At 34.3% G+C, this 107,106-nt stretch overlaps 1 protein-coding gene across 1 annotated transcript; it reads right to left on the minus strand.

Annotated features, from left to right (window-relative positions):
• Positions 1-37,620: 37,620 nt before the first annotated feature.
• Positions 37,621-98,994, minus strand: LOC129233755 (protein henna-like). Its single transcript, XM_054867734.1, has 14 exons — positions 98,953-98,994; positions 93,063-93,161; positions 85,053-85,187; positions 83,421-83,601; positions 71,601-71,695; positions 70,456-70,523; positions 66,688-66,738; positions 65,609-65,754; positions 63,334-63,469; positions 57,779-57,905; positions 50,740-50,835; positions 42,404-42,537; positions 40,236-40,351; positions 37,621-37,920 (listed from the first exon to the last, which is right to left on the minus strand). The coding sequence occupies exons 1-14, from the start codon at positions 98,992-98,994 to the stop codon at positions 37,880-37,882; spliced, it is 1,467 nt and encodes a 488-aa protein (XP_054723709.1). The 3' UTR covers positions 37,621-37,879.
• Positions 98,995-107,106: the final 8,112 nt, after the last annotated feature.

A 107,106-nucleotide genomic window follows, 5' to 3' on the forward strand; every position in this document is an offset into this window, starting at 1 on the left:
AGTTCTTTCATTGCTTTATGCTCAAAAATAATTGAAGGGCTCGGGGCAAAAATGTGATATGCCATATGATGTGAATTTTCAGTAGGCCAATGGGGTCCTTCAGTCAAAAGTACTACTTTTAGGCCTTGAAATGGATAGAATGAGCAAAAAAAAAAAAAAAAAACATAGACCCAGAATGTACTTTTATTTTCCCAAGTTTTTTTTTTAATTAATTTTTTAAAATGTCTGATTTTTCGAACAAGGCGTGGTCTTGATGACGTCACAAATGATGCACTTTGCATACCTGCCAGCATCTACTGGGAAAAAAATCCAGTAAATCAATAAAAAAATACAGTAGATGTTTACGACGGATTTTTCGTTCTTAGTTAAAAAATAAAAGATTTTTTTATTTTCCTTCTTAGTACAACCAAATGTTCCCTACATCTTATACACAATCAGGAGAAATGATAAAAATCCAGGAATCTCCCGGAAAAACCAGTAGAGTTGGCAGGTATGACTTTGTCGCATCTTTCTACTACGTTTCCACGTTATGATATCCAAGCAGCGAATTAAAATTGCGCTCTACGCTTGCTACTAACCATATCGTTGCCAATACACGTGAGTAAAAGATGCGAATTAAATATTTTGCATTGTGAATGGGAACACTGAATGGCATTTCATCATTTGTGATGTCATCGGCAGAAACCGTAAACAGTGAAAGCGCTCCGATTTAAGTATTTTTTTAAAAATATTAAACGTATAGAAATTTATCAAAAAAAAAAAAAAAAAAAAAAATCAGATCTTATGTTTTTAAGCATGTTCTTTCAAGAAAAAAAAAATACTTTTAAAATTTTGGAAACGACCCCTTCTCGCAACTTTTCTATATTCTGCAACATTAAAGCCGGATATGTTTTTTTCCAAATGACGTAACCCATAGTCATGTTTATTTCAATTTTAGTTATGAGAAACAAACATTTTGATCGAAAAGTCTCTCCTCGTGGCTTGTTACATATCTACCCCGAGCCCTTCAATTTAATTTGGTTTTCGATTTTGCTTTATTAATATGTTACTCAGTCTGTTGATGCTCTGTCTGGAACAGGGGTGCCCAACTTTCGGTCCGTGGGCTATATGCGGCCGGCGAAGCCGACTCGTGTGACCTGTTATATTCAATGCTATTAATTTAAAACTGCTTTCTAATTCCTTCCGTCAAAAAAAAAATCCGTTGTTTGAATTGCGGAACTGATCCAGACCAGGGTTTCTCAATGGAGATCCCCTGGGCACCAGAGACCAAATTAAGTGGGCCATAGGAAAAAATATGAAAATAAGGGAGTCACGAGCATTTTTTGAAGGGGGCCACGGTTGAATTATTCCCATACTAGTAAAAATGTTTTACATAAAGATAAAATAGCACTCCTTTTAATCTTTAAGAAACGTAGTTCGTGTAAAAAGAGGGAGAAAAAATGTAAGATTCATCGATGAAAAAATCAACACAAAGCACAAATTTCGCATTAGTGTTTTTCCTCAAAGAACAATTTTGAAATAACTATCCCGAACTGCCCATACATGGGGTTTGCAATTTTAGAAAACGCATTACACGCAAAAAAAGGTACTCATAATGGATTCATGGTGGATGAATTAGCCACTATTATTGCTGAAAGGCTTCTTATATATATATATATATATATATATATATATATATATATATATATATATATATAATCAATCATGTGCTCGGTTAGGACTCTTTCTTTCGAAAAAAAAAATCTTCTCCATTTCTCCATGTTATTTCAATACTGTATTGTTTTTTTAAAATATTTAATTTTGAATTTTTAGTACAAATTTTTAATTTAAAAATTATACGGTTGTGTATTACCCATCTTTCTTTGAAAGCCAACTTTCTACATTTTGTGTGTGTTACTTTAGTTGCTAAAAGATTTTTGAACAAGCTATTTGAAGCTATTTGAACAAGATAAATGAGTGAGAGAGAGAGAGTTAATATTTAATTTAAAAAAAAATCAAAGCATAAGCAAGTAGTTTCATTTACTTGTCGAATTTAGTGCTAAAAATGTTTTTGTGAACAGTAGCAGTTTTTTCAACTTCCTTATTGAATGTTTTAGAAATCGCATATGAAGCACTGAAATTCTTTAAACTTGTGCGCTTAAGTGATTATTTATTATTTTCATATGCAATACACAGTATTATTCGTGTTATTCTCAATCAGTTTCTTAATTTTAATTCAGTCTCCAGGTTGCTGAAATTCTCTCACAGGAATATCAGCGCATTTGAAGGTTAAAAGAACAAGTGAAATAGAAAACACGTGTGGCATTGTAAAAAAAAAAAAAAAAAAAAAAAAATCGAAAAAAATCTGACATATTTTTGATTGGTAGAGCGCTTTTTACAAACTTGACGTTCCCTGTCAGCTAACATCATTAAATGCATATTGTAGTTAAAGTTTAAAAAAAGGTCTTTTTTTTTTCAATTTGAAACCTATTCGCAACTCCAGAGCTCGAATACGCTACCTTGCGGTGATTAACAATACTAAAGAAAAAGGTTAAACATTCCATTCCACGTGTTTTCTTTGGGATAAATTACAGGCTTCAGACAGTTTGTGGTGTAATAGTTTCAGAAGATTAGAAAAGAAAGCTTCCCACAAACACGATGAAAAATTATTGTCATTCACTAAGCGTCAAAGTAATAAGTTATAAGTTACAGCATTTGTTTGTTTTACCTTTTTCATCCGCCATTAGACAGTGGCTGCAGTACCCCCTACAGTTTATTGGAGTTGCGAACAAGTATATACCTAAAACCTCGAAATAATTTAAAGGTAATTATCATAACGTGGAAAATGCCAAATTAGCGAAAACTAAGATCGTATAGCGGCTACTGCACATATCTTTCTAGCAGCTCTAGCGAAAACATTTACTATTGCTGAAAAAGCTGTTGCCATTTTTGTTTCTCATACTTTAATTTTACATTTTAATCCAGCTTATAGTTCTTTTAAATGGCTTAAGTTTTGTTTAAAAAATAAACATTAAGCTTTAGGAATAGTGATTTTTGCAACGTTTGAACTTCAGATATTTATTTATTTATTTATTATTATTATTATTATTATTTTTTAGTTTGGCGAAACGTCTTGAAACGTGTCAAGTGACATTATGATAAATCCCCCGTAATTTAAAGTTATGAATGCCGCTATAATGCTCCGAGAAGCCCATATTATGTAAACGAATATGTTTCACAACTACTTTGCCCTTTTTCATATTAGAGACAAAATCAAATGAATTGAATTCTCAATCATCAACTACAAAACATGTTTTGCATATTGACATTACTATTGTTGCTAACTATTTGTCAAATTTCAACAGGGGAAAAAAGTAATTTAACTACCTTAAACATGGATGAGTATCCTTCTTGTAAGATTATATTTTTACTTTGTAAAAACTTAAATTGTAACTTTCTAATGATTAGTTTGTGGAAGATTCAAAAATATTTGCGGTCCTGCTGAATTCAGCTGCAGTTTGTAAATGATTGTCTTGAGCTAGAATCTAAAACTCTGTTAAATTGTATCATTTTTAACCCCCGACACACAAAGGAAGGCGGTTATAAGTTTGACGTATCTGTGTATCTGCAGGGGAGGATGGCTCAAAGCGGGTAGGTTTTCGAAGAACGATCGAAAATTGTAGTTTTTGGATTTTAATCGCAACAATTTCGGTTTTATTTCCTAGCAGGGTTCTTCAACTTCAAAATAAGAAGTTATTTTTGTATTATTTCAAACCCAATATTTATTTATTGTCAAACTTAACAAACATGTGAAAAACCCGCTTTTCCCTACCATTGAGCCCAAAGCAGGTAAGTTTAACTAATTGTGGTTTGGTACATTTTCCATAGTCCAGTCATATTAAACATTAAGATCGCGAAGTGCGATGTAGTTCTGATTGTTTAACATGTTGTTTGGGTCAGTTAGGGTAGTGTAAATCTAATTTTGCAGTTTTCAAAAACCTGTGCTTGCTGCGTATAATTCGCGAAAAACTGCGAAATTTTCGGACTTTTTTTAGTTTTTCCTTTATAACTCCTAAACAATCCAACTTTTGATGCTAAATGTGCGTACCCGTTTTAAAGCACATTAAATTTTGAATAGTTCAAGCTCAAGTGGCGTACTGTACGACCAATAATTAAGGAGATATCGTACTTCAAAAATTGACCATTTTAAGCGAAAAATAAAAAATTATGCTTTGATCACTTTTTACGCCAAATATCGATATGAATTCCTACTCTACTAGAAAAAAAAAAAAAAACTGGGTATACTGTTACATTTAACTGTTTTTCATTTAAGCCAAAAATGAAGTCTGAGCTTCAATAATTCTTTCACAATCGCAAAACAGACAAATAATCGGAAAATTCGATATTGAAAAAATGAGACAAAACACTTTTCAAGACAATATGGACGATCCTAGTCTAAAAAAAGGGGGCAAAGAATGATATAACAAGACTCTAATGTGTGTTTATATAAGTTATGAGTGCTGGAAAAACATGCCGGTTATGAAAAAGAAAAAATAGGCCAATAGTTGACAACTTTATGCAGGTAACGCAAACATTCCTTCCCCTACTTATCTATGCCTTTCACATCGATGAACTTTCAGCCGTATTTCGTTTTTCAACTGGAAAGTTATCTACCGAATTTGGTTTAAGGAGCCCCTTTAAGGTAAGCAACTTATTTTGGCGACTTGTTGACTTTCTACCTTGTCAACAACAAAAAAAATTGCTTAAAGCAATTGGCGATATCTAGAAGTATTTGCCTACCCTAGAATGTAGAGATTGAATTTATTGACTGTCGTCAAACATGAAATTTTTAGTTTCCAATAACGATAAAGGCATTAAAATTGCCAAAAGTAAAATAAAAAAAAATACTGTAAAGGACGTATCTTTAACTAAAAGTACCTCGTTTTTTCCTTACGAAGGAGACTCCAGTAGAGTTCCCACCAGATCTTTCCGCCGTAGTCTTTTGCTTTATCCGCAAATTTGGTAGGACCATGATCATCGTAAAATAACCGAAACAATTTCATTTTGTTTTTTATGGGGGACGATTGCTACTGATATTCGATTTTAAATCTTGTTCGAACTTAGACAGATATTGCTAATCGACACTGCTGCTAGTGAAAATGCTTTTCAACAATGTTCGTGCAGTAAACTCCCGATTATCTGTGGAATTTGGTGGCATGGGTACCGCGGATACTGAAAACTGCGGATATCCCGCAAAAAAGGTTAAAACGCAGTACTTTCAAGCAAAGAATTTATATATTAGGAACGTGTTATATTAAGTCGTCGCTAATAAGACGAATGGGCGTATCTCATTTTTAAGCATTTTGCAGAAAACCGATTTAAAGATTTCCAGTGTACTGTATTGCTTGAGAACCGCCACCAGTGTGAGGGACTGTAGCTTTTTTACTATTTATTGTAGAGACGCGCCCATTGGTCATGTTATAAAATCGACTTTGGACATTTCTGTAGTGGTCAAAGTTCATTTTTCGATTTTTTTGAGATTGGCCCATTTGTCTTTTTAGCGACGAAGTGTCCCGGAGAAAAATGCTAGATTAATTTAAAAAGCTGTTGTCTGTAAGCCGGATGTCGAAGTAAAATGAAAACTTTGCTCAAGTTTTAAAAATTTTAGAAATTAAAAAAAATCAGCTCTTATCAGCGGTATTGTATACTATAAAAATGTGATTAACTGTACTGCTGAAAATTTTCAGTTGAAAATTTGACTATAAACTTGAAGTGACGAAATGAAACTAATTAATAGAAAAAATTCCATTTTAGATCGAACGAAAATTCTTGGAAGAGTGTGTGTTGACTGTTTAAAAAACTCTTCTGCTGGAAAAGACGCACGGAATCCAATGGATAAAAATTTTGTGGAATCAAAGATGGATATTGACAATGAAAACAAATCTATAAATGAAAAACATTTTACCATTATGAACGCCTCAGACAAGAAAGTAAGTTTACGGGAGTTATTTCCGGTTTATGTCTTAACAACCGAAAACAGACTAATAGTTACAGCTGCAAAATTAGTCAGATTAAGTGATTCCACTTCAAAAGACAACTTAGTGCAGAATAAGACAGATTTGAAATTATTTATGAGGAATAAATATGGAAAAGAAGACCTCTCTGATACTGGCAGCAAAAAACAAAATTCTGAAACAGAATTAAATGTTCTATCAAAAAAAGCAACTTTTAATACCAAGACTACAAAGGTTGCCAGATATTCATTTCCACATAGTACTGACGGTTTAATACGAGCAAAAAGTAGTATCCACTCAGAAATTCATTTAAAAAATGGCAAGAATCATGTAAAAGGAAAAGTACAGAAAAGACGAATTCAATCTTTGAAAACCAATATAAATTTTTCAGAAGAAAAAGGCAGTACTATTATGGAGTTGAATGAGACAGATGCGTATGACAATCTAGCGAATCACGATGAAAAAAAGCTTGCATTGGACAAACTTGGTAAAGGACCGTACAACTCTGAAAATGCAAATACTCATAAACAAGTCGTGTCAAATTCACCTGCGCTGGAGTTTGGTAAAAATAATGAAATACATGTACCAGTAGATGCCGATATTCCTAAAGAAAACACTTCACGAATTGGTTCTTCACACTATAAAACAAACTATCCAAGAATGAAAATTGAAACCTTAAAAAAGGAAAAAGAACAAGAGACTAAACTTGGAAGTGAAAGAAACCAAAGAGACGTTCATGAAAACCTACATTTTAAATGGAAAACTATGCTTTCTAAACAAGATTTGGACAAAACTCTAAGTCAGAACATTTTAAATATTGGTGTACTTCAGGACGTAACTTCGGAGAATGTTCAAGGCAAAAAAGCTGGAAAACTTGAACGAAGTTTTTCCAATGCCGAAAACTTGGAGCTGTCATCAAGTAATACGACTCAATACCCATTCGAGAACTACACAGAACACGTTCTGGAGGAAACTTCAGCATCCAATTTAAATCTCAGTGAAATTATTCACATCATGAAGCATGACCAAAAAGCTCGAAAAAAAGTACTATATCAGTTTTTCTATTATCTACCTGTACTTTACTGCGATATTTTGATTTGGGTGATATGCCTAAAGCTTTTGAGCTATATCTACCAGAAAATTAATGCTAATGTTTATTCAACTGAGACTCTGAAAACGATTGGTGCAGCGGATGGTAAGAACGATGAACGATTATGGTACAACAGAAAATTTGGAGACACTACTCATACTAAGCTTGGAATTTCGGAAAATAATTTCGCTGACAATGCAGCAATAAAAAATGCATATAAAGATGAAAAAGCTTTTCACCTCACACATATATCAGAAAAACGGGGAAATAAAATTTGGTATCCTCCTCTAAAAGTTACACTTGGATAGATCAATGTTTTTTTTTTTTTTTTTTGAACTTTTATAGGTTAATAGCAACTTTGATGATCTGATTCTGTCTTTCTCATTGGGGTAGCCATTATCAGAACTTCTATCTTTGAAGTAAAGTTTGCATTTCCTGTTGTGTGAGTTTGATTTTGTTATAGTTTCCTCCAAGTAAATATATTTTAAAAAATAAAAACATCGAAACAAAGCTAAGTTTTCTTAATGATACTCTCCACCACATATTCATTTCTCCCCACATGCAATAGAGAAATAGTATTTAAGTTTGGTATTCTTTCTATATTCTAAAAATCTAATGATGAATCTAATCTAAAATCTAAATCTCTAGAGATGGTGCACATCGATGTGCAATCGTTTGGATGTGAGTCCTCAGGTTCATTAGGCAACGTTTTGTCACGCGGAGTCTGGGATAGGCCCATTAAAACGTCCTCGTTTGTCGTGAATCATTTAATAGTGTCCCTGGTCGACGTCTCTTTAGAACCACCGATCTTCATGACTGTTAATGCAAGCTGTAGCAGACCCGTTCCTTTGCCAAACTTAGCTACTAAAGTTAATCGATAATAATCAACGCCTCCTTAATACAATACTACGTATTAAGGACCTTAATACTTAGTATTAGGGAGGTGTTGTATTAACTTGCCAGTGCAAATACGGTTTAATGTAAATTTTTTTGAGCAATCACGAATGCTTATTGTTCTCACTTGACTGTCCTCGATGTTCCGGTTCCTTTTCCAGCTTGGACCAGGACCTCTACAGCAACAACGCCCGCCGTCCTCCAGGCGCGGCTGTCCCCCGGTCCTGAGCTATCGGCTTTTCCTGGTCGGAGGCGTCCATGTCCTACACACACGCACGCTCACACACATACAAACACACGACTTCACACACTCCTACACACACTCCTACACACACACACACACACACACGAACGCCTACACGCACACTCGCGTACACAACACTCACTCTCACACATGCATACATACACTCACACACACACACCCACACACATGAGCCTACACAAACACACACATGCGCCTACACAAACACACACGCGCATACACACGCTCGTGATTGTGAAAAACATAATTTGAATTCAAGATGCCAAAAATTCAAATTATTATTATTATTTTTTTTTTTTTTTGAGCAATCACGATTGATAATTGTTTTTACTTGACCGTCCTTGACATTCCGGTTCCTTTTTCAACCCCACCGTCCTCTGCAGGCGCGGCTCTTCCGGTCCTGAGCAATGTCCCTCGGAATCTGCTTCTCCTGGTCGGTGGCGTCCATGTCCTATACACATACACACTCACACACACACGCGCCTTTACACACATATACGCCAACGTGCATTCACACAGGTCTACGCACACACACAAGCGCATACACAACTGCACATGCGCACTATATAGATAATACACAACTATACACACGTAACCACCTAAGAGGAGGGGCAGGCTTAGGGAGACAGGAGCCGTTACTAGAAACAATAACCTCAATAAGTAGGGTCCTGTCACCGCTCGTGATTGCGAAAAACATAATTTGAATACAAAATTTCAGAATTCAAAAAAATTTTTTTTATTTTTGCTAATTAGAAATGCATAATTGAAAGAGTTATGAATGTACAATTTTTTCCCGTTGCTTAATCTTACTAATATTATATATGCGAAAGTTTGTCTGTATGGATGGATGTATGGATGTATGGATGGATGTATGGATGTTTGTTACTCTTTCACGCAAAAACTACTGAACGGATTTTGATGAAACTTTACAATAATATAGCTTATGCATCAGAATAACACATAGGGTAGTTTTCGTCCCGTTATGGGGGGGCAAAACCCCCTTAGGGGGGCAATAAAACACAATTTTTGTATAAATTCTCTAATATTGGGATGAAAAAATACTTGCACATATTTACATTATATCTCCATCGAAAGCTCTGATTTTTCTGCTGAAGATGGCACCTGTTCGAAATTTCTAAGTAGAATAAAAAACGAGTTATGAGCTTTTTAGATCCATGTTCGAAGGCTTTCCTCAACTCAATACAGTATTTAGTGTATCATCTCAACTCCCTGTCGATAGCGACAATTGTTGTAATGTTGACTTTCTTTGCTTTTCGTGATTGTTCAAGGCTTTTCTCAAGTCAAATCTTGAAGTAAGTTTTTTGCACAAGATTGGCAAATAATACATGATTTGGCTGATGATTTTCCATTTAAACGGAACTTTAATGTAATTAATGGTTTTTATTATTGTTTATGCTGATTGAACACTTACTCATTATCCAAACAACCAGCAGATCGCCAAAATTTTTGCAGAAAGATTTCCGTAGCTGATGCATTTGGCAGTTTTTTCAACGTTGCTGTTTTTGAAGCCGAAGACTACGTCATAATGTTTCTCAGCTTTCACCATGTAAACAAAATATCGCCAATCAAAGAATTTTCAAAAGACTTTTTTTACTGTGTTAAATAATCCAGCAACTAAATTAGGCAAATCCATAAACAGCACAAAAACTTCCATTAATTTTCCTTTTTGCACAATTTCAAACAATCACCAAATTTTATTACTTATTTTGGTAACATTTCGGATGAAACTGTTTAGCGCCATTTTATGGTGACCAAAAATATCTCAGCATCTGGCGACGATATCTCTGTAACGAAAATTAATATCATATCGTTTTACAAAGTAAGGAAAGAATGGGGGTGCATCATCGAAGGTACCCCGAAACGACTTTCGCAAATTCGGTAAAATCGCACCAAGAGCCACAATGATTGAAATCTCCCGAAATAACTAAAGCAAGTATAAGGGGATTACGAGCGCAGCTACTTTTTTTTTAATCACTTCGTACTTCATTAGCCATACAGAGAAGGTTTTAGACTCCGTGTTAAAAAAAAAAAGTATCAACAGATTAATCTTTTTAAACATGAGAAGATTAATTTCATGTTTTTTTAAATTTGCATATGCTTAAATATAGTGCTTTCGGTTCTAAATCAATACTACTTTGTTCTTTATACTTATTGCTATTTTAGTTTTATGGGTAAGGAAGAAACTCGATTTTTAATCACGTCAAAAAGATGTGTTTTAAATTCTTTCACTTAAAACAGAAAACAAAAGCAAGTAACGATTTTTTCTAATAATTATTACTGACCCAGGCAACGCCGGGTATTTTTGCTAGTTATTTATATTTTATCCATTGAGAAGGAATAGTATTCCTTCTCAATGGTTTTATCTTCTCTTTTGCAATTTCTACTATATTACTAGAAACTACATTCTGTAGGACTTCTGAAAAACAAATTTATGTATTAACGAGATCTCTGTCTCTCGTGTATTAAATTTATCTAGAGCAAGTATACGTGCATTAAATTTATTGAACGCTCGACAGTGTGATTTCGCAATTCAGCAATATTCTTATGATTTCTTCGCATTATTAAGCAACTTCAAAATGTTTCTTCAGCTTTTGCTGCTAACAGCTGGTGTCACCAAATTCTTCAGACATACTAATGTTACTAATGAAACTACGATCGAAGGATTTGGAGATATGGGTGATTCTGCTGTCATGTTTTTTAATCAAACTACAATGGAACCTCTTTATGATCTAAACAATTCTACTGCCTTGGTATCTAATGAAAGTAAGTAATTTTTCTTCATTTGTGATATTATGTACTATTTTTGTTTTCGTAATTCAGTTGATTCCAAGTTACATTTTGCAACTGAGAGTCGTTTTACTGTAATATGGCCGTTTCGAATTTTTAAAAACCTGGGTTCCACAGCCCTTCTAAAAGCTCCAGTAGGGGATATTTCGATAATTGGGAATTTGGCGAGGTCGTCTCCTTTTTGGCGTAAATAATTTTGTTTTTGTAACCCTGTGTGAATAGATGTTTCCAATCTCTTTGTTTTGATTTGCAAAGAAAAATACCTCTCGCGCAGGCGCTGGAGCCAAAAATTGACGCCAATGAAGAAAGATCGCCAGATTCCCAATGATCGAAATATCCCCTTTTTTCCAACTGTCGCCGAATTTTTTGATGCCAAAGACTATAGGACCTAATGCATTTCGACCATGCTGATATTGCCAGAATGAAGTTATTATTACCCAAAATTTGGCAACCGTGCCAAACTTCCAGTTGTCGAAATATCGCCCTCCTAAGTTCTTTAATGCTATTAGGATAATTTGAAGGAATTATCATAGCTGGAAACACTAGGCGTATTTTCAAGATATTTTGCCAAACTAGTTGAAACAAAGCGTGTATCTGCTTGGCAAACGTTGCCTAAATTTAAAATAATCATTGAAACATAAAAAGTAAAATGAGGTGCAAAAATTGGGTAGAATTACGGTAACCGGGTCGCGTTGGCGTACTTTTTCAAAAGCTGCCAAATTTGGCACCTACGACTCAATGTAAACAAAGTACTACAATCTAAACAAATGAAATAATCAAATGAGAGTTTACCCAAAGACAAGGGGCGGAGCTTCGGATTGCTCAAACTATCACCTAGGTAACTACAACTGTTTATTAACCATTTTCTTTCTCTGATTGCATCCGTGAAGGAAAAAAAAACATTAAAATTCTTTTTTCCTTTTTAAAATATTGCAAAATATGGAAAGAAACAAATGATTAAGCCCTTTTTTTTTAGAAATAGTACTGTATATAGAACTGTATTATTTTTCTTACTTTGAAATAAAGTTTGCAGAAAAGACAAATGAGAGGTATCTTTTTTCAAGATGTTAACTTAAACGTGGGAAGATAAAGCGCAGTATCCACAGAGATGAATATTTGAGACATAAAAAGAAACGTGTTTTGGATTCGATACTAACAATAGCGAAATGATGGAATTTGACCTTTTTGTTTTTTCAGTGGAAAGCAAGTAAGCAAGCTTGTTATAGGCGGATTTAGGACTGAGTTCCTGGGGGGGGCAGGATTTTTTTTTTTTTTTTTTGGTGCAACATTTTTAATTGCCCTCCCCCCTTCTCCCACGTTTCTGTCTGTTTTCTGTGATGCATAAGGCCATTCTTTACTTTTTTATGTGTTGTTTTCATTACTGTGTGTAATCATGCTGTCCTTTTTGAATTGACCTTAAAAGAGAGGGGGCTGGTATTAAGAGAGTGACGCAGGGCTCCCTTTTAAGTGGGATATAGACTATCTCTAATTTTAGGGGGCCCGGGGGTTATTCCCCCGGGGGAAAGTATATAAAATGGATATAAAATTCTGCATTTTGATGGCTTATAAGGATTAATTGGAAATAATAGGCAAATATTTTTTTAAAAAGTTTTATGCTTTAAAAGTGCTTTCTGATGCAAGTTAATACTTTAAAAGAAATGGTGCACAGATTTAGAGAATAGGTATCAAGAGAGTAACATACTACCCATTTGAACAATTCTTAATTTATGCACTTGATAAGAAATAAAATTGAAGCACACTTTGCTTAGGAGTTTCAAAGACTTGTCTAATTATTTTCAAGGTTTGGTTGGTTAGATTGGGTTTTTGGCTCAAGAATCCTGGTAGGCTATACTGCACCAATTCTTTTCAGGGATTTTAGAACCTATCAATAATTTGCACTTTCCAGTCTCTGAAATTTAGTAGTAGATTATACAGTTGTACAGTATTGTTCAAACTTTGTAAGAAACGGCTATTTTAAGTTTAAAAGGAAAAATAAACTTAAATTTCTCATTATAACTTTTTTTAAATTATAAGTAGTGCAGAAAACGAAAAGGAATAGGGGTAATGTATCACTTTTTACCCGGGCTAAACAGATTAACAATATGCAGTAGAAGTAATTGGAGCCCACTTTGCTTAGGATTTTCAAAGACTTATCTAATTATTTTCAAGGACTCTAGAATAAATAAAATCATTTAACGCACTTCATTTGTACTTTCCAGTCTCTGATATTTTAGTACTTGATTGTAAATTTTCACAATCCTGTTCTAACTTTGTGAGAAATAGCTATTTTAAATTTAAAAGAAAAAAGAAACCGTAGATTTCTCATGACAATAACTTTTCTTCATTTGCAAGTGGGGCAGAAAACGAGGTGGGGGCGGGGTGAGTTTTCCCCCCTTTGCTTTAGGTTCTAATTTGTTAAAATAATCGTCAATTATTATAAGTGTTGCAGCTTAATGTAAAGCTCGTTTAGCCTATATTTTCATTCATATACTTGCCCAAATGGTTTTCAGTCCAAAATAGTGAATTTAGACACATTTTTAGCACCCCAGTGACAACTGTACTATTTGTATTTTATGTTCCTTTTTTTTTCCTTTTCTTTTCTCCCATCAGAAAAGAACATTCGCTTTTCTCTCCATTTTCATTGAACTATTCAAAAAAGAAAGTCATGATTTTTTTGTTTTAAGATTTTGAAAGATATGTTGTTACTATATAAAGTCTTCCCAAAACTGGGGGGCATTGCCCCCTATGCCCCCCCCCCTTATAAATCCACCCATACACTTCTGAACTATTTAAAAAAGAAAAAAAAAGCAATCAATACAAAAGAATTTCCAAAATTCTGCATTTGGGATTAAATAAATAGCAAGATATGAAGCATGTGAGTCACAAAAATTTATTTCAAGTAATATGTTACAAACGCGAAAATCATGATTTTTGCATTTTTGATGCAGGATGTAGCAAGGAGCTAAATTTGACACATTTTGGCATTCCTTTCCCGACAATTTGTTAGAAAATTTTAAATTTAAGGTTTGTAGCCACACGTTTTCAAATATTCAAGGTTTTCAAGTACTTGAAAATGAAATTAGTTTTTCAAGCACTTTCCATTTTTTTAAGGAACGAATCACAATTTTTTGGGAGTTAGGGGCCCACTTCAAAGCAGGGGCCCTAAGTTATAGCTTGTTTATCTTATAAGGCAAATCCGGCCCTGCATGTAATTCACTCTTACCTGCAGATTTTTGTTTGATTTTTTGTAATTGTAACGAAAATTTATCAGTTTTTACAGTTAGAGGATTTTTACGATTTTACCAATCTGTGTAAGGTTTTTATCGGTTTTTATCAAATTTCAGCAAATTTTTCCAAAACTTCTGATGACTGAATTACTCAGATTTCAATACTGACAATAACTGTCTCACTTAGACTTAGATGATTATGACTTACCTAAATTTTTGAACAGTATTTAGAAAGTAAGGAAAATGGTACTTTCCCTCTAAGTAAAAAAATACAATTAATCAGAACGTTCAGATAATTGAAGTTTATTCAGTTTGCGACAGTATTTACTTTTCTTTCTCAAAAAAAAAAAAAAAAAGACAAACCGAAAATTTTCCAAACGCATGAAGTACAGTTCTAACTATTAGTTTCATATATACAAATTTTTTCCTTTGAAAAATAAAGAAAACACAGTTATAAAAACATTTCATCAGGTAATAATGCGATCTTACAAGAGTTGTGTAAAACTTTCGTGCCGGAAATATATCTCCCTCACTTTTTCTTTTATTCAGACGCTTTCCTTATAATGTATGATTCTCTAAACTCAGAAATTTAGTTTTGAACTGCTAGGGATTGAGATTCCTATTTTTTTCACCTAAAAAATTAACGCATTGTTTACAGTGATTTTACGTTCTGTTTGTTCAATGGTTGGACAATTTTTCCAGTTTTTTGTTTCATTGTTACATACATTCGTTGAGTATGGTGTTAACTGTTACATTTGATAGTATTTTGCTGTACAAAAACATTCTAGCTATGTACTTCTTTTGCAATAGCATACGTTTCAAATCAGCCAATTTCATTTGAACGTGTGAATCCAGAAGGTTCTTCAAAATCTTTCGTCTGTAACAGTGGCGCACACAGGCATTTTGCAAGGTGAGGGTCTAAGGTCGAAACCTCATTCTCATATCATACTCCAATACGCCGTCAAACATATAGACTTGATTTTATCGATTCCCGGGAATGAGAAATAGTAAAAAATAAACTATTGAATAAAAAAATTAGCCTCATTTATGAAATATACTTAAAAAATGACCAGAAAGCAAAACAATTTAGGCTTTTACTTTTCTCATAATTAACTAGTATGTTGTGGCCATCACGAAACTTTCTTCTATATTTTTCCTTTTTCTGATCCCTCCCCATGCTTGACGAGGAAGCAATATTCCTAACAAAAACAAAATGACACATGCAAAAACTTGACGACCATCCCAATGTCTGAATTATTGTAAAAGCAAAGCAAAGAGCGAAAATTGAAAGTTACTTTAAAAGCCTTACTTGAATTAATTACAAATATTTTATTTATTAAAAAACATAAGATGGCAACAGTTAAAAATTTTAAATCATTGAGATAATATTTCCGATCATTTCCATACAATTAAAATCACGAGAAATACGCAGACGACAATCTATTACGATTTATCTTTCTTATTGTTGCATTAATAAAACTATTTTTATTCGCAAAAAAAAAAAAAAAAAAAAATCGACACCTCTTGGAGCGATTGGAGTCAAAATTGAACCAATGCCTGTTTACGTATGGATTCACATATATTCCAAATTTCAACCAGAACGCAGCATTACTTCTTGAGATAGGGCACTCACAATGGAAAAAAAGAACGGGCGATTGCGCTACCCCCCCTTTTTAGCTGTTGACACCAAAATAAAATCAGCTCTTATACCCACTAAGGACTACTTGCCGATAAATTTTTCTTTCATTCTGTTCATTATTTCTTGAGATACAGCAGTCACAATCGACGACAAAAAACGTTCTATAGCTCAACCCCCGTTTGAGTTATTGACACCAAAATTGAATCAGCACCTGTTCCTGTTAATGACAACATATGGACCAAATTTTGTCTGATTTCGCCAGTTACTTCCTGAGGAATAGCAAGCACGCGTAACTCAAAAAACGTCCCATTGCTCCACCCCCCTTGGAGGAATTTGCGCCAAAAACTAATGGGCACAAGTTCACATAGGGTCACATATGTGTACCAAATTTCGTTCAATTTCATGCGATAGTTTTTGCTGTAGAGCGGCCACAAAAAACTGGTCACACACAGACGTGACACACACACATACACACATACATACACACACACATACATACACACACACAGACAGACAGACATTTTCCAAAAATAGTCGAAATGGACTCAGCACACCTCAAAACGTTCGAATCCTTCGAAATTCGAAAATTTGCACGAATCCAATACTTTCTTCTATATATTAGATATAGAAGAAAGTAAAAAAGGGATTCAAGTTCATAGAATCTCATTTTAATCTGTAATTACAAAACTAGAAACATGGTTATTACAGTGTATTCATTTATAATCACCATTCTGTTTCTTATAGACAATTCGTTGTAGGAAAAGTGCACAGTATTTTAAAAAATCTTTAAACATGAGGATTTTATTTTTTCACTTATTAGAACTGCCTTTGTTTGAAATTATTCTACGTACAAGAAACATAGAATCGTAATTCAGGGAGGAGAGCCCTATGGGAGGGGTCCGGACCCCTTGGACCCCTCCCTTGTGTGCGCCACTGGTCTGTAAGAACCCAAAACATCTAGTTTTTGAAATCGCGCAAATTGAAAATAAACATTCTGAAAAGAGAGAAAACAAGTCGTAACGAGTGGATCTTTCTGTTAGCGCAAATTGGGGAGGGGGGAGAGAGGGTCCCAAACGTCAATTATTATAAGTGTTGCAGCTGAATGCATAGCTCGTTTAGCCTATATTTTCATTCATATACTTGCCCAAATGGTTTTCAGTCCAAAATAGTGAATTTAGACTAATTTTCAGTACCCCAGTGTCAGCTGTACTATTTGTATTTAATGTTCAGCTTTTTTCTTTTTCTTTTCTCCCTTCAGAAAAGGACATTCGCTATTCTCTTCATTTTAATTGAACTATTCAATAAAGAAAAAAATCATGATTTTTACTTTCTTCTATATCTAATATATAGAAGAAAGTATTGGATTCGTGCAAATTTTCGAATTTCGAATTTTGACGGATTCGAACGTTTTGAGGTGTGCTGAGTCCATTTCGACCATTTTTGGAAAATGTCTGTCTGTCTGTGTGTGTGTGTGTATGTGTGTATGTGTGTGTGTGTGTATGTATGTGTGTCACGTCTGTGTGTGACCAGTTTTTTGTGGCCGCTCTACAACAAAAACTACCCCATGAAATCGAACGAAATTTAGTACACATATGTGCCCCTATGTGAACTTGTGCCCATTAGTTTTTGGCGCGAATTCCTCCAAGGGGGGTGGAGCAATAAGACGTTTTTCGAGTTACGCGTGCTTGCTATTCCTCAGGAAGTAACTGGCGGAATCAAACAAAATTTGGTCCATATGTTGGTATTAACAGGAACAGGTGCTGATTTAATTTTGGTGTCAATAACTCAAACGGGGGTTGAGCTATAGAACGTTTTTTGTCGTCAATTGTGACTGCTGTATCTCAAGAAATAATGAACGGAATGAAAGAAAAATTTATCGGCAAGTAGCCCTTAGTGGGTATAAGAACTGATTTTATTTTAGTGTCAACAGCTAAAAAGGGGGTAGCGCAATCACCCGTTCTTTTTTTCCATTTTGAGTGCCCTATCTCAAGAAGTAATGCTACGTTCTGGTTGAAATTTGGAATATATGTGAATCCATATGTAAACAGGCTTTGGTTCAATTTTGACGCCGATCGCTCCAAGAGGTGTTGATTTTTTTTTTTTTTTTTTTTGCGAATAAAAATATTTTTATTAATGCAAGAATAAGAAAGATAAATCGTAATAGATTGTCGTCTGCGTATTTCTCGTGATTTTAATTGTATGGAAATGATAGGAAATATTATCTCAATGATTTAAAATTTTTAACTGTTGCCATCTTATGTTTGTTAACAAATAAAATATTTGTAATTAATTCAAGCAATTCCTTTAAAATAACTTTCAATTTTCGCTCTTTGCTTTGCTTTTGCAATAATTCAGACATTGGGATAGTCGTCAAGTTTTTGCATGTGTAATTTTTGTTTTTGTTGGGAATATTGCTTCTTCGTCAAGCATGGGGAGGGATCAGAAAAAAAAAAAAAGAAAAATATAGAAGAAAGTTTCGTGATTGGCCACAACATACTAGTTTTTTGTTATAAGATTTTGAAAGATAAGTTTTTATTATATAAACTTCTCCCAAAACGGAGGTGCATTTCCCCCTTTGCCCCCCCCCCCCATAAATCCACCCATGCTCTTCTGATTTATTCAAAAACGAAAAAATAATGATTTTTTTTTTAAATTTTTGGAAGATGTGTTGTTACTACATAAAGTCCTCTCAAAACTGGGGGGGGGGCATTGCCCCCCTCTGCCCCCCCATAAATCCGCCAATGAAGCTTGTACAAGAAAGCTAAAGTACAACCCATGACGAAAACGAGAAAAAAAAATTTAAATAAAAATTTTTCGATACTGCTCTTTACGTTCCCATTGCAGTAATATTAAACTCATTTTCTTCTGTAGGAAAATAAATAAAATATCATGATGTATGCGAACGAAAAGTTTCATGACGTATATGGTGTTACACTTTCTATCAACATATTTAATTTCCTACGGAACATTAAAATGAAACATAAATTTTTACCGAAATTTAACAACAGTAAAAGTTGGATAGAACACGACATTAGTCTGAAATAATCTGAGAAAAAGCTATTAAAAATGCTTACTGTGTAATTAAGACTTAAAACGATCTAATCACATCAAAATATCCATTCAGAGAAAGTTATCATAGCTAAAATTATAATTCTAACTTACTGAATAAGTGATTACGATAATTAATACATTTTAAATTTAAGGTAGAACAATTAAACATGAAGGAAATAATTTACTGCGAACACATTCCAAAAACGTATCCAAAAGGCATAAATAACTAATTTTTACTTTCTTCTATATCTAATATATAGAAGAAAGTATTGGATTCGTGCAAATTTTCGAATTTCGAATTTTGACGGATCCGAACGTTTTGAGATGTGCTGAGTCCATTTCGACTATTTTTGGAAAATTCTGTCTGTGTGTGTGTGTTTATGTGTGTGTGTGTGTCACGTCTGTGTGTGACCAGTTTTTTGTGGCCGCTCTACAGCAAAAACTACCGCATGAAATTCAACGAAATTTGGTACACATATGTGCCCCTATGTGAACTTGTGCCCATTGATTTTTGGTGCGAATTCCTCCAAGGGGGGTGGAGCAATGGGACGTTTTTTGAGTTACGCGTGCTTGCTTTTCCTCAGGAAGTAACTGGCGGAAACAAACAAAATTTGGTCCATATGTTGCCCCTAACAGGAGCAGGTGCTGATTCAATTTTGGTGTCAATAGCTCAAACGGGGGTTGAGTTATAGAACGTTTTTTGTCGTCAATTGTGACTGCTGTATCTCAAGAAATAACGAACGGAATCAAACAAAAATTTTTTGACAAGTAGCCCTTAGTGGGTATAAGAGCTGATTTTATTTTGGTGTCAACAGCTAAAAAGGGGGTAGCGCAACCGCCCGTTCTTTTTTTCCATTGTGAGTGCCCTATCTCAAGAAGTAATGCTACGTTCTGGTTGAAATTTGGAATATATGTGAATCCATACGTAAACAGGCTTTGGTTCAATTTTGACTCCAATCGCTCCAAGAGGTGTTGATTTTTTTTTGAGCAATCACGATTGCTTATTGTTCTCATTTGACTGTTTTTGGCGTCCGTGCCTTTTTACTTTCTTCTATATCTAATATATAGAAGAAAGTATTGGATTCGTGCAAATTTTCGAATTTCGAATTTTGACGGATTCGAATGTTTCGAGGTGTGCTGAGTCCATTTCGACTATTTTTGGAAAATGTCTGTCTGTCTGTGTGTATGTGTGTGTGTGTGTGTGTGTGTGTGTATGTGTGTCACGTCTGTGTGTGACCAGTTTTTGTGGCCGCTCTACAGCAAAAACTACCGCATGAAATCAAACGAAACTTGGTACACATATGTGCCCCTATGTGAACTTGTGCCCATTGGTTTTTGGCGCGAATTCCTCCAAGGGGGTGGAGCAATGGGACGTTTTTTGAGTTACGTGTGATTGCTATTCCTCAGGAAGTAACTGGCGGAATCAAACAAAATTTGGTCCATATGTTGCCATTAACAAGGAAAAGTGCTGATTCAATTTTGGTGTCAATAACTCAAACGGGGGTTGAGCTATAGAACGTTTTTTGTCGTCAATTGTGACTGCTATATCTCAAGAAATAATGAACGGAATGAAAGAAAACTTTATCGTCAAGTAGCCCTTAGTGGGTATAAGAGCAGATTTTATTTTGGTGTCAACAGCTAAAAAGGGGGTAGCGCAATCGCCCGTTCTTTTGTTCCATTGTGAGTGCCCTATCTCAAGAAGTAATGCTACGTTCTAGTTGAAATTTGGAATATATGTGAATCCATATGTAAACAGGCTTTGGTTCAATTTTGGCGCCAATCGCGCCAAGAGGTGCTGATTTATTTTTATTATCATTATTTTTTAGCGAATAAAAATAGTTTTATTAATGCAACAATAAGAAAGATAAATCGTAATAGATTGTCGTCTGCGTATTTCTCGTGATTTTAATTGTATGGAAATGATCGGAAATATTATCTGAATGATTTAAAATTTTTAACTGTTGCCATCTTATGTTTGTTAACAAATAAAATATTTGTAATTAATTCAAGCAAGGCTTTTAAAATAACTTTCAATTTTCGCTCTTTGCTTTGCTTTTGCAATAATTCATACATTGGGATGGTCGTCAAGTTTTTGCATGTGTAATTTCGTTTTTGTTGGGAATATTGCTTCCTCGTCAAGCATGGGGAGGGATCAGAAAAAAAAAAAGAAAAATATAGAAGAAAGTTTCGTGATAGCCACAACATACTAGTTCAACTTAGACCAGCGAGTAACACCGCCCACCGTCCTCTGCAGGCGGCGCGGCTGCTCCGCTCCTGAGCTATCCGCTTCTCCTGGTCGGAGGCGTCCATGTCCTCACACACTCACACACATACACACACACACCTACGTGCACACACACACAGTTTTACGCACACACACACAAGCCTTCACACTTACACACACAACTATGCACACGTAACCGCCCAGGAGGAGAGGCAGGCTTGGAGGGGGGAACAGGAGCTGTTCCTAGAAACAATAACTCCAATGAGTAGGGTCCTGTCTCAGTTCGTGATTGCGAAAAACATAATTTGAATTCAAAATTTCAGAATTCAAATTAATTCTTTTTTTTTTTTTTTTGCGAATAAAAATAGTTTTATTAATTCGGAACTCCAGCGCTCGAATACGCTACCGTGCGGTGATTTACAAAACTGCAAATGAAACTAAAACTTTGCCACGTTGCGTTCCATGTGTGTCTGTTGACGTAAACACAGGCAGTTTGTTCTGGGTATTTATTAACGCAATCGATGTGTCTTAGTTTGCTTTCAGCTACAGAAATTAATTCGTCCCTTAGTAGTATTCTAGAGCTCCTCAAAATAATGTTAGTTTTCATTATTTCCTTAATAATAGGTGAAAGCGAAAATTCTGGATTAACAAACTTGGATAACGTTATACAAGGTAAAAAATTTTATTGTTTTGTATGAATTTGTAAGAATATGGGAGTTTTTTTAATCTTAAATTAATTAAACTTACCATATTTTACAGCAGCATTTAGTTGGAATGGACAGTATGCAAAATATTTTCTTCAATATATTATCGTAGAACAAAATGAATAACCGAGAAAGAATTTACTTTATTCCTTTTATTCTCAGCTGAAAGGTTTCGCCAAATTTGTTTAGGGTTATAGTTTTGGTATTGTGCGAGCAAAGTAGCCTTGGCGAGATTTCGCGTTTTTAGTTAAACCATTTTTAATTTTTATCATGAGTGGAATAAAATGGTAGTAAGATTACAGAATTCGATAAGTGAAAGGAAATAATGGTCAATCAACTGAAAAGAAAACTACCACCATATATCCGTGAGAATTTTGTTGATGATTTGCATAACATGACACAATTAAATCGTAGTTCAGAAATTAGAAAAATCGAAACAGAAAATTTTTAAATGAACCGATTCGGGAATTCGAGAGAAATAACTCGGCTACAAATGGAAAACAATAAGCGCTAGCCAAGCAAGGCAAAAAAGTATCATCTTCTTTCGATAACAATTTGTAATGTCATATTGAATTTTCTAGCATTAATTGTTATTCTTGTCAGGCCACAATTATTATTTAGTTTTATCAAGAATTAATAAATATCGAATTCAACATCGTGGAAATAGCTGCTTAGAACTACGAACTATGTAGTTTGCATTAATCTTTGACGTTTAGTAATGCTTCTTGAATTCTCATTTCTTTCTACGTGGGCCAGAATATCCACAAGACTTTGAAAATTAATTTAGAAAGAATAAAGCGAAAAAATGATACGTACGAACAAAAATCACAACACTTTTAGCATTTTCTTCGTTACCATGTGCGTTTGTTTTAGTTTTCAAGTCCGCCATTAGACTGACTTCAGTGCCCCCTATAGTTCGTTGGAGTTGCGAATACAACAATACGAAAGATAAATCGTAATAGATTGTCGTCTGCGTATTTCTCGTGATTTTAATTGTATGGAAATGATCGGAAATATTATCTCAATGATTTAAAATTTTTAACTGTTGCCATCTTATGTTTGTTACTGAATAAAATATTTGTATTTAATTCAAGTAAGGCTTTTAAAGTAATTTTCAATTTTCGCTCTTTGTTTTGTTTTTACAATAATTCAGACATTCGCAACTCCTACGAACTATAGGGGGCACTGCAGTCACTGTCTAATGGCCGACTTAAAAACTAAAACAAACGCATGTGGTAACGAAGAAAATGCTAAAAGTGTTGTGATTTTTGTTCGTATGTATGATATTTTTCGCTTTATTCTTTTAAAATTAATTTTCAAAGTCTTGTGGATATTCTGGCCCACGTAGAAAGAAATGAGAATTCAAGAAGCATTACTAAACGTCAAAGATTAATGCAAACTACGTAGTTCGTAGTTCTAAGCAGCTATTTCCACGATGTTGAATTCGATATTTATCAATTCTTGATAAAACTAAATAATAATTGTGGCCTGACAAGAACAACAATTAATGCTAGAAAATTCAGTATGACATTACAAATTATTATCGAAAGAAGATTATACTTCTTTGCCTTGCTTGGCTAGCGCTTATTGTTTTGCATTTGTTGCTGAGTTATTTCTCTCGAATTCCCGAATCGGTTAATTTAAAATTTTTCTGTTTCGATTTCTCTAATTTCTGAGTTACGATTTAATTATGTCAAGTTATGAAAATCATGTACAGAATTCTTACGGATATATGGTGGTAGTTTTCTTTTCAGTTGGTTGACCATTATTTCTTTTTACTTATCGAATTCTGTAATCTTACTACCATTTTATTCCACTCATGATAAAAATAAAAAATGGTTTAACTAAAAACGCGAAATCTCGCCAAGGCTACTTTGCTCGCACAATACTAAAACTATAACCCTAAACAAATTTGGCGAAACCTTTCAGCTGATAATAAAAGGAATAAAGTAAATTCTTTCTCGGTGAAACATTTTTCATTTTGTTCTACGATAATATATTCAAGAAAATATTTTGCATACCGTCCATTCCAACTAAATGCTGCTGTAAAAGATGGTTAGTTAAATTAATTTAAGATTTAAAAAAAACTCATATTCTTACAAATTCATACAAAACAATAAAATTTTTTACCTTGTATAACGTTATCCAAGTTTGTTAATCCAGTTTTCGCTTTCACCATTTTCAATCAACTCATATTTTATAAGGAAATGAGGAAAACTAACATTATTTTGAGAAGCTCGAGAATACTACTAAGGGACGAATTAATTTCAGTAGCTGAAAGCAAACTAAGACTCATCGATTGCGTTAATAAATACTCAGAACAAACTGCCTGTGTTTACGTCAACAGACACACGTGGAACGCAACGTGGTAATGTTTTAGTTTCATCGGCAGTTTTGTAAATCACCGGAAGGTAGCGTATTCGAGCGCTGGAGTTCCGAATTGGGATGGTCGTCAAGTTTTTGCATGCGTAATTTTGTTTTTGTTGGGAATATTGCTTCCTCGTCAAGCATGGGGAGGGATCAGAAAAAAAAAGAAAAATATAGAAGAAAGTTTCGTGATGGCCACAACATACTAGTTAAATCTATAACTGAAAAGAGTTAAAAGAGACAAACATTTTGCGATGTAAAATTTCATAAAATGTTTCAAAGACCAAAAAATTAAAAAAAACACAATATGTTGACAATTTTCAAAAAAAAAAAAAAAATCACCTTTGAGAAAATTTAAAATATTATTCTATGGAATTAAAAAAAAGAAAGATTTATTGGACAAATAAATCACACTTTTGTAAAGGTGAATTTTGAAATCGCTGATTGACCAAACGAACAGCAAATCAGCTTTGGTGCAAGGTTACCAAAATTGCTCCGTCGTCAAGGTAAGGTAGCGGGTTGCCAAAACAAAATACTTATCGCCGCGAGCCGGTTACCGTAATTCTACTAAAATATGGTAACGTCTGTTTCAGTAATGGAATTTTTTTCGCAGTTTCCCCATGTTTTGATAATCACCCCGATATTTTTTCTTTTCCTGCAGATCCACAAACTCCTAACTGTTTTTACAAAGGATGTAGGAAAATTGAATCTCTAGGGATGCTGAATTCAATCCTGATGAATTTAACCTAGATTAGGAAATTTATTTGCTGAAATAAATCAAAATTCAGCGTCATATAGGTTTCAAATGTACGGTAGACAGATTCGATAAAAAACCGTTAGCATTCACGCATTTTATTGGGAGAATTATCATAACGTGGAACTTAACAAATAGACGAAATAATTTCCCATCGCTGAAATAGCTGTTGTCATTTTTTTCTTCCTGATAATTTAATTTTACATTTTAATGAAACTTTTTATGTTAGGTAAAGGCTTGTTTTTCTGATTTTGCGGCTTATTTTATGCTTTAATAGTTTAATTTAATTATTTCACTGTTTTTTTTTTTTTCAATTTTAATGTAACTTTGGTCTTTTTTAATGGTTTATTTTGTTTTAAAATAAAATTTTTAATCTCAGGAATATTGATTTTGGACAAGCAGATAAGTGCTTTTTTTTGAGCAATCACGATTGCTTATTGCTTTTATTTGACCGTCCTTGATGTTGTGGTTCCTTTTTCAGCTTGGACCAGGGACACCAGCACCACCGCCCACCGGCCTCTTCAGACGCGGCTCGAGCACTGTCTCCTGGAATCCGTTTCTGCTGGTCGATGGCGTCTATGTCCTACACACGCGTACGGTCATACACATACGCACACACGCTCATACACACAAGCCTTTACACACATACACACACGCCTACGTGCATACACATAGGTCTACGCACACACACAAGCCTACACATGCACGCACGCGCGCCTACACATTCACACACGCCTGCACACACACACACACAACTATATACACGTAACCGCCCAGGAGGAGGGGTAGGCTTGGGGAGACAGGAGCTGTCTCTAGAAACAATAGCCCCCAATGAGTAGGGCCCTGTCGCAACTCGTGATTGCGAAAAACATAATTTGAATTCAAAATTTCAGAATTCAAGTTTTTTTTTTTTGAGTGGCGAAGCATTTTTGAAAACGCGCCAAGTGTTCCACGTTATGATAATGACCTCGTTTCATCTACTGTTTTTGCCAAAAATGAGTGAAATGTAGTCAAACTATGAGACTGAAACTATTGATTTACGATTGCTTGCAATTGTTCTCGTTCATGATCGACCAGAATTTAACCCATTTTACAAAGCAAATACAAAAACTGAGTGAAGTTTTAAGCATACGAGACCTGTAAGAAAGATTTTGAGTTGTCTGCAGAATATGGTGAATAAACTTATAATCGCCTTAAAATTGCCCATTTGTTGTGTTCAAGGAAAAAGTAATATGAGTAAACTAGGCTGAGTTAGTAAGCAGCGTGGAGTCTTGACGAGTATTTTGATAACTAATGATGTAGGCTGATTCGACGAAAATGTAAAAAATACGTCAGAAAACAAATTAAACCATTTAGTTATAAACTTATCCATGTACGAAATTATGCGATATTAAAAGCTCCATTAAGCTACTAAAATAATCAGCCAAACGCGCACGTCGTCATTAAAAAATCAAAATTAATATTAAAACAATTGATACCCGCCACGGCTTTGCCTGTGGTGAAATTAAAAGGAAGATACATGTGAGCCCGTTTTCGCTTCTGTCGCTGTTTACATGATATTTACGAATTTAAAACATGAAGTTCAACAACAGCGAGTATTTTGTTCAATTGCAATGTAATGTGAAATTTTACCGAACAACTATACAAACGCTATTGGGGAAAAAAAATAAGAAACTTAGAAAAAATGTTAATTAGCTCGAATTTGTTTCAGACGAATTCAAATCACATACTTCGCATTTTCGCAAAAAAGAATGAGACAGAAACCTTTCGAAAACAAACAGAATTCACTCAGTTGAGTTGGTTAACAGTAACTGGTTCACTTGGTGAGATTGGCAATAACTAACAGAGTAATTGTTAATGTTTTTTTTAAATTGAAAACACGCCACTGTTCCAGTGTTGATAATAACCCCGAACCGTTTTAATGGTTTATATTAATGGTTTTTGATTGCCTACTTTATTTATTTAATCGATTTTTTTACATTTTTATAGGGTTTTTGGAATTACTGTTGCGCTAACACAGTATAATTTATAGTAAAATGGAAAATTAAAGCATTAGGAGGAGTAAACATGGCGGCGAAATAATAAAATAAATGTTTAAATACATTTGTTTTTTCAAAAAACAAAAGGGCCAAAAAGCCACTGAATTTACTTTTTTACAGGTTTGAAGCATAAGAGAATTGTTGAAGATTCCAATGATTTTGATCTGGGAGCTTTTACGAAAAGGCCGTTAGCATCAACAACTGATAACGCTCGTCTTAAGGAATTGGAGAAAACTAATGTGGCCGGAAAGATGGCAGATGATTTATCTAGAGGACTCATGCTTGGGGGTGGCTTTTTCCTTAACAGGCTTGTTCCAGAATTCCACCTTCTCCAGAAGAGACAAATGAATTACACTTCTGGCCAAATTCAACAGTTGTAATTACTTTTCAACCATCGAAGATCTCTTTCGTTTTCAAGATAAAATTCTTTTTAATTAGAAAATAAGAATCTGCTGTAAAATTGGTGAAAACTAAAGTGAAAATGAAATTTAAACTAATCAAAATGTTTAATCAGTGAGAAGGCTGATGCGTTAAAACAATTGGATGTTTTATGATATTGCAATAAAACTTAATTCACACATTATATGCTCATGAATCTTCTTGGTGACCTTAGGATTTCGTCAACAATCAAAATTTTTATCTGGTGTTGCTCGGGAAACGCAATAGTATTCCCAGGTTTCCTGTTTTGCCTAGATTTCACTCCCATCTCGGTGTTATATCTCAGCTATTACAGCGACTAAATCTCCACGTCTACTATGAAGCCGTGAAACTGTTCTTGCTAAATGTTTATTTTATGCTTAAAAACATTTAAAACAAAAGATGCTGGTTTCACGACAAATACAAACTAGTATGTTGTGGCCATCACGAAACTTTCTTCTATATTTTTCTTTTTTTTTCTGATCCCTCCCCATGCTTGACGAGGAAGCAATATTCCCAACAAAAACAAAATTACACATGCAAAAACTTGACTACCATCCCAATGTCTGAATTATTTTAAAAGCAAAGCAAAGAGCGAAAATTGAAAGTTATTTTAAAAGCCTTGCTTGAATTAATTACAAATATTTTATTTGTTAACAAACATAAGATGGCAACAGTTAAAAATTTTAAATCATTGAGATAATATTTCCTTTCATTTCCATACAATTAAAATCACGAGAAATACGCAGACGACAATCTATTACAATTTATCTTTCTTATTGTTGCATTAATAAAAATATTTTTATTCGCAAAAAAAAAATCAACACCTTTTGGAGCTTTCGGCGTCAAAATTGAACCAGAGCCTGTTTACGTATGGATTCACATATATTCCAAATTTCAACCAGAACGCAGCATTACTTCTTGAGATAGGGCACTCACAATGGAAAAAAAGAACGGGCGATTGCGCTACCCCCTTTTTAGCTGTTGACACCAAAATAAAATCAGCTCTTATACCCACTAAGGACTACTTGCCGATAAATTTTTCTTTCATTCTGTTCATTATTTCTTGAGATACAGCAGTCACAATCGACGACAAAAAACGTTCTATAGCTCAACCCCCGTTTGAGTTATTGACACCAAAATTGAATCAGCACCTGTTCCTGTTAATGACAACATATGGACCAAATTTTGTCTGATTCCGCCAGTTACTTCCTGAGGAATAGCAAGCACGCGTAACTCAAAAAACGTCCCATTGCTCCACCCCCCTTGGAGGAATTCGCGCCAAAAACCAATGGGCACAAGTTCACATAGGGGCACATATGTGTACCAAATTTCGTTCGATTTCATGCGGTAGTTTTTGCTGTAGAGCGGCCACAAAAAACTGGTCACACACAGACGTGACACACACACATACACACACACATACATACACACACACATACACACACACATACACACACACAGACAGACAGACATTTTCCAAAAATAGTCGAAATGGACTCAGCACACCTCAAAACGTTCGAATCCGTCAAAATTCGAAATTCGAAAATTTGCACGAATCCAATACTTTCTTCTATGTATTAGATATAGAAGAAAGTAAAAACGTTGTTTCTTTACTAACTGTAGGCTGTTTCTGAGGGCATCACATCATTCAAACCTACCGATTACCCCAAAACGATGTAAGCATCGTATAGGTCAAACTTCAACATATCAGAGCCACTCCGAAACTCCAGGCATCATGACCCCCCTGAGCTCTGATCTCTTTTTACTTTCTTCTATATCTAATATATAGAAGAAAGTATTGGATTCGTGCAAATTTTCGAATTTCGAATTTTGACGGATTCGAACGTTTTGAGGTGTGCTGAGTCCATTTCGACCATTTTTGGAAAATGTCTGTCTGTCTGTATGTGTGTGTGTATGTGTGTGTGTATGTGTGTCACGTCTGTGTGTGACCAGTTTTTTGTGGCCGCTCTACAACAAAAACTACCGCATGAAATCGAACGAAATTTGGTACACATATGTGCCCCTATGTGAACTTGTGCCTATTAGTTTTTGGCGCGAATTCCTCCAAGGGGGGTGGAGCAATGGGACGTTTTTCGAGTTACGCGTGCTTGCTATTACTCAGGAAGTAACTGGCGGAATCAAACAAAATTTGGTCCATATGTTGGTATTAACAGGAACAGTTGCTGATTCAATTTTGGTGTCAATAACGCAAACGGGGGTTGAGCTATGGAACGTTTTTTGTCGTCAATTGTGACTGCTGTATCTCAAGAAATAATGAACGGAATGAAAGAAAAATTTATCGGCAAGTAGCCCTTAGTGGGTATAAGAACTGATTTTATTTTTGTGTCAACAGCTAAAAAGGGGGTAGCGCAATCACCCGTTCTTTTTTTCCATTTTGAGTGTCCTATCTCAAGAAGTAATGCTACGTTCTGGTTGAAATTTGGAATATATGTGAATCCATGTGTAAACAGGCTTTGGTTCAATTTTGACGCCGATCGCTCCAAGAGGTGTTGATTTTTTTTTTTTTTTTTTTTTTTTTTTGCGAATAAAAATATTTTTATTAATGCAACAATAAGAAAGATAAATCGTAATAGATTGTCGTCTGCGTATTTCTCGTGATTTTAATTGTATGGAAATGATAGGAAATATTATCTCAATGATTTAAAATTTTTAACTGTTGCCATCTTATGTTTGTTAACAAATAAAATATTTGTAATTAATTCAAGCAAGGCTTTTAAAAAAACTTTCAATTTTCGCTCTTTGCTTTGCTTTTGCAATAATTCAGACATTGGGATTCGGAACTCCAGCGCTCGAATACGCTACCTTGCGGTGATTTATAAAACTGCGTCTGCACCTAAAACATTGCCACGTTGCGCATCACGTGTGTCTGTTGACGTAAACACAGGCAGTTTGTTCTGAGTATTTATTAACGCAATCGATGTGTCTTAGTTTGCTTTCAGCTACAGAAATTAATTCGTCCCTTAGTAGTATTCTCGAGCTTCTCAAAATAATGTTAGTTTTTCTTATTTCTTTCAAAAAAGTATTAAATGGTGGAAGCGTAAACAAGAAAACTCTGGATTAACAAAATTGGATAACGTTATACCAGGTAAAATTTTTTATTGTTTTGTATGAATTTGTAAGAATATGAGTTTTTTTTAATCTTAAATTAATTTAACTAATCATATTTTACAGCAGCATTTAGTTGGAATGGACAGTATGCAAAATATTTTCTTGAATATATTATCGTAGAACAAAATGAATAACCGAGAAAGAATTTACTTTATTCCTTTTATTCTCAGCTGAAAGGTTTCGCCAAATTTGTTTAGGGTTATAGTAGTTTTAGTATTGTGCAAGCAAAGTAGCCTTGGCGAGTTTTCGCGTTTTTAGTTAAACCATTTTTAATTTTTATCATGAGTGGAATAAAATGATAGTAAGATTACAGAATTCGATAAGTAAAAAGAAATAATGGTCAATCAACTGAAAAGAAAACTACCACCATATATAAACTGTGAGTACACATTTTATTTATTTTGTTCTGAGTGAATTTGAATAAATATCAGTTTTTCAATTCGATGAAAAAAAAAACGAACTTAACAACATTGACTGGACACTTTTCTTTAACCTAATTCCACATAAATGATTTAAATAAAATTTGTTACTACAGTATCCTACTGAAATAGACAGTATGCAAATAAATTTTCTTGAAAATATTTATCGCAGAACAGATTGAAAAATCCAGAAAGAACGTTAAGAATTTGAACAATAAAAAATAAAAGTTCGCCAAAAATCTGTTTATAGTGTTATGGTTTTAAAATTATGTGAAAGAATAATGTATCTTGACAAGATTTCGCATATCAGGTAAATTATTTCCATGACGAATGAATTAAATGCATGACTTCTTTGGATATCCAATCATATAGTCATAGAAATAAATTATCTAGTGTTAAACGTTACTCTTGACAGTCTGCCACGTATGTGCACTATGTGACAAAAATGTCAACAAATGCTGGAAATGTCACGAAACTGAACTTAATATGTACTAATGTATAGAAAAAACGGTACAAAATGAAAATGCCGTTCGAAGCGAACCAAAAATTTATGAATTCCGAATTCAACATCGTGAAAATGGCTGCTTCAGAACAACTTACTGTGTGTTCTACATTAATTGTTTACTTTCGTAATACTTTTTGGTTTCTAATCTCTTTCTATATGGGTCAGAATATCCACAAGACTTTGAAAAATCTTTTCAAACGAATAAAGCGAAAAAATCATACATACGAACAAAAATCACAACACTTTTAGCATTTTCTTCGCTACCACATGCGTTTGTTTTAGTTTTCAATTCCGCCATTAAACAGTGACTGCAGTGCCCCCTATAGTTCGTTGGAGTTGCGAATAGTCGTCAAGTTTTTGCATGTGTAATTTTGTTTTTGTTGGGAATATTGCTTCCTCGTCAAGCATGGGGAGGGATCAGAAAAAAAAAAAGAAAAATATAGAAGAAAGTTTCGTGATGGCCACAACATACTAGTTTACTTTCTTCTATATCTAATATATAGAAGAAAGTATTGGATTCGTGCAAATTTTCGAATTTCGAATTTTGACGGATTCGAACGTTTTGAGGTGTGCTGAGTCCATTTCGACTATTTTTGGAAAATGTCTGTCTGTCTGTGTGTGTATGTATGTGTGTGTGTATGTATGTGTGTATGTGTGTGTGTCACGTCTGTGTGTGACCAGTTTTTTGTGGCCGCTCTACAACAAAAACTACCGCACGAAATCGAACGAAATTTGGTACACATATGTGCCCCTATGTGAACTTGTGCCCATTAGTTTTTGGCGCGAATTCCTCCAAGGGGGGTGGAGCAATGGGACGTTTTTTGAGTTACGCGTGCTTGCTATTCCTCAGGAAGTAAGTGGCGGAATCAAACAAAATTTGGACCATAGGTTGCCATTAACAGGAACAGGTGCTGATTCAATTTTGGTGGCAATAACTCAAACGGGGGTTGAGCTATAGAACGTTTTTTGTCGTCAATTGTGACTGCTGTATCTCAAGAAATAATGAACGGAATGAAAGAAAAATTTATCGGCAAGTAGCCCTTAGTGGGTATAAGAGCTGATTTTATTTTGGTGTCAACAGCTAAAAAGGGGGTAGCGCAATCACCCGTTCTTTTTTTCCATTTTGAGTGCCATTTCTCAAGAAGTAATGCTACGTTCTGGATGAAATTTGGAATATATGTGAATCCATATGTAAACAGGCTATGGTTCAATTTTGACGCCGATCGCTCCAAGAGGTGTTGATTTTTTTTTTTTTTTTTTTGCGAATAAAAATATTTTTATTAATGCAACAATAAGAAAGATAAATCGTAATCGATTGTCGTCTGCGTATTTCTCGTGATTTTAATTGTATGGAAATGATAGGAAATATTATCTCAATGATTTAAAATTTTTAACTGTTGCCATTTTATGTTTGTTAACAAATAAAATATTTGTAATTCATTCAAGCAAGGCTTTTAAAATAACTTTCAATTTTCGCTCTTTGCTTTGCTTTTGCAATAATTCAGACATTGGGATAGTCGTCAAGTTTTTGCATGTGTCATTTTGTTTTTGTTGGGAATATTGCTTCCTCGTCAAGCATGGGGAGGGATGAGAAAAAAAAAAAAAGAAAAATATAGAAGAAAGTTTCGTGATGGCCACAACATACTAGTTAAAGCATCGATGTTTTCGGACCATCGATGTTTTCGGACCATCGATGTTTTGGTTTCGATGTTGATGTTTTTGCATTTTAATTGAAAATTATCATAAAATTTGCTCCAACTTTTTCTCTAGGTAATTAAGTTTACTTATGAAGTTTCCAAAAAAAAAAAAAAAAATCATTTTTTGCACCCATTTTTAAGATCAATTTTTCTGTGTAGAAGATGATTTTTGAGAAGATCACTACAAGATAGTAAAAGATCAACTAGAGAGTAAGGAAAAGGCCAAAGCTATTAGAAGAACCTAACACTGGTAGTCAGGTGCCAGAACTTGCAGTCTATTTCAAGGCCCCTGTTTTTAAACTAAAGGGATATCCTATACGTTACGAGGGTGAAAATTATAACTGGTAAGAGAGAGCTGGTAAAAATTGCTTTACTGTTACATCGGAAAGAGATGTTCCTCTGACTGGTGGGATCGTCTGCGAAAAGAGAAATGAGCTCCTGGGCAACAAAATAAACTAACTTCGTTTTCTCCAAACTGTCAATACCAATATTCGGGGTTACTTATCGACTTCTCCCAACAAATCGTCCCTCTATTACTTACAATTTGTGTTTAATTATTAACTAACAGTACAACACATATTTCTTGCTTTTAAAAATAATTGTTAGAATTTTGTATTTTTAAAATATTTAGCATAACTTTTTCTTATCGTTAAACTGACGATAAGTGCTATGATACATTTTTCTTAGATATTTTTTTGATGTAAATTTACTTTTAGTTTCATTCAGTTTGAAAATATTTCCTTATTACTATAACTAGTTGTATTAATTGGTGCTTGTCTTATTATCAATTTTTGCCCTACTATAATACCAAGATGTTGCGAAATTATTCTTATTAAATTATATTCATGATCTGAGGTTCAGTATTTTCAATATATTCGTCTGATACGTATTATTTTCTATTGCTTAAATTAGTGTAGTATATTCAAAAATGTATGTTATTCATTGATAAAAAGATCGATGTTTTGCCATCGATGTCGCACCTCTAACAGCATATGCTACGAAGCCGAAACGGTTCTTGCTAAATATTCATTTTATGCTTAAAAATATTCGAAATAAAAGATGCTCTGGTCACGCCAACTCAAAAAAAAAAAAAAAAATAACTTGAATTCTGAAATTTTGAATTGTGTTTTTCGCAATCACAAAATGCGACAGGACCCTACTCATTGGAGTCATTGTTTCTAGAAACGGCTCCTGTCGCCCAAAGCCTGCCCCTCCTTCTAGGCGGTTACGTTTTCATAGTGGTGTGTGTGTGTGCGTAGATCTGAATGTATGCACGTAGGCATGTGTGAGTGTATGTGTGTGTATGTGTGTGAAGTCGTGTGTGTGAGTGTGGGAGCGTGCGTGTGTGTAGGACATGCGCCTCCGACCAGGAGAAGCGGATAACTCAGAACCGGAGGAGCTGCGCCTTCAGAAGACGGGGGGCGGTGGTGCTGCAGAGGCTCCTGGTCCTAGCTGAAAAAGGAACCGGACATCAAAGACGATCAAGTGAGGACAATAAGCAATCGTGATTGCTCATAAAAAAACCGTTGTTTCTTAACTAACTGTAGGCTGTTTTTCTGAAGTCATCACATCACCCAAACATACTGATTAACCCAAAACGAAGTAAGCATTGTTTCCGTCAAAATTCAACATATCAGAGCCTATTTTATAGCTCCAGGCTTCATAACTGATCTCTAATCTTTTTTTTTTTTCTTCTGACGAATGGTTGGTAGCAAAATCAAAACTTGAAACTACCGAGTTCCGTTTTTTTTTCTTTTTTTTCCAACTTTCCTTTGTTTGAAATCTTATTCACGTTCGTTAGTTGGAACATAATGAATATACTAGTAGGTAAGAAATGAAACATTACAAAAACGTATTTTAAATAAACTCTTTAATGACAAATTAAAGAAAAATTGCTTGAAGCATAACATTTGAAATCACAAGATTTCCATTTCACACATAAACAAAAACAATAAATATACATTTGTGCTAAATAAAACTTTTGAGCCGAAAATAAATTTTAAAACTTGAATAAGCATTAACATTTATTACCTTTTATGTAAATATATGACATCAGGTTTTTAATTTTCCAGAAATGCCAGAATAAATTTCGGAGAAAAAACAGGTGTGAGTGGGTTAAATACTCAGAATAGGTCAAGAGTTCAAACTTTTTACTAAAAAATCTTGTATTCTGAATGAATAAAAGGAAAAGTTTAACTATAAAATTTCGTGATTAAATCCACACAAGAGTCGTTTATTTTTTTTTTCTTTTGGATCGTTATGAGCTCTATTGTTATCTATTTATTTATTTATTTATTTAATAAAAAAAACTTGTATTTTCAATAGTTGCTAAGAAAAACTTTAGCTATAAATTTCGTGCCAAAACTCAGAGGAGGATTGCGTAAACCTTTTTTTAGGAAAATTGGGAGTTCTAATTTTATGTTTAAAAAGACTTGCATTCTTAAAAAGTTTTATAATAAAGTTTAGCCCCGTTGAAGGCTTTATGGGCTGGAACAAACCTGTTTCATTTCAAAAATTCTATGAATGTTTTGTTTCAAAATAAGGGCATAAATATAGAGTTCGATTGTATTTGCCTAAAATTATCTTTTAAATTTTAGCATTGTTCTCTAAGTCTCAATCGACGTTAGATACTGATATACATGTATTTAAAATGTTTTGATAATTAAAATAGCTGTTGGGGGGGAGGTATTAAAAAGCATTGCACATTTGAACTTCTTAATATTCATCAACTGTCCTTAATAAATCTAAATTTCAGAAAAATAATTGTTTAATGTCAATAAAAGGATTTATTATTTCAATGCTTCACTTTCTCACGTTTGCTTGCAGGTACACTCAAACTCATCAAGGATAAAAACATTTAAATAGCAAGTAAAAATTACGAGAAACATTTCAAGATTTTTCTACTTTTTGGACTACTGTATATACTCGCGTATAAGTGGAGAAATTTATAACAAAAAATGATGTTTAAAGTTAGGGGGTCAACTTATACGCGGGGCAGAATTTCCGAAAAATTTCCCCGATTTTTTTTTTCTCGAAAACGTTAACATTTTCCACATTTTAGACCATTCCTTTTTCGCAGATGCTAAAGAAGTAAATACTTAAGCATTCTGCTATGATTTTTACATGATCTGACTGTGAAAGAAAGACTAAATAATTAGAGTAAATGGCCGACTACGCGGAAAGTGCGGGGATCGCCGTAATCTCGAATTTTCCCGATAGTCGCGAATTATTGCTCATTTAAAAAATATATATATATATAATATGGCTACAGCATAAAATTTTATTGTTATAAAATCGAAATAAGAGAAACCAGTAAAATAAAATCGTAAAAGCGAAATTAAACTCTTTACAAAAATTGCGATCGCAAAAGTGAACCCTTTTGGTGCAAAAGATTAAAAATCAGATGTTTTTTAACATAAAAGTGTTCATTATATTTCATTTCCTCCTTTTATAACGTTAAATTCAAAATTAGTGGCAAAACCCTCCCGTTTTTCCCATAGGTAGGGACTCGACTTACGAGTTTTTCCTGATTTCTCAGCTAAAAATAGGGAGGGGGTGGGCGACTTATCCGCGAGTATATACTGTAATGTGGTAATTACATGCGGCTGAATCGATTATTTCAGAAAGGGCGTAAGTCTTACGGGAATCCATTTTACTTACGCCCTTTCTGAAATAATCGATTCAGTTGAATCTCGTTACAGCGAACTTCAAGGGGCGACACATTTTGGTCGTTGTAACGGAAATTTCGTTATAATAGAATTTGAGAAATGCAGTGGCCACTGAAACGGGATCGAAAATTAATTTCGCTTGAACAGTAGTTATTTCGTTGTTATTGGTATTCTTACTTATGGGATTTTGCTGTAGCATGACTCAAATTGATAACCTGTTTATTTCGCCTTGCAAGTAGCTGAGAATGTATGAAATCATTGGAATAAATATACAGGTAATAAATAATCCTCGTTTTCCATGAGCAAAAATGAAGAAATTTATAAAGGATGTAAAGTTAATGATACGATGAAAACGATAAGAAAATATTTTGCTAAGAATTCGTTCTATTGAAGTGTACTTCATAAGAATGATTGCCTTTATTATATTTAATCGGTAATTATATCTTAGTATGAACGAATCAAGTTTTTTATTTCGATTTATTAATTAAATAATTCAAGTTATTTAATTTATTAATTAAATAACTTGATCAAGTTAATATCTTTAGTTTTTCGTTTACAATTTATTACTGCTATTCTAATCGGCTGTTATGATTTACATAGGTATTAGACTTTGCAGCAAGTCATGACTTGTTAATGGAAGGCATTCAAGTTCTAATAACAGGCTTTAAAATTTATAAGAGTTATGATCAAATTGAACGTCACTTATAAACTAGTTTTCTACGTATGAACATCACAGAGCTTATTGTTCACAATGTAATTCTTTAACAATAGAAATTTTTAACAATAAAAAGATTTGGTTTTCGAAAGACCAACAAAAACTTTATCTGTGATGATTTATAAATTACACTCCACCAGCTGTAATATTTTTAATTTTTTTTATCAACTAATAATTTCTATAACTTGTACATGGTATTTGTTCATCTCACAAGCATTTATTCAGTTCAAAAATAATGTTGTTTCCTCAAATCTTTGATCAGACGCAGAATTCTTCAAATTTTCCTCAGTGCATCAAGCAGCAATTCCATTTCGGCTAAAATATGAAGAAGTTCAAGTTAGTTCAGTTGAGAAAGAAATCATCCATAGTATTATTGGCCAAAAACATACTTTTAATTTTAGTCTGACGAAATTGTTGAAATTCGAAAGAAATGTCTCTAATTTACGAGAACAATAGGAAATAATGATCAGACGAGAGGCGCAACCAGATTTTAATAGCACTACTAAGCAAAAAAAAAAAAAAAAAAATCAAAATGCTTTGACACCATTTTTACTGATTCTCAAGTGAAACTAGCTGCGTTGCCCGGCTTTTTCCGGTTTAACTTGAAAATAAAAATTGCGTCAAGTGACGTATATTCAACAATCAGGATTAAATAATAATAATAATAATAAAACAATGAAAAAATTTCCCTTCCAAACAATGACGACAAATATTAAAATACTCTTAAGAAATTTTAATGAAAATGATGGATTTAAAAAGCGTAACCATGGAAACACAAAATAAAATAAGTGTAATAAATTAAAATGAGACAAATCTTGAATGATGGAAAGAAACAATGGATTCAAAAAGCGTAACCGTGGAAACGCGAAAATAAAATGGTTAACAACTTGAATGGAAATGTGACTTTTTGAACTTGATTTAAAAAAGCTTGTAACTTTTTTCCCTTTGGAGATAGAAGCTTAGTTTTTCGACCTTAGGTCGAGATAGATCTGGATTAAAAAATTTCGCTTTTTCCAATGGTGTCAAATAGAAAACTGTGGGAAGATTCCTTCACCTTTTTATTGATAGATTTAATGAAGAAAGTAGTGCCCAAATTTCAGCTAAGCCAAATCAAAATTGAGTTAAAAAAACAAATAACTCTCGCCGTAATTAAGTTAGAGCATTGAAACGAATTGCGTAAAACGCGGAAAATTCTACCCTTTCCAACGATACATAACATTAATTTGTGCAAGTAATTTTTCACCCCTATATTCGGGAATTTATGTAAAAATTGGGCCTAAATTGGAATAAAAAAAGAACTATTCATCGAATTTTTTTCGAACTGGTCTGAAAACCTTTCCAGTGCTGAAGGAACGATACTCCGAAAATTTCAGCGAAATCGACTGGGTAGTTCTCAAGTTTTGCGTGTTCACCCAAACAGACGCTTATTGGAGACTTCATTTTATACTATGTAGAGATTAATTCAAATTTGATCACCATTTTCCCCCCACCGCCCACTAATTTTTGGAGATAGCTACTGTCTGACCACCGATTAGATGGTAAGGCAAACATCCAGTTTAAAGGCGGAAATGAACGTATCTATTAATTTTCAGGGATGCCAGCTTTTACAGATGAATGTTAGCCTCTAAATTATGCAGAATCACATTCAAATGAACGGAAGACGCGCATCAAATGTTTTACTTTCCCCCCTCATTCTGATATAGACTCGTCTTAACTTATAAAGTAAAGAAATTACATAGAGAGGTCCCGCTATACTAAGAAATTGAAACCGGAAGTTGCACCGCTGTACCCCAAGATCCTTAGCTTCTTGCAAAATAACTTGAGACACATTTTGATTTAAAACATTCCATTGCTGAATCTCAATTGGTTGTTAATTTAAACGTAGATATTCTTGCAAATTTATGAAGCACGTTTTTGAAATTGCATTAAAACATGAATTAAAATTCAAACCAATCTGCGAGCTACTTTATTCAGTCTCTTTGCGAGACTTGTGAAAGCTATTCTCGAGAAGCGATCATGTTGTCATAACCCCGCTCATCATTGCACCGCTGTATCCCATAATTCCGACTTCAATTTCATCTCCTTTTTACCATATACGGGCCTCTCTATGTAAATTTCTTTACTCTATGTCTTAACTGTACATTTGCCAATTCCATATAATCCGTGGGCAGACTGTACCCCTCATTTATTTCAGTTTTAGAGTTTCACTGCCATTATTTTGGTTTGGAATTGAGCCGTGTAACAGAACATTCACACACTGAACATTTGTAACTGAAAAACGAATTTTATTTCTATTTAAATTCATGCACCGCCTATTGAGATGTGTACAGTAGTTTCGAGAATATTATTCTTTGATATCAGATCTATCAACGGTTCTCACCCTCCTACTATTAATATCATTAAAATAGAAAAAAAAAAAAAAGACTTGAACCGACTTCAGAGTACTCAACTGTCTTAGCAATCGGCAGAGATCGCAAACATGTTGTCACGATAGTGACGACTTCTCCTTATTTACCATGAATCTTAACTGGAAAATTTTGATTTTGATCTTAATGTCTAATTGTATCGTTGGACCATGATTTATACTATTTTGCCAAACCAAATTGTAACAGTATTAAAGTTGTACTTACCTTGTAAATCTCTTGCGAGCGAAGCAACTTGAGGCTTAGCGTCAAGAATTTCGATGCTCTGAGTGTATGCGTTGTAACGTACTGTGAATGGGCGTGGTATGGAGAGAGCAAATTCCCTGTAAAAAAATAAGAATACAAACTTGATAATTTCATATGCACTGAAAAATGTCAAGACGTTTAAAAGTCAAAAGGAAAATTATCTCTTTATATTAAACTAAATAAATAAATAAAAAGTTTTCTCATTGAAATTTTGAAAGTGTCTGTCCAGGAGACCCCGCAGAGCCCACAGCTTTTAGATTGGTACAAAATTCAATTGTGCCTCGGTAGTTTGTTCCTCAGACCTTTTTTCCTTTTTGTAAATTTCGAATTGTTTTCTTCTTTTGCGTTTTTTGTAAAATTTTAAGCTAAAACTTCACATAAATTGCGTTAAAAAAATGAAGCATCTCCTCTCTTAATATTCTTTGTCATTCGAAAGAGGATTTTTTTTCTGCATAAGATGAAGTTTGTTACAATTTTCTTAATTAATTAAAACAGGAGATATAAGGTTTGAGCAAAATGTTACTGGAAACCACGAATCTGAAAACGACATTTCAAAAGTACAAAACGACGTTTTGCTAAGCTCAGGTGACTAGCATTTGTAGCTGTAACTTAGTACAAGTTAGCTTGGACACCAGGTCAGGAGTGCTCTTCGAAGCGTTTTTTCTTTTCTTGGATTTAATGCGAAACTTTGTTCTAACTATAATGAGCTCTTTAAAAGCATTCGATTTTCAACGGAACGAGTAGAAGGCTGTTTAAAGGGTTAAATCTCGCGCGAACCAAATAAGACGGCGAAGCAATCTTTGGGCATTGGTGAGCAGTTAACGGAGTCCTCTTGTATAGAAAAAAAAGTACGATATGAGGACAGTAAAAAAAAAAGCGTTTCCAAGAAAGGAACTACAAATTGATTAAATGTCTCATGTGTGCTGAGTAATACTTAAAAAAATATAGGACTGTTTTTCAAGAAAAAGTTTAAAAACCCTGTTTTTTTTTTTTTTTTGTGTGTGTTAATATTTCCAGTTTTATTGCGTATCTCTCGTACATTACGCTTATGAGTCTATGAGTCTCCCATAATTGCCACTACAAGTGGTTTAACAGATTGGACGGGATCCTGAGGACAGTTCTATTCTTGATATATTTCTTCTATTTACTGTTCGGTTTAAACATTAAAAAAAGGGGGAAGGGACAAATTTGGGGAAAAAAATTCTGTTAATGATGTTAGAAAACTTCGAAGAATTGCTACATGCTCTTTAATGCCTGATTAACGCACGGTTCTGCAGTCCGTGGACCTGCGCACTACAGTTTTAGGGGCACCAAAATGTGATTCAGTCCTTTCTTTCTTCCAACTTTAGGTTACTACTGCTTCGAAAATGGGTAGATTTTCTTGTGAAAGTGGTACCAAACTGCACTAGGACACTAGGACCTGGGAGGCACCTGATTATAGTTTGATCGGGCCTTAAATGGACTTAAATATTAAAAATAGCTCGCTCTTAATTATCTTTTCCCTGAATTCTATTAGTTATAACGAGGACTTAATTTGTATCAGAGCTCACAGGAGCTTAACTCTAGCACTTCTTTTCAACTTTGCATCAAGTTTAACATTATTTTTGACGAAATTAAGCCCATTTGCGTGCAAAAAGAAACTCAAAGGATTTTTGGGCTCCTGCACTTCTTTTGCTGGAAATGTAACTGCTCATAACACAAAAAGGAAAATATTGTACCTTCGTATTGAGAATTATTCCGTATATAACATTACTACAGTTTATACGGTTTATGAACGACGGATGGTACTTTTGCTCTGGGATTAATTTCTATCAAAAAAAGTGCAGGAGCCCTATAGTCCCCTCAATTTCTTTTTACTTTTAAATAACCTGGATTTTGCTTAAATTTGCATGAAAAGAAGTGCTGGAGCTTAGCTCCTGTGAGCTCCTATGCAATTTTAAGCCCTGCTTTTGCTTGAACCTTTCAGCCAATATTAATCTCTGTTCAAACTATGCATTCCAACATGATTAACAGGATTAGCTGCATTCCTTGGCGAAAAATCCGTTATTTCAAAATGCATTGACGATAGGTTGTCTGATCATTAAATGTCTGACATTAGTTATGATGGAAATTTTAATAGAAACAATTACCTGACTTTTCGTTGGGCGTCATCAAAACTTTCAGCTAAGTAGTAAATTGGCTGGTACTCTGTGATGGGGTACTTTTGTACACCCGTCTTGGGAGGATCAAAATCCCTAATTTCTGGTTTTCCACTTAAACTGTACTGCAAAGGTAAAGGTTTTATGATTACATTCCAGACTTTTTCTGAGCTAACAAACATTATGTATGGAGAAAAAAAAAAGACAAGGAAACATGAAATCGAAACAGTTCTCTCAATAAATTTTCAACAGCATAGTTTTGTAAAAGTATCGAAAAACTTTAATTAAAATATCTTTACTAATAATAAAGCTGCAAGTCTCTCTGTCTGGATGTCTGGATCTCTGTCTGTCTGGATGTCAGGATATCTGTGACGCGCATAGCGCCTAGACCGTTCGGCCGATTTTCCCGAAATTTGGTGCACCTCGAAGCGATTTTTCGAAAACTCGATTTTGTTCTTTTTATATTCCAATTTTAAGAAAATTTTACCGAGCAAATTATCACAACGTGGACGAATAAACTACGAAATTATCATATCGTGGAACCGAAACATGGGCAAGCAAATGAATATAGCAAATTGGCGAGAAATTCATCATCCATTAGTTGTAAATATACAGGCGTACCAAATGACCTTTTAATTTTCTACTACGGGCAAAGCCGTGCGGGTACCACTAGTAAGAAATAAAATGACACAAGGTAATTAACATAATGACAAACATATACATATATACAATACATATGAGACAGTGAGAAGCTAAGGGATGTAAGTGACAAAACAAAACAAAAAAAAAATCGAGATAGTAGTGTAAATGTTAGGAGAATCACTCCTCTGTTATTGGGCAATACCTCTGGTAGGCTGGTAGGTGCTGCTATGCAGCAGGATTTAGGTGGGAAATTCAATGAAAGCCTTCCTAGGATATAAGCTTTGAACGCTATTCGAAGCTTTAAAAAGTCCACTTACCACCTTTTGCTTCTCACTATCTCAAATGAAAAAGACACCAAGATAAATAAAATTTTCAAAAAGTCATTCCATTACTAAAGAACCATCGGCAGAGAAGTTCACTACGACCACGAAAACGTGTTAGTGAATCCAAATCGACAGTGCCCGATTAAGATATCAAGAGGTCATAGACCAAATATTTTTTTTTTTTTTTTGGAGCCCTTCTTAATTCAAACTGTATAATTTTAGCCATTGGCTGAAACAACCTTAGCCATAGAATAAACACTGAAGTAATTTCAGCCATTTGGGGCTGGGCAAGGCCCCTATATATACGAGCCGACACCACAGTTGGGCAAGTGTACGGAGAGCTTGGACATTTCAGTAAAACCAATTTCTACTTGAAAATGTGATAATATTTTGTTATTTAAAATGTAAAGATAATCAAATACTAAGTCATTAGTGCAAAATAAAATATTTAATTAACATTTAAAAACAATTTTTAAAGAAATATGTAACAGTATTTTAGCCAATTTCCATTCCATCATCTTCAAGCAAATTCTTCACTTGTTGTGACATTTCGTGGTGCAAACTGCAAATCTTTGGACGCAAATTTGAGATAAGAGGATCAGAATTGATTAATAAATTATTAAAAACGTCTCTATTGTTATCTATTCTGGGCGTTTTCCTTGAATGCAATTCCCTATACGATCGAAAATACTTATGGTTTGCCTCTTGAGCGTCTTCGGAGAGTTGACCGATTGGTACTATAGCATACTTAGCTATTTCGGGTCCGTGTATAAGTAATTTATGCACTGTAATGGGCATAAAATACCAACCATATAAATTCACATACATCTGAGCTGTCTCTTTTGCATATATTTCAAATTTTTTAAATTTAATCATGAATCCAGATGAAATAACTTGCAAAATCGTTGAAAATCGTTTTATCATGTCAAGATTTATTCCGGTTATGGAAGCTGATAATTCTGCATTCGCAAAGAACTTTCGTGACGTATTTCCGTCGTTGGATGTTCCATGACCTTGTTTTACATAATCTACCATCAACCCCAGCTTAGATTTAAAGTCGTTTTGTATTCTTGCCTTTCTTTGTTGTAACAATTCTTTGTGGACAGGTGACTTCGCACTCCACTCCTTGAAGTCAAGCCTATAAGCAATGTGTATGAGGCATTCAAAACAACGTATCCAACAATGCAGAGGTGATAAACCAAAACGAAAATGGTCTTCTTTAATTTCTTTTTTGTTCATCACACTTAAATTATTCATTTCTTTAGGTAACGCGTCGCAAATATAACAACGCATCGAGGAAGTAGTTTCCGTTAAGTAGTTGCAAATTTGCCATCCACCATAGTTAAATGCAATTCATAATTTATGGTAATAACATGATCTTGATCTACGAGTATGTATGGCTGAAGGGTATCTATTTGCGATTGCACTTTTTCTACGAAATTTGTCGCTATTTCTTTCGTTTCCTTTGCAAATTCGAAACTTATTGGTCGACAAAATCTAGTAGAAGAAGGCTTTTCATTATCCAAACCACCATATCTTCATCTTTCTTGATAATTTTAAGGGGGACTACACTAATAATAAATATCGTTGAGTCATCTATTTCAGTGCTAGAAGATTGTTTGTACTGCGACTGGATGGAAGCACCGTCACATCTCCATTTTAATATCGCAGTGAGGTTCTGAGGGGAGCTTTTTTCAATTTTATGAGATAACAATTTTATGAATCGGGAAGAAGTATGATCTAATAAATTTTGAAAACCTACGTTAACTCCGGGATCTGTAACTTTTACATTATCAGGATAGCACTCTTTTTTAGTAATTTGAATTTTTTTATAACTCGGATAAATGTTCCTGCCCAAATCTTTTGCATTTTTTCTGAGAGCATCATATTGAAACCTCGTAAGTTTAGCAGTTGCATACATGGCTAACATTTTATCATTGTAAATATGAATATTATTAGGTTTAGAGAGATTTTCACAAAATTCTTTTATTGTTTTAATATGCTCGGGATGGTTTTGGATAAAATTAAAAATATATACTGCCTCGTCGTCAGACCTGAGCTTTTTGTTTAAGACAAAATTAAACATTTCGTCAGAACAGTTTCTTAAATGTTCAGTTTTTCTGAGTTTTTGTCGATCGGACAAATGTTCAAACGATTTCGAGCATAATGGAGGAGAAATACCTGTTGATGAACAAGGCACAAGTTCATAAATGAATTCTTCCAAAAAAGACAAATCCATATTCAGCCACTGTTATTTTTTCCTGAGAAACGGTTTCCAAAGTTCTATTTGACGAAGACCACTTCGTTGATAAATAATTGCACCATTTTCTCAATTTATCTCTTAATTTCGTCTTTGTCGTATTTGTAATCTCAGAACCAAGAGTGTCAATAAATTTTTCCAGAGCCAGGTCGTAATCGGTAAAAGGAATAGAATTTGTCTTTAAAAAAATAAAAAGGCCACGGTTGGTTTTGAAACTCATCTTTCACCAGCAAGTCTATGGGGTCAAGCACCGATATCATTCAAGTTTGCTTACCAAAGCGAGCGTACACTAGAATTCGTATACACTAGAGCCATCGTAGAATTACATTGTTAAGTACAAAACTTTAGACTGCACAAAAAACGTATTCATAGATCGCCGAATAGCAATAATTGATAAGCGAAATCTTTAGAACATAAACAACAACTCTAAGTAATGCTAAGACCTATTTAGAAAATATCATTAAATGAAGCATGAGCAGACGATAGATTACAAATTAAAGTTAAATTCATTTTTTATCACAATGTTCTATTTTTTTCGTTTATGGCTGTTTAATAACAGACGATATTTTAAATTATTTTTTTAATGACTTTTTACAACTTGGCATACACGAAAAAAAATCCGAAGCGTCACTGATTACTTTCGGATATTGGATAACTGAACTCGGGGATTTTGACGATGATACTTCAGAATAAAAGATGAAATTTTTAGGCATGATAATTCCTTCAGAATTTATTTTGGATAAATCTGGTGAAGTATTAAATGGATATTTAAATTAAAAAGTGTTTACTTTTGTTTGTTAGATAACTTGCTGAACTAAAATCAAAAGTAAATAGCTTTTAATGCTCTAAAAAGTAAATAGCTTGCTGTAAGTTCTCCTAATATAGAATGTAATAAAATAAATTAGATGTTTATTAAGGACAAACGTTTGCTTTTTGAAGAAAACACTTTTCTTGATGTACATGTATAATATTTTGATCTTTTCAAAATATGCCTGCTCCTTGTTTTCATTTTTACTCATTTTGTGATGTGTTTGTTATTGTGTACATACAATTTATGAGAAGTATTTTTGGAAGATTATTGTGTCTTTTTCGTCTGCTGTCACTTATAACTCAAAACAGTACCAATTTTCGTAGTCCCCGAAATAAGCAAACGAAACCATGCTTCTAAGCATCTCATATGATTTTGTCCCACAGTCGACAAATGACACAATGAAACTGATTCCTCAAAGTATTTAATTGAAATAATTTGCAATAAAAAGTAAACAAACTGAAAACTGTAAACATGTTTACTTGATTAAAGTGAAAAAACCAACGTAAATAATACGTTTCGTGCAACGTTCATTTTGTATTCGTTTCGTCGTCCTCATAGTAAAATATTTACTTATCTTTAATTTTCAATATCTTTTGAATAGGCAGGTTTAGGCAAAAACTGAAACCGGATTATGAAAGCTGAAACTCTCTACAATGCTTGGGATTTATTTGTTTTGTTAGCATTTGTTAGCGATTTTCGTAATTCAAAAATACATTCAAAATACTTTGAAAATTATCTCCAAAATTTTCGTATTTTCTAAGAAACGTTTTTGGGTGTTTTTCTTATTTATTAGGAGTGCATAAAGCCCAGATCATCACACTATTAAATTTGAACAGTTCTTAAACAAATTATTTACTGTTTACTAAATTGTCTTCTAACGAAGTAGCTAGTTAATTCTTCGAATTCAAGGTATTATCTTCGAGTAATAATGTTAAAAACTAGTAATATTAGTGGGAATCCTTATATATTATTTCTGTAGCCTGTTTTTGGTTTCTACGCCAGATTTTCCTCAATTCTTGATCAATTTCTTTGATTTACACCTTATTTTAAAGCTTATGGTGCTGGCTACTGACGAAAAACAGACCCACGGCCTAAAAATTGTTTTTTTTTCTGCCGAAAAACGTGTTTTAAAGAACCAGAATGAGGTTTTCGGTTAAACTTATAACTTTAACTTGCACTATGACCGACAGAGCTGAATAGCTTGATTGGCAGAGCGTTCTCCTCGTAACCAGGAGAATGCGTGTTCGGGCCCACGTCCGGACAATCTGCATCAAAATATTAAAGAAATATCGTGCATTACATTAACAATTAAGTGAATAACAAATATGAGGAAATAGTATAAATGAGAAGGAAACGCTCCTTGCTCTTATGAAAACTTGATGTGACTTTGTGCTAAATTACTTCAGAAATGTACGTTTTTTTTTTAAAGCTTTGGCTCTGGTTAGAAAATTAAAGCATAATGTAAGCGAAAATATAAGTAACAGGTTTAAGATTTTAGACTATAATAGAATTGTTTTTTGTTTGGAAAAAAATAATAAATCGTATATTGAAATATATATTCTACTAATGAGTTTTTCAATCTTTGTACAAATAAAAAAATTACTACCTCAATTTGAAGAGTAAAATATATATTTTTTCTTCTTTTAGCAAAAAAAAAAAAAAAAATAGCTTATCACATTTTTACTACATTCGAAAAGCTACGCTTAAGAAAGAGCATAATTCAATTTATTTTGTATTTTAACCGTGCTGTTAAATGATGAACACGTGCTGCCATCTAAGTTATAACGGTTCAAGCAGCCTGCGGTTACAAATTGTAAAAATTTTCAAAACTAAAAATATTTTTCTTCAATATCTTATTTAATATATTATTCCCCTCACATTTTAAAACTTATCAGGCTGGCTAATGACGAAAAATAGACTTACGGTCGAAAAATCAAGTTTGCGAAAACGCCCCTTGCTGTTTCAAAACCTTGATGCAGCCTGTAGTTCTTATGCATTTTTTTTAAAGCAAAGTTTTAATGCAGTTTTCCATTTTTTTACGTCGCTTTCGGCAAAAAAAAAAAAAGCCTGTGTGTGTTTATATTTTAATAAAGTTTAAAAGCACTGGACTTAGTTGTTCGGTTAAATTGATAAGTTTTTTTCGGTAGAGCGTTTGGCTATAAACTATATGAACTTCGGGCAAGTTTGGGCTGTCCGACATAATATCAAATTTATATTAGTATTACGCATTGCATGTACTCATAACATACAAACGTAATAAAATAAATGCAGTGGGAATGTTACTTGGTGTTTCGACTACTTTATGCAAGCTACAGTTATCATTCGGATAAGTTGACTGTTAATCGAAGGGTGTTCTTCCTTTTTTTAAAGCTTTGACTCACCCAGTAAACCTTTAATTTTTTATTTGTGCGACTGCGATATAAAACATTAAAATTATTATCAACGTCATTCGTAAGAAATCATTTTCTACTCCTCTGCTTTCTGCTGGAAAAAAAAAAAACATTTTGTCTACGTTCGAAAAATTACTTTTAAAAAACGGATTCAGGTTAACTGGTTTTGGTTTTGAATTTTAAGTGTTCGATTAAAAGAGAAACATGTGCGGGAATTTAAGCCGTAATGATTAAAGCAGCCTGCTATGGGAAATAGTTCAATATTCAAAAATAAAAACACTTATTTTCAATCTAATTTATTACTTCTCTAGAATGTTTGTTTCAATTGCTACGTCAGATATTCGTCATTCTTTAATCAAATCCCATGTTATACAAATAATTTTAAATCGTATCATGCTGGCTAATGACAAAAAATAGACGCATAATCTGATTACTTTTTTTCGGCAAAAAGCTTTTTTGCTGTTTTTTTCTACGCATTCCTTCAATGAATAGCATTCGAAAAGGAATACGCAATTGCTAAGTTTGTTGGGGTGCCGTGCTGTTAATCAGAATGGCGCCAATTCGAATCCGTGCCAATAAATATCTCTTTAATATTTCTTTTTTTTCGTCAGATGCTCACATGGGCAGAACTGTTTTTGCCACAACCTTTTTTTTCACATGCATAATTACTGCTTTTTCAAGTGCCACATAGCCACACTTTTAATGATATTTATGTTTGCATTGAAAATATGTACAATCAAAAGGTGAGCGATTATCTAATTATCACAACGTTGTATTTAACGAGGTTTTGTTACTGATGTCTTCAAATTAAATGCCTTTTCTTGTGCGCTTACTTTTTCCGTGTACTTTTTTTCGGTTCTTCTTCATAATGTTCTTCCTTTGAAATTTTTAAAGAACGAAATGCCTTATGAAACGATTTGAAGCACAGTGCGGAGTTCCGCACGGGTCAACTAGTATGTTCTTAGTTTATCAATACAACAGTAAAAATGCAAAACTAAATGGTTTAATTTTCCGCACAATGTCCAAAATTAACATTAGGCTGGCCCACTGTGCGACGCATCAGCTTAAGATTAGCCTTTTTGGATCGGAGCGCGTGTTTGAGTGGTTGTCTTTCTGGCGAGTTATCGCGTTTGGTGATTGTTCACTGTGAGCAATTATTAGCGGCACGTGAATTGTTTATTAAATAAAATATTATTTTCGGCAAATTTGGTGAAATCCGAAATTTTGCTGTGGTAACTCTAGCAGTGCAACAATGAAAAATCCGATCCAAAATGGCTAAACTTAAGCCGATGCGTCGGCCTATCTATATAGCGGCTCTAGGGCTTGGGGTCCCTAAATATCGAGGGCGCTGGGGGCCTAGTTCGCCTATTCAATAATCAGTCCCTGCAGATCGAACCATTTGCCGTTTTCTTGATTTCTATGAACCTTTGTGTTTTGCACTGATGAAGAGGATCAATTTGCTAGCTTCTGAAAAATTCTTTGCAACTTTTATTCCTCTTTTGATTTTGTTCAACCGTATAGGTTTCACATCATACGTAATTAATAGCAGCTAAATGTCCGGGGATTGAGTTAGTCAATGACCAGCCAAAGTATGCATTTAAAGTAAAATTGTATGAAATGCTCTTTCCTATATACCAAGCTCTTATTCTTTTGTTTCTACTAAAAACGATACAAAAGATAATGAAAATCTTTTTGATTTAGCGTACTGAATCTTTGAAGAAAAAAAATGATTGGATGTTCTGATAAATTGGATAGTTCGATCAATTGGATTTCGGGAATGGCAATGACATACTACGTTCTAAATGTTCACAATAGTAAAATACAGAGTGTGCTTTGGCTTTAGAACAATATTTAATTTTGAGTAAACGATAAAATACAATATACCTATATACATAACTTACTTCCAGTTCACCATAAGATGAAAGTAGTCCTGCTCCATAAGCCTTTACTTTGCCATTCTGCTTACAAAGTCCAAATTCAACGGTAAACCAATAACACTGTAAGACAAAATTGTTTCTCAGCTTTCAAGCTAGGTAAAAATAAAGTCGGTAATAATAATTATTAAATTCTTATTTCATGATAATTTTTACCTTATAAAAAGGACTAGCGTGCTAAAGAAAACTCACATACATAATATCTTTTTTGGACAATTTTATGACTCGTTACGACCAACAAATTATGATGTAAATCAGAATGATTAAATCAACCGCAAATAAATCAAACATTTCATATAAGTTTTGTTCATTTGATTTTTGGCTGTTGATTCTGCGATAGATAATTAGTTTTGTAGTCCAAATCTTCACGTCCAAAAATGATTCACAGAGTCCTTGAATGTAATGCTGTTATTTCGCTCCGGTTGATAGGAATCAACATTTTTCGTCATTAGGATGTTCGGTTTTGCATTTAAAATGTTCACTTGTTGTTTAATGGTTTGCCGTAAGTTATCGCTTTTTTTTTTCATTTATTGATAACATTTCTGTGTTATTTTGTGTCCCCTTACGTCGTCATATATGTTGCTTAAAAATCGTGCAAATATCTTTTTTTTTTAAACTTAATTTTACGCAGTAAAGGAAGTGTAAATTATGTGTTGCTATCGCGAAAATGTTTTTCCATTTTCCCTCAATTTCCTGTCCAAATTTCAAATTTCCATTTACTCACTCTCGAATGAATGTTGGGTCGTTTTTTGGCTCGTCCGCACGTGCATATGCAGGTGAGGGTGGGCCACAATGAGACATGTGCCCGAATGAGACATTATACATTGAAAAATAAATACAATTCTGACAGCTAAATCTTGACCACGAAAAGAAGGCGGATGACCTTGAAGCGAAACATAATTTGTATCATTTGTATTGAAAGCACCGAATAGTAAGAGGCATGGTCTTACTCATCCTATCTATTCCAAAATAATAACAAACAACCTATTACAAACGATGCAAATTATGTTTTTGCTTCAAGGTTATCCGCCTTCTTTTCGTGGTCAAGCTATACCGCCACTTAGGAGGAGGAGTAAACATAACTAAAATGCTTCCCAGAGTTCCTAGTTCCATGCTGTTCTATGCTTCTGTTTTGTAGAAAAAAAATAGTTACTGTTTGGAACACACTGAAAGTTATTTGGATAATTTCTTGCATCTATCATAATCTTGAAAAACTTCAACAATTAAACTAAGTGTTGTAGTTTATGTTGTTACTGTCACTTTAATCTTCTATTATTTAGCTGTATCATTTTTAACTCATGGTTTATTTTAATGATACGAAGCAAAAATCTTTATTTTGCTGTTTGGACCAAAATGAGACAATTTTTTTGGATACAATGAAACGTCTCATTGTGGCCTAAGCAGCAGTAATTAAGTGTAGAATGTTTATCTACTTCTTGTTTTAGTTTACAAAAAAGAAATTTAACAATAAAAAATAGGCTTGATTTAAAAATATTTGTATTTTAACTAATTATTACAAGTGAACTGTTTATTTTACTACAGAGCTTTGTACAAAACAAAACTAGAAATCAGTTAGGTGTTGATAAGGTTGCCAAATGTGGTACATATTTCAAAGCACTTTAAATTATAATTAATATTTTTATAAAATTATTATATAATTTAATTATCAATTAATATTTGGCATTTATTATTTTATTCTTTTCCTGTTTTTTAAATCCTAATGATTTTTTTTGCTTACTGTAATTAAAATTGTTTCGTATGTAAGAAAAAAAAACAGTTTTAAACTTTTAAAATATGCGTTAAACAAAAAATAATGTGTTTATTTACAACCCTGGGCTGGAGTCAGGGGATAGGCTTTTATTACTCTGGTTGTAAATAAAAAATTTTTTTAATTCTTTTTTAGAATGTCCAAAGGAAGGAAGATGAGGTTTCTTTAACAAACTAGCTAAAGGTACTTATTTTGCAAACTTTAAGTAAAGATACAGTGATTATTCAGCTATCCCATTGTGGCCCTACTTAATGTCTCATAGTGGCCCATGACTGGGCCACAATGAGACACTTTTCATCGAATTTATAAAGCCTCATACCTTTTTTTTCTAACATTAAATGAGCTAAATTTGATGCAATATACTATAATTTAATACCTTTAATATAATCAAGTATGTTTCTGTGCTTTAGAACTCATTAATATACGAAAAATGAAAAATATGTGTTTTTTGTCTCATTGTGGTCCACCCTCCCCTACCTAAGAACGTATGGGTTGTCGAAATATTCATTTTGACGACCCCTGGTTTAATTATTAATGTATTCTCATAACGTTTATACGTAGGTACGTATGCATGTATAAATGTTTGCATGTATCACGCATAATTCAAAAACCGTATGCCATAAAGATAGAAATTTTGTATGTAGACTCTGGGATCTAGTTGAGAACCTCTTCTTTTGAGTGCATTCGGATGTTCCAAAAGAGGTCTTTTACACTTTTACACCTTTTTGAGACAAATCGGTGTTAATTTCAATGCATACGCCCGTGATGTTACAATTTGGTGACTACTTGGCAGTTTATCGCCAAGCTTTTGGTCGGCAAGTTTTTGTCGCCAATTTGGCGATATATTACCAAGTTTGCGACAAATTTGGCGAAGAATTTTTTTAAAAAAATATTCTGGTTTCAATTTGGCGCCATTGGCGATACTTAACATGATGTCCATTCAATCATGTTCGGTCGATATTTGAAAAATAAGCATCTGTAAAAGCGGTTTTTTTTTCATAGATCTGCGACAAGCTATGGGTAGGGGTATCTTATATCTTTAAATGAGCAATTCTTGTGGGTATGTATATATTTCGTATCTCGAAAACGTCTCTAACGATTTGGATGAAATTTTGTATTTAATTGTAGCTTTGCATTATAAGTTCATCTACATCAGTGTTTTTTCAGTAAAAACGCGATTTCTTTACAAAAAACAGTTTTTTAATATGAAGTCTAATTAAGTTAAGCCTTGAAGTAAACTGAATTGACGCATCAGGCAGACGATTTGCAGCCATAACAATGAAAGTTTGTCTCTTCTCGCTTTAAAACATAGACTAATAATAAGAATAGACAGAGCTTTCCCGGACTTGCTGATGAAAAAATTGGTTCATGGATACATCATGTGACTGGTGGAAGGCTTGGCGAAAACTTCGGCAGCATGGTTGCTAGATGGCAGGATTATCTATAGTTTGGCACTCGACTTGTATTTTAAGACGTAATGTGTTTTTATTATAATTTTTTTTCCCCAGGTGCATAGATGATTGAACTGTTTTTCTTTTAGTTATGCATTATTTTGACATTAGTAATTAGTTTTTGATCAGTTTTCAGTAACTTTTATTTCATTCGGAACTGCTACGTCAGCGTTGGCGTAAACGTAATGGCGTAAACGTTTTGCGTTAACGCAAAAATGTACTAATCGGTATTCGCAACTCCAGCGCTCGAATACGCTACCTTGCGGAGATTTACAAAACTGCCGACAAAACTAAAACATTGCGTTCCATGTGTTCATATTGGGCAAAACAAATAGTTTGTTATGTGTATTTTTTTTATTTGCGTAATTCATCATTTGGAATCGTCATCCGCAACAGCGTAACATCAAAAATATCTGATATTAACTGTGAGTACACATTTTATTTATCGTGTTCTGAGTAAATTTGAATAAATATCAGTTTTTCAATTCGATGAAAAAAAAAAACGAACTTAACAACATTGACTGGACACTTTTCCTTAACCTAATTCCACATAAATGATTTAAATAACCTTTGTTACTACAGTATCCTACTGAAATAGACAGTATGCAAATAATTTTTCTTGAAAATATTTATCGCAGAACAGATTGAAAAATCCAGAAAGAACGTTAAGAATTTGAACAATAAAAAATAAAAGTTCGCCAAAAATCTGTTTATAGGGTTATGGTTTTAAAATTGTATGAAAGAATAATGTATCTTGACAAGATTTCGCATATCAGTTAAATCATTTCCATGACGAATGAATTAAATGCATGATGATTTCTTTTGATATCCAATCATATAGTCATAGAAATAAATTATCTAGTGTTAAACGTTACTCTTGACAGTCTGTCACGTATGTGCACTATGTGACAAAAATGTCAACAAATGCCGGAAATCTCACGAAACTGAACTTAATATGTACTAATGTATAGAAAAAACGGTACAAAATGAAAATGCCGTTCGAAGCGAACCAAAAATTTATGAATTCCGAATTCAACATCGTGAAAATGGCTGCTTCAGAACAACTTACTGTGTATTCTGCATAATTTTTTACTTTCGTAATACTTTTTGATTTCTAATCTCTTTCTACATGGGTCAGAATAACCAAAAGACTTTGAAAAATCTTTTCAAATGAATAAAGAACAAAAAATCATACATGCGAACAAAAATATCTATCATTTCCTAAGTTTAGAAGCAATTTATATGTTACAGCGTGCGTTTGTTTTAGTTTTTTCATCGGCCATTAGACAGTGGCTGCAGCGCCCCCTATAGTTTGTTGGAGTTGCGAATTTTAAATTGAAATTGTATGTAAAAATCTTACCATTTGTCGATTCTTTTTGGGCGCTTGCATCTTTAATTGCTTAGAGAGTTATTGAAATTGAATAAGAAAATGCACAATACTATCTAAACGAAAAACTCGCTATATTAACAAAATATTTACAACTTAGAATAACAAATTTACAAATCGGACTCCATAAAAGATCGTTCTTCCGTGTTCCATCAATTCTATTTATTTTATTTCTCGCTCGCGTTGATCGTCTGCTACGATCAACGCCCGCTGTTGCTAGGATATCCACCAGTCACATGATTTGGTTTATGTGCAGCAAAAGGGTTGCCATAGCTCGGTCTACTCTTATTATTAGTCTATGCTTTAAAATTTTAAACTTGCTTAGTGTTGCCAGGTTTGGCTGATATTAGCCACTTTGGATAATTTCAAGCGCACTTGGCTGAAAACAAATTCAAAAAAAAAAAAAAAATATGCAAGTCGATGTAAAGTTTTTTTTTAAGCCAAACTATTGCTTTACCGTCTTATTTTATTTTATTTATTTATCTTCTTTTTAACATTTCAAATAATTTTATATGTTTTTTAAATCACGCATCAAAATTTTATTTCGAAAAAACAAATGTCTTGAGACTATTTATATTTTGTTAAGACTGTTGTTGTTATAATTTGTTGGTGTGGTTTGTGGATTATCAGTTTTCATGGACAGCATGCTGTATGTAGCCTTTTCTGGCGTAAAGTGATCAACTACACTGAAAGTACTTATTCCAAGTGAAAATCTCGATTGGGATGAAATTGTGAATCGCAACATAGTATGGAAGAAAGAATTGGGTTAAAACCGACTTCACCATAGTAAAATTGGCTCCAAGTTCAAAATCCTTTAACTAATGCCAGGAAAATTGTATAGTGGAAACAAAAATGTAACAGATAATTAAAAGCAAAATGTTGATTTAATTGCATTCAGAATCTTTGTTTGGTACTTCTGTGTTATAAGATGGTTGCGGCGCATTTTCAATCCTAGCAATGTTTTCATATTTATTTTCGCAATGTTTGGTCTTAGAAACTACTTTTTTGACAATATCGTGCGTTAAATATGTATACGAAACCAGCTCAGAGCTTCCCTATATGGATGACTGTGGGGAAGAGAAGGCCTATATTCAGAAGTAGACTTCTTATAGCTGAAATGATTATAATGCTGATGAAGTGATTACATGTATATCTCTCGTTTTTCGGAAGCATATCCAACGACTGGCGAGAATCTTAATATTTCGTTATCGTGATGCGTTTCAAGTACATTTGAAAAAGTATGGAACCTTAGAAAAACAGGTGTTGACAAAAAAAAAAAAAAAAAAAAACTTTTCAAGCCGAGCGAGGCTTGGTCGTCCAGGTACTAATCATTTAAAGTGCTTTCTTGATCACTCTAAGGCTTTATTACATTGTAATTTTGTTATTGATACATGTTCTTACAGTTTTTATGAAATTTTAGATTACAGAACCTAATAAAAGCATCATTTTCCTTTCATTTGAAAGTACAATTCTCTTAGTTTACCATACTCTTTAGATGTGTAGGAAAATGTCTAAAATGCTATGCATTTAAGAAGTGTTGCTTCTAAAGCTCGTACATGAGTACTAGTGCATACGAGGCTGGTTCAAAATTACATGTAAAAAAAAAAACGTTTCTCCCAGATAATAGGACACTCTTCAATATTTTTTGACTTGTATGATAGCAATATACTGGAAGAATTTCAGCTTCCTATTTCAACTGAATGAGGATGCTCAACCCCTTCCCCCAAACTTCATATGTATGGGGTGGGGGATTAAAAAAATACATTGAACTGAAAAAAAAAAAATGCTACATATTATAATATACACGAGTGATATGTATATACATTGCAATAAAATAATTATTTGCAAAAAGAAAAACAGCTGGGGAAATTAAATATTTCTAAATTTGTGACATTTTCTATGCAACGGCTAATGTTAAATTAATGGGTCATTGATCACCGTCTTAAAATTTGAGTAAGAAGCTAAAACTTTTACAGCATAATACTATTAGTAAATCTAAAAAAAAGGGGGTGTCCTGGACTCTAGTTGAAAAAAAACATTTTGAACCACCCTAGTGCACAGACTCATTATTTAAGTTATTAAAAAAAAAATCGACTATTTAACAGATGCAAAACGAAGTAGTGTGGGGTTCACACCAACTTTTTTTTTTAAGTAGCTACACGCTTTTGTTATTTGCGACAGTTTTCCCCTTCTTAATATAGTGTACCATTAACACTTCGGGAGTGAGATTATAACTTGGCCTTAAAATGTGATATCGAGAAAATAGAACCGAAACTGTTTGTAGTGGACAGGTAGGACGAATGAATAGTGCTCAGAAGGATTTTCCATGCAACAGAGACTCATTAGATCATTCGGTCGTAGAATTGTGAGAAAATGAGAAAAAATTCTCTGGTTACTCACAGTGGCCAGCTTTTCGATGTAGCAGTCTGGGGCGCCAAGAGACGCAAGGCCGATCTCTTGAGAAAATCTTGCAAAATCTGGGTCTGCAAACAGTGGAGCATGGCCCAGAAGTTCGTGACACACATCTCTGAAATGAATAAAAATTAAACTCTTTTGAAATTTATTACTAGAAAGTCGCCCGTCAAGGTACGACAGGTGAAAATTGCTTCAACTCTTCTACATTTGAACGAAGCCATTGCCTGTTGGGTGGTATTTTGATAATTGAAATTGTAACCCCAACTCCAGTGGATGAACCCTAAACTCCAGTGGATAGCGTTCATTGCCGACCACTTTATCCGTTTCTTTATTTCCCTAAAATGACACAGTCATAACAGTTTCGTGACTGGATCCAGTTCAGCGTTGTCAAAATAAAGCATTTCTCTGCATGACAAACGTGGCGAAAAAATATTATGAAATTATCATGACGTGGCACAAGTTTCATTGTTGATGACGTCAGCGTTACTCGATCATTCGCTATTATATATATGAGGATTGACACTAGTTTTGTTACTATCATTATTTATTCTACTATTGTTATTGTTATTATTATCAGTAATACTGTTATTAACTCTATTATTTTGCTATTAAAATTAGCTCTACTATAGTTGTTATTATTATTAACTCTATTATTATTATTATTATTATTAACTCTATTATTATTATTATTATTATTATTATTATTATTATTATTATTATCATAATTATTGCTATTACTAGTATTATTATTATTAATTAAGTCTTATTAACTCTATTTTTTGGTTTTTATTATTAACATTATTATTGGATTATTATTGTTGACGCAGTGTCATTATTGTAATTAACACTGTTATTGTGTTTGCTATAACATTTTACACTATTGTTACTGTAATTAATATTGAAAATATTATTGTTGTCTTTATTATTATTATCACTAATATTATTGTTGTTGTTATTATTATTATCAACTAATTGTTATATATTGATATTATTATTAGTATTATTATTATTATCACTGTTGTTGTTGCTGTTATAGTTTTCCTCATTGAATCATGCGTAGTTTTCCAATACAATAGATCTAAATGAGGTAAGGTCTTGCATTTAAGGTCATAAATGGCAAAACTTTTTCACTGGTACGAAAACAAGACTTTGATTTTATTGAACTTTCCACTCTAAATGATATCTATACACTCAGTTCTTTTTTTTTTTAACTCTCAGTGTTACCTTCTGCAAATTGTTTGCTAAAATTTAATGGCCATACTTTGAAAAGTGAAACTTTGGAATATGCTGTATAATTTGGCCTAGGTACACTCATATCAAAGTTAGAACTAAAAACTTTTACCTTTGTGTAAAAAAACTAAATAAATGATACTGAATAAATGGTGCAATCAATGTGATTAAATCACAAAATTTGAAGGGAAAAAAATAGTGGAATTGTGTATACCATGTTTCCAAATTTTGTGCTTTAATTTCGTTGATCTTGTCATTTATTTCATTCAAAGTCAATAAATACTTAATGCGTAGAGACTAACATCCGAAAAGTAGCGAAAGTTCTCGAATGTAATTCAAATATTTATTACGCGCCATCCGTTATTTTTCTTCCTAATGGCGAAGATGAAGATGAAGTCATATATTTAATCTTAGACTGAGGTCACCAACTGATGGAAGCGGCTTGCTGCTGACATTATACCCAAATATGGATGAATATACTCATTTCATTGACTGTAAGATATAGCCGTCATCATATAGTATATGCTCAGAAAGCAGATAAGAATTGCTAATGTAAAAGTTAATTTTTGTCAGAGCAAATAACTGTAGTTGCTACAACAATTTTTGCGCAGATCCTTCTTGTAGGAAAAAAAGGGCAGAATTTCAATATTACAGTAGTACCTCCTATAAGGGACACCTCTATTGAAGAGACACTTTTTCCGGTCCCAGTCCCTTCAAATAGGGAATTTCATGCATTTGTCCCTCATTAAGGTACAGTCACAGAAAAAAATTGTAAAAAAAAACCGTATAAATGTCATAAAAATATCGAATTTATAGGAATTAAAGGTTCCCTTTTGTCCAAAAATTAACTGGTACAAGTTTATCTTGATATTAACAGGCAAATAAATATTCTTAAATTCTTACCGAGGCTCTTACACTCATGATTTTCCTCTCGTCAATATTTTCGAATGGGCTAAGCCCCAACTGAGATAGTGTGCCGTCAATGACAATCTTTGTGTAGAAAACTTAAAATATGATCACTGTTTTCCGCATTTTAAATTACATGACATCAAACAAATCAATGTAACATATTACTTCAAAATTGTTTCTACAGTATTATCAAAAGATACATCAATATCAAAATCATGAATCGCACTGTAGATTTTGTGGTTACAAGTGAAACACACCATATCAACTTTCGTATTTTCAGCTTTTAAGGGCTGCAAAACTGAGATATTGGTGGAATGGAGCCCACCGATTCATATATTTGTTCATTTAATAATTTTATTTTATTTTTCAACGTTTGATAATAACCTAGTAGCATTCACAGGTGAACAAGGCCATATCCAGAATTTTTTTTCGGAAGGGGCCCGGATTCGCACAGTACTCTAACACACATGACATCGTGGCATATAGACACACATACACGCATAAAAATATTTAATATAGAAGATGTTTTTTGTCTCGATTTTTAATGATTCCACTGTTGGACGGTTTGTCAATTTTATTTTTAATTTCTCTCTTTTTTTTTAATTTACCTTTGTAGTATTAAGGATAACAGGAGAGTGTCACTTTAAGTCGAATGTAGAACATCCACAATTTCAGGGGGTCCAGGGGTTTCTCCCTCGGGAAATTTTTTGAAAAATAGATATAAAAATCTGTATTTTGAGGCCTTATATGGGGTAATTGAGACTACAAAAATATGAAGAAAATAGGCAAACAAAGTCTTTCAAAAGTTATGCTTTCTTTTGCAAATCAAGATCAATCAAAATAAAAATTGCTTGCTCGACAAATCGTTGACATTAATCGACAAAGAGGAAAAACGAGAGAGGAGGAACAAAAAGCACATCGTCATTTGCTCATATCGGCTTTTAGTGTATTTTGTTTTTGATTACTTCCCAACATCCCCCCCCCCCTCCATCTCATTTTCATCAAATGCCTTACAGTATAAAAAATGTACAAAATGGTTTAAAAGAAACGGTGTAGAAATTCAGAAAATAAGAACGAAAGAGTAATATTCTAGCCATTTGGACAATTCATACTTTATTTTCTTGATAAGAGACAAAATTGAAGAACTTTTAAAGGTATTTCAAAAACCTAAATAATTTTCAAAGACTCTAGAACAGTTGATATTATTTAAAGCACATTATTTGCAATTTTCAGAAGTTGATTGCAGACTTAAAAACTGATTATAACTGTGTAAGACACACCCGTTTTAAGCTAAAAGTAAATGTAACGAAATATTTCAAAAAACAAATATTTTCTTTTTTTCAATAACAAGTAGTGCAGAAAATGAAATCGAGTAAAGTAAGTATTATTTTTATTCTCATGCTTAAGATATTAACAGTATGCAGTAGAAGCAAGATAAAAACAAACAATAACCATAGAACTTTCAAAATACTGAACTTGGTATTAAATAAATGGCAAGACGTGGAACATATTAGTCTCAAAAATGTATCTTGAAAAATATGCTACAAAAAACGCGAGAATCGTGATTTTTGCATTTTTTACTCAGGATGTATCAAAGAGCTGAATTTGGCACATCTTGGTAACCAGATACTAGCCTAATCGAAACTTGGGGACCCGGAACCTTGGGGAGTCCCCGGTTCGAAATCAGTGCAGTGTAAGTTTTATAAAAGTTTTAGGGGGAGGAGGGCAAAGGCGTGCACAGGGGGGAGAAGGGACATTTGTTGGCCCGGTTCAGAGTCTGAAGGGGGCCCAATATTTTTAAAATTAAGGGTGAAAAGAGGGGTAAACAATATGGAGGGGGCCCGAAAAAGTCATTTGGGACGGGCCCCAAAATTTCTGTGCATGCCCCTGGAGGAGGGCAAGTCCACCAAACTGACAAGGGGCCTGCCTTGGCCCTGGACGACTCTGAATTGAATTGGGAAAGAGAGCAGGAAGTCCTAATTAAGGGTCTAAATTTCAACTAGAATTGCTTTTTCTGTATTTCTTCAAATTTTCACTGTATAAATAAACTTTGTTATTTCCCTTTTCTAACATTAGAAATTAAAAAAAAGAAACTCTTTTGTTTTACGGTACAAAACATTTCGTGTTTCGGGGAGGGGGCGGGCTCGTCGCCCCCCCCCCCCTCTGGATACGGCCCTGCAGGTAAAAGACACCAATGAAAAACATGTTCTTTGACTTCGAGTACCTCACTTGTAATCACACTTTATTTTTCCAATTTTTTTCAATTTATTATTTTTTTTCTAATTCATCGCTCTGTTGTGTATTTCATATAATTCTGCTTTAGCCCTGGCTATTGGGTCCGGTAATTTACTGAATATACTGAATTACTTCTAAGCCCGCCGTTTTAAAGTGCTTGATAACAATTAACGTCATAACTAAAGTAAATTATTCGGTATGCTTCAAAAATTTCGTTGTGAATAAATGATCGTAAAAAGTGTTTTCTACTCAATCAAACTGTTAATAAAATCTTCTCTACTAATTTCCTTTTAATATATAAAGGTCAAACTTAAAGAAGTGAAACTGAGGAATACCAATCTAGTCTATGTTTTCGTACACTCTTATGCACTCTTTCAAAGAAAAAATTGTTTACATACATGATCTTTTTAAATCCAAGTTTGTAACAAAAATACTATCAAAATTTTTGAATCAAGAATCGCACAGCACATTTATTATCGAAATTTACATCTCCTCTATCCATCTATATATATATATATATATCTTTTTTTTTCAACTTAGCTGAGAGTACTGAGTTTATAAGCAAATTTTTTAAAAAAGCCATTTTTATATGTCTGACAAAAAACTACTGTCATAACTATAGAAAGCAATAACCTAGTAGTCATGACTATAAATACTCGTAATGACAAAATCATTGCCCAAAAGCGTTTTTCCCACATTAATATACTGCAAGAAAATATAGTACTGACTGTTAATGACTAGAAAATCGTCCGTCATGGTATGACGGGTGAAAATTGCTTCTACATTTGAACGAAGCAATTGCCTGTTTGGTGATATTTTGATAGTTGAAATTTTAACCTTAACTCCAGTGAACTAATCCTAAACTCCAGTAAATAGCGTTCATTGTTGACCACATTTTCGTTTCTTCATTCCCCTGAAATGACAGTCTTACCTGTAAAACAATTAAGTTACCGGATCCACTTCAGCCTTGTCGCAATAAAGATTGTCCCTGCATGTTAAACATTATCAAAGAAATATTATCAAATTATCATGCTATGGCGGGAGTTTCATTGTTGGTGATGTCAGGAGCGTTACTCGATCAGTGAATTTACTATATATATATATACACATGAGGATATTTCTCTGATAAAGCAATTTGACAAAATATTTTAAGGGTGTATACTTACGGTTCTGGTGTGTAGAAAGGTTTTGATGGATGCCTTATGTACTGTGTTGAATGAAATACTCTAAATGCCAAACCCGCTAGAAAATCTCTAGAGCTTAAAAGACCAGCAACCGGGCGTAGTGTAAAGCCAGTGCAATCTAAAAAAATAGAAAAAAAACGACTTCTTTATTGTATGCCACTGTTTGTTTCAGACTTGTACATCTAGTGATGCAGTAATTTGTGTTTACAACCGCGTAATAAAATAAGGAATGCAGTTTCTGCCAACTTTGCCCTAGTCAAAAATTTTACTGAACTTTACGATCGTGGACTAGTATCCTCGCCACTGTAATACATGGGGGGGGGGGGGGGAAGCCGTTTTCCATAATGTTTGATTTTTTATGGTAAAAATAATCTAAATTCATATAGATTGGTTTCAAAACGCCTTTTCTTTTGGTGAGTCCCTCAAAAGTCCACAACTCCAGTTATGATCCTCACAGTATTAAAGATTCTAGAAAGTACCCATAGCTAAGATTGTTTGCCAAAATTGGTAACGCTAGAGCTAAATGGGCATTCAAAGCTGCAGCTCATAATATGAGCTGCAGATTTGGATACCCATTTCACAGCATGATAATATCATGCCATGTAAAGAAGTTATGGATATACGTTTATCGTTCAGTGCATTGCAAAAGGTTGAAAATGATACACATAACCCGAGATAATCAGTAAATCAACTTTGTAACTTCATGTTGTTGTAGCAAGTTTATTTCTGTTACTTTTAACGTTTTGTTTTTATTGTTATTTTAAATCATCAATTGATCAAATACTTATCTTCCTTCATGCAAACTATCAAGCTCTCGTTGCAACAAGTTTCTGACAAAATGTCTCTCCTTCAACCTCGAACATTTTGAGTTGCAATATAAATCTTTGTATACTTCAAATAATTTCAAATTAGAAGTGCATAGAAGCAAAGTGTTGCAACAAAGACAAAAATTTGGAGTTAACTAAAGTGCAAATGACAGTAGAAACCAAAGATAGGGCCGCCTGCCTTGTCTATAATGGTCAGAGAAGTCCGACTGAGACAGGACGGTTGGGGTTCAAGTCCCGACTTGGGGGCATGGCCGTACTTTCTCTTTTCTTTCCTTGTCCTTTCTTTGTGTGAATGGTTGCCTACGCTATAAACGGGTCCTTATGGCATGTGTGTACTGTAGAAGTCGGACTTCACACCAAATTATGGTACAGTTGGAAAAGTGAAGCAGCGCACCCCAAATTGACAGCCTAGCTAGCACACGACAACAACAATTAAAGATATGGGTTTTTTTTTCTTCTTTCTTTCAAAGGCATGAAAATATTTTTTGATATTTTTAGAGGAATGAAATTTATTTTGATGGAATGAAAAGTATGAAATATTGAAGACCAATTCCAAACGAACTTTCTGTGAATGAAATGGAAAGTGGCAGGAGAGGGGGCATACGGATATAATTTTTAATATTTTGAGCGTTTGATATTTTCTTTTTAAAAAGAAGCATTCAAATTTACTTTAAAAACTCCAATTACTTTTTCATTTTCTACAGTCAGAAATTTTTATTTCATATACAAAGCGTGAGAACACGCTTGACTAAATATTGAGGCGTGTCTCCGATTTTCAATGCGCGAAATATGCTGTGGAGGCGTTAAAAATAACTCCAGTTAAAACCATGATCTATTTTGTGCCAGAAACTGGTAGGTGCTGTTCTTCAGTTTCTATTGAGAGGTGCTATAATCAAAAAGAAAAAAAACCACTTAGTAAAACACCCGTATGATTCAAAAATTAAAAAAAATCCCTACTGGACCCCTAATGACGGGTCTTTTTGAGAGTCGGAACCTATTGGTTTTGACCCTGATGCATATAAACAACCTTTACTCAGTTAGAGACCTTGTAATAAATAGTTGTAGGACTCCTGATTGGCCGGTCAACTCAAACGGGTCGGCCATGTTTTTTCTCCCATCAAATGGATTCAACAAATTTCGTTCCTCGGAAGTTCTGGATTCCCATTTCAATTCTCCCTCTCCCCTTGAATAATGCCTAGAAGACATGTCTTACTTCGATATTAAAAAAATATTAGAGCGTGCAAAACGATGGATGACGCATCCACGTGGTAGCCAATCAGAAGTCCCCACATTTTTACATGGTCTGTAGCAGAGAAATAGTTGTTTATATGCGACCCGCATACCCTCCCCCTGGGTGACCGAAGGACTAATTACAGTTCTTTGTTTCCCCCAGCATATATTGATAGAGAGCATATTGTGTCAAATTTTACCTTTCAAGAAGTTGGAAACATCTTCCAGCTGTGGTATGTTGTCTTCTCTGTATCCACAGTTTTCAATCATTAGAGGAAATATGTGATTGTGTTCTCTGCAGGCATGTGTGGGATATAATTTTGTGAGCTCTTTGAAGACTGTGCCCCTAAAAAATATGACAGGATAAAATCAAGAGTTTAGAGTAGCAAACTATGTGCCGGCAAAAAAAAAAAAAATCTTTACATGTGGTTGGCAATGAAAAACCTGACATACAAAGTTCTTGTCATGATTTTACTTGGCATGCTCACTAGTGATTTGGCCGAATACTGAATATTCGGCCTAGATTGTGACCGAATATATAATCGACTTTTCAAACGTACAAAACTGCAGTTTGTCAATACTCAAGAGTACCTTAGCCCTTACGGCACTGCAAGTTGGTGCAAGTTGTTTTGAAATCCAGGGAAGGGGTGTTTTTTATTCCATAGGGAACTCATAATGCGTTTTTAATCTGTTTCTTTTTAATTGACGATTTAAATCTTTGTGAAGCAATCTTCGAGGCTTGGTGAGCGTCAGCGAGCAGAGGGCGGAGCCCCCTAGTATTAAAAAAAAAATATTCCTTCCTAAAATTAATAAATTATCAGTAAACTCCCGATTATCCGCGGAATAGGGTGGCACGGTAACCGCGGATAAGCGAAAACCGCGGATAATCCGAACAATGGGTAAAATACAATACTACTGTTTATAATAGCTAAAAAATATGAATAAAACTCAAACATACATGTAAGTTATAGCTGAAAACATTGCTACATTGCATCTACTAACATTGAATGTAAAAAAATATAAGCATTTAAAGCTAAAAAGGAACAGTAACACAATCATAAGTTTAAAAAATATTTAATGACTGTTAAAAAAATTAATAAAATAAATTGTGAAAAGACCCGCGGATAAGCCGAGCCGCGGATAATCCAACCACCGATAATCGGGAGCTTACTGTATTACGAATTTAAAATAATTCTGAGAAGATTTGAACAATAATAATGCAGCATTTAACGAAATTAGTATGGTTAATGAAATATTGGTGATCTTGGGATAATCTCACCATGTTTTCGTTTCTTCATCTGTGTATTTGACTCTCGGTATGATTTGACCACTGAAAGAAAGAAAAAACGCAATACAATTGAAAGGAATTTTATATCAGTTAAGATGTAACAGTTTGATAACCTAAAAACTATAATTTAAAACTTCATTGTAAATTTTAAAGCATTAAATTTCTTTCAAAATCAATTTATAAATTTCCCAACAACATTTTCAAAATTCGATTCCGGAGTATTGAGAGCTTAGATTTTTATCATAAAATAAATAATAGCGTAAGAAGCTAAGTATATTTTCTTTAATGTGTTCAATTTCACAAAGGTGGCTCTTTAAAAACAATTTCATGAAGGCCTAAGATCTGAATTCAACTTTTAGCACTTAATGAGCTTCGAAAAATATTTTGCAATAAAAGTGACTCTAAAAAGCTTATCTCTATCTTCATTTTGATTTTAAAATTATCAAGACTAGAATATTTTTACTAGTTCTCTTCGGATGTTATCCTTATATATTATTTCTGTAGCCTGTTTTTGTCGTTACACGAGATTTTCTTCATTTCTTGATCGATTTCTTTGATTTACCCCTCATTTTAAAGCTTATCGTGCAGGCTAATGACGAAAAATACACCCAAGGTCTGAAAATTGTTTTTTATGACAAAAAAACCTGTTTTAAAGCACCGGACTGAGGTTTTCGGTTAAAATTATAAGTTAAACTTGCGTTGAGACCGACGAAGCTCAATGGCTCGATCGGCAGAGCGTTCGACTGGTAGCCAGAAGAACGAATGTTCGGTCTCAACCCGGACGATCTGCATCGAAATGTTAGACAAATATCACGCATTACATGAACACTTAAAATACAATAAATAACATAAGTGAGGCAATAAATGCGATGGGCTGATGGGCAACCTCCTTGCTGTTACGAAAACTTGATGCAACCTGTAGCTAAATTGGTTCTTAATTGTAAGGAGTTTTTTTTTCTTTTGGTTTATTTTTAAAGCATTGGCTCCAGTCAGAAAACTAAAGCACAATGTAAGCGAAAACACAAGTATCAGGTTTAAGATTTCTGAGTACAATGGAATAATTTTTTGTTCAGAAAAAGAAAGTCGTATACTGAAATGTAGATTTTTTCACCCTTACAGTTCATTAACAGTTTTTGACCCTTTGTACAAATAAAAAAATTACTACCCCAAATTGAAATTACGATTTTGTTTACTTAACCTGTGAATATTTATCAGAATGCGTAGTAAAACATTCAAATTACTAGCAACTCGATGGGTAAAATATAATTTGTTTTTCTACTTTCGGCAAAAAACAAATAGCCAATCACATTTTTATTACATTACAAAAGCTACGCCTAAGAAATGAACTTAGTTCAACTGACTTTGTATTTTAACCGTTCGGTGAAATGATGAACATGTGCTGCCAGCTAATCCATAACGGTTCAAGCAGCCTGCGATAACGAATTCATAAATTTTCAAAAATAGAAACACTTATCTTCAAAATATTATCTTACATATTATTTCTGTGGATTATTTATCTGTTAGTATGCAAGATCTTTCTTATTTCTTGAAGAAATCCCCCCCCCCCTCATTTTAAAGCTTATCGGGCCGGTTAATGACGAAAAATAGACCTATGGTCTAAAAATCAATTTTTCGGAAACGCCCCATGCTGTTGAAAACTTTGATGTAGCCTGTAGTTCTTATGCAATTTTTTTTAAAGCGAAATTCTAATACAATTTTCCATTTTTTTGCGTCGACTTCAGCGAAAAAAAAATCACAATTAACCTGTGTGTGTGTGTGTGTGTGTGTGTGTGTGTGTGTGTGTGTGTGTGTGTTTTAATAAGGCTTAAAAGCACTGGACTTAATTGTTCGGTTAAATTGATAAGTTTTTTTCGGTAGAGCGTTCGGCTCTAAACTAGCTGAACTTCAGGCTCTCCCGGAGCGTCCACAATTATAGCTAATTTAGATTAATATTACGCATTTCATGTCCTCACAACATACAACAAATAACACACGTAAGGCAGTAAAATAAATGCAACGGGATTGCTTCTTAGCGTTTCGACTCCTTTATGCAGGCTACGGTAATTTTTCAGATAAGTTGACTATTAATCGAAGGGTTTTTTTTTTCTTTTTTTCAAGCTTTGACTTCGTTCAGATAACTAAGCATAATGTAAGCATAAAAAAATTACATTTTAAAACTCAGACCTCAAGACCCTTTCTATGCAGAAAACCTTTTCCATTATATGCTGAAATGTAGATTTTTCCAATAGCAGTGTTCGATCTTTTGTATAAACAAAAAATACTACGTCAAATTGAAATTACGAGTTTCACTCAGTAAACCTTTAACTATATTCGAATAGGATGTTAAACATCAAAATTATTAACAACTTCAAAAGTAAGACATAATTTTCTACTCCTCTGTTTTCGGCGGGAAAAAAAAAATGCATTTTGTCTACGTTCGAAAGATTGCACTTAAAACACGAACTCAGTTCAACTGGTTCTGATTTTGAATTTTAAGTGTTCGATTAAAATAAAAACATGTGCTGGCGTTCAAGCCGTAACGATTAAAGCAGCCTGCTATGGGAGAGTGTATCAATTTTCAAAAATAAAAACAGTCATTTTCAATCTGATTTATTATTTCTCTAGAATGTTTGTTTCAATCGCTACGCGAGATTCCTTAATCAAATTCCTTTTTTTCCCGAATAATTTTAAAACGTATCATTCACGCATGGTCTTTTTTTTTCTTCCTTTCTTTTTTGGGGGGGGGGGGGGGTAAAAGCTTTTTTGCTGTTTAGTTAATGCACATTGCTTCAATAAATAGCATTCGAAAACGAAGGCGCAGTTGCTCGGTTGTTTGGAGTGTCGTACTGATACTCAGAATGTCTCCAGTTCGAATCCGTGCCAATAAATATCTCCTAATGCTTCTTTTTTTCCCGTCAGAGGCTCACATAGGCAGGATTGTATTTGCCACAACCCGTTTTTTTCACATGCACAATTACTGCTTTTCACGAGTCACTCAGTCACACTTTTAATGATATTTATGTTTGTATTGAAAATACGTACAACCATATAGTGAGCGATGATCACATTATCACAACATTGTATTTAACAAGATTTTGTTGCCGATGTCATCAAATTACATGCCTACTTTTGTGCGTTTACTTTTTCTCGTTTACTTGAATCCGTTTGCTTTTTTCGATTCTTCTTCATAATGTTCTTTTGTTGAAATTTTTAAAGAGTGAAATGCCACATGAAACAATTTGAAGCACAGTGCGGAGTTCCGCAGAGGTCGACTTGTTACTAAAAAAGGAGAAACCATTCTCTCTTTCTCTCTCTCTTTTAAGAGGAAAAAAAATGTTTTTTCCCGTGAGAATAGATATATCCCTTCTACTAGTGTTTGAAAGTTAATAGCATTTCGTGACAGTTATAGAGTGTGTGTGTGTGCATAGTTCCTTCTAGTTTTAATAAATCTTCTAATTTATTTTTAGAAGTGTGATTTTACAAAATAACAGCTAAATAAATTTGACTTTTATTTCCAATCATCGGGAAAAAAAAAAAAAAAATGCATTATCTGTTTTTAGGAAATTGAATATGAATCATTAATATTCTATTCCATTAACTGAGTTTCATATGTGAATCAAATTTTTTGTATCACGTTTTGCTTTTCTTGTAAATAACGTGCCAATAAATTACAAATGATATGTAAAAAAAAAAGAAAAGAAAAGAAAGAGAAAAAAATACGTTTCTGACAACCTGAGGACAAAAAAAAATTGAACTTACTGTCTGTAGTGGAACGCAATGTCTGCAAAATATTTCCTCCTAGCTCTGTAAGTAGGATCGGTGAATCCCTAAAAAACGTAATAAAAAAAATTGAAGCGAAAAGTATCATAAAATCGAAGACCACAAAATAATTTTTAGTCTGAGGTTTTACGAATCTAAAATTAACAGCCGAAATGAAACCAAGTTACAGTAACAGATTGTGTAAGACATGAGGATAACATAGCTGAAAACAGAACTGACATGCAAGCAAGCCCGTCATTTCGACGTTTTCCAGGGCGGGGGGAGGGGGTCGAAGATGTATTCTCAATGCAATTTATACCGAAAAAACAACCAGAACCAAGCCCACTTATGTGTAAATACATTAATATCTCAAAGCCATGTCAGATCAATCAATGGGGTTGTTTCTGTCAGTCAAAAGTACTACTTTTAGTCATTAAAATTGATAGAATAAGCAAAAAAAAAAAAAAAAAAAACACGGAGACAGAAAAACTTCTATTTTCCCAACAGTTATTTTTTATTTAATTTTTTTAAATGTCCCATTTTGGAAATAAGACGGGGTTTTTATGACGTCACAAGTAGGTACTTTGGCGCGCTACTTCATTACCGTGCTAAATGTTAACGCTTTGCTGTCAATCGCGTTGCCAGCTTATGCTAATTTGCGATGTGCACTAATTGCTTCAGTGAATGGCATTTCATCACTTGTTATGTCTTGTGCAGAAGCGTAAAAAATGAATTTCAATCGGCGCACCAATTAAAATAATTGTTAAAAAATATTAAACTTTGTCAAATAATTTAAAAAATGGTTAAATCCTATGTTTTCAAACATGCTCTTTCAGAAAAAATACTTTTAAAATTTCGAAAACAAACCCATTCGCCCCTCCTGACCCCTCCCCTCCTGAAATGACGGGCCTGCCCCTTCGGTCAGAGTTCCACGCCTTTTTTTTTTTTTTTAATTGGTCTCCACACAAAAAAGTAAGCGACTTTTCAGAATAACTATTTTTTAAACCGCTATACCGATCACAAGAAGCAAGAAACAGGTTTTTACATTTCGTCGCCTCAGAGCATAAGATATATCTTAGTGTTATATCTGGCATTAGATATCTTATGCTCTGAGGTGACGATATTTATGGTGATTATACACTTACCGGATGGTCAGCATCTAGCTCTGATCCATAAGTAAGAATGTGGTTCGCGAACATATCCAGTTCCTTGACTTTGCGAGGGAACCAGGGAACAGCGGCTGAAATAAAATTCACCATTCAGTTCATCACATAAATACGTTAGCGATGTTGTTTCCAAATTACCTATGATTTTACCATGGATGCATATTTCGGCTTCCTAAAGCACAAGTTACAGATTGACCTTGAGAGAGTTTACTTTTTCATGGGAAGAGCGATTAAAAGGAAATTTGCTCAGATAGTTGAATTAAGGTGCAAGCATGCTGTGGGAAGGCAAAATCTGCAATTTTCTCAATTCTCTTTTTTTTTTTTTTTCATTTCTGTCCTCTCTCTATAGTTCTTTAGCTATAAGGTAACGGCATCATAAGCAGACAAGGTACAGACAGTCATCAGTTTGGAGTTAAGTAATAAGAATTTTATGCGGGTAAACTAATGTTGCTGTGGCCATCTAGTGTTATCAGAGTGAATTTCATGAGCCAGTTGGCATTTACAAGGCAGTGGTGGAGGGTTAAGAACTGCCACCACGAGGTAAGCTGGTGTTTTATGTTCATTCCAATTTAATAAGGCTTTAGTTCTAAAAATGAAAAACTTCTGCACATTTTGAAGAGTAAAAGGGAATTTTGTCCAACTCTCATCTTTTCCTCATCCTATCTGTTACTGAGTATCATCAGATTTATCGGTGTCTGCAACTGTGGTGTCGGACCTTTTTTCGAAACAAAATTAACTAATTCAGAGAATCCAGAAGCTGCCAAACGTTAGACGAGATATAGTTGCATGGTAGAAAAATAGTTTTAAAAGTCTAAATACATTAAAAGACGCAGAAAATTGAGTTAACCTGAGAGCAATGTCTTAAGCATGTCTGTTAAAGGTGCTTTTACCCTAGTGTAGAAGCTTGTTTATTTGGTTTTCGCTGAAAATAAAGCATAAAAACAACGTCAAATTTCAACATTACTCTATTGCTTACATGGAATCCAAAAGTATTTCTTCAAATTTTTAAAAAGTTCATTCCTGCAGTTCTTCTTTTTACTTTCCCATGCACGACAGAATAGTAGTGAAATTCAACTTTGCTTCAACAACACTCCTCGTCTCACTAAACCACTCCAACAAGAACTTCCTAAAGGTTTCATTTCTGAACCTAGCGGAGCCAAATATTTTAAGCTCGATATTGATTTTCAGCAACAGAGTTCGTGTAGGGGAGACCGGGGCTATTATGTGAAGGAGTAAGTGTGCGAATGTTAAATAATTTTCTTGTTTTTGGTTTGACAGAGCTCTGAGTGAGCTGTTACGTAACCACGTAGATGCCTCGCTACATTCAGTGTATTCTCAGTGAAATCTGCCAACCCAAACGTGTTGCACGAGAGAAAGTTGTTTTTTTCGCAGCGTTAAGTATTTTTTTCATCCTTAGTTATTTTCTTATAAAACGTATAATAGTAGAGTAATTTATAAAAACTTATTAATATTGAATATCCCATGCTTCTACGCAACAATGACGTCTTATTCGGATTATTTAATGAACCCATTTTACAATCAGTGTAACTTGATTTCAATACTGCGACTTGGGGCTAGTAGGCGAACTTTTTTCGGGGTAAGTGCGCGAATTCGCAAATTTGCCCCAAGAAAAGTTTTTAGAGCCAAAACATTAAACAATTGAAATTTAAATTCAGTAAAATCTCAATTTAATGAAATAATTGCATAAGTTACATTATTCTTGATCTTATCATTTCTTTTATATATATGCCTATACAATAGCCAACATACCTGCTCTTCTTTCAGGAAATGAGAAATTACAATAGAAAAACCAACAACGGGAAAACCCCAACAGATGTAGTTCTGCATGTATGGTGCATTCTCTAATGGGTAGATGACAGCTGCTGAAATGTTTCCAGATTTCTTAAAGTATTTTGCTAAAAACACTAAATGTTCAAAGAAAAACCTCTGATTCTCTTCCTAGACATTTACGACTCCCACGTCAATAGAAGGGCTTGATTTTTGTAATGAAACTACTACACTACTAAAAATAATAAGAACACTAATCTATTTCCCGCCGCATTATAGCCATAAGTTATTGCCTCTTGATAAGAGTCTCTACATTGCTCAATGAAAAATTGTGTTGATTCCGCTTGTGTTTGCTGTGTCCGCTGGTGAATAATCCAGGAAAGTCAATGATGATTTACGACGTACCAACGGTGGCGATGGTAACAGCTGCTTTTCCACAAGAAGCAAGCCCCATAAATATTATGAATGGTTTCAAAAGAACTGATGTGCTTCCCTGCAATTCAAACATTTTTCAGGACTGACTTCATGCCAAGTTATATCACTGATCAGTCAGACTCCCAATCTCCTGGATCTATGAGTGAATCTGTTTGTCCCAGCATCAACCATGTTGGGAGCAAGAAATAACCCTGGATGTACCTCTCCTAGAGCAGATTCAGTTGCACTTCATTGAATAATTCAGATTTAGAGTTTCTTACTGAAGATAGCGCTATGTCTCAGCCAAACCCACATACTGAGCATTACTGCAGATCATATACGACTTCATTTTAAAGCTGGAGAGGGTTAGATCAAAAAAGGATGGAAACGAAATAGGTCTACAGCAATACTCTTTAATACTCCAGTCAAAAAGGCTCTTCAGAAAGAAAGAATCTTCGCAGAAAAACGCAAATTATCACAAAATTCCCCAAAACATACAACAAATCTATGAATCTAAGAGAAAAGGAATATAAACTCAAAAGAAACATAAAAAGGAAGAATGTAGGCAAATAAAATTATTCATTTCAAATAATGCTTGCATTTTTCAGCATTTACTTCTAAAATCAGTTAAACCTTTTATATGGTGTAACGGTGTATATGTATACGGTGTGGTGTGTTTTATATGGTGTATATAGTTATGGTGGTACCTAATTTTAAAGCAATTACAATACTAATTTTGCTTTTTTTCATTAATTGGTAAGTTTTACTTGCTTTCTTTGAAGCATCTTTGAGGCTTTATGTGAAATTTTCTGCATCTATTATGAATTTTTCTCAATTCGCTAACTTACCCCATACGATACGGCTCGCTAATAAAGTGTGCGAACTCTGCGAAGGTTCCCAAAAAATTATGTAAAAAATAGACAAAGCATAGTACTATCAAAACAAAAATGCGACTTGATTGCTGATACCATAGCAATAAAAGAAAAATTTTCTACTTTATTTACAATTTAAAAAAAAATAAAGTTTAAAAAGTTCGCCAACCATCTCCGGTCTCGCCTACTTTATGTAAGTGGCGGGTTCAGCAAAAGGAACTTCACAGGCAGGTAATTTCAGTTCCCTGGTGACATTGCGAGTAATATACACGACAAGGATTTATAACACTAAGCGCCGTGCTTGTGCATTGTGCTACGTCTCCATTGTGAGAAAAAAATATTTAAAGTAGGGTAGACCGACCAGTGAATGAACAGTTAAGCACAATTTCATTTTTTAAAAATCCTAGTAATTTTAAATTCTATTATACAGATCGTGATAGTTAAAGCATTTTCATTGATCTATGTAAATGTCTTTAAAAAATCGCGGGAACTTAAATGGTACCGCTTCCGACTCTTTTAGGTGTTTAAAGAAAAAATGGCACAATGACCCAGTGAATGAACACATTGAACCAGTAAATGAACACAAATTGGTCCAGTGAATGAACATGATAAATTTTAATTCAAAAAGAAACTAAGTTTCTTTAAGATCTATCTATCTATCGATCTATATAACTATCCATATCTATTTATCTATCTCTCTATATCTATATCTATCTATCTATCTATATCTATCTTTTTATATCTCTATCCATCTATCAATATACCTTTCTACCTATTTTTCTATCTACACATCTATCGGTCTATCTCTATGTCTATTTACCTGTTTATCAATGTACTTATCCATTTTTCTATCTATCTATCTATCTATCTTTATATATGTACTTATCTATCTATCTATGTACTTATCTATATATCTATCTACTTATCTATCTATCTATATATCTATCTACTTATCTATCTATCTATATATCTATCTACTTATCTATATACTTATCTATCTATCTACCTACCTATTCTATCTCTATATTTATCTACCTATATATCTATTTACCTCTTATTTTTTATATATCTATCTCTATAAATTCCTCTATCTATTTATCTATCTATATAAAAACATACATACATATCTAGCTATCTATTCTCTCTCTTTGTATATATATTTCTATTTCTCTATCTCTCTCTCTACCTGTCTATCTATCAAGAGAGATAAAGATATGGAAAGATAGATGTAGGTAGGTAGGTTAATATACAGATAGAGATATAGATAGATAAAAGATAAAACTCAGTAAAAAGTGCATTGTTTGCAAAGAAAAAAATAAAGAAATTATAAAATATATAATGAAATACATAAATAAATAAGCATATTGTTACAAATTCTGTAAATAGTAATTATTGTAGGAACGTAACCTGTAAATAGTTTCCCGTAATGAATATACAACCCCTTTTTCATTCGGCTAAAGTATACGACCCCTATTTTCTTTCTTTTCATTGATAACGGTCTACTACTTTACAGAAGCGTGTGGAATATTTGAGAAATTTCTTTTCGGTGTATTTAAGCCGTTAGCGATGGATAAACAGTTAGTTTCGATTGATATTTCGAACTGAGGAGCATTTTGCTCTGTTTATAGCGACGCATTTCGCTGTGTTGTTTTCGTATTTGGAAGTAAATACGTGTGTAAACGTTGAGTTTACGGTGTTGTGTGATAATTGCTTAATTGCTGATGAATAATTTAGCAGTTGTTGAAGATCTCTCCTGTACATAGTGTAAATAAATTTCCTGTGTTTTTATCAAGAACTGTGTCTTCATTTCAAGAAAGTGGAAGTCGCACGGAATCCGTTACAATTTGGCGCCCAACGTGGGGCTTCTTCAGGACTTTCTTGCAGTAAGTGTGACTTTGGATATTTTTTCATAAAGACTTTTTAAATTTGGACTTTATTTTTATGGTGATTACTCGCGCAATGGATGAACAATTAAAACAACTGCTTGATGCAATCAACTCTGTGAAAAATGATATGGCGGCTAATCAAAACCAATTGAAAAGTGACTTGACTGCAAGTTTTACTGCAAATCAAGAACAATTAAAAAATGAATTAACGACTAACCAAGAACTGTTAAATAGTGATTTAACTGCTAAAATTACTACAAGTCACGATGAAATGAAAAGTGACCTAACGTAGATGAAAACCATGATGGAGAATTACTAACCGCCATGGGAGATAAAGTCGATGCTCTGGAAGAAAAATTTGATACTGTGGAAGAGCGCATCGCCAATATGGAAAATAAGTTGGAAGAAGAAGACAAGAAATTGACTTCATTTAAGGAAGAAATAATTAAGGACGTGGAAAGGAGATTGGCGACCGCGGAAAGCAGCTCTGTACAGTTTGGCGCTCCCACATCGGTTGCTCGACCGTCCATTAAACTTGCCACATTTGATGGGAAAACTTCGTGGCAGGTTTACAAAACTCAATTCATGATAGTGGCGGAAGCGAACGGATGGGACTCTGCTACCAAGGCCTGTCATCTTGCAGCATCCCTGAGAGGTGACGCAGCGGAGATTCTTCAGACCCTTCCGGACAGCCAGCGCCTGGATTTCGCCGCCCTCACATCTGCGTTGGAGCTTCGCTTCGGTGAGAAGTGCCAGAAAGATTTGAGCCGACTCCAGTTGAAGTCCCGTTTCCAGAAAACTGGGGAAACCCTGCAAGAGCTTGCGGCGGACATCGAGAGACTGTCTCATCTTGCTTTTTGCGACTGTCCTGCGGATGTTCGAGACAACCTGGCACTCAACTATTACATCGACGGGGTTCGAGATCCGGAAATCCAGAAAGCTCTACGGATGGCGGATGTCAAAGACCTGAATTCTGCTGTTGTGTATGCGATGAGATACGAGGCCGCCCAGCAAGCAACCCGTGTGAATCGCCATCCCATCCGAACTCTGGAAGCTGATGAGTCTGATTCCAGGTCGTCCCACCTCGCTGAACTTGAAAGACAACTCGGTGACTTGACAAGACAGTTGAGCAGCATAACAGCCCAAAAGAAACAAGAGCAGAAGTGCTGGAAATGCGGTAGTGAAGGACACCTGCGAAGGAGTTGTCCGGCTCGCCAAGCTACGCGAGGGAAGGAAATCACCACCACTAAAGCTCTGCAGATTTCCTCTTCTAGTAGTGGCAGTGATGGACTTTTCATTTACGCACATGTAAATGGGAACCCCTGCAGACTGATTGTTGACACTGGAGCCAATGTGACAATCATTAGGACAGATGTGGCTCGTGAATTTGGATTGAAACTGCTGTGGACATCGCCACGCGTAAGTCTCCAGACTGTGACAGGTGACAAAATTGAGATTGACGGTAAAGTGGACTTGGAAATAGTGTTTGGGAATGCCACCTACCATCATACGGCATTCGTCGCTAATATCACGGACCCCTTCATTCTCGATTTGGACTCATTGAATACCCTAACCTAAGCAATAGCCTAAAAGGAGTACTGGTAGCATCTACGCTTGTGGACCTTTCTAAGGATGTAATTCCTGTGAGAGTCGCCAACGTGAGTGAAAGGCCAAGGACTATCCGGAAAGGCGAAGTGTTAGCAACTTGTACTCCCGTAAACTGCATCATTAGAAGAATCAATTCCCCCGAGACTGTGTCTTCTGAGTCCTTGACATCGAAGTTAATTGGGAGTGCACCCTTATCGAAGGATCAAAGAACTGCTGCGGAACAATTGGTGGACGACTTCAAGCATCTGTTTTCATCTACATCGGAGGATGTTGGCCGTACGAATTTAACGCAGCATAGGATTTACACTGGAGAACACCCCCCTATTAAACAGCATCCAAGACGACTACCATTCGCTAAGAAGGAAGAGGTTGAAACCCTTCTGAAAGAGATGAAGGAGAATGATGTAATCGAACCCTCATCCAGTCCTTGGGCCTCTCCCATCGTCTTGGTCCGAAAGAAAGATGGCTCCACCAGATTTTGTGTCGATTACCGACGACTGAATGAAATCACCAAGAAAGACAGTTACCCTCTTCCACGGATAGACGACACCTTGGACACTCTTTCCGGACACAAGTGGTTTTCGACCCTGGACTTGAAGAGCGGCTACTGGCAGGTTGAGATACACCCTGATGACCGAGAGAAGACAGCGTTTACAACTGGACAAGGCTTATGGCAGTTCAAAGTGATGCCCTTCGGCCTCTGCAATGCACCAGCTACGTTCGAGCGTCTTATGGAGACAGTGTTAAGAGGACTCTCTTACGAATCCTGTCTGGTCTACTTAGACGATATCATCATCGTGGGACGCAGCTTCGAAGAACATCTGGCAAATCTTAGGAAGGTGCTGCAAAAGCTTAATGAAGCCAATCTGAAGTTAAGCCCGTCCAAATGTAATTTGTTCCGCCGGGAAGTGAACTACCTTGGTCACATCATCTCTTCTGAAGGTGTACAAACCGATCCAGAAAAGGTGTCTGCTGTCAAGAGTTGGAGTCGTCCCGAAAACATCCATCAGCTGCGAAGTTTCCTGGGGCTCTGCACGTACTACAGGAAGTTTGTGAAGGGTTTTTCCAACATTGCACGACCTTTGCATAAGCTGACGGAGAGCAAGCAAAAGTTTGAATGGTCCAAAGAATGCGAAGATGCATTTCTACGACTGAAGGAGGCTTTAACATCAACGCCTATCCTCGCCTATCCTCAGCCTGAAAAATCCTTCATCCTAGACACTGATGCGAGCAACGAGGGCATCGGAGCTGTTTTATCCCAAGAAACTGACGGAAATGAACATGTCATCGCTTACTGGAGCAAATGCTTATCAAAGTCGGAGCGAAATTACTGCGTCACCAGAAAGGAGTTACTGGCCATAGTGAAAGCTGTAGAACACTTCCATCATTACCTCTACGGCCGAAAATTTCTGCTTCGGACAGATCATGCCTCATTAACTTGGCTTTTGAACTTCAAAAATCCGGAAGGCCAGATAGCCAGATGGATACAGCGGCTCCAGGAATATGACATGGAGATCAAGCATCGAAAAGGGTTATCTCACGGTAATGCTGACGCTTTATCAAGGAGACCCTGTCCTGAGAACTGCCACTATTGTTCCCGAATCGAGAAGCAGTATGGAACGACTAGCCCTACCGCCTATCAGGTGACAGTGACTCCAACATCATCAGAACCTGATCCATGGAGTGATGACCAAGTTCGAAAAGATCAACTTGAAGACCCCGACATAAAACCAATTTTAGAGTTCATGGAAAGTGACAGTCGACGCCCTAGCTGGCAGGACGTTTCCATCTTCAGTCCTGCAACAAAAAGATACTGGGCTTTATGGAACTCACTCCATTTACGGAACGGCGTGTTACACCGGAAATGGGAATCTGACGACGGTAAAACATCTAGGTGGCAGTTACTACTTCCCCGATCAAGGATTTCAGATGTTTTGAAAGAAATACATAGTAGTACGACTGGAGGACATTTTGGTGTCTTGAAAACCCTCAATAAAGTTCGGGAGCGCTTCTTCTGGAGCAAGGCGAAGGATGACGTGGAGAAGTGGTGCCATTCTTGTGACGCCTGTGCTGCTCGTAAAGGACCGAAGAAGAGAAGCAGAGGGAAGCTACATCTGTACAACGTTGGAGCTCCTTTCGAACGAATTGGGATCGACATCCTGGGTCCTCTACCAAGAACTGCTGATGGGAACAAATACATTCTTGTTTCCATCGACTACTTCACCAAATGGCCGGAAGCATATCCCATTCCAGATCAAGAGGCTACCACCGTAGCAGAGACTCTAGTCCAACATTGGATCTCGAGATATGGAACACCTTTGCAGATTCATTCCGATCAAGGGAGGAATTTCATCTCTGCTGTGTTTAAGGACCTATGTCAAATTCTCGGAATTGAGAAAACTAGGACAACACCACTACACCCACAATCGGACGGCATGGTGGAGAGATTTAACCGCACAATCCTAAATAATCTCTCACTTTTGGTCTCCAGAAATCAACAGGATTGGGACAAGAAGCTGCCTTTGTTCCTGCTGGCCTACCGCAGTGCTGTCCACGAGACTACCGGATATGCCCCATCTCAGATGCTCTTCGGACGAGAGCTTCGGCTACCTTGTGATCTCGTCTTCGGTCGTCCTCCGGATGCGCCTGCATCGCCTGAGGAGTACATCCAGGATCTCCAGGCCCGGTTGGAAGACGTTCATAACTTCGCACGAGAGCGAATCAACATCGCGGCGGAGAAGATGAAGACCCGATACGACACAAGGTCTACTGGACATGAATTCAACGAAGGCGACAAGGTTTGGTTATGGAATCCCATCCGACGGAAAGGTCTGTCACCCAAATTGCAGTCGCATTGGGATGGACCCTACAAAGTCGTTAACCGACTAAATGACGTCGTAGTGAGGATCCAAAAATCACCTAATGCAAAACCTAGGGTTGTACATTATGATCGGTTAGCCCCATACTATGGCCATAGTTCATGAGTATTATGTAAACAACCATGGTTGATAACATAAAAGCTGTAGATAATTTTTTTGCTTTTAATGTTTAGTAATATTTCTTGTTATTATTGTGTTTCCTATGTATCTGTTAGTTATTAATTAATGTGAATGTTTGTAAACTTTTGATAGAAGTTCGACACCATTTCTGGGGATTGTACTGCCCGGGACGTGCAGTCCTTAGGAAGGGGGCAATGTTACAAATTCTGTAAATAGTAATTATTGTAGGAACGTAACCTGTAAATAGTTTCCCGTAATGAATATACAACCCCTTTTTCATTCGGATAAAGTATACGACCCCTATTTTCTTTCTTTTCATTGATAACGGTCTACTACTTTACAGAAGCGTGTGGAATATTTGAGAAATTTCTTTTCGGTGTATTTAAGCCGTTAGCGATGGATAAACAGTTAGTTTCGATTGATATTTCGAACTGAGGAGCATTTTGCTCTGTTTATAGCGACGCATTTCGCTGTGTTGTTTTCGTATTTGGAAGTAAATACGTGTGTAAACGTTGAGTTTACGGTGTTGTGTGATAATTGCTTAATTGCTGATGAATAATTTAGCAGTTGTTGAAGATCTCTCCTGTACATAGTGTAAATAAATTTCCTGTGTTTTTATCAAGAACTGTGTCTTCATTTCAAGAAAGTGGAAGTCGCACGGAATCCGTTACAATATAAAACTATCTGCATTACAAAAAAGTACGAAAATGAAAATATCTCAAAGAAACTTCAAATTTCTTTTTAAATCAAAAGAACTTTTGCCAGTGTTCATTCACTGGGTTTTCGCAATTTTTCGTACCTAGTGACTGAACACTCCTCTACCTGAAAATTTACGCATTCTGCATTGACTGAAACAATTTAAATCCATAGCCTAAATATGTATACTTAATTTTTCTTTCGTAGAGTTAAAAAATAAAATTTCTCGATAAAAATAATATGTATCAAAATAATTGCTAGCACGAAACCAGCCTTATTATTTTGAAAGAGAGAAAAAACGATTCACGGCAGTAAAAATTTCAAATTTTTGCCAGGAAAAAAATAAGTATCCAAAGTAACCAATCAGGTGTCAGATAGCTTAGAGTATCAATAAAGAACGCTTTTGTAGTGAATTTATTCAGAAAAAAATTTTTGGAAGCTTATTTTTTTTTAAAAAATGATGCGCTGTTCATTCACTGGGTGGTGTTCACTCACTGGTCGGTCTACCCTACTTAGTAGCTATGACCTTTGCATGATACAAAAGGAAATATTCTGGACACAACACATAAAAAATGTGGCTATGGCAATCGGGAAAGCATCTGGCCACTCATTACAAGGTTTTAAATGAGAGAACCTTTTCTGTGAGGTTAATTATACCTTGCTTGATCACTTGGCAAGTTGTTTAACTAATACTGGATAACCCCCCCCCCCTATAAAATTTATGAACTGCTCGATAGTTAGATCGAAGAGTGGAGAATATTTACACTACAGTTCTCGGAGCGAACAGCAATTGATGCGGTTTCGCTGTAGACCATTTTGGGGAAGGATTAGGAACACTCTCACCTGAATAGTCAAGTGAATGCGCATAAGTACCACATTTGCGGCAAAAAAAAAAAAAGAAGAAGAGCCCACGCACAATCGATCAAGCACACACTCAAGCACCTCGTAAATGTTGAATATACGTTGCAGTTTCTCTACAACGTCCGTTTCTAACATTTTTAAAAAATTAATTGGCAACATCGAAACGTAAATAGAATTTACCTTCTAGAGTAGAGCATACCACATAAAATACCAGAATTTGTAATGTGGCTTGAAACTAAGTGTTCTGGGCTTGACCCTTCGAACCCCTTCTTGCTGCATCCCAGGATGGTGACACTATAAGAATTTGAAACCTGGTGCGTTACCTGGAAAAGGGTAACTGGATACGTGAACATGATCCCAGAGCTACATCATCGTCACAGCCTCATGGGCAAAACTGTTAGGCAAAACTTCGTATCTCTCCAAATTCATTATGGCGTTTAGCCAGATGTTCAGAAGAAATTTCTTGTATATACTGCAACAAATTTGTACGCTTGTCCATTACGTTTTTCAACCGAAAAATGTTTCGGTTCGTTAACCACACGTTCGTTGTTTGTTTTGTAAACCATAAAAATCGAAACTTCCAATTTTCAAAATAAGAATATACGATTCTTAACATGAATCATGGATTCATATTGGAAAAACTGTTATGATACGCATAGAATCCAAACTACTTACCAGTTTCAATTTCTTTGTGATCCCTCGAAATTACCGTCATATATTGCGATTTGGTACGTAGTTCTTCTATGGCTTCGTTGATGTTCCCTGATCGTGTGTCGCATTCAACCATAAATTCGTAGTCATTGTCTAACCGTTTGGATGACCGTGACTCGATGTGGTGCAAATTTATCTTATATTCCTGAAAAAAAAAAAAATAATAATAATGAAGACGAGAAAATGTAATACTTTATATCTTATGCAACTGTGTATTATTATAGCAAAAACAACGAATAAGAAAGATATGTTTAACTGTAGGATAAGGTGGGGCACATTGTTACCCGGGGTACACCGTTACAATGCACAATCGCACCTTTCTGTCTCTGTCTTTCATTTGTATGATGTTGGAACACATGTTTGTCTACCTCACAAGCAGCTATTTTTAAGCAGTTGTCTGTGCCACAGTGTACCACGTTTGAAAAATAACGAACAAAAAAGGTTTTTGTGTGATCAAACGACGAAAAAATAATTTTAAAGTTTTAAATTTCTTTCCGAGTGTATTATATTTAGGGAAGTCATGTGGGCTTTCCTCTTTTTTCAGTATATTTATTTACAAATTACCGTTAACTACATGAAATACACCGCTAACTCAGTCAATTCCAGTCGAGGACTGCAGTTTTGTGCTTATTAACACTCATTAGCCCGGTATAGGAGTAACTGAGCTGTTTTTTAAACGTAACCTAAGAGACTCACTTGAATTTTCTATTCGAATAGCCTCTCCAGGATACTTTGTTACGGGGCCTTGTATGACACTATACTGACAAATTACTGACAAACATTGAGGATAATAAGTATGACGTTAGCTGTTTAAGTGGAAATGGCAAAGTTGATAACCATTTCTACTTTCTTATTGTTATTTTCTCTTTTATATTTTTTTGTGAGATTGTGCCCCTTACGCTGCGGTACAGAGTACCCCCAAATACGGGGGTAAGCGTTATGATCGCCTGATTTAATTAAAGTGCAATTTAAATTAAGTAGTTGCCAATAATATTAATGTTTAAATAATTTTAATTAAAGAGAGATTGTTATCGTTTATATCCATACCGAAAATAAGCTGATTAAAACAATATTTTCGACGTTACATTCTAGTTTGTTCTTTTCTGTAACACTGTACCCCACCTTACCCTATAATAAATAGGATCTGAAATGAATTAAAGTTCTAAAGATATTGAAATGCAAAAGGAATCAATTATAAATTGAATCTTGTAATTTTCTAAATGGGAAGCAAAATAGGAAATAAAATTGCAATATCTCTAACTTGTATTTCGAACTTGATCGCAGAAGCATAGAAAAGGTGTGAAGAAGAAGAATTTAATATTTGTTCGAAACAGAGTAGTTTTAAATTTCCCATACAAGCGTGAAAATCGAAAACAAACCTGAAACCTTTAGTCAAGCGTATTTTCAAGCTTTTTACCTTAAATAAAAATTTAACATCATGGAAAATGGGGGAAAAAGTTACTGTTTGACTACAGATTGTATGTAATTTGGAAGTGATGATGACGACGACGACGATGATGATGGCAACACTAATTAATGATTTTAAATGAACAACATAACAGGAATGATAAACGAATATTGTTTTGATGAAATTACCTTGAATATTTTGAGGGCTTCAGCTAGAGCTCCCACTTCTTCATTTAGTGAAAAAAGAACAACCATGGCGTGTCGATTTCTTTCTTCTGAATCTTGACGAGAATAGGTCTCCCCGTTCTTTCCAGGGGGCACATCCTGCGAATAAAAAGAAATTAATTCGTAAGATAAACTTTTTCTTTTTTTCGGGGGGGGGGGACGCAGAATGGAAGTATACATCTGGGCTGAGTAAAAATGCAAAATAACTTATGCTCTCGTTGCTGTATTAAGTCCGAAATAAATTACCTTAAATGATTTTTTTTTATTTTTTTTATTGTTAGTATTGATAAAATCTGAGTGTTTCAGTAAAACTAAAAATATCTAAGGCTTATGTAGGCAATAGCTAAAGAAAACTAAGTTTATCTTTTAGAATCAGTATAAAAATAATTATTAAACTAAAAAAGTTTTAATACAGGTTTTAAAATGAACTGAAAAGTATAGAATAATTTCTCAAAGCTTCATATAGATTTAAAACCCCATATAGTTTCAGAATTTTTTACCTATTGTCTGAAATCTTTACTAATAATGAAACTGTAAGTCTGTATGTCTGGATGTCTGTTACACGCATAGCGCCAAGACCGTTCGGCCGATTTTCATGAAATTTGGCACAAAATTAGTCGTAGCATAGGGGTGAGCACCTTGAAGCGATTTTTCGAAAATTCAATTTTGTTCTTTTTCTATTCCAATTTTAAGAACATTTTACCCAGCAAATTATCATAACACGGAACCGTAACATGGGCGAGCAAATTAACATATCAAATTGGCGAGAAATTCATCATCCATTATTTGTAAATATACAGGCAAGCCTAATGACCTTTTCATTTTTTACTGCGGGCAAAGCCGTGCGGGTACCGCTAGTTAATAATATACAGAAAAAACTGGGCGACACCACGCGAGAAAAATCCGCAGGTCGCCCAATGTTTTGTTCTTATGAAGAACAAAACAGGTTTATTCATTTATTCATTAAGCTCTTTTTTATGAAAGAAAAATCTGAAAGTGAGTTGCAAAACGCAATTTACAGATGCAGTTGTTTTCAAAATTTGCCGTTTTTATACAGTTGTATGTATTAACGTCAAAAGAAGAAAAATATTTTTATTGCCTTTGCAATGCACATATGTATTTGCATATAAACCAGGATTTTGAAGTAAGAAATTAATACTACATTTTATTAGAACTTTGCCAGCGGTTTCTTAATATGGGGAGTTGAATAATTAATTAGACAAATTAGTATTGCAAAATAGGCTCTAATTCCAAGCATAATCTTTCTGCACGTTTATATTTATTAAAATAACTACTATGTCAATGCAATTACAAATACAACTGTAAGCACATAATGTAATTAACTACAGCAATAAAATTCAAAAAAGAATATAAATAAAAAATAATAATTAAATCCGTGAGCTGTGTGCAAAGAAGAAAAGAAGCAGTAAACTAAAATTGTAAGTTAAAACAAAAATAGATTGTAAAATTTATGAAAACTACAAGTGTTAATTAGCAAAATACATTATTAGTTAAAATGAACAAAGTACAAATGCTTGTTATTACCAACTACTGAAACGTTATAATTAAAATTAAGAGTAAAAACTCAGAAGAAAATTGATGCCAATATTAAACTTATCCTATACGTATATAGTATTTGTAATTTCCTTTAAAAAATACGAAAATCAAAGCTGAAATTTTAAATATAAATAAAAAATCCAATACTTTCTTCTATATATTAGATATAGAAGAAAGTAAAAAAGTTTTAGTAAATAGATAACAGTAACATCCTTTACTACATGTCCTGCTATAGCATGAACCACAATCCACTTGAGGAAGGGAAAACGCAATGAATTGTTGACTGTGAATTGCAAATGACTGAATTCCCTCAACAAGTGAGCTGAGATGAATACCTTATAAAGTAATGGCGAGTTTTTTTTTTTTTTTTCGAGGCGAATTCAATTGAATTCAAGATAAAGAATTCGAAGCGTCTTCAAAAAAAAAACACGAAATAAAAATAATTGGAGTTTTAGCACCTCGAATTCAAATTATGTCTTTAGCAACCAGAAATTGCGACAGGACCCTACTCGTTGCGTTTCTATTTCTACAAATGGCTCCTATCGCAATCATAAATGCGAGAACCATAATTTGAATTTAAGATGTCAAAAAATTCAAATTGGATATATTCCAAAGGATATAGTCTAGAGTAGTGTTTCTCAACCTTTTGTGACCCACTGACCGGGATAGCTGTTGAAAAAGAAAAAAAAAAACATATATTCGCAGAGTGTTAAATAAATTACTTCTTACTCGGGAACCCGTAAAAAAATTGTTGAAGGCTGTAGGTTTTTTCTTTTTTTACAAAGTAATACGCAATAACAATAAATGAAAGAAAATTCAACTTGGTATTAAACAACTGTCACAAAAATTAGCTAAATATTGTAATAATTATACATAAGTAATAAAAATTACTGAAAAATCACAGAAAATTACAAAAATTGAACACAAAATTCGTGTAAAAATATCGTAAAGATTATTATTATTAGTACTATGGGGGGGGGGGGTTCCGAGTAAGAAACTTTTTTTAACGTGAGCGATGAAAAGTGTCTGAGGAACGGTCAAATTTTCTGCGAACCGGTACTATTCCACCGGACCATCGGTTGAGAATCGTTGGGCTAAAGGGCATTAACTAAATTCCCAAGCCTAATGAATAAAAATCCCACAGGCCATTGGATATAGTTCAGAGATCATTAGATATAGTTCAGAGGCCATTAGATATAGTTCAGAGGCCATTGGATATAGTTCAGAGGCATTAGATATAGTCCAGAGGAGTATTAAAAATTAAAAAGAACCGGAATTCAACTACGGTCAAGTGTAAACAATAAGCAATTCGTGATTGCTCAAAAAAAAAAAAAAACTGCTGAAATAATTTACTCACAACACGGTTGTGTGAAGACAGAGAACGCAGATCAACACTCATCTTCAGGTAATGATTTCCAATGTTGATCAAAGGGTAGTGGAACCAATTTTGAATCTAAGCAATCGAGATCAGCTCATTTCATAGAGCCACGAGGCGGTGACGTTTCCTTCTAGGGATGAGAAACGGAGATCTGACCTTGAACGTTCCGTCACCCTATCAATTGACGGGTGTCTTGCAGTTTTGTCAATAAATCAACGTGAATTGAATTTATCTTTCACTCGGAGGTGATACGCACTCAGTATGAGGGCAACATGAACAAGAACAAATATTTTGCTCGGAAAATCAGGTGGCAATGGATAAACAAAACTCTGTTGTTTGTTGTTATGTGCGAAACTGTTGGATAATCTCGATTATCCTAAGCAAATCTGCCAACCGCTTTCGGAAAAAAAAAAACTTTCGGAGAATCGATAATGCTTCAATTTTCAGATCACTCACAGTCACATATCGCACCGAGATGACAATAGTGGCGCATCTCAAAAAAAAAAAAAAAAAAAAAAAAAAAAAAAAACACTGGAGAAATATTAAGGTTTTTTCAAAGTACGCGCTTAACATTTATAATGTTATGTTTACTGGTTGGCTTTTGTAGTCTAAAATAATAAACTGTACTTAAAGTTCGAAAAATTTTCTTCTAAACTGAAATTTTAATGATGTGTCTCCAAGGGCGCCCATATGCAAAACTTTAAGAGGGAGCTCAGATATTTTCCCCATGGTGTAGCAGAATATTTTCCCAATGGAAACCGATTTCAGTGCAGATTAGAGTTAGTAAAATTTTACATTTTTAATAACTTATTCATTTTTGGCTGGAGAAGAAATGTGCTTGTATTTTTGCAAAGAAAAAAGTACTAAAAGCAAGAAAGTTCTAATTTCTAAGAGAGAGGGGCTTTAGCCCCCACTTGCCCCCCTATATGGGCGCCCTTGTGTGTCTCTATTGCTTTTATCGTTCGTGCGTCACCCCGCACCAGTTATATAAATTAACTTCGCAAGTTTGATGGCAAGAAAGAGCATTCAATTCGTATTTTACATCAATAAGAAGTGACTTTTTTTTACATAACTGTTCTGACTTCTCTTTACACAATGATAAGTCCGTTTGTTCAAATTTTGGGGTTGTGTCAATTTCTGAATTCAGGGTGTGATACGTTGTTTCTCCTTCTCGTTACAAAGCCACTTCATAAGAAATGAAACTATAGCAAATCAGAAACATTTTAATTAATTTATACACTAACAGTATACATTGTTTCTTGAATTTAAATTTTGAAATGTCTTTTATACACAAGTAGTAGTTTCATGAATGAAACAAAATGAACTTCGGTTAACAGAGAGTTTCGTACAATAAAGTTTCGGATAATCGACGTTTTACTGTATGCTTAAGGTTTAGACCACTTCCATCTTGCGAAATGGTAATAATATTTTTTGCATCTTAATTTTTTGCTGGACGTGGGCACAAACGACCAGTGCGCAATAATTGTACTGTAGAGGCATATCCAGGATTTTTCCAAGGGGAGGGTTTGATCATACGATGATTTTTAATGATATATATATATATATATATATATATATATATATATATATATATATATATATATATATATATATATATATATATATATATATATATATATATATATATATATATATCATTAAACATCATCATAAGAAGTTCACAATTCAACCTAATTTTTTGTCAACGTCCCTTGTATACGCCACTGTGTATCTGGTATCAATCCTGGGAGGACTCTGGCTTGCTGAAGAAGACGAGATCATTCTTCGCTTTTGTGTGCAAACAGATTTTCGTTCTTTGACATAGATTGAGGCAAATTCTTTATAGAGATAGTTCGCCCACCTCAGTCTGGGTATGTCTCTTCTTCTAACTCCTCACTCCTGTTGGCTTAGCCAGGAAAAGTACTTCCGTCGTTTGATCATCACTCATTCTCAAAACATGTCCTGTCAATTTCATAGTTGGATTTTATATTTCAAAATTTCCGATTCTCCTTTTCCAGGCTCCGTCATGGCAGAGATCGTCAAAGATGGATCGGAGGATATTCCCCTCAAAAATTGCCGGCAGAGACGCCCCGACGGGAAGTCACGGAGGTCAATGTGCCCGTCTAAAGATTTCCTTCTTTGCCAAATTTTGTCTGACGATTCGGCAAACTTAGAGACATAACGGAAATATTGCAATTTTTAATAACTCGAATGTCCCTTTTCATTAAACAGAGGTGTGAAAATTATTAGAATAATTGTGATTTTTTCAGTTTTCTTCAATGATTTTGGTAAAAACTTACAATAATTCTTGAAGGATAGTTTGTATTGTTGTTCCAATCAACTTTTCACTCCTTTAGAATAGTTTTGGGGACATTATTTTGTTAAATGCTGGAATTTAAAAAAAAGAAAATCATTTCATCCAAAATAATGAAATTGTTGCATTGCATAAAGAATGCGTTTGGTTAACAATCGAATTTAAGATGAAATTTTAAAGTTGTCTGATTGCGGTGCTAGTATTTTATTTTTTTTCCTTGGGTTAGCATCAGTATTTTTTTTTCTTAAAGCAATTTTTTTCGCAGTTTTAATTTGTTTATAATCGGTAGCTTTATTTTTCTTTTTTCAAAGGATTATTGCACAATCATGAGTGAAGCAAGTGATATTTGTCCGAAAAGATTAGCACTGATAAAGTGTATCGTCTAAGAAAATAACTATGCACAACAAGAAATCACTAAAAAAACTAAACATTTTGCAAGCATCTGTGTGGTGAATACAAAGATCTTTTGACTTCTAATATGAATACATAAATTCCGGAGTAATTAAATACAGTAGAAATTTACTGCAAGGATCGATGGAAATTAATTCAAATTTCTAAAGGTAACAGAAAAACAAATGATTATGATCAAAAAATCTTTCTACAAACGTATGGAGTGAATGTATGTGATTTTCCTATCCGTAGAAAGATCATCTCAGTTGAACTCGATAGAGATTGAAAGAACTAAAATCACATTTACTATGGAAAAGCAACTTGGTTGGGCAAAAAATTGTGGATGAACAATTTGTAAGTAGTTGGAGCAAGGTGAAAAATATTAATTTTCCTTTGAATATACAGTTGAATTCAAGTTGCTCAATACTTTTCCTGAAATCATATTTATTGCATGCTGACTAAAGATTCAGAACTTTGTAGTTAAAACTTTTTTATGAGACTATTTCTTTATAAATAACATTCCTTAAGGTACTTTTTTCTTTTAGGTATAGTTTTCTGATCAATCAATGTTTCAAATATCAAAAGAAAGCATTCAGTATGTCAGGAGAAGTACCAGTAAAGTATTTTCCCCGAACTTATTTGTACAAAAGGCTAAACAAGAAACCCAAGAAATGGATTGGAGCAGAATTTCTACCCTGGGTGCTGGATGTTTATGCATTGTAGAAGGAATGATGACCCAGCATCAGCATGAAAAAGTGCTGGAGCAAAGGTTCCACAATTAAAAGATTGGTTTCCAAATGCTGATTTCAAAGTCATGCGTGATGGAACTCTCTGTCTGGAAGCTTTATCTGTGATATAAGTTTTGAATGAAAAAAATATATAAACTCTTCCATGGCATAGAAACTGTTCAGATATGAACCCAACAGAGAATATTTTAACCATTGTGAAAAAAAACATATAAAGAAATAGATTTTTACAAACAAGAACAGTCTGACAGAAGGGCTCATCCAAATTAGGCTCTGCCAAAAAAATACAAATTAAATGCCAAAAACTTATAAAAAGTATGCCAAGACGTATCGAATCCTTAATTAAAAAAAACAAGGGGATGCACCCTTAATATTAAATGTAGGTATAATTTTAAAATAAAATATTATTTCTTTAACATAACAAGAATTATCTGTAAATTTCACAATTATTCTAATAATTTTCACAACTCTGTAGATGTACGTATGTGTGTATGGTCGTATTTTATCATTCAGCCAAATTTGAAGTTTTATTCTGCAAATCAAGAATTTACCCATCCGACAAATTTAAATTCGTGGAACCCCTGACTGCAAGAGTTCTTTCATCGGCTAGGTACAAGGCCCTTGTTTTAGATGCTTAGGGTAAGAACGGACTTGTTTGCACTTTTGTATAACAGTAACTTGGTACCTCTTTTAATGTTATCAGATATTGGAAATTTTGCAATGTCATGAAAGCTTGGTTGCAATAAGTACAACATCCTAAATATTAGAAATCCAACAGTACACATCACTTCTTTTCCTACCATCTTCCATTTCATTCTGAGAAAGAAATTTTTTTTTAGAAATTGATCAATATTATCAGGGGCGCTCCGATGGGAAGGCACAGGAGGTCACTGGAACACCCAAAAAATTTCCTCATTCGGCAAATTTTTCCAGACGATTTGGCAAAGTCCGTACCATAATTAAACCGTTCATTTCAAAAAACAGTCAAGCGACAACTCTAAAATTTCAAAAATGCATTTTTTACTGTCGTATAAAAAATTTTCTATGAGGATTACAATGCTTTAAGCTAAAAGGGATACATATTTAGGCATATTCCTTTCCGTAAACAATGTTGTAATCATCATTGAATAATTTATTATGGTAATATAGATGTTTTCTTAAAATTAGCAACTTTGTCGCTTGACTGGTTTTTGAAATAAACGATTCAATTGCAATTTAGAAATTTTTAAATGACCGGATGTCCAAATTCATTAGACCTTTGTGAGCATACTCGTATTTTATCATTCGGCAAAATTTGGAGTTACATTCGGCGAATTAAGAATTTCTGTCCTCCTAAAAATTTAAGTTCGTGTGCTCCTGACTGTTATTGTCTTCGTATAATTCACTCCTCCAAAATGAATTTCCTTTTTTCGAACAAGGGACTTTTATGTCCTGGAAAAGATTCGAGCTGTATCACTGGCCCCTTACAATTTAGCCAGTTCAATTTCGTCATATATTACACAAAGAGTCAATGGCCCACACAACCACTTCCATTTCCTTCCTTTAATCAGTAATCTGACTCAAATAGATGAATATCTTGATCAGCTTACACAATCTGATGCGCCAATCATATTTACATCTTGCGGAATCTTCGAATTCCGTTGAGAGAAGGAATCATCATCAGATAAGAAATCTGCAACTAAATTCAACTGGATAAAAAGATTATGGACGTTTCACAACCATCAGATAAAACATTCTCTCTCTCGTCTGAGAAATATATATTTTTTTCCGAAAATTTCTTAAAGAAGCAATCGATGATTGAAACTCATTAGCAAGTTGTCTCACTTCACCCTCTTCGATGCAAAATGATTTCAATCAAAAAGTTCTGTAAAGTACTTCATTTCTCTCGTCTTTCTTTACTTCAGTAAGCAGCCTTTATTTTCAAACTTTCAGTTTATAGAACCAAAGCCTTCAAAAAATAATGCTGTTGGGGAATAATACCTGCTTTAATTTACTATCAAAGCATAACAGTTAATCCCATATTTAATTATTAATAGTTTCTTGAATAAAATAAGATCCGGGCCTTGTAAGTGCGAAATACGTGTCAGCAACATTTCACATGATGTAGTGTTTTTCAACGTAGTTGTTTATATTTTTACTTTTCAGTATAAAGTTATTTATTTGTTTTTAATATTATTATTACATTTTTTAGCTGTTGTGGTGCAGATTGAGCGTTTTTAAAATAAGGCCCGCAATTATTAAGAGTAATGATTCCTAACAAATAGCTTTTAAAAAAAATGTTTCTAATGTTTGGCATAACAATTTTCAGCTGCATGACAGGACCTTTGAGATATTGGCACCAAAATTGAATCAGCCCCTGTACCCTTTAGGGTCTACAAACATGAACCAATTTTTGCTTAATTCCACCAGTTACGTCCTGAGATATAGCAGTCACGAATAACGGAGAAAACTTTTGATTGCTCTATTCCCTTGGAACAATTTAAGCCAAAAACTAATGGGCACTAATTCAGTTGTTAATACGCGTTCGATTACTCAAACCCTTTTTAAGCTATTGGCAACAAAATTGATTCAGCATCTGTACCCTCTAGGGCAGGAGTTCCCAAACTTTTTCGATTTGAGGCGCCCTTTGAAAAATTAGGATTTTCTCATGGTACCCTGGCCTATCTTTATTATATTATATGTACTGATACTATGGACATTTCGTGGCACCTTTCGCATCTCTCTGTGGCACCCCAGGGTGCCGCGGCACCTACTTTGATAACTCCTGCTCTAGGGAAAACATATGGATTAAATTTTCTTTGATTCCGCCCGTTATTTCTCGGGATACAACAGGCATGCAAAAGGGAGAATACGTTCTCCACTCCTTTGGAGGAATAGGCACCAAAAATTAGTGGGCACCAATTCACATGGGAGTACATATGTGAATCAAATTTCCTTCGATTTCAGGCAGTAGTTTTTGCTTTAGAGCGGCCACAAAAAATCGGTCACACACATACAACCAGACATACAAACAGACATTTTTCAAAAATGGTCAAATCGTACTCAGCACACCTCATAACTTGCAAATCCGTCAAAATTCGAAAAAAATCACGAATCCAATACTTTTTCTGTATACTGTCAGCCCCACTTAATCGGATAACTGACAAACGAATATCCCGCTTTTAAGAATTCGCAACTCCAATAAACTATAGGGTTCGCTGCAGCCACTGTCCAATGGCGGATGAAAAAGGTAAAACAAACAAATGTCGTAACTTATAACTTGCTTTGATGTTTAGTGAATGACAGTACTTTTTCATCGTGTATGTGGGAAGCTTTATTTTCCATTCTTCTGAAATGACATTACACCACAAACTGTCTGAAGCCTGTAATTAACCCCCAAGAGAACACGTGGAATGGAATGTTTTACCCTTTTCTTTAGTATTATTAATCACCGCAAGGTAGCTAACTGGAGTTGCGAATAAAACCTCCCGGAACCGCATATTTCCTCGTAGACGCAATGTTAATGATCCCCGCTTAATCGAATAATTTCCCCGGATAATCGAATATTATTCATCAGCTTTCGCAAATATTTTTGTTGAAATTTTTTTGAATAAATTAGAAATCAGTTGTGGTTGTGTAAGAACAATTGTTGACGTGAAATAAAAAAACAATATTTTTCGCCCTCAACGGGTGAGAAAAACTTCTAATTTTCATCAAAATATTTCCTCCATTCTATCTAATTTCTTTTGTCATTGCCATTACAAAAAAAAAAAAAAAAAAACAGTGCAGTCAATAATTAAATTAAATAACACACATTTCAGACGATGACAAATTCGCAACTTCAGAGCTCGAATACGCTACCTCGCGTTACCTTTTTCATCCGCCATTAGACAGTGGCTGCAGCGCCTCCTATAGTTTATTGGAGTTGCGAATTGATAAGTAGAAAATGTAAAACTCTGCGGACGAGAAGGGGAGAAAAGGACTCGGAAAAGTATTCCCAAAAGACCTTGGAGAAAGCAATCCACTATAACAGAATTTTTTCAAAAAATATTCTGAAACTAGTATGTTGTGGCCATCACGAAACTTTCTTCTATATTTTTCCTTTTTCTGATCCCTCCCCATGCTTGACGAGGAAGCAATATTCCTAACAGAAACAAAATTACACATGCAAAAACTTGACGACCATCCCAATGTCTGAATTATTGTAAAAACAAAACAAAGAGCGAAAATTGAAAGTTACTTTAAAAGCCTTACTTGAATTAATTACAAATATTTTATTTATTAACAAACATAAGATGGCAACAGTTAAAAATTTTAAATCATTGAGATAATATTTCCGATCATTTCCATACACATATATGTTTCAGCGCCATTTCATTCTCCCATAGATTTTCAAAGTGAAATATTTAAGAATCGCCGTTGCGATGGTGAAGAAAAGTTATTTTCAATGAAATTGCACACAAACGGAAAGACATTTCAGTTTCTGGATTTCGTGAATGATGGAAGTCTCGCCATGACAAAGAAGAAACAGGGGAGGAGGAATGCAGTGTCGGCCGGTGGCGAGGTGGCAGGGAGTAATCCCGACCCTCCGAAATTAAAATCACGAGAAATACGCAGACGACCATCTATTACGATTTATCTTTCTTATTGTTGCATTAATAAAGCTATTTTTATTCGCAAAAAAAAAAAAAAAAAAAAATCAACACCTCTTGGAGCGATTGGAGTCAAAATTGAACCAAAGCCTGTTTACGTATGGATTCACATATATTCCAAATTTCAATCAGAACGTAGCACTACTTCTTGAGATAGGGCACTCACAATGGAAAAAAAGAACGGGCGATTGCGCTACCCCCCTTTTTAGCTGTGGACACCAAAATAAAATCAGCTCTTATACCCACTAAGGGCTACTTGTCAAAAAATTTGTTTGATTCCGTTCGTTATTTCTTGAGATACAGCAGTCACAATTGACGACAAAAAACGTTCTATAGCTCAACCCCCCTTTGAGTTATTGACACCAAAATTGAATCAGCACCTGTTCCTAGTATTGGCAACATATGGACCAAATTTTGTCTGATTCCGCCAGTTACTTCCTGAGGAATAGCAAGCACGCGTAACTCAAAAAACGTCCCATTGCTCCACCCCCCTTGGAGGAATTCGCGCCAAAAACTAATGGGCACAAGTTCACATAGGGGCACATATGTGTACTAAATTTCGTTCGATTTCATGCGGTAGTTTTTGTTGTAGAGCGGCCACAAAAAACTGGTCACACACAGACGTGACACACACACACACACACACATACACACACACATACACACACACACACAGACAGCCAGACATTTTCCAAAAATAGTCGAAATGGACTCGGCACACCTCAAAACGTTCGAATCCGTCAAAATTCGAAATTCGAAAATTTGCACGAATCCAATACTTTCTTCTATATATCAGATATAGAAGAAAGTAAAAAGATGATAAAACAAATATTTCACAACTCAAGTTGAAAGTTACTTTTTTATAATTTTCATACTATACGTACTATAATAATGTACAAATTAATTAACTATTTTATTGTTTAATTAGCTTATTTCAGAAACTTTTTACAAATAACATTAGTTATTTCCTTTACATAGCAATTGATTTATAATTTTTACTTTTTTAGACAAATGTTGTCAATTTAGATAGGTAAAGAAAATTTCTCCGCTTTATCAAATACTCCGCTTAATCGAATAATATTTCTTGGAACCGACGATATTCGATTAAGCGGGGTCGACGGTATGAGATATAGAAGAAACTACAAAGAAGTGCTCTAAAAACCAGGCTGCCATTCTTGACCGGAATTATCTTTATTTTGTTAAAAACGAATTGTTATTATTATTATTATTATTATTGTAATAATTTTACTTTAGTGCTGGAAGGGGTAAAATTTTTCCTAAATAAAATTAGACCTAATACCTTCCGGATTCTACAATTAACTTGAAAAGGACCTTTTACGTTATTTCCGAGGTTAATCTTCTTTATCTTCTTTACTAATAATAAAGCTGAAAGTCTCTCTGTCCGGAGGATGTCTGGATGTCTGCAAGATGTCTGTGACGCACATAGCGCCTAAATCGTTCAGCCGATTTTCATTAAATTTGGCACAAAGTTAGTATGTAGCATGGGGGTGTGCACCTCGAAGCGATTTTTCGAAAATTCGATGTGGTTCTTTTTCTATTCCAATTTTAAGAAAAAAAAAATATCATAAGATGGACGAGTAAATTACGAAATTATCATAACGTGGAACCGTAACATGGGCACAAGCCAACTGGCGAGATACGAAATTATCATAACGTGGAACCGTAAGATGGGTACAAGCCAACTGGCGAGAAAATTCACCATACATTATTTGTAAATATACAGGCGAACCAAAAGACTTTTTGATTTTTCTATTACGGGCAAAGCCGTGCGGGTATCACTAGTATATCTTTAAACGAGCAATTCTTGTGGGTATGTATATATTTCTTATCTCGGAAACGGCTCTAACGATTTGGGTGAAATTTTGGATTTAATTGTAGTTTAGCATTCTAAGTTCATCTACATCCGTGATTTTTCTGTAAAAACGCGATTTTTTTACAAAAAACAGTTTTTTAATATAAAGTCTAATTAAGTTAAGCCTTGAAGTAAACTGTGAATTGACGCATCAGGCAGACGATTTGCAACCATAACAATGAAAATTTGTCTCTTCTCGCTTTAAAATTTTAAACTTGCTTAGGATTACCAGGCTTGGCTGATATTAGCCACTTTGGCTCATTTCAATCACACTTGACTAAAAACAAATTCAAAAGCACTATGTAAGTCGATGTAAGGCTTTTTTTTTTATTTAAGCAAAACTATTGCTTGACCGTCTTATTTTATTCACTTATATTCCTTTTTACACATTAAATAGTTTTATATGTTTTTTTTTAAAATCACGCATCTAAATTTTATTTCGAAAAAACATATGTCTAGAGACTGTTTATGTTTTGTTAAGACAGTTGTTATCATTTGTTGTAATGGTTTGTGGATCATCAGTTTTGATGGATATCATGCTCTATGTAGCATTTTCTGGCGTAAAGTGACCAACTACACTAAAAGTACTTATTCAAAAAGAAAATCTCGATTGGGATAAAATCGTAAAACGCATCATAGTATGAAAGGAAGTATTCGGTTGAAAACCGATTTCACCATAGCAAAACTGGCTTCAAGGTCAAAATATTTTAATTACCGACAAGAAAATTGTATAGCGGAAACAAATGTAACAGCTAGTTTAAAACAAAATGTTGATTTAATTACATTCAAAATCTTCTTTGTTTGATACTTAAGTGTTATAAGAAGGTCGAGTGCTTAATATTTTGTTAACGCGATGCTTTTCAAGTATATTTGGAAAAGTATTGAACCTTAAAAAAACACGAGTTGACAAAAAAAAAAAAAAATCTTTTAAAGCCGAGCGAGGCTCGGTCGTCCAGGTACTCATTAATAACGTACCTTAATAATCCACTTTCGGGTCTTCAAAGGTTCAGTCTTCATCTTGGTTCTGGTTTCGGATTCTTTTTCCCAAGCGTTCCTTTTATATGCATCGAGTGCTCCTGACGAGAAAGCGACCGAAGTTGCGTCATTTAAAAAAAGCTGAATGACCTTAACGAGTTAATGAGCCAAAAGGCATTGGAGTTTAACGTTACAGCTGTCTTAGATTAAATAAAAAGTGATGTCGGGAAAGTTATGTGGACATATCACACGTCAAGTGTTGAGTTTTTGCGTAAATGTTATTGTTGATACTGGATAAATGTGCCTTTTTACTTTCTTCTATATCTAATATATAGAAAAAAGTATTGGATTCGTGCAAATTTTCGAATTTCGAATTTTGACGGATTCGAACGTTTTGAGGTGTGCCGAGTCCATTTCGACCATTTTTGGAAAATGTCTGTCTGTCTGTGTGTGTGTGTGTTTATGTGTGTGTGTGTGTATGTATGTATGTATGTGTGTGTATGTATGTGTGTCACGTCTGTGTGTGACCAGTTTTTTGTGGCCGCTCTACAACAAAAACTACCGCATGAAATCGAACGAAATTTAGTACACATATGTGCCCCTATGTGAACTTGTGCCCATTAGTTTTTGGCGCGAATTCCTCCAAGGGGGGTGGAGCAATGGGACGTTTTTTGAGTTACGCGTGCTTGCTTTTCCTCAGGAAGTAACTGGCGGAATCAAACAAAATTTGGTCCATATGTTGCCCCTAACAGAAGCAGGTGCTGATTCAATTTTGGTGTCAATAACTCAAACGGGGGTTGAGCTAAAGAACGTTTTTTGTCGTCAATTGTGACTGCTGTATCTCAAGAAATAATGAACGGAATGAAAGAAAAATTTATCGGCAAGTAACCCTTAGTGGGTATAAGAACTGATTTTATTTTTGTGTCAACAGCTAAAAAGGGGGGGTAGCGCAATCACCCGTTCTTTTTTTCCATTTTGAATACCCTATCTCAAGAAGTAATGCTACGTTCTGGTTGAAATTTGGAATATATGTGAATCCATATGTAAACAGACTTTGGTTCGATTTTGACGCCGATCGCTCCAAGAGGTGTTGATTTTTTTTTTTTTTTTTTTTTTGCGAATAAAAACATTTTTATTAATGCAACAATAAGAAAGATAAATCGTAATAGATTGTCGTCTGCGTATTTCTCGTGATTTTAATTGTATGGAAATGATAGGAAATATTATCTCAATGATTTAAAATTTTTAACTGTTGCCATCTTATGTTTGTTAATAAATAAAATATTTGTAATTAATTCAAGTAAGGCTTTTAAAGTAACTTTCCATTTTCGCTCTTTGCTTTGTTTTTACAATAATTCAGACATTGGGATGGTCAAGTCAGACCAAACAACGTAAGTAGAAGCACAAATTTGTAAATTACAGCAGACACGTGTTTCGGCGTTACAGGGAACGCCTTTTTCAATGCAAAAAATAATGAGCTTATGGATGAAAAGACATCCGACAAAAGCCAAGAGCAGATAAGCATGCAGCTTAAAAGATAAAAACAGCGGATTAGCCAAACACCAATGACAAAGTTATAAACCGATCAGGAACCAATAGGAATGCAAGCAAAGGCTAGGAGCTTTCTCTTAGGTACGACCCAGAAAGAAAGAATTCAATTGGACAAGGATTAAGCCGAAGCTTCAACAAAAGGAAAAGAAATTGTCAATAACCGTGAACCGCAAGAAAGGAAAAGCAGAATGGAAAACCATGAAATAAAATAAACAGAAACAAAAAATATTCGAAAAAAGGAAAAATAAAGATAAATAGAAGAAAATTGGGGGGGGGGGGGTGTCAATCAAGACAAAAAGGTGAAAATAAACAAAGGAAGATAGATAAAAATGAGTGGAAAAAAAAAAAAAAAAAAAAAAAAAAAAACAGGGGGGGGGGGGGGAATGGGGAAAGGACAGTATTAAAGATATGGGAGCCAAATGTTAGAAAAATATGGAACTGCACTAAGATCGTTAACTAAGTTAGAACTGTTCCTCAAAATATGAAAGGATTCCCAAAAGTCAAGATCTGATGAATTGGGGCATTTTTGGATAATCTGATAAGAGTTAAAATCAAAAGAGTGATTCGAATCCCAACAATGTTGAGCAATACTAGACTTATTTAATTGTTGTTTTTTCACATAATTTTGATGCTCTTTCAAGCGAATTTTTAAAGCACGCCGAGTCTGTCCAATATAGGCAAGTTTACAACTACAATTAATTCTATAAATTCCGAAACAATTAAGAGGGTGAATAGGATCTTTAAGAGAAGAGAATGAAAGTTTATTAATAGGAGAGAACACCACCTGGAATTGGAAACGTTTTAGAATCTTAGCAACCTGATAGCTTACAGATGGAAAGAATGGCAAAACAACCAAATTCTTTCTGATGAAGGTTCGGTTAAGAACATTAGTTTGGGATTTATTTGAAAGTTTTTTATAAATGGAATCAATCAAAGTTGGCGGATAGTCTCTATCAATTGCCACAGCTTTAAGATAATTAAGTTCCACTTTAAGAAGTTCCGACGAAGAACAAATATTAATTGCGCGATAAACAAAAGAATTGAAAGCAGAATATTTTTGATTTGGAGGATGAGACGATAGTCTATGAGGAGGTAAAGAGACAGCAAAAGGTTTGCGATAAACAGTAGTTTCAAAACCAATTTCAGTACGAGAAACAAGTACATCAAGAAATGAAATGCAATTATTCCGTTCTTTCTCACAAGAAAACTGAATATGAGGATCAATGGAGTTTAAAATAGATAAAACCTCATCACTCTGAAACTGATTCTGGTTCATTAGAACAAAACAATCATCAACATACCGAACATAAAATTGGAACTGCAGTTTTTGGAACAGCTTAACCTCAAAATAATGCATGTAAATATCACTAAGAATGGGGCTAAGTGGGTTACCCATAGCCAGACCATCTAACATAATATAAAAATTCCCATTAAAAACAAAAGAACATTGCTTAAGACAAGTACGGGTAAGGAAAATTAAATCCTCAATTTCCGTATTGGTGAAATGAAATTCAGAAAGTCTTCTACGAAGGCATAACAATGAACCCTCGACGGGGACGTTTGTAAATAAAGAGTTAACATCAAAAGAAGCCATAAAAGAATTATTTGGAACGAAACTATGAATTTTTTTAACAAACTCAACAGAATTTTTAATAGTAAATAAATTGTGACTCCTAAGGGGAGAAAACACAGAAACTAAATATTTTGCAAGTTTGTACGAAGCCGTACCAATATTGGAAACAATCGGCCTGAAAGGAATACCAGCTTTATGCACCTTAGGTAAAGCATAAAATCTAGCACAATTAGCAATAGATGGAACAACAGAGCGTTTAACATTTGAAGGAATAGACTTAACAGACTTGACAGCAGATGCAATAGTTTTTAACTCTTTATCACTAGGATCTTTAGAAATTTCAGCATATGGCCCAGAAGAAATCAAATCATTAGTTTTATCAACATAAGATGATTTGTCAAGAACAACAATTTGGCCACCCTTGTCAGCTTTGGTAACAACCAGATCAGAATTCGAAACTAAGTCTTTAACAGAACGGCTAACAGTATTAGCAAATACAGGTTTAGAAATTTTCGAGTTAAAGTCAATATTAGAAGCTATAAGATGCCGAATCGAATCTTTTTGAGAGGAAGTTAAGGCACTAAATTTAAAAGCTTTCTCAACAGGAGCAATAAGCTTTGAAAAAGAAGGATTAACACTCACAGCAAAATTATCATTACATTTTAGAGCCTCAATTTGAGAGTTACTTAATGGAACGCTAGAAAGATTAACAACAACATTCTTATTAACAACAGGTAAATTATCAAGAGGAACGACATGAGAAGATTTACAAAGCATAGCTAATTTCTTTTTCAAAACAATTTGATGTTTATCAGAGGAACGAAGGGTTCTAGACCAAGAATTTCTGTCAATAATGTCAAAGTTGGGAATGGAATTAGAAACCGAAAGATGTAAATCATAAAGTTCACGTTCAATAAATGATAAATGTTTCCTAGTTTCCTGGATCGAAGCTCTGAGTAAAGCCAATTTCGACCGAAAGATTACTTTGTCAATTTTTACAGAACGTGGTAAATTACATTTCAAAGAAATAAACTTCGGAATAATTTTCTTGCGCCTACACTCTTGAAGAAATTTCCAATGGTTCAAAAAACGAAATTTCTTAATCCGAAGATTGGCAAACCTATTGATTTGAGACATAATCAAAAGCAAAACCAAAACAAATGAAAATAAACAGAATCAAACAATAACAGAATGAATAAGAAACAAGAAGTAAAAAGTCACGATCAAAATACAACAATAGACAAAAATTCCGAAAACAAAAACAAAAACACAAATTGCATAAAAGGCGGAAAATGTAAACGTAAGGCCCGTTTAAGCCACAAATAAGATAAATAAATACCTTTGTGCTGAATAGTAAAGTCAGACCAAACAACGTAAGTAGAAGCACAAATTTGTAAATTACAGCAGACACGTGTTTCGGCGTTACAGGGAACGCCTTTTTCAATGCAAAAAATAATGAGCTTATGGATGAAAAGACATCCGACAAAAGCCAAGAGCAGATAAGCATGCAGCTTAAAAGATAAAAACAGCGGATTAGCCAAACACCAATGACAAAGTTATAAACCGATCAGGAACCAATAGGAATGAAAGCAAAGGCTAGGAGCTTTCTCTTAGGTACGACCCAGAAAGAAAGAATTCAATTGGACAAGGATTAAGCCGAAGCTTCAACAAAAGGAAAAGAAATTGTCAGTAACCGTGAACCGCAAGAAAGGAAAAGCAGAATGGAAAACCATGAAATAAAATAAACAGAAACAAAAAATATTCGAAAAAAGGAAAAATAAAGATAAATAGAAGAAAATTGGGGGGGGGGGGGGGTGTCAATCAAGACAAAAAGGTGAAAATAAACAAAGGAAGATAGATAAAAATGAGTGGGGAAAAAAAAAAAAAAAAACAGGGGGGGGGGGGGAATGGGGAAAGGACAGTATTAAAGATATGGGAGCCAAATGTTAGAAAAATATGGAACTGCACTAAGATCGTTAACTAAGTTAGAACTGTTCCTCAAAATATGGAAGGATTCCCAAAAGTCAAGATCTGATGAATTGGGGCATTTTTGGATAATCTGATAAGAGTTAAAATCAAAAGAGTGATTCGAATCCCAACAATGTTGAGCAATACTAGACTTATTTAATTGTTGTTTTTTCACATAATTTTGATGCTCTTTCAAGCGAATTTTTAAAGCACGCCGAGTCATTCAATATAGGCAAGTTTACAACTACAATTAATTCTATAAATTCCACAACAATTAAGAGGGTGAATAGGATCTTTAAGAGAAGAGAATGAAAGTTTATTAATAGGAGAGAACACCACCTGGAATTGGAAACGTTTTAGAATCTTAGCAACCTGATAGCTTACAGATGGAAAGAATGGCAAAACAACCAAATTCTTTCTGATGAAGGTTCGGTTAAGAACATTAGTTTGGGATTTATTTGAAAGTTTTTTATAAATGGAATCAATCAAAGTTGGCGGATAGTCTCTATCAATTGCCACAGCTTTAAGATAATTAAGTTCCACTTTAAGAAGTTCCGACGAAGAACAAATATTAATTGCGCGATAAACAAAAGAATTGAAAGCAGAATATTTTTGATTTGGAGGATGAGACGATAGTCTATGAGGAGGTAAAGAGACAGCAAAAGGTTTGCAATAAACAGTAGTTTCAAAACCAATTTCAGTACGAGAAACAAGTACATAAAGAAATGAAATGCAATTATTCCGTTCTTTCTCACAAGAAAACTGAATATGAGGATCAATGGAGTTTAAAATAGATAAAACCTCATCACTCTGAAACTGATTCTGGTTCATTAGAACAAAACAATCATCAACATACCGAACATAAAATTGGAACTGCAGTTTTTGGAACAGCTTAACCTCAAAATAATGCATGTAAATATCACTAAGAATGGGGCTAAGTGGGTTACCCATAGCCAGACCATCTAACATAATATAAAAATTCCCATTAAAAACAAAAGAACATTGCTTAAGACAAGTACGGGTAAGGAAAATTAAATCCTCAATTTCCGTATTGGTGAAATGAAATTCAGAAAGTCTTCTACGAAGGCATAACAATGAACCCTCGACGGGGACGTTTGTAAATAAAGAGTTAACATCAAAAGAAGCCATAAAAGAATTATTTGGAACGAAACTATGAATTTTTTTTAACAAACTCAACAGAATTTTTAATAGTAAATAAATTGTGACTCCTAAGGGGAGAAAACACAGAAACTAAATATTTTGCAAGTTTGTACGAAGCCGTACCAATATTGGAAACAATCGGCCTGAAAGGAATACCAGCTTTATGCACCTTAGGTAAAGCATAAAATCTAGCACAATTAGCAATAGATGGAACAACAGAGCGTTTAACATTTGAAGGAATAGACTTAACAGACTTGACAGCAGATGCAATAGTTTTTAACTCTTTATCACTAGGATCTTTAGAAATTTCAGCATATGGCCCAGAAGAAATCAAATCATTAGTTTTATCAACATAAGATGATTTGTCAAGAACAACAATTTGGCCACCCTAGTCAGCTTTGGTAACAACCAGATCAGAATTCGAAACTAAGTCTTTAACAGAACGGCTAACAGTATTAGCAAATACAGGTTTAGAAATTTTCGAGTTAAAGTCAATATTAGAAGCTATAAGATGCCGAATCGAATCTTTTTGAGAGGAAGTTAAGGCACTAAATTTAAAAGCTTTCTCAACAGGAGCAATAAGCTTTGAAAAAGAAGGATTAACACTCACAGCAAAATTATCATTACATTTTAGAGCCTCAATTTGAGAGTTACTTAATGGAACGCTAGAAAGATTAACAACAACATTCTTATTAACAACAGGTAAATTATCAAGAGGAACGACATGAGAAGATTTACAAAGCATAGCTAATTTCTTTTTCAAAACAATTTGATGTTTATCAAAGGAACGAAGGGTTCTAGACCAAGAATTTCTGTCAATAATGTCAAAGTTGGAAATGGAATTAGAAACCGAAAGATGTAAATCATAAAGTTCACGTTCAATAAATGATAAATGTTTCCTAGTTTCCTGGATCGAAGCTCTGAGTAAAGCCAATTTCGACCGAAAGATTACTTTGTCAATTTTTACAGAACGTGGTAAATTACATTTCAAAGAAATAAACTTCGGAATAATTTTCTTGCGCCTACACTTTTGAAGAAATTTCAAATGGTTCAAAAAACGAAATTTCTTAATCCGAAGATTGGCAAACCTATTGATTTGAGACATAATCAAAAGCAAAACCAAAACAAATGAAAATAAACAGAATCAAACAATAACAGAATGAATAAGAAACAAGAAGTAAAAAGTCACGATCAAAATACAACAATAGACAAAAATTCCGAAAACAAAAACAAAAACACAAATTGCATAAAAGGCGGAAAATGTAAACGTAAGGCCCGTTTAAGCCACAAATAAGATAAATAAATACCTTTGTGCTGAATAGTAAAGTCAGACCAAACAACGTAAGTAGAAGCACAAATTTGTAAATTACAGCAGACACGTGTTTCGGCGTTACAGGGAACGCCTTTTTCAATGCAAAAAATAATGAGCTTATGGATGAAAAGACATCCGACAAAAGCCAAGAGCAGATAAGCATGCAGCTTAAAAGATAAAAACAGCGGATTAGCCAAACACCAATGACAAAGTTATAAACAAGATCAGGAACCAATAGGAATGCAAGCAAAGGCTAGGAGCTTTCTCTTAGGTACGACCCAGAAAGAAAGAATTCAATTGGACAAGGATTAAGCCGAAGCTTCAACAAAAGGAAAAGAAATTGTCAGTAACCGTGAACCGCAAGAAAGGAAAAGCAGAATGGAAAACCATGAAATAAAATAAACAGAAACAAAAAATATTCGAAAAAAGGAAAAAAAAAACAGGGGGGGGGAATGGGGAAAGGACAGTATTAAAGATATGGGAGCCAAATGTTAGAAAAATATGGAACTGCACTAAGATCGTTAACTAAGTTAGAACTGTTCCTCAAAATATGAAAGGATTCCCAAAAGTCAAGATCTGATGAATTGGG

Source organism: Uloborus diversus, unplaced genomic scaffold (genome assembly GCF_026930045.1).
Source record: "Uloborus diversus isolate 005 unplaced genomic scaffold, Udiv.v.3.1 scaffold_694, whole genome shotgun sequence".
Lineage (NCBI taxonomy): Eukaryota > Metazoa > Arthropoda > Arachnida > Araneae > Uloboridae > Uloborus > Uloborus diversus.

Coding starts and splice junctions, on each gene's coding strand:
- LOC129233755 (XM_054867734.1), bottom strand. CDS start 98,994: ATGAAGACTGAACCTTTGAAGACCCGAAAGTGGATTATTAAG. Junction 93,162..98,952: donor CCCGAAAGTGGATTATTAAG/GTACGTTATTAA, acceptor CTTTTTATCCAG/TTGAATTTAGTTGCAGATTT. Junction 40,352..42,403: donor GACGCCCAACGAAAAGTCAG/GTAATTGTTTCT, acceptor ATTTTTTTACAG/GGAATTTGCTCTCTCCATAC.